This window comes from Trifolium pratense, linkage group LG2 (genome assembly GCF_020283565.1).
Source record: "Trifolium pratense cultivar HEN17-A07 linkage group LG2, ARS_RC_1.1, whole genome shotgun sequence".
Taxonomy (NCBI): domain Eukaryota; kingdom Viridiplantae; phylum Streptophyta; class Magnoliopsida; order Fabales; family Fabaceae; genus Trifolium; species Trifolium pratense.
In genome coordinates, this window is record NC_060060.1 from 14,231,085 (window position 1) to 14,375,263 (window position 144,179).

Below are 144,179 nucleotides of genomic sequence, written 5' to 3' on the forward strand. Positions count from 1 at the left end.
AATACAAACGGACTAAGCACAAAACAAAAAGTCAAAACAAGCAAGAAATTAAAGAAAAAAAATAGAATAGATGAAACCAAAGTAGGATGCCAAACTAACGGATTTGGATCATCTTCAATTTTTTCTCGTTTTTCTCTCATTTTTCTTAATTCAAGGGTTGAATTTATCTCATTTTTATTCTTTGTAATTTATCAACCTTTATATTAAGAAAAATGAGAGAAAACATGAAAGGAACTTGGAGAGGATCCAAATCTCAAACTAACACGGTCGAGAAAAAAAACAAATGATCAAAATGGGATAGCAACACAAGACGGCCACCACCAAAATGATCAACGACCGAACAAAAACCAGCCAGTACAAAGAAAATATTAATGGCTCAAACACAAGAATAATTCAAATAGTTAAGAGATTCAAATATCTATCATTTATGTTACACCATGTTGGTTAAACTGACTTTTACTAGATACCTAGAAATAATAAAATTCTAACAGGTGCCTTGAAGGGAGGACATTGTATAATATTATTGAGGAATGCTATTTAAACATCTAAAAGTTAACTAGATATGAAAGTACATTTACAACTATTGATTTGATTTAAGGAGAGAAAAAACTAATAAAAAAAAAATCGTATATTTACACCGTATAAGTATACATCATTGGACAATTAAATTATTGTTCAAATATCATTTTTCTTGGACAACAATCTAAAATAAATTTGCCTTAATTGCACTTTTAATCTCCTATTTTACAAAAATTAATATTTTACTTCTTTCATTTCTAAAATTCGGTTTTTGGTACCCATCTTATACAATTTTTAAGATTTCTTAATCTCATCCAATTTCGTTGGAGATTTTTTGTGTTGATGTCATATGATATCATAATTAATGAAGATGAAGGAGAGTGATGAAGGAGATGGAAGCTCGCCCTGTACAAGTGCATGTTGCGAGCGATCCACCAGTGTTGTCTTCTATTAGTTCAGAGGTAGCTTTTGTGCCTAATGATGTTGCAGCAGAGCAGAAAGGTACTGACTCTGGCCGAGCTATACCTGAAACAATGCAAAAGATGATGATATTGCAAGATGAAGACTTTGACAAAGTGGTTAGAACATATCTTCAATTGATTAAACAAGCTTGGGCTGATACGAAAAAAGGTGAGAAGCCTTTCACTACTGTTATTGATAAAAGTCAAACGAAGAAGATAAAACAATTAGCTAGGAGCCGAGGGCAGCTATATAATACCCGTTTTAGGACATCTCATGGGTCACGATGAAATGGGACGGGGGTTTGCAAATTGATATTTAGAGCTTGTTATGATCACCCTGTATAAGGATGGTTTTTATTTGGCACTACATTTATTTTGGTCTCTTTGGGGTAAGGTATATCTCTCCCCATGTACATATTTTTTTTCTATTTTTATTTATATTATTATGAGCTATAGGTATACGATGAGAGTGTTTAATTATCCCGACTTAGTTGGATGTCTACTCACTCCTTGATGTCTAAATACTCTTAACTTATAAAAAAAATAAATAAACAAAGACTAAGATCAGGGAGACGATTGAATACACTGCAAAAGATAAAGGAGACATTTGAAGTAAAAGTTATGGATAGAGATGGAGAATGAAAATTGAAGAAGAACATGAAAGATTGAGATCTCAAACATAATTTTGTAAAAATTAATAACCCCAAAATTGGGTGGAGTGGAAAATTATAAACTAATAAATTCTTATGGAAAATTATACATCCAATGCATTGGATATTAAAACATTTAACTTTCTCTATAAATTTTTTTATTTGGAACTCACCAAAAAAAAAAAAAATTTATTTGGAATTCCGAAACAATACCCTCAGACTTAGAGCACTTGTTAGGAAAATTTTAAAAACTTATTTCAAAATATATTTCATTTTCGATTTTCAATGAAATGTTATGGAGTATTTTTGTTCTTTCAATTATACTTCCACCTAATTTTTTCTCCCTCAATTATACTACTACCTATTTTTTATGATAAAAGTTTTTTTTTAACATCAGAAAAATTAATTTATATAGAAGAGATGACAAAAACACAAAAAACACTCAATCCACGACTGTGGAATAGTACAATAAGTACCAAACTCAAAACAACCGTATTCCGCAAATGAACTATAGGATTTATCTCATCAAATTAGTCGGTCCTTAGGTCGGATACTAAATTTTGAAAAAAAAAATCAATTAATTATCTAATTATACAATCAAAAGGCAAACTCCCCACTCATAAAATAAGCTTGGAGAGTGTTGTTTCTTAGCTAACAACCATAGCCAATATTCAAGTTTAACGATTTTCACATTTTCTTCTATCCCCATGGCCAACCTAAGGGGAAATATTTTTTTTCTACCCCAACATTTATTCCTATACCCCAACATTTTTTGAAAATATTCCAATTATACCCTTTATCATACTTTTGGAAATCATTTTGTAAGTTATCCGGTTTGCAGTATTTTACCGGAAATCATTTGTTAAGTTCTCCGGTTCTTTATCATACCTCAAAAACCCCTTCCTTGCTTTCGGTTATTGTAATCAAAAGTATTAAGCGCAAGTGTACCAGATCTATATATCAATGAGTACTTCATCTCTAGCCTCTACCTTAATTCACCTAAAATATCTCTCAACTTTTATGCCATGTGTTGTTTGTTTACCCTTCGCATGCCCTTTTTTTTTTTTTTTTTTTTCTCTTTTATCTTCTTTGATTATGTTTGAATCGTACAGCAGTGTAAAATGAACAACATCAAAAACATGATTGGTGTGTTTCTTCATGTTTTAATTTTTTAATTTGATTTGCAGAGTTGTTTTTACTTGAATCATGTCTTTAATCATATTGGAGAAGATGAAAGCATTGATTTGGAATTTACAGGACATGAAAAGAATGTTCCAGCTTTTACCAGAGATGAAGAATGGGATCTTGAACTAGAAACACATGTGGTTGAAAACAAAAAAATTGTTATAATTTAGAAAGAAAAAAAAAAAGTAGATCTATAAACACGTTAATAGGTCCAGCGATAAACCAAATTGTTGTAATTTAGATCGGAAAAATTGGAATGAAGAAGCAAACAAAAGAGTAGATCTATAAAATGTTTCCTCAAAATTCTTGTTACCGGAAATCTTTTTCAACCTTTTCCGGTTTGTAAATTATCTTGTATCAATTAATTATCTTGTTACCGGAAAACTTGTATACACCTGAAAGCTTTTTGTAAGGGTGAACTCAAATGATAGAAAGGATAAAATTGGGAAAAAATTTATTTTGTAGGGGTAAAGCTATAAATGTTGGGGTATAAAAAAAAAATTTCACCTAAGGGTAAGGCAACCCTATCAAGGATTTTAGGCCTCTAAAAAAAATTACCAAAGAAAAAAAAGCCTCTCATGAGTCATAAACTCATTAGTCCATAAAAAATAAAAAATAAAAAAGCCCCAAAGAAAACATAAGGGCCCGTTTGGTGCACAGGATAAGAGACAGGATAGGATAACTGTATCATATCCTGCCACCAATCCAGTGTTTGGTGATACAGCAGGATATGATAAGTTAATCCTGAAGCTTATCCTATCCTGTCTCTCTAGTTATAATTCTTATCCTGAATTTGAGCTGGGTTACCAGCAGGATAGGATAAGAAAAAAAAAACTGATTTATTTTATAAAATATATTTTAAAATACATAAAATAAAATTAATAAAATATAAATAATAAAATAATTAATTTTTAAATATATATGTGATTTTCTCACAGAGGTAATTTTGTAATTTATATATTCTAAAAAATCAAAATTTTACTAAAATTACAATATTTTAAAGTAAGATGATTATTAAAAAAATTGACAAATAGGAATATTAATTTAAATTTTATAAAAAATTAAATATAATTCTTTTGCAATAGTAGTTTGATTATTTACGTATGAGATATATCATATATTTATTTGGCTTATCTAACATGTATATAATATTGAGTTATTTATTTGATCATGATTCATATAAAAAATTAAACTTGATTATTTTCTCATAATTTTTATTTGAAATTATATAAAGTTATTTGATTACCTATTCATATTTTTTATTTATAAAATTAAAAGTATTACAAAATAATTTTAAAAAAATAACAATTGTTTTACAATAGTAATTTTGTCATTATCATTTAAATATGTTATATATCTTATCATATTATTATGAGCTATTAAAAATAAAATATAATAGTTATCATGTTTGTTATCCTGTGTGAACAGGATATGATAATTGAGTATAACTGTTATCCTGCTGTTATCATATCCTATCCTTATCCTATTTTATATCATATCCTGTCACTATGCTATCCTGCGCACCAAACGGGCCCTAAAGGTCTATGAGAAAAAAAAAATATAAAAATCAGACAAAATTTTGCAACTTCTCAATTGTAACAACTCGAACTCCCATCTTAGACAATCCCAACACTACCACCTCATAATTTTCTCTACCCCTTCTCTAGTAGAATTTTTGTCATTCATGAAAATTGAACCATTTATCCTGGGTTCAAATACATGTTCAATCAATTCCTATTTTCTACTACCATTTGAATTTTTATTTAACGACTACCTAAAAAAAAAATAATCAAGTCTAAATTTCCTCCCTTTCATTTTATGCGATAAAATTCTAACTTATTTAAAAGAAAAAGAAGATCATAGCTCGATTTCTAAAACGTAATTCAACCACGTCCTAAAAACCTTACTATGATAAATAAGGAGAGTTAAAGATTTTAATTTGTTGACATGTAAAAGCACTATTGGTTTAAAGTTGGAAAATAATTTGATGTCATCATTTCACTATATAGTGGTGTGGTTGTTGTGTTGTTTTTCTTTCCATTTAAGAACCAGACCCACTTTTCCACAATAATCCACTTCACAAATAGACAGAAAAAGTAACCAAACACACCAAATTCCAGAAATTCACACCATCATAAGATGTTTCTGTTTCTTTCTTTTTATAAACAATTTCACATGATATATTATGTACACTTAAAAGTGACAATTATCTTCATCTTATGGAAGAAAATTTCACATATTTTTCAGTGGCTAAACAATTTTCAATTGTCACTATTGTCCTTATAAATAATAATTGAAAAAATAAAGTTAGCAAAAATATCCACCACTTGTGAATGGCAAAAAAATATCATTATCATTATTAACTATTAACCTTAGCTTTTCAAATATATTTGTAACTTCCATTTTGTCTCTCCCTTAAATTAATTTTTCACCACTTTTTTTAGTGCCTTGTACATGTTCTACAAAATGCTTAAGCTCTTTCTTTGTTCTTACTTTTGGTTCCTTCTTCATCTACAATTCTTAGCCACTGGTTAATTAAAGTTCATCTTTTTATTCTCAAATTGAACAAAGCTTCACTTTTTTATGCACCCTTTTGCTGCTTTATACATACATAAGCCACATCATATATCATTTCTGAATCTATAAGGTAACTTCATGAGGTTACTTATACTGTGCTTTTTGCTCTATTGAGGTTTTGATGTTGCAAAATGTTACTTTTTTGCTTTATTAGAAGATACTTTGGTTCTTTTCTATTTCTTAAATTTTGCTTGTGTTTATGTTTTCCTTTATGTCTGCTGTTATGTTTTTAATAATAAAATATTATAGACACTTTTGTTCTTTTCTATTTCTATTTCCAAGATCTTTGTTCATGCAAAATCTTGTTTTTGTTTTTCTTGGTGCTTTATGTCTTTTTGGTTTTTCAACTTGTATGCCGTAAACCTACTATTTGAAATATCTTTGTTTTTCGGGTTGTTATGTTATTGTTACTATCTTTATGGCTATTGTTTTATAGGCAATTCATCCAATCATGGTTAAAGTTTGGTTATTGGTTCTAATGATTCTCTACAATGGCTTCTCTTCAACTGTGGATGGCATTCATAATTCAACAAGGCCTGATGTTGTAAATATTGGAGCTCTCTTCTCTTTCAATACTAGTGTTGGTAGGATTATAAAAATCGCTTTAGATGCCGCGGTCGAAGATGTAAATTCTGATCCAAATATTCTCGGCGAGACCAAGCTAAGGCTCTCTCTTCAAGAAGATTCTAAATATAGAGGTTTTCTTAGCATTGCTGAGGGTATGTATGTCTTTCATAATATCACCTTTTACATGGCTTGAAAAACAATGAAGTTAATTCATATACGCCGACATTAAATTCACATATGAATGGTTGTGGTTTGCTGACAATGTAAAATTTTACACCGTCTGTGTATCAAAATTAAACTCTAAAATAATTCTATGTAATTACAGTTTTGCAGCTCATGGCTAGAGATACTGTGGCAATAATTGGCCCTCACAGTTCTGTAACAGCTCATGTCATAACTCATATTGCAAATGAGCTTCAAGTTCCCCTTATCTCATTTTCAGCTTTGGACCCTACTCTTTCTTCACTTCAATTCCCATTTTTTATCAGAACTTGCCACAGTGATCTTTTTCAAATGGCTGCAATAGCAGACCTTGTTGACCACTATGGATGGAAAGAAGTCATTGCTGTATACACTGATGATGATAATGGGAGGAATGGAATCAGTGCCTTAGGTGATAAGCTTGCCGAGAAGCGTTGCAGGATCTCGTATAAAGCGCCTGTGAGCCCCGAAGCAACTCCGGAGGAGATAACAAATGCGTTAGTTCAGGTGGCTCTTGCTGAATCAAGAGTTATAGTTGTTCATGCCAACACTCTTTGGGGCCAGAAAGTGTTTAGTGTCGCAAAGAATCTTGGAATGATGGGAACTGGTTACGTGTGGATAGCCACTGCTTTTCTTTCTGCTATTCTTGACATAAGTAGTCCTCTATCTTCTGATAGAATGGATGAAATCCAAGGAGTGTTGACACCGCGCGTGTACACGCCGGATTCAGAGCTTAAAAGAAAGTTTGTTTCTAAATGGAAAAACTTGACTCATGGAAATACTGCCAATGGCCGTCTTGGACTCAGTTTTTTGTCTCTTTATGCATATGATACTATTTTTGCTCTTGCTCATGCACTTGATGCATTTTTCAAGCAAGGGAACAAAATCACATTCTCAAATGACTCAAAGTTATCTTCACTAAAAGGAGACAACTTGCATCTTGATGCATTGAACGTTTTCGATGAAGGATACTCGTTACGTAGAAACATTTACGAGGTTAACATGACAGGTGTGACAGGTTTGTTCAAGTATGGACCTGATAAAAACCTTGTTAATCCTGCATATGAAATCATGAATGTGGTTGGAACCGGGACTCGAAGGATTGGTTATTGGTCTAATCACTCTGGATTATCAGTCATTCCTCCAGAAACACTGCTTTCCAAACCAGGTAATGATTTCAGGGAAAGTACAAAGTTATTACCTGTGATTTGGCCGGGAGACACGGCTCAGAAGCCTCGCGGTTGGGTTTTTCCTAACAACGGAAGGCTATTAAGAATTGGAGTACCAATAGGAGTAAGTTACCAACAATTTGTGTCACAAGTACCAGGCACCGATACATTTCAAGGCTTCTGCATTGATGTGTTTCTTTCTGCAGTTAACCTTTTGCCTTATGCTGTTCCCTATAAGTTTATTCCATATGGGGATCATAAGAACAATCCTAGTAACAGCGAGCTTGTCCGTCGGATAACAACCGGTGTGAGTATCGTGTCAATAATCTTTTGTGGAGTTTGGATGTTTTATTATGGTAATCTTCTAAGACCGGTTTTCAAATTTTCGTACAGGAATTTGATGGTGCAGTAGGTGACATTGCAATTACTACAGAAAGAACAAAAATGGTGGATTTTACTCAGCCATTTGTTGAGTCTGGTTTAGTGGTAGTAGCACCTGTTAAGGAGGCAGATACAAGTGCTTTGGCCTTTTTGGCTCCATTTACACCAAGGATGTGGTTTGTCACAGCTGTCTTTTTCATAATAGTTGGAACTGTTGTTTGGATTTTGGAGCATAGGGTGAATGATGAATTTAGAGGACCACCCAGAAAACAAGTGATTACTATTTTTTGGTAAGTAAATTTGCAATTGAAAGTTTTTCTAAAGCCAAACCAATTTATGTGGAGGCTGCAATTTTGCTACTATGGTTACTTAGTGCATACTTGGATTCAATTTTGTGAGAGGAAAAACTGATTTCAGAAACATAAAATTGATTTTAACATGTGCAGGTGTGTGTTCTTAAGTAGTATTGTGTAGATTCTTAGTTGAAGCTGAGATTTGGAACTTTTGCTTCCAAACGGATTTTTAGCCTCAAATAGCCAAATTTATTACTTAACTCACTTTTACATTAATGTATCCAAATACAAATATAAATCACCGTACGTTCAACTCACTTTTAACCAAAACAAGTTTAGTCAAAACCAATTTTTGGAGAACCAATTTTCGGCTATGGATATGTTTGTGACATTTGTTTGTGTTGTATTTGGCAGGTTTAGCTTTTCAACAATGTTCTTCTCACATAGTAAGTGCCAATTCTGTCTTCTGTGACATATATAGTCAAAGTTTTAACTTCCCTTTGATTAATCAAGTTGCATTTTTCTATACTATGTAGGGGAAAATACAGTGAGCACACCAGGTCGTTGTGTGCTACTTATTTGGTTATTTGTAGTTCTTATAATCACTTCAAGTTACACAGCAAGTCTCACATCAATCCTCACAGTACAACAACTTTCTTCACCCATTAAAGGCATTGAGAGTTTAGTAATCGGCAAAGAACCAATTGGTATCGCTCAGGGTTCATTTTCTAAAGATTATTTAATCCATGAAATTGGTATTGATGAGTCTAGGCTTGTTCCTTTAGTAACACAAGAAGAAGTTGCTAGAGCACTGGAAAAGGGTCCTCAAGATGGTGGCATTGCTGCTTATATCGATCAACGTGCCTATATCGATATCTTCCTCTCAAGCCGCTGTAAATATACTATTGTAGGTCAAGAGTTCACCAGAAATGGTTGGGGATTTGTAAGTAACTTTGATGTTTTCTTTACAATTTCTCGCGACAAAATAGGTCAATATGAAAGAACTAATGTACTAGAAGATTTTCAGTTTCAATAATGACTCTCGAATTTCGTTAATTTCATGGACCAAGTTGTCCGAGTCCTACGATTTTAGAGTCTAAAATTGTGATTCACTCATTCTTTATTTATTCTGTTGTTCAGGCCTTTCCAAGAGACTCACCATTAGCAGTTGACCTGTCAACTGCCATTTTGCAAATGGTTGACAATGGAGACTTACAAAGGATTCATGACAAATGGCTTTTGAGTAGAGCTTGTTTATCACAAGGTGCAAAGCTTGAAGTCGAAAGACTCAAACTAAAAAGTTTTTGGGGCCTCTATGTGATATGTGGATCAGCTTGTTTGCTTGCTCTACTCATATATGTAATACAGATAATTAGACAGTATCTCAAGCACCAAGCAGAAGAACCTGATTCTCCTGACCAAAACCCAAGCCCGGGATCTTCACGTTTGAGGAGTTTTCTCTCCTTTGCAGATGAAAAAGAAGAGACTGTTAAGAACCGTTCGAAGAGAAAGAAAATGGAGAGAATCTCTTATAGAAGTAGTGAGGGAGGATCATCTTCCATCATCTCCAATAAAGATTATGTTGCTCAGCCATCTTCATGCATAGCTGATTCTGTTTCTAATGGTGGAAGTGAAAAAGTATTCATCAAAGTGGTGTAAGTATGGCTTCTATATATATAATATTAAAAAAAATTTAAAATGTACAAGTTTTAATTAGGAAATTCTACTTGCATGCAAAGAAAAAATTAGAATGCACATGCAAATATTACATATAATATACAAATTGTATCTTTTTTAAAATGCGGCAAAAACAAATTGCCGGCATGAGGCATCCATCTCCAGTTGTAACATAGCAATTGATATTGCATAACCTTGGTAATTAGGTCTCTGATATATGAGAAATTCAAACTTCAGAACATTGAAATTTACATTTCCTTTATCACTAAGGGTTACAGTCCCTAACCATGTATAATGTACTAGCACTAATAATACAGGTAGTTAATCCTCTAAACAATGAAACTCCTTAGAAAGGAGGGGGATTAGACCAAAACCTCCTTAGAAATTGGTAAACCTAAAGCTAAGTCTACCAAGCCAATTACATATAAAGCTATCTCTAATAAAAGAAGGCATATCAAACTATAACATTATATCAACAATGGATAATCCAAAATTGGCTAATCTATCAGCACTTCCCTAAAAATATGAGAGACTATAAAGTTCATGCCTCTTAGCAATAAAGTGTAATTTGCCCATCTGTTCCTAGCCTTCCATATAGCAGTGATGATGTTTATAATGGAAGACTTGGTAACTACCTTCGATTGAGGAGAACAAGGTCTATCACATAAACTCCAAATGTCTTCCATTGATTGGAAATGAAGAGTGGTATTTAACATTGTCTGTAGTAAGCCAGCACCATAATTTAAAGACAAAATGGCATTGAAAGAACAAGTGGAAATAAGATTCAGAATAAGATAAGCAAAGAGAACACATAGAAGGTAAGCTACCACCTCTTATCCTAAGCATATCATCAGTTGGTATTTTCTCCAAAATCAGTCTCCAGACAAGTAAGGACCTTAAAGGTGGAACATCTTTGCACCAAATTATCTTAGCCCAAGACTTAGTTTGAAATTTGTGTCTTTTAAAATCATAAGCCATTTTTAAAGTTAAATCACCACTATCAGAGACTTTCCAAACAAGCATGTCTTCTATCTTTCAAATGAAGAGTTATTTTGCTAATCATAGCTCTCAAGTTAGGAAATAAATCTTTAAGAAACTGATGCAAGTACCAGGTATGATTAACAATAATATCACTGACCTTAGAGTGAAGCCATCTCAACATATTCTCTAAAATAAGAAACTGTATGCTCTTTCCATTACCAATTTGCCAGAAAGAATTTTCCATTATGACTATGAACTCTGATTTCATGCTATTCCATAAAGAAGAAGAGATATGATGAGTTATAGCCTTTCCATTTCTCAAAACTCTATCGCATAAAATTTTAGCCCAGCTAGCTTCACTGTGAAGTACCTCCCAGCATAATTTCAAAATTGAGGCCTCATTGAGACTAATTAAAGATCTCAATCCTAAACCACCTTCAGCATAAGGAGAGCATACTTTTTTCCAAGAAACAGTCACCAACTTCTTTTTGTTAACATCACCGCTCCAAATGAAATTTCTTAGACTGTCATTCCATCCTAACTTTGGGTTAGATTAATTGGTGGCAAGCTATGAAGCACGGGTATTCCATTTGACAGAGAGTATTAGTATCAGGTACGTACCGGGTACTCGTAAGCATATGGTACGCACCAAAACTGTACCGTTTTAAAAAAATAAATCATACTGGGTCCGCATAGGGTACACGACGGGTAAATACAATTTTTAAATCATGACTGTTCGATCTTGATCGAACAACTATAAATAGGGCTATTGCACTAAAAAACCGACTTCATGAAACTCGGGTCCGTATCGAACCCGCATTTTCACGGTTAACAAAAAAAAACCTTTTTGCCACTCGCCATATTGTTTGTTTGATACAGTATTTCTCATAAAATATATATATATATATATATATATATATATATATATATATATATATATATATATATATATATATATATATATATATATATATATATATATATATATATATATATATATATATATATACTAGTCCCACACCCGTGCGATGCACAAGTGTTATGTAATATTTTATATTTTAATGTTGAAAAATTATTCGTATAAATTGTAACAATAAGTATTATAAAATGAAAATTATAATAATAATAATAATATAAAAGTGATGTACTTATCACTTCCTCCAACCAATATATATACCTATATGTATAGAGAATGAGTACAGACCAACAAAATTGAATGAAATATGATAATGCTAATGGTTATTATATATTTCAATCTCATAACCTAACTTTTTGCATAACCTTCACTCTTCTCTAAAATTATAATGTAATTAAGTCAATAATGTATACACTCTTCGTATTTTTTTTTTTGTGACTAAATTATAAACTCTTTGTTGTTTCTATGAAAACGGTTGACATTTAAATGGGATAAATGTTGAAAGAGAATCCAACTATGTTCATCTTCATTGTCACTAAGAAATGTTATAATAATGTAGAAGAGTGTAACATCTTGTGACATCAATTTTTGGATAATTGGAGAGGTAGAATTCAATAATAATGTAGAAAATTGTAACATCTTGTGACATCAATTTTTGGATAATTGGAGAATCATAATTCTTTATTATTTATTATGAGATTGATATAATATAAAAAAAATAGAGATGAGAATGATATAATATAAGGAAGTGATGTGAAAAAAAAAAGAGATGAAAATGATATAATATAAGAAAGTGATGTGGCATTATTGTGTGATTTAATTGGATGTAAATGGGTGATGTGGATTAGGGTTAAGATGGATAGTAGGAGAACTATTTAGGAATTATATATATATATATATATATATATATATATATATATATATATATATATATATATATATATATATATATTGCAAAATAGTTTTGTTTTTCTCATTTTCTTCAACTATGTTTTTCCTATCTCAAGACTATTACTATAATCACTAAGTTCTTATCTTTTATATTATAAGCCTGTATACACAAGCAAACCCTAAACCCTAATTTGTTTTTCCTGTTTTCCCTCCATTTTATCTTGCAATTTTTATTAAAAAATAATATAATTTTGTCTTGACTAGGATTCAAACCTGCAACCCTTCAATGCAAGGCAATATTTCCAACCACTATGGCAAATATACCAATTGTGATCAAAATTATGTGCAATTATTAATAAGCACCATCAATTTTAAAAGTATATCATATCAAAATTATCGTTGACTATATTATTCATCACGAAATATTTTTATGTCTTTCCTGATCAATGATTTTTTTCTACCGGATCATAAATTTAGAGAATAATTATCATGTGAAATTTGGAAAGTTATTATCACGTGTGATTTGAAAAGTTATATATATATATTCTCATACTATAACACCTTCAACAATATTGAAATATATTAAAAAATAAAAAACATCTTTCACATTTCAATGTCTCATGTAACCTTGCTTATATCACTTTTTAAATTATTTATTATGCAGTTTATTAAATTGTAGTTTTTTAAAATTGGAAAAAGAATTTTGTCAAAAAAAAAATGGAAAAAAAATTGATATTTTTTATAAGAATTTAATTTATATGCACCGTCAGTCTAAAGTTATTTTGCACATGCGTCCAATAATATATCGACACATCATGTATGGTAATTAAAAACACATGATGTGTCACATTCATTAAATGATGTGGCAACGCATCATTGGATGTATGTGCAAAAAAAATTTACACCGACGGTGCATAATAATTAAACTCTTTTTATAAATACCTTTTATTTTTACGTTAATGTATCCAAACATAAATCAATTCTGTTTAACTCACTTTTAACCAAAATCGAATCTATCAAACTCAATTCTGCTAAATTAATTTTTTTTGCAATACAACCAAACACAACCATAGTCATGTCACTAATCACATTCATTATTTTGATTTTAACATTGCAGATTTAATATTAACCGATAATCAATTGATACAATATGAACTAGCAGATATTGAGATGATGTTACGTAGTTGTGGGAATAGTTTAAAAGATTATCCTCCAATGCCTAGAGCAGACACATCATTAGTTCCTGATATACAAAATAGTTTAATACACGACGAATTGAATTATAACAGACAATCATTAGCTGGGGAACATGTTAGATTAATGTCAACTATGACTTCAGAGCAACGTAAAGTATATTACACAATCATGACAAGAGTTAACGAAAACCAACATGGTGTGTTTTTTCTTTATGGTTATGGCGGTACAGTGAAGACATTTATCTGGAGGGTCATGTCAGCCGCATTATGCTCAAAAGGTGAGATAGTTTTAACAGTTGCCTCAAGTGGGATCACCACACTGCTTATACCTGGCGGTAGAACAGCACATTCAAGGTTTTGTATTCCTCTAAATGTTGACGAGTTTTCAACATGTACCATAGTTCCTAAAAGCCCTTTGACGCTATTAATACAAAAAGCAAAGTTCATTATATGGGATGGAACACCAATGATGCACAAACACTGTTTCGAAGCTGTTGATCGAACTTTAAAAAATATTCTCAAGTCTGTTGATGAAAAAAATAAACACATTCCCTTCGGTGGAAAAATTATTGTTTTTGGCGGAGATTTTAGACAAATTCTACCAGTAATACCCAAAGGTACAAGGCCAGAAGTTGTTCATGCTACTATTAATTCTTCGGTTCTTTGGAATGTTTGTGAAGTTTTAACATTGAGTAAAAACATGAGGTTTCTCGGTGTTGTTTCGAGTGCAGATGTTGAACAAAGAAGATTGTTTTCTAAATGGTTTTGGGTGTTGGCGATGGAGAAATTGGAGATGACAACGATGATGATTTAGAACTTGACATTCCATCAGATTTATTGATTCCAAATTCAAGTGATCCTCTTGCTTCTATCGTTGAAAGCACTTATCCCCAACTTTTACCAAACATGAACGATATAACGTATTTCCAAAATAGAGCTATACTAGCTCCTAAAAATTCAATAGTCGACACAATAAATGATTATATGTTGGATTTAATTTCTGATGAAGAAAAAACATATTTGAGTTATGATACTCCACTCACACAAAATGTAGACGGTCAAACAGTGGATGATGTTCATACTCCCGAGTTTTTTAACACGATTTCTACGTCGGGACTTCCAAATCACAAGTTGAGACTTAAAGTTGGAGTTCCAGTTATGCTATTAAAGAATCTCAATAAAAAAAATTAGGATTATGCAATAGAACAAGACTTATTATTACGAGATTGGGAAAACGTGCTCTTGAAGGAAAAATTATTTCAGGAAGTAATATTGGTGATCAGGTTTTCATACCTAGATTTTCTCTGACACCATCTGACGTGAGAATTCCTTTTAAATTTCAACGGAGACAATTTCCTATAATGATTTCTTTTGCAATGACTATTAATAAGAGTCAAGGACAATATTTAAAGCATGTTTGGATATATCTTCCGTCGCTAGTGTTTTCACATGGTCAGTTGTATGTTGCAATTTCAAGAATTACTTCTAGAAAATGATTAAAAATATTGATCATCGATGACGACGGTGAAGATACGACTAAGACTTCGAATGTGGTCTATAAGGAAGTCTTCTGTAATACAACATAATTTTCTTTGTATGAATATTTATCCAAAATTATTGTTGAACTATCGTTTAATGTTACTCAACTTTTTTCATATACCTTATATTATTGGAATTATCATATCTTATTTAATCATTATATATCTTACAGCTAATCAGACCCGTGCACCGCACGGGTCGATGTTCTAGTTAATAGTATGATATTTCTTTTCAAATTCCAACTTCTAGCGATAAAAATTTATAATTTCAAAAGAATTATGGAAGATATAAAAAAAATTATGCGCTTATTTTAAAAATTATTTAGTTTTTTTTTTCTGGTCAAGAAATTTATGAGTCACACATGTTCTTGGAGGATTATACTAAGAGAAATTGTTGGGGATACACAAATATTAAAAATTATTACCTATCTAACTCATAATGTAGTTCTTCCGTCCCCTTTTATAAGAAAGTAATTGTTAAATCCTTACGGAACAGGTCTATAAGTTCCTCATAAGCCAGCAAAAAAGAAATCATAAGCAAAACATGTCTATAATATGTTCTTGGAGGGTTATAACATATGCCAACTTCTCATATGAAAAGCTATCACCAGCAAGTAAAATCAATCCTGAACTTATTTCCAAGAAACACATGAATTTCAATATTTATACAGAGAAAAAGAAAAAGAAAAAGAAAACTACAAAAATATTAGTCTAAGAAACCCGGGTTTATAGATTTCTTTAGATATCGTTTATAGAAGTGAATTGAGTAAAATGAAATATGAGTTGCCACGTTTACACCGATAACAATTAACTACATGTGCTAGTGTTGGTGTCCCCGCGTCTGAACATCAACACGTGTTGAACATCAGACACGTCTTTGATGCGAAGTCAGTGCTATATAAGTCGTGTTAGCATCGAAACAAAATAGTATGGATATTTATAATGAAAATACCAGAATAGCTAACATTATCACGAATTCTTAAAAGACTATCCACTAATTAAGCTTAGTAGCTAAACCAATTTTACCATACGATTTGTTTGAGCCATTTTACTCTTGGGGTCAAACTGCTGGCCAACCTAAACAAAGATATTTGCGAGACTATCCATCACAACCATCTAGGAAAAAGTTGTTACCTGTCAACTAAACTAGTAGATGATATAAGTATTGCTCATCTTAATGTATTACTGCAAGACCATGTAAATTCACCCTCAACCACCGACCCAAATACCAAACAATAACGGCGACACAAAAACACAGGTAATAATTTTAGAAAATATAAATAATTAAACAAAATGTTCATATGTGTCGGTGTCAGATACCTTTGTTTGGCCTATTGTGATTCAGCCGTGAAGATTTCTAATGAAGATGTTTCATTTTTATTTTTATTTTGCAAATTTTGGAAATTTGACGTAGTTTCTGAGACATATGAGAGTGGAACATATGTCATTTATCTTATTCTTAAGTGGATTCTGCACAAATTAACTTAAAAGATAATCTTTAACTTGAAGTTTTATATATATCCATTATTCAGTGATTCACAAAATCCTCCAAAAAATAATTGATAATATAACTAGTCGACTATTGCATTCATTAAATATATGATTCATGTTACATGAATGATGGATTGATACATTCAAATGGTAAAACAATAGGAAAATGTAGCAAACAATTTTACACTTTTGTGATTTGACTCTAGTTGTACTTGCAGTGCATCATATTGCATACACTTCTGTTTCTCACATTACTGCAGAAACTTATTTCAGCTTTGATTACTCATGAGGATGAAGACCTGAAATTCAAAACAAAACGCATTACATATGTTTGTAGATTAGGAATCTTGAAATGCATAGCAACATGGATGAAAATTAAATATTATTTTGTAAGCATTTAATTAGTCAAGAGCCAAATAAGCACCTAGAAATCTCGATTATCTTATCAGTGAGAAAAGTCTTTCTGATTATGATTAGCTCTCTAGTGGCATCTACTATATTCATTCTTGCTTTCGGTGACTCCATCGAACATGCAAGACCAATATTAAAAAGTGAAACCAAGCACTTCTCTATTCTTGAAATATGATTCAAATTGCTTCAATATTCAATTGCAGCATCTTCATCTCTTGGTACAATATGTGGGTCCAAAATCTGCATAACATTATTAGGAATTGAAATTTCAACATACATATGCAGATTTTGACCATCTATAAACATTTCATCAGCGGGTCTTCTTCCCGTAAGCATTTCCAATATAAGAATCTCGAAGCTATACATGTCACCATGAGTGGAAACTTCAGAATCCTGGAGAACTCAAATAGAAAACAACTAAAAATACATAATCATGTATGTGTCCACAAACGTCAGCCAATCTCGTCAGTGTCAATCCATACAAATATATATCTGAACTATTGGAAGATTGCATTTTTGTCTTAATTTGAAAATTAGGCTTGTAAGGATGAAGAGTTGTTATGTAGTATCCAGTTTGAGCAGAAACAGAGAATAAGGACATCTCATACACCTCTCCTTCTTCAATCTTTGAGTCAAACATATATGCCAATTGCTTTCTGATGGAAGCATGGATTTTACCTCCCAAACAAATGAAACAAACCATATAAATTATGAATAACAGAACATAAATCCTCCAGCATGATAGAACAAAACCACAAACCGCATTCATAACCATACTATGCTATATAAAAATGCTGTAAACTCTATCCAAGACACACAAGAACAGAATCTAACTCTCTTTTCCAAAGTTAATTCCAAACTCTTTCCATCCATCAGTTATTTGTCTATAACTCATTTTACAAGCAAGTGCACAAATCAAAGCATTTAATGAAAAGGCCATAGCAAACAGTTCCAAAACAAAGAGTAGCAGACAGTCCTAGCAATGACAGTATGCAATGAGTAATAGCATTAGCATAAAATGCAAACCAGTATGTAGACAAAGCAAAATAACAAATGGTTCAAAAAAAAAAAAAAAAAAAAGCAAAATAACAAATTAGTTATAACAAAACCACTCAGTGCAAAGAGAGTTGCAACAAAATTCACAAAAAAGGAGTAACTAAAAATTAACATAAGAAAAACTATGAAGAATCCACTCCATAAATGTGTATCTACAGATGTGGTGATACAAGAGTCTTGAAGTAAATATGTTGTGTAGAACCAACACAACTTGGAATAAAATACAAGCTTGAAAGATAATCGAAGCTACCATTATTTAAGTTATACATGACAAATCCGTGACGCATTCCAAACATAACATTACCATTTCCAAATATGAACAAGGGTCTAATATTACGAGGGGAATGCATAGGAGTAGGTAACTTGTCACGAGGGATCATGAATAATCTAGTCCAAGACTCAACAACTCCATATTTTTTCATCAACCAAATATCCCAATGAGTTTTGTTGGAGTAAAAAAACACAGAGAGACAGTTGCGATAAACACCAAGCACAGGATTGCAGACATTGACACCATCATGTTCAGGCAGCAACACTTCGTTGTAAGTTTCCGTGACAAGATCAAATGAAAGAATGACACTTGTTTCAGCTATTACCCAATTTAGAGTTCAACTCACAAATTTTCCTGCATTAGTAGTAGCACGACAAGGGAAATTCTGAATTGTTGTCCAAGAATTTGCACCAAAAGTATAAATTCTGGTCACAATGACAGGTTTATAAAAACATACTAGCACCTTGTACGTATCATTAATAAGATCATAGCCAAAGGCATAGTATTTGACAGACAAATATCGTGATTGGGCTGGAGATTTTCAGGATTGCAATCTGAGAGAAGGGTTCCATAACCATACTTGAAAATTTAAATTAATCAAACAGAGCAAACCATTGCATATACCAAGAACATGGAAGTATTCCATTGTGAACTTAACATGTTTAGTATGTGTTGATGGACTTTCGAGCAATGGCTTAACAGGAAAAGATACAGGCATGTCTCGATCGTTAGTGAATAATCGTTGATGGATTGGGGTTGGATTAACGGTTATGCTCCGAAGGTGAGCCTTTGCAAATTGGGGGTCGGAGATTAGGGTTTTCCATGATTTGCAAATACACTTGAATTGCCGGAGGGATCTGACAGGAAGCAACAAGAGGATCTCAAAGATGAGTTCGTCCGGCAAGAATGGTTGCTCAAAGATGACGAGTTCGTCCGCCGGCAATGGTTGCTGCCGGTGAAGTAAACCGTCGGCTATCACCCAGAGAAACTTCGTTACAGTGGAAATCAGAGTAAGCATCTTGGCTGTGTCGTTTTGGTGCCTCCTCTTGTGATCGATCGATCTTGTTTCAACTGGTGCCTCCTCGATCTTGTCAGATCCGCGATTTTGAAAAATACCTGCACAAGAGGAGTTACCTGGGTTTCCTGTTGAAGCTCCGTCACTATTACATTTCATCCAGTTGAGGATTGGTGGTTGCCAAAGAACTTCTTTAATAACTGGAGCCTTAGAAAACTGCATTTGAACGTGCAAAGCCTTGAGGATAACAAACTCTGACATAGAAGAATTGGCATGAAGTTTAGAGATGCTACCGGTTAAAGAGACGCTGGCAATAACTTCATTAATTGTAGTATTTAACATGAATACTCTTGTCATCAAATCTTTTTAAGTTCCTACAGAACCAAATAGTATTTGAAGGAGATGATAATCATTGCAATAATGCTTAGTCTACAAAGAGGAGACTAGTTTCTAGCGCAAAGGGTGAAAACATCCAAAAGCTCCATAAAATTATAGTGAATATTAATAATTGAACCAATCCAATTCCAAATACCCAGGGCAAAGCTGCATTATAAAAACAAGTGTTTTGTAGTTTCCAAAGCCTTACCACATAAACTGCACATAGATGGGAGGTTACAACCTCTAAGGATCAAGTTATCATCAGTAGGAAGCTTACCATGAAAGCATCTCCAAACTAGCAAAGATTTTGAAAGTGGGATAGCCGGATGCCAAATGGATTTAGCCCAAAAGATATTTTGAGGAGCTGGACAATGGAATGAGTAAGCCTCTTTGAGAGATAGATTCCCATCATGAGAATGATTCCAAAATAAACTATCCTCTTTGCCACTAAAAGGGATGGCCACTTTAGCTGTAAGCTCATGAAGTTGAGGATAAGCATAAGCTGGAATAGCCCATTTGAAATTCACAATGAAGTTATTAATTGTTGATCGAAGCAAAGGATGCATATGAACTGGGATAGAAAGAATGGAAATCAAATGTTCACCATACCAAGAGTCTAACAAAAATCTAATGTTTTCACCATTACCAAGCTGCCAAGAGGATTGATCAGATATATCATTAAATTTGTGCTTGATGCTGCTCCAAATAGAAGAAAAAACATGATAGGAGATGAGTTTATCACCATTCAACACTCTACTTCTTAAAAAATTTGCCCATTGAAGATTTGATTGAACTAGCTCCCAACAAAGCTTCAAATTATTAGCCTCATTAAGCTTAGAAAGAGATCTAATGCCTAATCCACCTTCATTAAAAGATTTAAAGACTTTCTTCCAAGCTACAGTAACCAACTTCATTTGATTTACATCTCCACTCCAAATGAAGTTCCTCATCCATCTTTCCAGATCCTTAAGTAAACTTGAAGGCCAAGAATAGACAGATAAACTGTGAATCAATATACCATGAATTACATACTCTACCTGCTATGGTTAAAAGAGAGGTTTCCACCCAGCCAACTTAGTTTTGACTTTATCAGCGATGTATTGAAGATGAGCTCTTTTAGGTTTACCTTTAAAATTGGGCACTCCCAAATAAGTGAAAAGTAGAGAACCTATGTTGAAGCTAAACTAAACAAGTCTATAGCTAGTGTTTGATATCCCTGAACAAGCTGCTCTGGCGCTAGCCAACCTGAACTGCCGCAGCCTGCAATTTAGTCAGAAAACCATACTGTAAGAGTGGGCGTAATGAACTAGAAAATTGGAACACATGCTCTTGATCATATATATTGAATTTGATTTATTAAGATCAAGCCCAATAACTACTAATAGGGAAACACGACTAAACCAACCTAGTTTAGATGACCAAGCTTCTCCAATGCATGTATGCTCTCCCTTGAAATAGCTCCTTCAGGCCATCTTAGTTATGAACCCCGTTTGAAATATTTTCTGATCCCCTGCTATGCTACATATTGTCAACAAAGTATATTTAATAGATATTACTGCATAAATTTAGTGTACTCTATTGAAATGAATCAACTATCAAATGCAGTACTACCAAAATCTATCAGCTCGATAGCACTAGACATGTGAAAGTGAAAGCACGAGAATTGATTTTCATCAGCTCAATCAGTTAATTTTTACTTAAATATATTACAGTGAATCCACAAAAGTCGTTATTTTTGCGTCTGAAAATGCAAAGTACCCTGCATTCTGGCTTCAGGTCAGGTGTTGAGTAGGTGTAGTTTGTGCATATCTAAAGATGATAAAGGACAAGAAACATGTTAAAGTAAGCAGACACGGCAAAGATACATGACTTCCAGAACAAAGTTATATGATTATTGTATCACAATAAAAACCATATCACATGAAAATGAACCATGATGCAGAATCAACCAAAAAAAAACTACCGCATGAAAACTTTGCAAGATCTGAGTTTGCAGGATTTGATTTCAATATTGATATGCTACAACCAACAATTTGATAAAATGAGTAGAAGAAATATTTCAAGCATTTGAAACTCACCTTTTCAAGCAAAATGCGATTTGTGGAAGAAATTTTCAGGGACAGATGGAGCAGCGCAGTCCGAGCAGAGGTTGAACAAATGCTCCAGGTTGGTTTTGATTTTCATTTCAAAACACCAATTTGTTGAAGCTACTCCAGAAGACAATACGTTATAATTTGAGACAACAAATGAATCTTGAGATAATTATAAGGTTAACAGCTTCATTTCAACTGTACTGTGACCAATATTCTTTGCAATCCTGTTATGCTTCATCAGTTTTCTAGTCCTATTGACCTCTTCCCATTTTCCAGCATTGGCATATATATTAGATAGAAGAACATAAATTCCACTTTGAATAGGTTCCAGCTCTGTTAATCGTACTTTCACTTGACTAGCAACAGAGATGTTTTCATGAATCTGGCAACCATTTAAAAGAGCCCCCCATATAGCAATATTTGGTTGTATTGGCATCGTCTCCATTAGTTTTTCTGCCTCTCTGAAATGACCTGCCCGACTCAAAAGATCTACCATACAACTATAGTGCTCTCTTTCTGGCACTATATCATATCTCTTTGTCATAAGGTTAAATTGTCTTTGAGCCTCTTCAACCAATCCAACATGACTGCATGCAAATAAAACTCCAATGTAAGTTATATGATCAGGGACTAGAGAACTATCCTCTTGCATCATTTGAAACATACTCAATGCTTCATTTCCATGGCCGTGTATGGCTAAGCCATTAATCATACTAGTCCACATCACTACATCTTTCTTTTCCAAACTATTACTAAAAATCTTTTGTGCACTTCCTAATTCACCATTCTTGGCATACATATCCAAAAGAGCAGTTGCCAGGGCAATATCTGTTGCGATGTTGCTTTTCAATAGATAAGCATGAACAGTTTCTCCCAATGCCAAAGCACACTGATGGGCACAAACACTCAACACACTCAGAAAAGTAGCCTTATCAGGACAAAATCCATCAGCCAACATATCAAAAAAGAGACCAAGCGCCTCGTTATACCTCTCATATTGATTATAACCATTAATCATACAGTTCCAAGCAACAACGTTTCTCTTCGGCATTTTGTTAAACAACTCTCTTGCAATATTCAAGCTACCACATTTTGCATACATTTCAAGAATAGCAGTAGCAAGAATGACATTACCATCAGACTCACACACAAAAGGATCATAACCAGCCTTACAAACACACTCATGAACCCATCTCCCAGTATCAATATCTCTACTACGAGCACACGCAATCAAAGCATTCACCATCGTAACCTCATTAGCCTCTACACCCCAATTGCCCATATCTTTAAAAACCTTCAAAGCTTCACGCGGTTGATTATTATTCACATACCCAGCAATCAAACAAGTCCAAGCAACAACATTCCACTTAGGAATATTATCAAACACCTTCAACCCATACTCCATATCTTCACACGAAACATACATATGAAGTAACCCAGTAGAACAATAAACATTTGCTTCAAACCCAGATTTCACCATACAACTATGAATACATTTTCCAATAAATTGATCATAAATAACAGAACTTGCTTTAAGTACAAAAGGGAAAGTAAAATGATTTGGGGAATACCCATTTTGTAGCATTTGTTTATACAAAATCAAAGACATTGTTGGATTGTTACAATTGGCATAACCCTTTATCATGGAATTCCAGATATAAACAGTAGGTGAATGAATTTGGTGAAATAATAAATTTGCATAATTGATGTATTCATCAAATTGTGAATCTACACAGAAATCAATAAGCTTGCTTAAAGGGATTATTTTGGTATTAATAGTTGTTGGGGTTGTGAGTATTTGAGCATGCAGTGTTTTGAATTGAATCATAGTTTTGCATTTTGGTAACAAAGAGAGAATGGTGTTTTGGTTTATCATGATTAATTCCTTAATCTGTAATGATTTGGTTAATCGGTTTATATTTTGAAACAAAAATCTAACCTTTCACTCTTTCTAACGACTGTGCATGTGAAGTGAAGCAACTCTCAAACTACCCTTCTAATAAAACTTTAAACTGCTTCAATCACCCCTTCAAACCACTACTCTTTTATGTTTCAAAAAAAAAAACCACTACTCTTTTACACCATAAAATAAAACTGCTCCATTGTTTTACACCATAAAAAAAACTGCTCCATTGAAAATACGGTTAAGACAATTAAATTTTATCTTCTCATTATTAAAACGTTTATCAAGTTCAACGAGAGACAATATTGAAAAAGGAACAACAACATTGTGCATAGACAACATTCTTTAGGAAACATCAAGAGCCGGCCGCCGCTCCCCCTCTCTTCTAACCCTATTTTGCTTTTCTTCTTCATCATCCACCAAGGAGGGGTGGTTTTTGGGTCAATTTTTGACCCAAAATCACCCCTCTAAGTTGTTTTTTTATTTTCTTTCCATTTAAATAAGTGATTTCACATAAATTAAGTTTTTTAGTTTTGTTTTTCTTGTTTTGTGATTTCGTCGTCTGAGTGCGGCGCTTTGTTGGTGGTCGTCATTGTTACGGCGTTTGTTTGTCCGTCTTGTTGCGGTGTTCGTTTGGTTCATTTTGAAAGGTAGATTTCAATCAATTGCAGATTCGATCAATGATTTGGGCATCATCGTTGCAGATCCGGAAGCATGGACATTCTGGTGACTTTTATCATATTATATTATTTGTAGGCATATTGCAATTGCCGTTGTATGCTATTAACATGGATGCTGTGAGATTGTTTGCAGTTTCATCCTTTTTGTTTTTAGCTATGTTGAATTTGTATTTGCATGTGATGTACTGTATCAATTATTGGAATGAATGAATATCCTTATTTTGAGTAAAAAAAAAAAAAAAAAAAACATTGTGCATAGACCGTATATATTTGTGAGTCATTCTTGCATACTATCTTCTATTCTTCACTCACTTACATGCCACCACTCTTATTTTTTATACCCTTTTAATTTATTATTTTTCCATTGTTATTTAGAACGTTAACCTGTGCCCTTAAGGTACATGTTAAGGAAGCAAAAATAAAAATTATTAAATATTAATTTGTGCATTTTGACTTTTGAAGCATTAAATTTCTTGTATTATTAAATATTAAATTTCTATTTTGGTATATCTTAACATGTGCCCAAGACCCTTATTTGTATTTGCTATATTTGCTATTACAAGATTTTAGAGATTTGGTAAATAGGAAACTATACCTATATATATATATATATATATATATATATATATATATATATATATATATATATATATATATATATATATATATAAAAGTTTAGGTGTTGATTTTTCATAATACCTATAATATCCTTCATTTTTTTTATTAGCAACTAGCGGGCCAGACAGGCGCGTTCCACGCCTGCCTGTGTCTTACTTATGTCCAAAAAAGTGTTTTATGTTATGATGAATTTATTAATAAAATATTTTTATTGCGAAAAAAATAAGGATATTGTTGGTATCATGAAAAATCGACACAAAAAATATTTATATTCTCTTTTTATGTAGTATAGATGTAGTATTAAGTTGGTAATCATTCATGGATAGGCAACCCATTTGCCACTTATTCACATTTTTATGATTTGAATTTATTTTTTATTTTTTTAAATTGATTAGTTAATGGAAGTTGTGAAACTAAGTCAAGGGTAAAATATGTATATTGAAAAGTTCATCCCAAACTCACCTATCCTTTTTATATATTGTTATAGATAAAAAAAAATTATTAACAAACTCACCTACATAAAACATTGTTTTTTGAACATAAGTTAGATACAGGCAGGTTGCTAGCTAGTGGGAATAACTGCTATATTTGCTATTACAAGATTTTAGAAATTTGGTAAATCAATTGAGGAATGGGAATAATTGCTTGCTTTGAACTGAAAACATATGAAAATCTGTCACTCTCAAACCAAAAACTGCGCTAAGAACATTTGGTGTAAGGATGTTCCCCCTTCTAAGTCTTTATTGGTTTGGAGATTGATGTTGGACAAGGTTCCTACATATGATATGCTTATGGTTAGAGGTTGCAGTATGACTTCAATGTGTTCCATCTGTCACTCTTAAACTTACCGTTAAATTAATTTTTTTAATTTTAGCAATTTTTATCAAATAGTCATTGTTTTAAATTAAGTCGTTGACATGTCATTTAAATTGTGTAATATTATTGTTCACGTGACAAACAAGTCATTTAAATTGTGTAATATTATTGTTCACATAATAGTTAACACTTCACATCAACGCATTTATCCCCTAAAGCAACAAAAAGAACTTTTTGCCCTCAACACAAGTTGCCTAAAATACCAAAATAAACTTTTATCTACCATATGACAAAATTTGTTTAAATTTTGTAATGTAATATTCTGTATGTACTTAAATTTTGCAGTCAAACGAACCCACACAATATTAAATTAGAGATTAAACATGGCAACTGATACTACATAACCTTGGTAATTAGGTCTCTGATATATGAGAAATTTTAATACAGTATACTTTACAGTTCCTTTATCACCAAGAGTTATAGTATGTATAATGTACTAATCATATATACAAGTAATTGAATCCTAAACTATGGATTAAACAGATGGCCTTCCATCATAACTTTGGGTTATATATGTAACATTTCATGTCATGGAAAAAACTGCTGGTTGAGGATACGAATGTTAACATGATTTGCTCCATGACATATCCAGACAACCGATCTTTGCCATTTGATAGCTCTCAAACTAGGCCATCTATCCGATCAAGGATAATGCATTAATCGGTGTCTCTAAAATATCTTTGAAAACATTCATCATCTTTGCAATAGTTGCAAATAATTTTGTAAACTTCAATCAAGAGCCTTGGAAATCGACTTGCAAAGTAGTCATTGAATCCTTCCGGAACAAGTCCTATCAGTTCCTAATAAGCCAGCAAGAAAGAATTTATGAGCCACGCATGTCTATGATATGTTCTTAGAGGATTATAATATATGTTAATAAAGATGCATTTTGATTTCGTATATGAAAATATATCACCAGCAAATCAAATAAGGATCATCCACAGGAAATTCATATGATTGTTAAATGTTCAAATGTTGCAAGGTAAAATCATTACTGAACGATTAGTCCTAGAAAAAAATTGGATTTAACTTATTAGACAAGCCTAACCCTTGACCAGATAAAAAAAGAAAAGAAAGATGCAAAAATGATGGTCCAAGAAGAAACCTGAATTTCTAGAGGCAATTCCCTATAATGATTTAGCTTGTTTCTCATGACCCTCAACAAGTCTCGGACACTGTCAAATTTATATCGCCTGTAACGACCAATGTTGGCAAGGAAAGCTGGTTCCATCTTTTCATCCCATTTTCCACCTAAAGCCACTGGAGCAGTGCTCTCTAATACATTCAAAAGAACAGAATTGATCTCTCTATCTTCAAGTTCCACCCTGTCACTAACGTCACGAAGAAATGAAAGTTTCATCTCGGAACTCCAAAATAGAGGATGGTGCAATACTTCAATCGCCTTTGGCCTGACAGTTAAATGAAATAATTTCTTAAGTGAAAGTGTTGCTTCTAAACTAGACAAAACAATGACACTTCACACTTGAATCCATCATTTATACTACATATCATGATATCAATCAAGTCATGTCAAAATGCCAACTATTAACGAAGGTATGAGAGAATATAATTCAAATCTTCTGCGAATCACATTGAATGAGAATGGCATACCTTAAATCAGGGTCAGGGTTTAATAAAGAAGAAATAAGATCCTCAGCTTCAGGGAAGAACTCCACTAAGAAAAGATCTTTTTTATTTTTAACAATGTTGAAATCACGCTCAAGACGTTCTCCAAATGGATGTCTTCCTGCTGTCATACAGAAAAAGAGGACACAACCTAAACTAAACAAATCTACAGCCCGTGTTTGACGTCCCTGTGGAACAAGCTGCTCCGGCGCTTGCCAACCTGAACTTCCACAGCCTGCAATTAAGTCATAAAACAATTAAGTCATAAAACATTATTGTAAGAGTTAGAATAATGAAATAATTAGTTAAGCTACATAGACTGACATGTGAGATTAGACAAAGACAATAAGTGCACGTTATAATTAGCATATTTAGTGTTCACAGAAGAATGCACAATTTATGGCTGAAGAACTTCTAACCATATGCACGGAAAATATATAATATATTTCTTATATAAATTATTTATAATTATATATCTAAATCTATACTAATTCATGTCATTCAACTAGAGATCCATTAGTTTGACGAGTGACCCACAAACCTAGTACCTCTACTATCAAGTCAACAACGGGTCCAATTTTAGCTAATTAGTGATAGTGAATGCTAAAAGCACACATGTTTTGTACATACCGGTAGAAGTATGACCTAAAGAAGACATATCTTCAGGAAGTTGTTTACTAATCCCCATATCAGAAAGCTTGGCACATAATGATTTTTCCTTGATTATCAAAACATTTTGGGGTTTCAAATCCCGATGTATTATTCCTAGTTCATGCAAATGAGCAAGCCCAGAAACCACTTCCCTGGGTTGAAATATAAAAGCAAACGTCAACGTAATGCCAATAAATAAATATGTGTGCATGTATGAATTAAACACGGAGAAGGTGGACATTCATGTTCTATCACTATATGAAGAGAACTATCAACCTTCGATACTTGGCTTATATGTAGGAGTTTTAAAATGGAAACAACACAGGACCCTACCCTAGTGCACTCCTCCTAACATTCACTTTTGTTCACTTACTAACCTCATAAGCTTTAGTAAAAGAGGAGATGGATAACCATTTGTTTTCCAAAGACACTGCATATCATCCCTATATGTTTCTATCTGGGCCTTTTTGAAAAATTCATAAGCTGGATTCTTGCTTAACACTGAATTCTCTGGCATATCTGAATAAGCAGTTATCAAATCATCCAAGTTGAACGCACAACGCTCCAGAGCAAGGTAAACAAAATCGTGATCAGATTCCACACCATACCATCGAACAATATTTGGATGCCGGTCGGAAGCAATGAGATTTTGGATTTCTTTATGAGCTTTATCATGATGAGCCGTAACAAGACGTTTGACAGCAACTGCCCGACCTTCATATATACCCTCAAAGACAATGGTACCATTACTTCCCTTTGCAATTTGTTCATTTGATACAATCAGCTTCCCAATCATGCGCCCATTAACTTTATTATAGTGTAACCGTGCTTCATTTTCTGCTTCCTTATGTATTCGTATATTCTCCTCAATTGAAGATAAATTATTACCCTGTTTGTCAACGATGACATTGTTTTTTCCTGACTTACGTGCTCTCTTTTTCTTAGGAAGCGAGCTTTTCAAATCCAAGTCACTGATTCGGACCTTTGATGTAACTCTATTTGTAAAACGATTAAGGTACAACCTCCTCCAAAGAAATACCACAAATATTACGACCAATGATGATATTGACAATCCAATTCCCCAGCTCAAATCAACTTCCCTTGGTGCAGTGATCTCCCTAGGAGGCTGAGGGAGCACAACTGCATTATGATTACTATCATAGAAGCTGATTTTTGGCAGCAAAGAATTTGGCCCAGACCCAGGAAGCATCATATTACCATCATGACCGGGGAGGAATCCCGGGAGGAATCTATCACTATTAGGTTGTGGTGGAAGCATCAGTTTTGAAGCCGGCATCGGGAGCATACCGTTCTCTTGATAAGCACCAACATCAGATAATCTTTCAATTTTAGCAGGTTCAAAAAGAAAATTCTTTCGCTGGCGATAGACTTCCCTGAGTTTTCTGTCTTGACACGCATAAGGCATAGCAAAATCCAAGCCACTGTCAACATCAGAAGCATACTCACCTTCCGCATCAAGTGAAGCCCCCAAAATAGGACTTCCATTATGTTGGCAAAATAATACAGCCTCAAATTCAGCTACTGACATAGTCCACAACACTATTCCAGAACCAGGACCCACAGATTGTAAAAAATAATCAGTTCTAACTATCTGGAGCAAGAACTGTGGTATATTGAGGTTTGCTGGATCAGCAAGCTCCTTATTATTTGCACCGAAGCCATTAGTAACATTCTTACTATCTTTGTCACCACTCCACACTGCAGTAGTAGAAGCATTATGAAAATCAGAAGCACTATAGCTTCTAAGGAGCTTTCCAGTTTTAGCATCAACTTCAAATACAGTGCTCCTTTTGGATCCAAGTATAACAGCTCCATCTTTTGACACAATAGGTGTAACAGCAACATAATCAGCAACAGATTCCTTGAGTCTCTGCAGGTTTCAACACAACTTTACTTATTGATCATGCATCTAAGAAAAGTCAACATAACAGACATCACAAGTATTTGCAGCACATTTGCTCAACTCAGAAATTGCAATTGATAATATACGAACACAAAGAAGGCCCTTTTTAGATATATAGCTTAATTAAGTGCTTATAGCTTAAGTGTATATCATATAAGTGCCTATTTCTACGATAGTATAAGAGATAAAATTATGTCAAACTATTTTCATGTAAGCCATAAGTTGTTTGTTTTCATAAGCTAAAAGCAGCTTGTGGACATGTCATAAGCTATTTCCATAAATTAACTCAAACAGTCTCTCACAGGCCACATGTGCTTAATCCAATAGATAAGCTCAAGTAAATCAATCATAACAGGTACTAAGTCAAATAACATGCAGAACATAACGCCGTGATTATGAATTTGATCTGCATGTTTGGATTCACAAATGTAGTATCAAAATCTATGACACCAACACTGGATATGACACCGATAATAATTTGAGAAAGTGACATAAGTCAATGGAATCATATGTGTCAGTGTCATGTCATCTGACACCAATGCATGTATGTACCTAATCCGAGGAGTGTCTGGGCTTCCTAGGTCAAAATTGATCTTAGAGCTTAAAAATATAACTTAACCAATCAAATAATTAGCTTACAACTAAAAAAAACAAAAAAAAAAACATACACTTTAAAATGACAATACCGTTTTGCCAAAGTGGGTATCATGAAAGATTAATTCCCAGTCATCACCACATTCAATGAGTCCAGAAGAAGGAGTATTGGCAGAAGAATGATAAATTGGGGATCCACTTGAAAAAGACCAAATTACCCTCCCAGAAGAACTTTCAACCAAATAAACAGTACCATCTAGAGCAGCAACAAGTGCCGTAGCAGGTTTTATGTCCAATGAATTGGAACCTGACGGTGACGGTGACGGCGGAAGAACGAGAGAGGAAGGAGAGAAACCGATTTGGTTGTGAAGAAGAGAGAGTTGTTGGGATTGGGAAGTGGATATGTATGCGAAGAAGATGATGAATACAGCGAAGAAGAAGAAGAAGATTGAAACGTAAAGTTTCATTGTTTCGAAATTAATTTCATGGGTTTTTGTTTTGGTTTTTAAGGTTCTTGATTTTGTTCTGATTCTGCAACGTTATTGTTTTTTGTTGATTAATGTTTAAGGAATCGCCAAACTGTTCTGTTGCTCCAAAAAAAAAAAAAAAATCGCCAACTGTGTTCTTCTGGTCAAAACGCATGTTCCAGGAAATAACTTTTTACTAAAAATAAAATTAAAATTGACTCATAATCAATGCAATATATATTTTTAATGATATTTTGTTTGAAGCAAATATATTTTTATTACATAAATGAAACTTATCCTGAAAATTAAACTAAACAAATTGTTCTCATAAATGAAAGACAACTTGGTTGTCTTAATGTAAAAAAAAATTGTTTTATGTTACGGTGAGTTTGTTAATAAAAGATTTTTGCCGTTAAAAAAATGTCTGATGAGTTTATTAGTAAAAGATTGTTGCTGCTAAAATGTTTTATTGTTTCGATTTGTAAAATAATAATCGAATGGAATGCGATGAAATAAATTTCATCTCATACCACTCTTGTCATCAATTTTGTTCCTATACTTTTTAAAATATCCAAACAATGGAATAGATGATTTATTTCATTCCGCTCTATCTCATTCCATTCTATTCTATTTTGCTTCATTCCATTATATTTTATCAATCCAAACGAAGCCTTAATGACCAAGGTTCTGAATCACTTTCTTGCGTTTTTTTTTTCTTTTACAATTGATAGGAATCAAATCCTTATAAAAGACAACCCAAGAATATAAGCTAATAAGCATTGATGGAGCACAAACAACTTTTCTAAGTTATTAGCTCACATCTTCGTTAAAACATCCACACAACCATTTCCTTTATGAAGAATGTGATAAAAGAGACATGATCTAGATCGTTATGTATGAATTCTCTAATAAGTTATAGCTTATCGGTGTAATGATGAAATTGAGACATTCTCATTGTGACTAGTTGAACCACATGTAAGGAAATACAAAATGCAAGTGACTTTCTTAACCCTGCTGACCAACGTAGTTTGATGTGAATCAAGAGTGTTTGAATATCCGAATGAAGAATATTATACAAATCAAAGCTTCCATAGAATCTGAATTGAAATTTACAATCAAAATTACGCACCAAGCAAACCACTAGGTTTGGTCTAGTGGTGAGAGGTTTAGGTAGTACGTTATAGGTCTTGGGTTCGATCATCAGCTTATTGTAAACAAAAAAAAAATTACCCACCAAGCCACCAAAGTCCACTTTTCTGAATTGGTTAGAGCAGTGCAAATTTTAGCATCATCTTGATGTGTTTAGATAAGGGAATGGATTCTCTCCCATGACTTTTTTTCTAGTGAAATTTCAACCCTTTCTTTTTTTCACCAATTACAATTTTAATTATTAAAAAATAGGATTAAAGGTGGATTGATCACACTTGAGGAGATCCAGTGTTCACTGGAGACAACCCTCACCCGTTTAGATAATTACTCTTCCCCCTTCGGCATATCTTTTATCCCGCAAACCAAGGACAAAAATAATCGAGGAATAGAACCTAAAATGGGTTTTTAGTGCATTTTTTGCATCACAAAAAGAAACGCGGGGCAAAAATAAAAAGATTGAACAAAATAAATATAATAAAAGACTTAGATAAAAAGTAGTATTCAAAAGGATCACACCAAGATAAAAATTACTAGTACAAAAAATCAAAACAATAAAATAAAAAATAAATATGTGTACAATATTTTCCAGTACAGACCTACGACATAAAAAACACAAATATACATTTTTCAATTTTCAATAAATAATACTATCTTTTTCCTATAGAAGGGGCAAAAATATAGGACTAAGGAAATTGGATATGTCTTAGCTAGATACTTATTCTGAATGGCAGCATTTTATGGAGGGACATGAAAGTAATCATCTCAAACTCCAAACTTCTTTGTTTTCTGGCATTAGTTGATATATATGAGAGCCAACATTGCCAAGATTTTCACTCAAAAATCTTAACCATCATCACATTCCTCTTCTTATCTTGATTGAAACAAAAGAGGTGAGGACAATCTGTCTACTGCATAAGTTGTCAATAGCCACACAGCCATTATCCGCGGCACCGGCCGTCTAGAAAATTTATAAACGAAAACATTGTATTTTTTTGGTAATTTTTTTATAAACAAATGTTAGTATATTAGTTTTTTTTGTAGTATTTTCTCTTTTATCAGAATTTGAACTCAGATCCTTTAAACCTTAGTCCACACCAGTTTAACATAGAACATGTAATAGAAACGAACACCAAACAAGCCTCAAATCTCTTGAAGAGTGATCTTTTGTATAATGTACTGAATCTTTTTGACTCTGCGGTCATCAGTATTACTGATGGCCGAATAGTAAAAAGAGTCGGTAACGAAGTGCACCTTAATAAGATAATAACCACAATAGGAATGTTGACCAAGCAGTGAGTGCTATAGCTGCAGCACTATATGTCCACAACAGAATAACAGAACACTCTTCATTTCCTACATCAAACAGCTGAGCCATAGTACCTGCATAACATATCATTAAATTTTAAAGTTAGGAACAACATTATAATATATCTATGGCTAATAAAATGAATTATAGTAATACTAATGTACTTCAATTAAATCTAATCACTTACTAATATTCATTGCTGGTGGCATTGCATACTGCATCACTAGAGTGTACTGAAACAAAGGATCCACAGGGAGAAAGCCGAAATTCGCTGCGGCTTTGACAATAAACAATCCAATAAGAGGTAGTACGAAAAGGCGAGTTACGATGATTGAGATGAGTGTCAATGGTTTGACACTTGATGATTTCAAGCCTGCAATTTCAATACAAAGAAATTGTTAATAACAAAACGTTTTTTGGACACTGAAATGGTACAAATTTTGCTATCAACTAGTAGTATTTTTTTTCCCTAATACCTTGAGTAAGGTTACCACCAAGCAAAAGTGTGATGCAAGGAATTGTTCCATTCCTGAAATTAAGTTTAAGCAAATAATGAATTAATTGTATGGTTAGAACTTATATAGAAAGTAGAAGGACTATTTGGTTTTTATGTGCACATACCCAAGTAATTCAAGAGTGTCTTGGATTACACTGAATGGAGCATTGTCTCCAATTATTAAGTTCCTTAACCATGCGACAGCGCCAAAGAGGAAACCGAAAAACTGATCATTGAATATGGAAGATGTTAATGTGAAATTTGAAACAAATATAACAAAGCAGAAGAAAAAGGAAGTAAAAAAAGAACTCACTGTAGCAATTGCTGGTGGTGACATTAGTTCCTCTACAAGATCACCTAGAACTTCTATCATTTTATGAAAAAATGATTGTTTCTCCTTCTTCAATACAATAGGCTGATCTTGTTCATCAATCTGAAAAACCGAATTAACATTCATTTCATGATAATCTAATATTAGTTTAGGACATTTCAAAATCATCATGGTACGAATTAAGGGTTAAAGAAGTTGAAGACCTGAGTTTAAACCCTGGTGAAAAAGAAAATACTAACGTAACACTAAAAAACGTATAGTAGGAATTTAGTTCTCAAGGTCTTACAATTTGGCTTTCGGAGTCATCAATGTAACTCAACGGTGCCACTTCTATCGCGGTGTTTTCATCATCTTTTCCATGTAGAAGAGGAGTATCTACATTTCCATCAAGATCTTTGTTGGGTGCCTTTATGATTTCAGCAGCCTCAAGTGCCTTAAATTTCAATGAACGGCTTCTTATAGTTTGATAAGTATAGGTCCATATGAAGATACCACCAAGCTACAATCGAAGCAAAATGTTTCAACCAATTATAACCGTCGGATCGTTAAAAATGTTTGACTATGATCATAAATTGACTGTGATTTATTGACAGTGTAAAACTTTTTACATCGAAAGTATATCAAAATTAAACTGGAATTGTGAATAAGATGATGATAACTTACTGCCATAGAGAAAGATGCATATGAGAGAGCATTACTATGACAAACATCACGTGGACCAAATGGACCTCCATTCTCATCACATATTGCAGGGATAATTACAATAGGTAGGTTACCCATATTTCCTGATTAATTAAAGAATAATAACTCATTAAATCAGATAATTTTTAGATGTTTTTTTTCATAATATAGTAATTAACATTTTTTTTAGTTTTTAATCCTCTAGTTCTCAGGGGAAGGAGGCTACTGTTTAGCCACGAGGTAAGTAAACTCTGGCCAAAAATTGTTTTCATCAGGAATCAAACTCAAATTCTCCTGAACGATTCGTCCTATAGGAACTCATTAACTCCTTAAGTCTGATGTCTTGATTATATAATAATTAACTTTGATTGTATGATTATGATACCTGATGAAACAGAAGCAATAATAAGGCCTTCAACTTTCAAATTAGGCTTTAGTAATTTTACTAGTATCCATCCTAAAATTCCTCCAATTAAGAAGGTTAATCCAACATTAACAGGCATAAACCACCTGCATAAATTGTTAATAACCAAATTAAACAAATGAAATACCCTTTGTGTTCAGAAATTGATATTCTCAGTAGTAAGAATTTGGACTTGTAATCTAAAGCGATATAGTTCAAATCCTCTCAGACACGGTTATAAAATGATCATCAGTGTAACTTAAAATTTCTTATAAGTGTTTGGTAATCTTTTTTGGTGTATTGGATTAATAGAATTTTGATGAACAAAATCAGTTCCAAAAAATGAAAAAGGACACATATCTGGAAAAGTTAGTTGATGATGAATAGTGGAAAATTAAAAGTACCATGATATCATATCTTGAAGTGAAACACTTTTGGCAAAACTTGAAAACACAAGTGAAGGAGTGAATACAATGAACACAACCTGCAAAAACAAAACATAAAGTCACTACTTTTTTTCAATTAGAATATCGGATTTGGATTCCGCGTAGTAAATGTGACACATATATTGATCTTGACCGATTAATCTCAAATCAATGACCGAAATCAAGTAACACGTGTAATCGCGTGATTTTCTAATTGGAACGAATGAATATGTTACATTAGAAAATCATGCTGCAGAGTTTATTGTCCTGTTAAATATTTGTTCTTCAACATTGAACATGTGTTATGTTATGTGAGTATGTACATAAATAAATAAATGTTATGTACCTTATATTTTAATTCAAATAATATATTATTTTTCATTAAGCTTTGAATTTGTTACCTTGTTCAAGGATTTCCTAAACTCTGGTGAAAGAAGATTATTGAAATATTGAGTAGCCATGAAAGCTCCCAATGCACTAATGAGTAGAACTTGAATAACTGGCATAGAAGCCGCTTCCAAAAGTTCTAAAAAACCCATTTTTGCTTTTGTTTTTTTTCTTCCCCTTCTTGTGGTGCAGCTGAAGAATATAACACACTTTGTGTTTTGTGCAGAATATGAACTCAAAAATTTCAATTTATTTCTGTAGGAGAAGAAAAAAATGAATTATTAGCAACCAGTGATTATTTACTGTGATGAATAAGTAGGGACAAATGAGTAAATGACCAGTGAGTGAGTAGGATAATATTCTAATATACCACTTTCCATAAATTTAGAGACAGTTACAATCATACTACTATGTGACATGTCTGGCACTGTTTTATAGATCAAAGTCCAAACCAAATGCATTTAACTCATTAATTATGAAATTAAAGTGTATATTATTGTCGTTATACTTTGCTGTATAGAGGGTGGTGCTGGTGCATGACAGCATGGAAAATAAATTGGTTCAGTGATACTGATAGTAGATTCATGATACATGATACTCCCTCCGGTCCTTATTATAAGGAACACTTTGGGAAAAAAATTTGGTCCTTTTTATAAGAAACTTTGACTAATTTTCAAATGTTCTAAATGTTCAATTTCACTTATGCCCTTATTTATTATGAAAGAGAATTTAAAAATAAATAAGTTAGTTGAATAAAAAGTAATTAAATAAGGGTAAACATGTAATAAATTTAAATTTATAAGAATATTAAATGAAAATAACTATATTAAATGTGTTTCCTTGATCTCTGTGATTTTTTCAAGGTGAATTCTTCGGTACACATATTATGTGGATATGTACCGGTACACCGCTGATGTGGTTAACAAGTAATATAGTAATTAATGCAGATTTGTCAACAAAAAAAAATTAATGCAGATTTTATTTCTTTATTAAGTTTTTTATATTAAACACTACTTTTTAATATTGGCAAATGTATCATTCTACAATAAATCAAATCATGCATCATATCTTTCAACTTATATATGATTTTCAACAAATTCAAATATTTTTCCTTCAAAAAAAATTCAAATATTTTAATATTATTCTAATATCTTATAAATAATATTACTTTAGTATTTTTTATTTTCTTAAAAATTAAAATATGATTTTAATAACTTTTTTAATTATTCAAACAAAAAAAACTTAAAATTATTAATATAATTGATCCAACTACGATTTTAATATTTCAATATTATTACCTTTCAATTTTTTTTAATATTATTAGTTTATAAAAATTAATATTCATTTACCACCTAATCATTAGTGCATATAATTATTAAAAAATATTTATTTTTTAGTAAAAAAAAACTTAAATTTTTTAATATGTTTATATATTTATTGTAATATTGTTAATTTTTAGTGATTCGTTATATTTTACAGGGTTAAATAAGTTTGTTATCGATATAAAATTATTAAATTTAATTTTTCATCTTCATAAGAAAATGTCATGTTTTGATCCTCACAAAATGTTTATGCATGCAATTTTGGTCATGTTGTAAAGTTGATGTATATTTCTGATGATTTTGCAAATATGTATAGCGCATTATAAAAAGTTTGTCCAAAAGTAAGGAGCACAAAATTTGATTTCTAGGTCAAAATATTCGTTACTTTTATCTTGATATTTTGATTTACAAAATTCATATTTAATTCGTCTCATATTAAAAAATGTTAAAGTTTTGTAAATGAACTTTTGATATTGTTCTAGACATGCTTAATTGTCGAAATTTAAATTCATAAGTTATTGTTAGTTCAATTAAGTGATATTGAACGACTTGATTGAGAAAAATTTAATTCCTTAATAAAGTAAGTATAATTAGTTAAGTTTGCATATGAACTATGTTTCAAGTTGAAGGGTTTGATCTAAATTTTTTGATTTATATTTACACAATTGGCATTATTAGTCGAGACCTAATAGTCATTTCATTTGAACTATGTTTTTTTAAGTCATAGTTAATCTAACTAGTTGAGGTTAAATTGTTTGATTTTAGAATTTGAATTCTTAAGTGTTTCTCATTCTTACTTGGTCAAGTTGAATAGTGAGATTGAGAATGTTTGATCTCCTTAGTTCCTTTCAGTCTAATTGGTTGTGACTTAACAATCCTTTCATAATAACTAGGTTTCTTGTGTAATAATTCGTCCAACAATATGAGATTGAACTGTTAGCTAGAATGTTGAAATTCAATTTTTTAAGTGTTTATCATTTCAATTAGGTCAAGTTAAATAGATTAACTGAGATGAATTGATTCCCTATGTCACAATTGAGAAAATTAGTCGAGACTTAACACTCATTTTATATGAATTACGTTTTTTGAGTCATAGTTAATCTAACTAGTTGATGTTGAACTGTTACATTATCGACATTTAAATTCTTAAGTGTTTTACATTTTAATTTGGTCAATTTATTTCTTTGGTTCTTATCGGTAGAATTGGTAGCAACTTAATAATTCTTTTCTGATAACTAGGTTTTTGATTCACAGGTAATCCAATTAGTTGACATCGAAATATTATATTGCTAAAAATTTAAATGTCATGGGTCTCGTTCCAATTAGGTGGTATTGAATTGTTTGAGAAAAAAATTAAAATCAAACACGTACAATACAATTAAAGTTGTCCTGCCAAGTCCCTTAAGTTTTAACATATCAAACGCACCCTTAATCATAGTTGGTAGAATTACTTCTTTTTTTTTTTTAAGAATCACACACTATATGAAAACTTCAATTTTCTAATAAAACTTATTGAGGGCTTAAGTAAGTAAAGCCCTCAAACTTATTAGGGAGCTTCTATGGTATATATGAAAAAATTCAATCTACCGGTACATTAGATCAATTAATTAATAAATTAATAATTATTTATTAAATCAAAAAATTATCTGTCGATTATTGTATTTTAGAGATAATAATTTCATAAGAAAAGACACAATTTCAATGTTTTATAAGCAATACACAAACATTTTTACGTTTTTTCATAAAAAAAAATCAATATTGACTATTATGAGTAATAAATTTTTTATTTTTTTTATAATTTTGATAAATAGTATTTAGTTATTATAATATTTTAAATGATAAAAAATAATTTATTTCTGAAAAATATCCATTTACCTAATAATTTAATGATCTAATATATCGTAAAAATATTCATTTACCTAATAGAGGTCTGGATATGGTTCAATTTGAAAGTGACTCGCAGGTTTTAACTGAAGCTATTCGAACGAGGCACAGTGATAATTCAGAATTTAGTTTAATTGTTGCTGATATTATCCAAATTATGTTATCATGTATAAACTTTGAAGTGAAGTTTGTTAGGAGACAAGCGAATATGGTTGCTCATTCACTTGCTCGGGCGGCCAATTCTTGGGCTAGTTTCCGTAGATTTGAGATTATTCTCTTATGTATTGAACATTTACTAGTTAATGAAAAGCGTTAAGTTTGTTTGATTAAAAAAATAAATTTTTTTTGAAGGAATATTTTTAGTAAAGGGTAACTTTGGTAGAAACTCTCAAATATCTCAAATATTGTACAAAAAAAATATTTGAGAGTTTCTACAAATATATATATATAGTAAAGGGTAATTTTGGTAGAAACTCTTAAATATCTCAAATAATATTGTACAAAAAAAATATTTGAGAGTTTCTACAAATATATATATATTTGAGAGATTTTTCCAAAAAAAAAAAAAGTACCGTATATATAATATAATATTTGAGAGAGTTTTTTAAAAAATATATAACATTTGAGATATTTGAGAGTTTCTATCAAAATTACCCTTTATTACAAATATTTCCTCACCTCCCCTTAACTCTCTACTTCGAAACAAACATACCCTAAAGGAAAATGTTACTCCATCCGATCCTATATATAAGAAAAAATTTATTTTTTGGATTCATTGTAAAATTGATGTATCTAGATAACATTATAGTCTAGATACATCAACTTTACATTGAATTTAAAAATAAACGTTTTCTTATATATAGGATCGGAGGGGGTATTTAGTAAGAATTGTTTGATGCAAGAAAGAGAAGAATGATACCCACAACCTAAAACAAACAAAAAATCCAACCGCCGGAAATTGATGAAAAGCAAAAAAACACACATATTAAAACCCTTTTGTCAATTTCACAAAAAAAAAAACCCTTTTGTAAAAAAAAAAACCATTTTGAAATTTTTGTAAATTAAAAATCTCATCTCATCTAAAACATCTCATCTCTTTTTTTTTTTTTTTTTTTTTTTTTACAAAACATCTCTATTTATTTTGACAAAATGCAATTTAGGAAATTTCTTTAATTTCCATTTTAAAATTTTTGTAAATTAAAAGAGTAATTTAGGAAATTTTTATTTAAAGAAGTCTTGAAATGACATGTTAAATTATTATTACATGTGGACCAATTAAAATTAAACACCTTAACAGTGTACCGGTACATGTCCACATAAGATGTGTACCGAAGTGCTCACCTTTTTTCAAAGTGTTCATTATAAAAAGAACCGGAGGGAGTACTTAATTTTTAATTAATGGTAAAGATACTTCAAAAGAGCGTGCTGTTTTTACAGGAGGTAATCTATCCACTTAATTAAATTGATATGAACATTATGTTTTATGTATAAGAGTCTGAATTCAGGCATCGAACATTTCATTTATTTATTTTAAAGATAAAATTTTTATCATTAAATAACTTTAAAAATATATAAAATTACAAATCCTACTAAAAATGTCCAAAACTAGGCATCTAAAATCAATTTTCAACCTAAGCATCACCTCTCAATATTAGAAGGAAGCCATGACAATTTTGTAAGCAATTCGTGAAGTTTCAACTAGAGGATGGTCTAACATTATCTTTGAATTTGAAAGTGATTCCAAAATCCGTAGATATGCTATAATGTTGTCTCTAATGATTCATGGTTCATATTGAAATTTCCTTCAAACTAGAGTCATAGAAGAGTATCAGAATTAAGTTCTATTATTTTGTCTATCAAGTTGTTGTTACAGTGTAATATGAACTTTGGAATCAAGTTCATAAAACATCAAACGAATATGACGGCCTATACCTTAGCTAGGACGGCCATTTCTTGACTTTGTCGCACTTTCTTTTATTATGTCCCTCGTTATATTTGACATATTAGTGAATTAAGTTGATTGGATTTGCTTAAAAATAATAATAAATCAATTTTGAACCTCCAAAGTAACAGGAAAAACATACGTTAAGTTTAAGACTACCCACAATGGTAGTGTTGAATGTATATTCAACAGCAATATACAAGTTGAAACCATTGGAGCTCTATGTTGAATCCTAGGTGGATGAAAGAGGTGTTGAAAATTTTCAACTCAGTTGAAACTGACGCGGGGGGGCCAGCTGGCGCGATCCAATTTGCCAAGACAGGCGCGTGTGGCACACGCGCCGACAAAGGGCGTGAAGGAGCAGTGGGTGCAGAGAGAGAAAGAATCTTTGGATAAAGCAGGCCACATGGCTGCTTCTGATTGGTCCGGTGGATTTTTATGATTTTTATCCTTTGAACTCAATTATTTCGTTGAAAATTAATTTTTTAATTTTTAATTTTTATACCAAAATTCGTGATTTTTTTTTCTCTACAAATAGAGACTTGGTTCATTTCATTTGGACACAGAAAAAAAAACCAAATTTTTCACTATCTTTATCTATTATTAACTTTCTAATTAGTCTTTCTTTTGAAGTTTTAATCTTTTTTTAGTGAAATGGATCCCAACAATTCTCAAAATCCCAACAATTCTCAAAACTCCAACAATTATCAAAGTGGATCTAGTGCACCGCGACCATATTCAACCGAGGTATTACCCGCTTTTGCAAATCATGTGCGTGCTAGATCTGAGTTCCGTGATCAAAAAGCTCATCACGAATTGCAAGCAGATCTAGTGAAGCACATATGGACCAAATTTGGAATGTTTCAGGATTAAAGATGATTTGTTTCGTATTTGTGTGTTGTTTCGTATTTTAAGTTAGTTTGCATCGTATTAATTACGTAACTTGTGTGTTGTATTGCATTTTAAGTTAATTTGTATCGTACTAATTACGTTATTTGTGTGATGTATTGCATTTTAAATTAAGAAAATAAAAAAAAATATTTAAATAAATTTTGTTAAGTGTATTATTTTAATTTAATTTTAATCAATAATTATAATGTTATTTAATCATAAAAACAAAAATTAAAATTTAAATAAGAATATGAAATAGAAAGTGGTGGGGTAGAGAAAGTGGTGGGGTATGGTGTTGAATATAAAAACCATTGGAGAGGGTAAAAGTTGAATGTGTGTTGAATGATTAGGTGGAAGAAAGAGAAAATGATGTGGAGTGAAAAAGTGGGTGTTGAATATAAAATGGTGTTGAAACCATCGTGGGTAGTCTAACATGTTGCTACACTACAGCCTACATTTTCCACATGAATCAGTCCTTGTTGTCAGTTGTCTGTCACATTTCAGACCAGATCTAACCTCCCCCAAATTGAAACTTTGAAAGGTTTTATTTCATCGGTTAACTACGTCATTTTGTGACACTTGTCAACAAGAGTAATAATTATCATTGGACATTCATTCATTGTTATACGACAAACTATAGGGAGCCAATAAATTTATATGGATATATAAGTCAAAAAATAAATTTATACTCCTATGGATTATTAATAATTTTGTACTAATTTGTTAAAAATTTACGTGTAGTACTATAGGGTCTAGGAGTAATTGTCTACATTAATTTTAGAAATTATAACATCCTCGTCAAATAGTGAAAAGTGGGGGAGTTGTTTAATGTGTATGGTCCAACATGTATAAATTCTTGAAATTTTTTTAAACTCAAACGAGATGAGAAGAATTATGAGTTTTTGCTTCTAAAAAATGTGTTTGTTGTTAATTTTTTTTTTATGATTTTTAAATTTTAACTTATGAATTTATCAATTACAGTTACAGTACTTAATTGTGTTGGAAATTCACCTGAAATAATCATGAAAAAGTGAAAAGCGGAAAAATATTGTCTGGTTGATTGAGACTAGCCAACATGAAAAAGGAAAAGAGAGTTTTTATTATTTTTTTTTGGTCAATTGGAAAAAAGAGTTTTTATTATGATTTATTAGTAAAAAAACTTTTATGTATTTTAACAATATAATAAAATATTGAGTGGTCCATTAAAAGCAAAATGATTATTCATGATATTATATATATATATATATATATATATATATATATATATATATATATATATATATATATAAAGTGAAATAATTTTTATTCTATACCCCTTCACTCATTATTATAACTAAAAATTAATTCTCCTCGGGAGTTTAACTCAATTTATATAGAAATATCATATTTTATATGTAGAAATCGGGGTTCGAACTTCGGACATTCAATTTCTCCATTTTATAGATGAAATTTATAGTCCCTAAATTATTTGACAAAAAAATAACCAAAAATTAATTTTTTATTAGCTTCTAGTATAAGATTTTCTCCGGTGCTAACAAAATGAAATACTTTTAGTTATATTTGACTTTTTTCTTTAACAAATAAGTTGTTAAATTATCCTCACACTTTGTTAACTCTGCTTAATCTCACAAGGTTGGTGGGGAGTATTTGGAAGTCCGACTTTGAAAGTTAAAAATGAACCTTTAATCAAAAACACAAAAAAAAAAATAATAATAATTCTCATTTAAATTATAAAAAATAGTCATAGTTATATCTAACATACAAAATATTCTTATTGTTACATAAAAATTATTCTTATTCTAATTAAATAACAACAAAATACCTTCTAACAACTTAAAAAAACCACCATTCAATTAACTTTTGAAGCAAATTTGTCGATCAGCAAATTTGTCGATCAGGTCTTCATATTATATATTTTTCAAATGATTATTGTCGATTCCTATCAATACTAAGTCATTAACTTTTTCTTATAGAGCACGAGTTGTGTGATACACCCTGCACTTGTGCCGAGCTGGCCTTGGCTACTAATCTCACCATGTTATATTTAACATTTTAATTGGCTAGTTTTAATTAAGTGAAATAATATTTAACGTAATTTAAGCAATTCAAATTGTGAATTTTAAAAATAATTTATGAGAAAAACTACAAGAGCCAAAGTAACACCTAATTCAAAATAAATTGACCAAAATTATAATTCAGCCATATATTTTAGCAAAATGGTCACGTCTCTGTAGAGAATTGTCATCATATATAAGTCATAGTTGTAATGTTGTGCTACAATTGTATTATTAATATTATTATATATTGTCCAATATTGCGTAAATATTTTGTTGTATGCAGCTATTTAAATTCAATATCGAGCTTATACGTCGGGTGACAAGGTTGTTTGAATATTTGATGAGGTTAATATGTTTATGAGTATTAAAATCAGCTAATTAAATTAGTTCAAATAATTAGTAAGTTTCCTCTAAAACAGATTATTTAGGAGAACCTCCAACTTTTATTATGAGACCAATTTTTTAGTATTAGACTTTAGTTATCTAGCCACCGAACTTAATGTGACTTTTATCCTAGGAACCAATACCAGAAAAGATATATAAGAGTACCGATATATATATATACTTATCATTAAAAAAATATATGAACATGCAAGACAAAAAATACGATTGAACAAAAGCTGAATGTACCACTGAATAAATAATACATAAATGAAAGAAATAATATGATTATGAAGGTTAAAGTATGGAATTAAGAACCTGAGAAGTCGATTGAGGCACTAATTAAGCTACAGAAATATTAATTCTTCAAAGGGAATTAATTAGCTGAGCCAGCTATATATGCTTTGCCTAAATGTGCCAGCTTTGTCTTCTGTATATATGTATATACATATAGTTGTTTGTACATGAGAAACGTAATGGTATATATCTCCAATCATGTTTGAGTGAAAAATTTGGTTCTTTATTCCAACTTTGACCAAACCCAACGTAGTCAATGACGCAAATAAATGCCATGGGATTAACATCAAACTAGTAATACTACTTAAAAATCAACTTCTCAGGTTCTTAATTCCATACTTTAATTAGTGCATTAACTAGTTTGATCGCCGTTTGCCCTAGCTTTTTTTGAGCTTATGCAAATAGTTTATGTAATATAAATTAAGTTTTATGTTATTTTATAGGTTTACACTAGTGAAAATTGTAATTTTATAAGCTATTTTATCATAAACTACCTTGACAAACTTATAATAATATATAAAAAATGCATAAGTTGTTTGCATAAGCTCTAAATAAGAGGAAAAAAAGTCAGGCCAAACGATAAGAATATTATTTAACACATATTAAGAAATGTAATGATGTTGTTAAAAGAAATGATATTTTTACTAAATAATATCCGAGAAGTATATTATAGATCTAAAAAAATGAATTTAAAGAATTTATCTCCTCAGATAAAATACGAGTTCCATTCAGAACAATGGCACCGTATGTGGGAGTCTTAGTTTTCCCGTCTTTTTTCAAGCTTTAGACCAAAACTTATTTAAAACTACCAAAAACGACGATCGCCGGCGAAAACAATAGTTTGCTCCTAATAGCGAACCGGAAATCCCCTTAGGCATGCCTCAATATGAAGGCGATAGTCGCAACGGAGTGACAACTACCACATCGGAGGACGATCCTGCATATGAAACATATATTCTGGAGCATTTTTCCAATGATCCACCGGTGTGAGTTCTCTACCTCTTTTTTATCTCTTAGGCAAAATATGAGTTCTATTCGGAACAAATTCATCTAACAACTATACTATCATCCTCTACACATTTTTTATTGTTCAGTCATCATCTCCACATTTATTTTGTGTAGATAGACGAAATAATAAGTTATTGAAAACTCACACACAAAGTAGAGAATTATGATTCAATATTTCGGTCAATTGAGTTGAGATTTGTCAATTTCTCTGCATGTTTACTTATATACCAAAATAACTTTTCTCAATTATAAAATCATGAAACATGTGATGTATCAAAAAGAAATTATGAAACAATGTCCATCCACGCCATCAAAATTTACTAGTATTATTATTATATAGGAAATAAAGTCAAATTCAAAATCTTCTCCATAATACAATATGATTATGTCATTTGTCGTTAGAATTTGATTGAGATATATGGAGGCAGATGCAACGTCCCTGCAATAAAAAAATATATGGAAGATTTTTGTGGCTCATTGGCTGTTTGTTGCATTGCAGCCAGCAATATGATCTACTAATTGCATCTAAAATATTGGTGGTAAATAGAGGTCTTCAAATTCAAATTGATCAAAATTAAAATTGGAAATCAATTTTAAAAAATTGAAAACGGTTAAAACTCAAATATATTTGAATGTATTTAGATGACCTTTTGTGAAAATTGTCGGACTGAATTGAATTTTGGATTGATTTTTCAAAACCGATTCAAACCGAACCAAACATACATATATATTGTAATACTTATTTATCTTCTTTTTTTTTGACAATATACTTATTTATCTTTTTATTAGTATGATATATTGCATTAACATATTATGTTGATTTTTTTATTTTTTAATATTACTTATTAGTTCAATTTAATCTATTCATTTACTATTCTATAGGTTTAAAATATAATCGATAATTGTTATTCTAAAATATTACATTATTTGTTATATTTTACACTGAACATATTATTTTATCGTATTTATAATATTAATATTTAATAAAAAAATTATAATTTGTAATTTAAATATCTAAAAATTGATTCAAATTAACTCACATTAAATTGATCGGATTGTATTTTTTTATTTAACCTTCTAAAATCAAACCGAACTACAAATAATTTTATCTTTAAATTGGACTAGTTTTTACTTCAGAACCGATCTAAACGTGAAGACTCCTGGTGGCAAAGTTTTGTTTTCTTTGATTTCTTTTCTCCCCAAATGCTAACTAAAACTCCTGCACTAGTTGTTAAAGTTTCAAAAATAAATAAATAAGTATCTATAAAAATTTAAAGTATTTTAAATGATTGATTAATATTACTTTTCTTACATGCAAGATTAATCAATATACTTATAATTCTCAATAAATTAATTTTTATTTAACATATTAGAATTTAATTTAGTACTACAAAAATGTTAGATATTTTACTTAGCTTTCTCCCAAAGTGAGATTGGAGAATTTCAATTACTCGGGCCTATAAATGTACATTGTGCTATTTTCTTAGCTAATTTAGATAACTTCCCTAGTACTTTGATTGAGTTTTGATTGATTCTGTTTTTACCATGTTTATGCCTTTTAATAATTTTTCAAATACCTGTGTAAAAAAAATAAAAAATTCAAATACCAAATTCAGTCTTATTTTGGCTTATCACTTTTTTTAAAGAAACTAAAATGAAATATATTAACACAAATAGCCTCCCCAGCACAAGACGTACCGAGATAAACTACAAAAATCTACAAAAAATCAGATAGAGACAAAATCATAATCAATAATTTTACATCATGTAGAATCGAGTTTTATTTTAACTCATCACTAAATTGTTAAGTACAGACCCACTCATGTGCACATACTTATAATGTTAGGTGATGATGTAGGACATTAGTGTACCTCATTGTTTTGTAATTTAGTCATTATAATAAAAGAACATGTTGATTTTTTGTACTCAATTATCAAGTTTAAATTCACACACAACTTATGTCTACAAGCTAGCTGATCTAAATAGTGAAAAAAAAGAGAATTTTATTTTTACATATAAAATTTTCTTTCACAATATTTTTACACATAAGAACTCCGGTGAAAATTGTTTCACCGAAATAATTTTTATTCAGATTTTTACTTACCTTTCAATCAATAATGGCATTAAGCATATTTGAAGTGTGCTATCGCACATTACTCTATATTAATAGAGGCACTAAGTTGTTTGTTCTACTTGTTGAAGCTTAAATGTGTGTGTTTATGGAGAGCAGATCCTCTTAATTCCTAAATTAACTGGAGAGAGAGCAGTTAGCATCTCCACAATTCACACTTTGTCTTTTTATATTTTTATTTTATTTTACTTTTTAATAAAGGGTCAAGATTAAACATGAGAAAATATGTACTGGAGAGGATCTATTCACGTGTTTATGTGTGCGCGTCTGTAACTTGACTCGTAGAACGATTAAGAGTGGCAAGTACATACTTTGTTTAGGATACTCAATCTCAAGGATAACTCTGCTTCTTGCCAAGTTAAGATGAAAATAGACTCAGGTTTAGTAAAAAGATTTTATAATTGTTTACGGTATTTTTTGGTTAACTTAAAGTATGACAAACGGACCATACATAAATGTTTGACTTTTTCTTTTTGCGTCCACTGGAAGTCCTCGTCCGCCCTCGAAATTTCAAAAATACCCCTCTCGCTACTTAAGTAACGAACCCAAGGGGCGTAAAATCTGAAGAAGAAAAAAACAGTTGGCATCCTAAGATGCAAACCTCATAAAATCTAATATTTTGGTATCTCTCACCATTCCTTCGCCTCTATTGTATAAGGTTCGCATCCTAGGATGTGAACTGTTTTTTGTCCAGATTTTGCACCCCCCAAGTTCCCATCCTATGATGCGAACTATTTTTTCCCAGTTTTTGTTATTTACACACTCGCATCTTACGTTATGAGGGGGAAAGGATTGGAAGGACGGAGGGCGCTTGTGCAAAGAGAATGAATCTAAACGGTTAATCAGTACCACCACGGGAGTTTAAATGAGTTAGTCAGTAACTTGAACTACAAGTGTGACAGAGTTAAGAACATCCAATCCAACTATGTTCAATAGACACCACTCCCTTTCAACAGGGAGGAACATCCAATCCAATCCAAGCATCTTGGATCACCTTAATTATGCGTTAGGTTGAGTTGAGTAACATCACATGACCCTATCCTTGTGCTAATTGCTACCGTGTTTGCTCTTGTTCCACACAAAAAACTGATGTTACTTAAAACCAACAATTTTCCAAACGTAGCTTTCTCAAATAATGATCACTTTTGGCACATCATTGAATTATTTTAAGAAACAAACAACAATGAATGCTACAAACAAACTGCCACCACCTGTGTCAGAAATTATAGAATGATTGCTCTTCCATCCCCGCTAATCTCAAAGCAGGCAAAATACACCGATCGAATTCATGGTTAGTAGTTCTTCGGTGTCCCTCAACTTACCGATCGAATTCACCTTGTAACATGCAAAATCTAAACATGCAAAATGAGTTAGTTTGGCTTATACATACAACCTGTGGCATTTATCACCTATATGAATAGATTCAATGATTCAAAATCATTTTGTGAACATCAACTTCAAATGGAATCCTTCAAGCATTATTGGTGCTGTCATTTTCTCAAGCAAACCAAGACCAAAAACACTTGAGTAATTTTGACAATTATAAAAATAAATTGTTAATTAAAATAAGAAAAATTAACTTGTAAATTTAAATGCAATAACCAAAGATATATTTCTTGACCAACAAGAAAAAAAAAAAAAGGTTAAAATTTGTACTCAAGTATCCTTCAAATGATTTAATATTAGTATGTGGAAGCTCCAATTTCCTCTGATACTACTGCCGATTCATTTGAGTCTTCATCTGGATGCAACTGTGCTGAAATACCATCTATGGTCGCATTCAGTTGCGCTATTTTGTCCGTTAGTATCTTGCGAGTCCTCTGTATTAATCACAACAGAAAAACAAGAAATTTCAATATAGTAGTTTACGTGACAAAATGACATGAAAAGTTTATATAAACTGAAAAATACACATAAATAAAGTAAAAAAAAACTATCAAAGACACATTCCACAACAGGTTTGTAGGGGCAGATCAACATTGTAGGTCATAGGGGCACATGTCTCATGTTCCAACAGTCCCACACCATATTTAAAAATGTTTATATAGTTTAATTTATATTCTAATATATTACACAATTTATAGATTTTCCACCATATAATTATCAGAGGTTGAATTCTCTTAATGCTACAAATACATGATGATGTAAAGACTTAATTGCAATTTTAGTTTCATAGGCATCACAATTGTCAAATTTTGGTCCTCAAGTTCCAATGGTGTGAATTAGGTCCCCACCTAAATATTCCAATTGTTACAAGCAGGACCCTCTGTGAGTGTTTTTTTCTTCCAGCCGATAGATTGAAATGGATAGGTGTGTCCTAAACTCTCTTTGATTCACAGTGTGATGCCTTGTGATGTTCACATGTGCTCTCTTAATGTTAACATGCCAATGCCAGATCAGGTGCACCAATTCAGTCCCATGTAGGACCCGTAGTAGCTCCTAAAGTTAACATTTGGAAAGTTAACTCATGGTTGGATCTCACCGTAACAATTGTGACTGTTGTGTGTGCCTTAAAATCTCAAGTTTTTTCTGTCAGTTTGGAGGTTCAGATTCTGCCTCACGCGCAGGCCGTATGGCACCACGCGCTGGGCTCATAGAATGCTGAAAAGGGAGGAATTTTGCGATTCTGACTACAGCCTCATGCGCGGGGCGCATAGAATGCTGAAAAGGGAGGAATTTCGCGATTCTGGCTACTGCCTCATGCGCGGGGCGCATAGACCAGCAACAGTATAAAAACCGCATTTTTCTAACAGATTTTAGAGCAAAAAAAGAGCGAAAAAGAGTGCTTTCGAAGCCCCTTAGTTGCTCGGGTTTTGGGAAACACTTAAATAGGCATAGAGAAGGAATCATTGGGTGATCAAGATCCAATGATAGAGTTCTCTTTGGGGGTAGATCTAAGATTGGGAAACACCTTGAGAGTGATATTCATTGTTCATCTTTGTTCTTGAGTGAAAAGAGAAAAGTAAAGAAAATGGGTATTGCATTGGAGAGCAATTGTGAGCATTTTCTTGGTACCTTTTGTTGAATCTCTTATTCAAAGGGAAGAGATTGGGAAATGGGTAGAGATTAAGATTGTTCTTTGTGAACTTGTTGAGCCAATTTTCTGTAACACATTTGATCTCATGTATACGTTGTTGGAATAGTGAATCGGAGAGCTACTCTCTCCCCCCGACTTAGGTCATTGTTGAACCGAACTAGGTAACAAATCTCTCTCGTGTGTTTTGTTCCTCTTTAGTCTTTACCATTTCATGTTATTTGCTTGATTGGATTATGATTACACTTATGTTGTTAGAATTATTATTGCTTGGATTGCTTAGTGTTGGTTTCCATTGAACTTTTGCTCCACTCTTGTTATTGTTGGATTGAACAAGTGGTTCGGAATTCACAACAGCGATACTTGGGAGACCCGATTCGCGCAATTGGAATCTAAGGAACCAAAATTGCACAATTGTGATACTCGAGATTCTAAAAGTGCAATTAAGCCTCGTAAAATAATTTAAATTTACAGTTAAGTAAAATCAAAGATATTATGTACATGTGAATATTAGACAAATATACACTTAGTGTAGGGCCGACCGCCAAAACGTTATAGTGGTATAAAGGTAGCAGTCCGATACCAGACACATAAAATCTCCAAAATAGTATATGACCAAAAGTAAAGACATATTCATAATTAATAACCAGAGTTCATTGTTACCAATATTCATTCCCTATATAAAGCAAATAAGATTTTAGGATAAAATGACAAAAAAGTGAAGAAAAAACCCCAGAAGAAATGGCTATAAGCTCAGGGCGACAGGGCAGATACAGGTTTTCAGATGAGCTTCATTTTAGCGGCCATTACAAGTAATTTCTATTTGGCCGCTACTAAAAACTGCAATGCAATAGGGTTTCACAAGTTGTGCCTAGGAGTTGCTACGGCCGCTATTGACTACATTACAGAGAACGACGTATTGTCCTCAGCGTTAGGTGCAGTTTTTATAGAGTATTGAATTGAACACGAACACGCTAGTAACTAAAACTTAAAAAACTAACTAGTGAGTAGCGAGAAATTAACATAACCACAACAATCTATAACAATTTTTGTTCCTACAACATTGCCTGAATTTTCAGTGTCCACCAAATGCCAATATGACAACAGCCCAAATTCTTGCATCTTAGCTATTGATGTTAATTGCTCCATAAACTTCAAAGATTTATGCTTAACACCAAGATTAATTTTTTTGGGGGAGGATGGGATTAAATTTAATTGTGTACTAAATATACACTGAAATTACCAAATGTTAGTTGGTTCAGTGGTGATTGGCGCTGAACTTGGTAGGGAGGACCGCGGTTCGATCCCCCGCAACTGCATTTGGGAGGGGACTGAAACCACTTGATGCCAGAACTCGCCCCGAACTCTGGACTACTAGGGCCCCCTTCCATTAGGAACCAGAGGGTGAAAACCAAAAAAAAAATATACACTGAAATTGTTCATCTATCTCACACATCCAGACACACTCAATGAACACGACTTTAAAAAACAGGTAACTGCATGTCTAATTTCTGACCTCGAGAGCTTTTTCTTCATCAAAGATAAACTTTGGAAGTTTCCTCATTAGTTCTTTACTGTCGGCTCCAGCTAGTGCCTCACTTATCTACATAGTTCATAACATAGAAGTCAAGGATAATATACTTTCTACCCTATGAACTTATTAAACAAACTATCAAGTTAGAGAAACAAATACAAATGGTTCGATTCCAGTTCCATAACAAACGAGAAAAGAGACTTACTGTCCTGCCGCATAAAAGGAAAAATGTTAAAAAACAGACAATGCCGATTCTTCAAACATACCTTTGGTGCATAAATACATCCCAATGCTCCAACAATCAGGCTCCCCAATACAAAGCCACCAACAAAAGCACTTCCATTACTTGTACTTCCATCATCCCTGCTGTACTAGCAAGAGAGATTAAAAACACTACGAAGTTAACATGGTGTTATGCTTCTCGTACCAAAATTTTAGGCAAGTAAATAACCCAAACATAAGATACAATTGGTTGAATTGAACAAGAAAAAATGAAAGAAATAAAAAAGATGAACATTTGTGGAGTATTTTGTTTTTGTCCCACCAAATTTTATGTTTGTGTACAAAATACTAGTGAGTATGCACCAGAAAGATATGTCATATTCCTACCTTGCTCGAACTATAACCGACAAGTTACGTGATGCTTTAGCTCTAACAGAGGAACATGGAAATTGTTCAGTGGAGCTGATTTTCAAGAAGCATTTATCAACTGGCTTCAACGAGGAACCTGACATTAAATAATTTGAATATCAGATTTCCTTGAAAATCAACATAAAGCGAGGCAATGAATATGTTAAACAATTATAAACTAACATTCACAAATGAATAGTAAAGATCAACCCAAATATTTTATTTCCATTAATTTACCCGAAAAATGTTTTGAAAAGTCCACTCAAAGAGAGCGTTTACTTCCCATCTTTCATCTTTTCATTTTCACTTCAACTAATAAACATAAGATAATGTAGATCCCATATTTCCCTCACCATTTTCTTTCAGAAATTTTGAAAATGTCAAAAAAATGTTTTCATTCGTTCTAAAATGCATTCTTCCTAAACAGTGTCTTCCATCTCCTCTTTATCATAAATGTTCACTAAACTAGTCATTTTTCTTCTATTTTTGGGTTACTATATTATAGGTATGAAATTTCCACCGCGGTTTAGCAGTGTCTAATCTCCTTCCCGGAACCTGTGGAGCGCACTAGATGAGCTCTATCCTCCCAACCGAATTTTCTCCGTACACAAGAGTCAGGGATCAAACCCTTAACCACTTACTTAAGGGGCTCAAAACCCTTATCAGTTAGACCAATTCATTGTTGGTCACTAAACTAGTCTTCTATCTCCTCCTTGTAAAAAATTTAAAATAAACACAAAGTTTAGAAAATGAAAACTGAATATGTTTTTAGAAAGTAAACCGGCACAATATCAGGATTATTATGTAACTCTACCATCACATTAATAACATGTCATCATTAGCAATGTCACTCACTCACACTATAACACAGTTACACAGATCCACACACACACACACAAAAACAGAAAAAATGATCATAGTGTCTAACAAAAACAACTAATCAATTCTCAAATTGATAATAAAATGCATTTACAATCTAATAAATAAACAGAAAAGTAGAGTGCCACTAAGAGAGGCGAAACAAACAAGAAAGGAAGAGTTTTTGAGTTAGGGTGATGGAAGTAATGACCTGACAGAAAATGGGTCTGTGGATTCATCGCCATAGCGATTGAGCTTGATAGAGTTGCCATTTTTTCAGAGTCAAACTGTGCAAATTTTGGTTTCCTCGGAGAAAACAAGGAAAAAGTTGGTGTGATTCTGTTTAACGTTCGAAGTGTCAAAAATTGATCTCTCTGTCTGTTTTGTTGTTGCCTTATGATATTTTCTCTTCCCCTCCCATGAATGTTTTATACCCCAATATTCCAATTTTGCCCTTGCAGAAACATTCGGTTCTCAGAAACCGAAATTTTTCTAGTGTAAATTTAGAGTAAATTTCGGTTTTTAGAAACCGAAATTTGTTTTCAAGGCAAAAAAAAACTTCGGTTTCTACGAACCGAAGTTTTTTCAAGGGCAAAATTGGAAATTCAAGGGGATAAAAGATTCATGGGGTGGGGAGAGAAAATATCTTGCGTTATTAACAAACAATAACGACCGTTAAAATGCATCCACTTCAATTTGGGCTCCGTGTTTGGGCCTAGCTATATTACATTGCATTGGGCTTTGGGTATACTACTACCTATATCGCCCCTTTCTACTAACTACACCCTATGATAAATGATGTCTACAAAAAATGAGAGAGAGAGCAATGCAGTTTATTTATTTGACTCTGATTGAAAGATTAATTTTGATCCGGTGCAAATAGAATCAAATATTTTGGCATCATCAACATTACAAATCCGAAAGCATGAGTATTTCAGAAACTTGAATATAGACTTATGTATTTTATCATTTTATGTTATTAACATAAATGTTGTGATTTGATTCACAAATTCGTCCTTTTAATTTTTTAAAAACTTTATTAAATTTATATTACATCAATCAATATATAGTTTATCAATTTAATTGAATGAAACTCATATTTTTATTAAAAAATAAATAATTGAAATATAGTAATAAACTACTAAATCATTAATTCACCAGAATAAAAATATCTCAAATAGTCAATGCACGTACGTGTTGGAGTTTCTATTTATACGCTAACAAATGTTTCTATATTATCTTTTGTGATGAACACTCCAAGTTAAAGTTAGAGTAACGAAGAGATTATTAGATGACCAATGGCAATGAACTGATTAATTATGTCAGAATAAATAACTATTGCATGATTAAGTTTTACTAACATTATTGAGAGACAAAAATAGTCAACAATAAATTGATCCAAGCTAAGTAAGAATCTTGATCTCCTTAAACAAGTGGTTAGATGTTCAAGTTTAGGCTGGTGTGTACCGAGTAAATTCGGTTGGAAGAGTTGTTATTAGAAGTATCATTTATGATAACGTGCAGTTTGCTAACAAAATAAATTCATATAACGATTATACGATGCCAAACTTTATCCTTTCTTTTTCATGACAACGACCAGAAACAAAAAGTGTAAATTTTCCATTATAATTGAAACAAAATCATTTTTGTTCCTTCCTTTATTTCCAAAAAAATAATGAGAAACATTCTGAGCTGGATAAGAAACATGAGACTGTTGTTTCATATGCAAACAAATGAACACACTTAACACGTTTAGAGAACCCAGATTTGAAAGCTTGCAATCAAATTTAGAGAACCCAGATTTTCTTTTTCTTTTTTGATTTGTAGTTGGTTTAAAGTTTTGTTCTTTATCATCATCTATGTTAAAAAGGGTGTTTTTTTCTTGTGTTTGGCTCTTTTATGGAGGTTTGTTGTCCATGGCTGCAAGTGATAGTAACGACAGTTCAAGACAACTTGATCAAACACCAACATGGGCTGTTGCTGCTGTTTGCACTGTTTTCATCTTGATATCCATAGCTCTTGAGAAGAGTCTTCACAAATTAGGAATGGTATGCATTTAATTAACTACTATTCAAAATAACCTCAAACTTTTGTTCTTTTTCACTTGTTTTTCTTCTAGTTACTACCACAAACTATGTTTTTGCGTTTCTCAATCAAGTTAAACGTTCCTAGGCTTCCACATTTTTTACTAGTAACAATTCATTGCATTTAATATCAATTTGATGTTTTTTGTTGCCATTTATTAAACTAATTTTACTTTTACTTATTAAATAAATTAGAGGTAGAAAGATTCTCCGAATGTCCCGGCAAGTTCAGCTCAATTGGGATACTTCATACTTATCTTGTCTACATTTATTATTTCTTAACAAATGTGTACAAATCTTAAAAGACCAAAGATTAGAGATTCATCAACCGGTATTCGTAATTTTAACTACTAGGCTAACTGACAAAAAAAAAAAAATAGATTGATCGACCAATACTTTAATTGAAATAATTATTGGAGTATTTATTAATATTAATATTATTATTATTATTATTATTATTATTATTAAAATTTAGATAAAATATTTGAAGTCTTAGAAAATACCCCTCACAAGTTGAATTTGATTTTAGTGGTTAGGAAAAAGGCAAAAGAAGGCATTACTTGAAGCTCTAGAGAAGGTCAAAGCTGGTAAGCATTTTACTATTTTTGGAATACAAGGAAACTTTAATTTTCTAATGATAAATCATTGTTTACATTATTATGTGTATATTTTGCAGAGTTGATGATATTAGGATTCATTTCACTGCTATTGACTATAGGGCAGAATTACATTGTGAGAATATGTATTTCTGAAAAAATTGCAGACAAAATGTTGCCATGTCCACTTAATAATATAAGTGATAACAAGAAATCAAGTAGTGTTGAAGTGAGAAATCTTAGGAAACTTGTGTCTTATGAACGTAGATATTTAGCTTCTGATACTACCTCCTACAAATGTAGCCGGAAGGTAACCACGTTTACTTTTTTTTTTTTGTTTCTTCCTTCATTTTGGAATGGCGATGAAATTGACAGAATTACTGTGATTTGATAAACGCTACATTTTAGAGCTTCACAAAATCACAGTGTCACGGTGATTTTATCAAATTGATCATCATTCCAAGCATAAACTTATTTGAGGAGCACAATTTCATTATCTTCCATCAATTATAGTAGCTTCTTATGCAAGTTAATTGGTTATAGGGACATGAACCACTTTTATCTGTCAATGGACTGCACCAGTTACACATCCTCATATTCTTCTTAGCAGTATTTCATGTGTTTTACAGTGCTGTCACAATGCTTCTTGGAAGATTAAAGGTCTGTTTCAAGTGTTTATGTCAGTAGATAAATTCAAAAAGTCAATCTAAATAGACAAAGGTGAGTGTATAATGTATTAAGAGTTTTATTTCCGCAGATACGTGGATGGAAGCAATGGGAGGAAGAGGCTTCAACCAATGGTTATGACAATGGTATATATGAGTTTCAACAATGCATGTGCTTATTTTTAATTTTCTAGTCTAAAATTCTTATCACTTCATTTTAACTCATAAGTTTTACATTTGAATTTGAAATAATTGCATGAAACCTTATATGCTTATTATGTGTGCAGGTGCTGCAAGATTTAGGCTCACTCATGAAACATCATTTGTAAGAGCTCATACCAGTTTTTGGACAAGGCTTTCTATCTCTTTCTATATTGTGAGTCCCATCTTCTTAATCTGTTTTTTCTTCCTCTTTTAATTTTTCGCTTATTTGAGACTGATATTTGATTTTATCAAACCATCATAAACATGTTACATATAATGTCTGTTAAAATAACAGAATAATGGTACTTTAGTGACATTATTTGAGTTATAGCTCATACAGATTTTTCATATCAATGAATAATCATATTGTTGTATTCCAATTTCAGGTCTGCTTCTTTCGACAGTTTTATAGGTCAGTGCGTAAGGTTGATTATCAGACTTTGCGCAATGGATTTATCAATGTAAGTTTCTGTTGTGGTTGTGATTGCATTTTGATCTTTGATATTGAAGACAAACGTGGTTGCAACTGCGGATGTAGACGCAACTCGCAATTGCAATTGTGGATCATTATTCAAAAACCATATTAATCTCCTTTTCTAAAAGACTTAAATTATGTATAGGTTCACCTAGCTCCTGGAAGTAAATTTAATTTCCAAAAGTATATCAAAAGATCATTAGAAGATGACTTCAAAGTTGTTGTGGGAGTAAGGTAACAATTTTCTGTCATATAATATATGGTTTTTTAAGTATATTTCATGAAAGTTCTCAATTTGGACCTCTATGTTTTTAACAGTCCTGTCCTGTGGGCATCAGCAGTAGTTTTCCTACTCCTAAACATTGATGGTAAGAAACTATATTCTTAATTGTGTTATGTGGAATATATTACTTTTTTCGTTTAAAAATGAATATAATTAAAAGTTAAATATATTTTTATTCCTCGTGAATTTACAAATTTTCAAGTTTAGTCCATACATTAATTTTGTTCAGTTTTAGTTCCTAGTGTTTTTTACAAGGACTAAATGCAGGACTAAAAACGCTCGTGTTTTGTAAAAATTAATAAAAAGAGGGACTAAAATTGAATAAAATTTATGTAGAGATTAAAAATGATAACTCTTAAACCATTGTAATTCTATATAATTTTCAGGATGGCGTACTCCATTATGGGCATTCTTAATTCCAATTATCGTAAGTATTAATTTTTCTATACGAAATTTTCAAACTCGTTAATAGACAAATGTTAGTAAGTAGTTATTAGTATGATGTAACCAAAACATAGTTACTATGTTAATATATTCTCTTTTATCCGAGTTTCAGCGCTTCCATTTCCTTCAACCCTTAGTTCGAATAAGTTGAGCTATTCAACCCCCCTTTAACGCCATTTAATTTAATTTGTTGCAGATAATTTTGGCTGTCGGAACAAAACTTCAAGTGATATTAGCAAGAATGGCTCTTGAAATCGCAGAGAGACATGCAGTTGTGCAAGGAATGCCTCTTGTTCAAGGGTCAGACAGATACTTTTGGTTTGGTCAACCTCAGTTTGTTCTTCATCTTATCCATTTTGCTTTGTTCCAGGTATTCAATAATTCTTTAAAAAGCTTATTTGAAAATTTTATTTTATTAAACTTGTTAAGTTATAAATTAATTGATTTTCTTATACTTTGCAGAATGCATTCCAAATAACATATATATTGTGGACATGGGTATTCATCCTTAATTACACCTTAATCTCTCAATATTGTGACTAAATTTTTATTTTTTTTCCAAATGCAAAGTTTTGATTGATATAAAAAAAGAATTATTTCTTTATTTGCAGTATTCTTTTGGGCTGGAAAATTGTTTCCGTTTGGACCTTAAACTTGCCATTATAAAAGTAGCTTTCGGGTAATAAACTTTTACATTTCTAATATTTAACATTAGAATGATTAAAAGCTTTGATAATATATATAGTAATTTGATTAATTCTAATGGGTTTGCAGGATTGTGATGCTATGCCTCTGCAGCTACATTACCCTTCCATTATATGCTCTTGTAACACAGGTATATCCATGTTTCTAATTCCCTAATTACTGCTTATAATGTTTTGAAACATTCTTCTGTGAGGTTTTTATTTGAGTTGAGATCTTCGCCATATCTAAGTATAATACAGTCAATGATAGAGACAAAATATAGACGGGATAAACATTTTTTCTGTATGTGTTTGATGGTCACATAATAACAAACATGATATCATTATTTTATCATATTCAGCGTTTGATACACGCCTGATAAGGACGTCATAGGATATCATTATTTTGACTAATATATAATTTATTAAATATGATTCAAGTTTAAGTAAAATTTCATTTTGTCTATCCAATCTAATGTACCATGTAGATGGGTTCAAGGATGAAAAAATCAGTATTTGATGAACAAACATCAAAGGCATTAAAGCAATGGCACATGACAGTGAAAAAGAAGCAAAGAACAGTGAAGCTAGGAAAGTCCACTATAGGAACCGTAGATGGTAGCAGCATTGGATCAACAATGCAGTCCCCTGGTCCAGCACTTCATCGTTTCAAAACTACCGGTCACTCAACAAGATCTTCAACATTTGAGGAACATGATGAATATGAATTATCTGATAATGAGTTGGCAAAAACTAATTTGATTGTAAGAGTTGATCATGATGGTGAGCAACAAGTTGAAGATAGGCATCATAGTGAGGGAGAAGCCAATAATGATGAGTTCACTTTTTTCAAGCATAATATTAAAAGCTTAGTTTAATGAATTTTTTCTTACACATTATTTTACACAACTTATTTATAATTTGACAAATTTGTGAATTATAAATGAATGTTTGTGTAAAATTATTTACATTGTTGTGTTTAAATTATTGAATAGTGATGCTAGTGCATTTATCATTTGTTCATTATTAGCACAGATACTATGACTTTATGTCCAGTTAAAATGAGAATTTCAGTATATATTAGTATAATAAAAAATAAATAAAAATAGGAAGGAAGCAAAAGGAAACAGTTACAAATTTGGAGGTTATATTATACTGGCAAAAAAACCAAGTATATCAAAATCAATGTTATACCGGTACATGAGCTCAATGAAGATACAAACACTGAATAAGAGGGTAGAGCTGTACAAATGAAAAAGGACTAACTGATTTACCAAAACCAGAGCAATATTTTAGGCTCATCTGCTATTTCTTTCATATCTGACCTGACTTTCTTCCACAGATTCTTCTTTCGGCAATTAGTGCATGCATGCATAGTTGCATTCAGGGGTTGATAGTTGATAAAATCTGGAATCCAATGAGAACAAAAGGAAAGCTTAGGGCAGTTGAGTTTATCCAAATGTTATACAACCCTATAAAGTTCAACATGCAGTGGGAGAGAATCCATGTGGGATTCAGGAGAAAACGTTACCTTGTCTGTGAACATCTGAAATGCCTCCTCTGCCATAGCTTTATCCAGTTCCTAACCAGAGTAATACAAAATTATAAAGGATTTACTAAAACTTTTTTTTTTTTACAATATTTACTAAAACTTTTATGGAGTATTAAAACTAGTAATTAAATATTATTTATTTAATAGCAACAGCAGAGTATCCAACACATGAAAAAGATGAAAGATCCATCTGTCTTACATTCTCTGCATTTGGGGAACAAGCAATACCGCAAATTAGTTCTTGAAGGGCCTTATCGTTCAAAGCATCACGAATCTCACTGGAAGAGGCTGCAGCAGGAATGCAATTATAAAAACAAACATTAATCACTATGGTTTTAATAGTGAAATTTCATTACTGCAATCCAGCATCTAAGGACATTCTCATATTCTTTATACAGACATAAAGTACCTAGAGCTTCTAGTTGGGATTGTTCCAACACTTCTTTCTTATCAACAGCTAATGGATTTGCTACAAGTGCTTCCAACATCGCATTATCAATAACTGATGGCTTTTCTACAACTGATTCCAAAACAGCTGTTCAACAGTAAAGAAACATAATATCAGACCACTGAAGTGCCAAAAGTTAATTAACTATTACATTACATGGAAGCTGAATTCCATAAACCAAAAGTTTAGCCCGTCCTTAAAACATTGTTGATTGCTTCATTTTGACAGCAAAATGTATTTCTTCGAGTTTCAGAGTATATCGCAATTTTTTTAAATCATAATTTGTCAGTAAAACTACAAGAAATAATACATACAAGGTACACACAACTTAACCATGCAGAAAAAATAAAGAAAAAAAAAAACAAGGTTACGATGGCGGCAGGCTCTTGTAAATACAATATAAGGCTAATGAATATAGACTTCTATATACTAGATTCAATCCTTTTCTAACCCTCATGGAATGCACGAGCTTCGCAACACAAGAATGGCCTTAACTTCCCGTCATGAAATTTGATAATGCAGGTGGTTAAAATAAAGTTTTTTGTTAAATGATATCATGAAATGATAAGTGTGCATCAATAATAAGAACTACAAATTACAATGGAGGTGAATAAAATTCTTACTTGTTTTGACCTCTGAAGATGTCGGATTGACACATGGAAGTTCTGCAACAATAAAATAAGACTGATCAATTCAAGTACCAAGTAGGGAATTCTAACAAAGGTCATGGTTATTGGTTGAAGGCTTATGCCATCATAATTCTGCAGTGCAAATTTCAGTTGCCCCGTGACCATGAGCAAGCTAATATGAAATATCTCCCGATTTTTATATGCAAGGCCAAATAAAAGTCAACAATAAGCAAACCATGCAAACATTTTGTGCTCAAGCAGCAAAAAGAGATTAAGGGCTTGTTTGGATCAACTTATTTGAGCATATCTACTGAATAAGCACATGCGAGACTGTTTGCTAGAGCTTATGGAAACAGCTTATGACATGTTAATAAATTGTTTTCAATTTCAACTTTTCCATAAACGCTCAAGAGGTAACCTATGAAAACAGTTTGAATTTATTTTATCTTTGTTATTATACATAAGCACTAATGTTATAACACGTTTACCTAAGTAATTTAACATTTTTACCCGCATAACATCAAACACATAATAAGCAAACAAATAACGTGAGAACATGTGTTAAATTAAAGGGCATAAACACTCACTCATCTCATACCTTTGTGTTTCTTGAAACAGGGCAGAGAGCAACTACAGCAGAAAAATACAACATCAAATGATAGCATAAAAGATATCAAGTAATAATAACAACAATAAAAAATAAAAAAACTTAAGATAAGTGTTTGGGTATTATTACTCACTAAAGTATGTAACATTTAGGGCATTTGTACTTAGACTGAGCTTCGAGGCAGATTTGACATTGCTTAGGACCCATTAAACTTGAGCTGAACCGAAAAAGTAAAAATGATCCCTGAATATAACAGAATCACACAGAATAAATCCAGTATTTGAAAAAGATAAAAATAAACTTGAATTTTTGGGATGTTATCAAGCATTACTATCAGCAGAGAAGAGAATCAATGGAGAGCAGAGAAGAGCATTACTATCCCTGAATTCTAAGTTCTAACCAACATGTATGATTCATTTAAATTATCATAAAGTAACAATAACAACTAAATCTTCTTAATTGTTACAAAGACTCCATACATAGCAAAACAAAAGCAAAAGTAACAACAATATATGAAGTTAAAAACCTGGGTATATTACATGCAATTTTATCAAACAGGTGATATGCACAAAAAGATTAACAAACAAACAAACGAAATGTTGATGTTGATAAATTACCTCGGGTCGAGTGATGATGGTAACGGTAGTGGTAGATTACTCTCTTTTACTTCTTCTTTCTTTTTCTTACACGGACAGAATCAGCGAGAACAAATTCTACGTTCTTGCGGCGGCCTTTGATGATGCTTGGGCTACAATGGTTTCGTTGAGTTGAGTGAGTACATATTCCAATTATTTTAATAGAGGCTTTTTGAATATTAATAATATTTTATTGTAAATTAACTTTATCAATAAAATATTTTATTGTAAAAAAAATATTACGAATTTAATTTATATATAGTGAGAGTGAAAGTTATTTAGAATAGCCTCTATCTATGACTTGGGATTGGGACATTGTTTCTCTTTAAATACCATTCATCAAAAATTGGCCTCCTTAAACTTAAGGATAAACCATTGCAACAAGCATGTTGGGAGGTTTTAGCTCCTTTTGTCTGTCATACTTGAGTTGTTTTATGCATATAAGTTTGCATAATTTAATTTGTGGCTATTCGACAAAAAGTGTCAAGCTGTTTACGTTCGAATTTGGTAAACAACCGCTAGTTTAAGTATTTAAACTCGCGAGATCAACTAGTAAATCTCAGGACAATTTTGTGTTTATTCGCTTCAAGAAAACTGTTTGAATGTTCGTTTGAATAAGGAAACAAACACTTAGGAATTAAAATATTTTAAAGCATACAAGAGAAACTAATTCGAATCGCCTCGAAGTAGCAGTTTCTCAAGCAAGTATCTGGATTCAGACTTGGAAAAAATTACTAGAAAACAAATTGCATTGAATGAAAACAATTACAAATAAAGATGGTTCACAAAACATACATTTCTCCTTCGAATTCCGTTCGTTCGATCGCTGAGTACTTAGAATTTTTAGAGAGAATGTTTGTATAAATTTTGTGACCCCTGTTCTGAATGAAAAACTACTATAAATACTACTACTAAGTGGTAACTGTTTCTCGATCATCTGGACGCTCCTCCATTTGCCACGTCGACCACGTTCTCCACTTTCATCTTTCATTCCTTCAGCGCGCGCCAAGACCTTTTGGGCCGTTCGTTGTTCCTTCTTTGGGCTTGGCCCAGCTCTCCATCGGTTCGATTTCGCGCTTTCGATAGCTTCCTGGCAGAACCAAAATTGGACGTATTATCCATATCTTTCGAAGCGCTTTTTGGCTTCGACCTTAGCTGGCTTTCGACGCCACCTTTGAAAGTTTTATTTTAACAATATCACCTCCAAATAAATATTGGACCCACCAATTATATTTAATTGATAAATACCAAATTTATATCCAACAAATTGCCCCCCAAAAATGCCATTTTCGACTATGTTTATCGCAAGAGGAAGTGGCGTTTTTGAAAGTATTAATGGATATCTTTCTTTTCCATTTATCTCTCCTATCGTTTAGACTGCCTTTCAAACTTTGGATTGGCTCCAAAACTTGTTTTTCTTTCCACCTGTCAAGGGGTTTGGACATTTGTCAACAAGGAAGTTGAAAAACTTGTTATTTTCCACAGACCGCGTGCCTCTATAAATAGCCATATCCTCCCTTTATTGCGTTTTTTCCAATTTTTCTCTGTCAACTGTTCATCTTCTTCTTCATCTTCCGCGATTCTTTCTTGAATTCTTGTTTCCAAAAGACTTCTTGTCTTCACTTTTCTACTTATCACCCAGTCATCAACTTTCTTTTCACTCGGATTTTCCTCAACCGTTGCAAACAACCTGTGATTCCCAAATTTAACCCTAATCACCATTCTTTCACGCCATCTTTATACCTTCATCAATGGCGTCAGATTCAGGTGTCAGAAAATTCCTTCCTTACGCCGGTAAGTGGACCGCCGCCACTCTTTCCTCTTACGACACGGATGTGGTTCCAGAACCATCATTGCGTTTAGACTTACAAAAGTTTTGGGAAAATCAATTAATCTTTCCTTATTCTGTTGATAACCTCGTGCATGCATTTGGGGGACCCAAGCCAAGTGATAAAAGTCGGAATTCCAAGGTTTTGTCTATTTTTCCTGTTTATAAGCCTTGTGTTCCTAGGGTTTTCATTAGTGAACCCTATAATTTTAGCTATATCAAGGCGCCTAACAGAGTGTTTCGATCAGCTCCTTCTTTGAATGATCAATACCTTGGCTGGTTAGACAGGGTACAACGTGACAAAGCTGACATTTGGCAAGCTTGTGGCATTTATGACCTTATTCAACTTTCTCGGACCGGCCTTAAATACCAACAGGAAATGATTGTTGCTGCTTTGCACTTCTTTGAGTCTTCCACCAACACTTTCCACTTCGAATGTGGCATGATGACTCCTACACTGCTGGATGTTGCTGCCATTACTGGCTTATCGCCTCTTGGCGACACTTATGATCCTTGCAAAGCTTCCGACACCATCAAATTCGACTTTCGAAACAAGTCTTACTCTAAATACATCGTGGAGAATCGAAAGACTAGTGATGAAGTAAGTGACGAAGAACACATCGCTTTCTTAACCTTATGGCTATCGCAGTATGTCTTCTGCACTCAATCTCTCCAAGTAGCCAAGAAATTCATCCCTATGGCTATTCAATTACATGAGTGCCAGCAATTCAACTTCGCTCGGCTTATTCTTGGATGTCTTTATGAATCCATGAGGGATGCTTGTGAACATCTTAAAAGAACAGGTGATGGATCCACCTTTTTAGGTGCTGGCCCCTTCTGGTTACTGCAATTATGGCTAACTGCCACTTTTCATGCTGAGCTTGACCTTTTCTTGCCTGAGCCATACTATGAGGAATCAAGAACACGTCGAGTCGAAGGCACGAGGTTGGCGAGAATGGTGCCTAGGGAAAGAGGCCTTGGTTATGATGTGGCTTTCCAACAGTATTTTAATACTTTCCTCAGCCTGAAGAAGTTCAAGCCTAGCTTTGCTCCCTTTGTGGATAGACCACTTGGTCCTCCTTGGTTTACTCACAGATTTCCTTCTCCACCGGAATTCGAGACGGTAACCAACAACATTTGGACTGCTTACTTGATGCCTACAGTCTTGTCCTGTCGAATTGGCTTGACCTCTGGAGATTTTGGGTTAGTTGGTTACTTCCCAAACCTGGTGTCTCGCCAATTTGGCTTAACTCAAATACTCCCAAAGAGCATATATTTGGAAGAGAGGGAGGTTTGTTTGGGCAAACATGGCATGACAGAACCACAGTTCCATTCATTCTTGAACCACTTCAATCAGCCTTCTTATGAGCTTACCCCATTCGACTTCGCTCCCTCACATGCCTGCACTAGGGAATTTTTTACCTGGTGGTCTCGACACTATGAAGGACGCCTGGTCGACAAGACCGCCTTGCTTACCGCTATCTCTAATGGGTTCAACTCATCTATTTTGAACAAGATTAAGTCGAAGTTGAACGCCAGAGGTATTCTTTTAGCTTTACTTTTACTTGCATCGTTTTTACCTTGCGTGCTTTTCTCTTATGCACACCTCTTCGATGTAGGGAGCAAGTCGAAGGCAGGTTCCAGCGATTCTAGCAAGCCTCTTCCCCCACCATCTAAGGTTGAACTACAGGTAGGCTTTTACCTTCTTGTGGCTTTTCACACTTCTGTAAGATTTCTATGTTAACTTTGATATGCCCTTCCTAGATTGCTTCACGCAAGAGGCCTCATTCAACTGACACTCCTTCTGTTTCGAAGAAGCAAAAACCTGTTCCGGCCCCTTGTTCGAGTGCTCCAGATGAGGTATCCATTTATCCAACGATTTCTATTTCCCTTGGCTTAAATGCGAACTTACTGAACTGTGGCCTGCAGGATACTCCTGTTCTCTCGACCATCCCTGAGCACACTACCGCTGCTACTACTCAAGATCTTTTTCCTAGTGCTGAACCCATTACTGATGAGAAAAAGAAAAAGAAGAAGAAGAAGAAAGAACACCAACCCACCCAAGAAAGTACTCCTGAGCGCAAGTCCTCTGAGATTGAGGCACAACCTGATACTCTGGCATCACCTGAAGACCCTCCTTTGGAACAATCGGAGAGGAAGAAAAAGAAGAAAAAGAAGCAGAAAAAATCTCCTGCTGCAGCTGCTGTTGTCGAGGCTTCTGCTACTGCAAAAGAAACCACTTCACAACCTGAAGCTTCTGCTACCCCTCAAACCCAAGTAAGCCATTCTTACTTCTTGTTATTTCTTCAGCCTTTGACTGTGTTACTCATTCTTTCATGGTTTTGTTTGTTTCAGCCACCAAACTCTGCTCAAGTTATTCCTCAGGATGAGCCTGCTCTTAGCAAAGCGGCTGAGGGGGTGGTCGAAGGACCAAGCAATGCGCCTCCTGAAGATGTTGCAGAAAAAATCTCATCTCCTCAGCCTCTCGAAACGGCCATTCTTACTGAAACTTTATCACCGCCCAAGGCTCCTAGCCCGCCTCACCGCGCTTTCGCAGATGATATCCTTAAGCCTGACCATGAAGAAAACCAACTCGATCAAAGCCTACCACAACAGAATCCTTTAACAGACTCTGCCCAAGTATTGGCTGATAATGATCCTCCAACCAACTTTCCAGCTGACCCCATTGCTAATACTGAACAAAGGTCAACAGTTGATGGTGAGCACTCCACTACCAATCAGCCACAACCAAGTGGGTCAAACCATGAATCTAGTTCACCCAGTGCTGGCGCTTTCGACTCTGAAGATGGGAACTCCTATATTGGTGACTCACTCGGTGAAGAGGGAACTTCCGTGTCAAAGCCATTTCCCACTGTTGTCCTGCCAGCTGAACTTGCTAAAGAGTTAAAAGATTTAACTCCAGTCGACGCACTTAGCAAGCTTTTATCAAGCCATGGCACCTCTAGCTCCGCTTTTGAGGACGCAGGGGGTGAGGGAGATGTACTTAAGCAAGAACAGTTTGAGCATGAAATCAGGTTTAGGCGAGAAATTCTTACTGGGGATATGTTGGGTCTGCTTGAGCGTGACTCTTCTATATATTACAACATCAAAGCTCTTTTCCGCAAGCTGCAGAACCCAAAGACTGACGAAGCAATGTTCCTTCTAGTGACTCAGGCTGAAACCTTTCTAGAACAATTCGTTAGTCAATCTCAACTCCTAACCAGGACTAGCGACCTTTTGACATCTTTGCTTGCCACCCAGCAACAACATTTCGAGCAAGCTAATAGTTGCAATGCAGAGGTCACAACTATCAAGACTGCTTCTGACAAAGCCCTCGAGCAACTTGTGGCTTGTGAGAACAATATTGCTCAATGGCAGTCTGAAATCGAAGCGCTAAAGGAAAAGATTCGACAAGAGGAGGCTAAGATGGAAAAACTAGCTGCAGTGGCTATCGAAGCACAAAAGGTTAAGCTTGATGAGCTAGCACGTGAAGGTATCCAACACTTCAGTGAGGGTTTAGCTGTCCAGAAACGAGTCGAGCGCCTTGCTAGTGATAAAGAAATGCTACAACGTAAACTGGCGTCCATTCGAACTCAGTATTACCAATTTCAAGCGGCCAATCGACAGCCTCCTTCGACATCCCAGCAACAATCTTGACCTTATAAATTTTCCTTTTAGTCTTAAATTTTTGTTATTCTCTTTTGGATGTCATAACTGTAGATCTTTTAACACTAGCAACTATCGAACAATTTTGTACATGCTTTTTTAAATGTATGCCCTTTTTGGCCTTTTTATGCTGCATGTTCATGTATTGGCTGAGTATTTTATTCCTTTATTGTTGCTTGCTTTCCTTCTTTTGGGTCATCATCCCAAGCTTCATTAATAGCATTTTGCAAGGAATGGAATGAACATGTTTCCAAAGCAGTCAACATGATTAACTACACGGTTTTGGGCATTAATGCTTTGGCATTTCCCTATGCAAACTGACCACGGTTAGTTGTAACTACCTAGCCATTAATGCGCCTTAATCCTTTTATAAAGACCCACGCTTTGCAAGTTTTTGTTCATCATTTTGCACAAATAACGCATCAATACCTCTCCACAAAGAATGGATAACAAGACAAATCCTCCTTCTTCTACCTCAAGCTCAAACATGCTGCGTCCTCTTAGAAAGGGACGAATCAAGATTCCAGCTTCCAAACCTCCACGCGCTAGAATCCTTCGCCCTCGACCGGCACCAGCTAATGTAGTAGAAACCATCATTCTCTCTTCTGACTCCTCAAGCTCTAGTTCAGATGACGAAGATGAAGACTACCTCAAGTTCCTCAGTACCCTAGAGCCTGATGAAGAATACCCAGGAACTCCAACTCCTTCTTCTGAGGATGAAGACTCTCAGATCTCAGAACTTTCCAATTCTGATTCAAATGATGAGGGAACTCGGGTTCAGGGTAAACCTTAAGTGTTTATCTTTCAACATTCAACCATTTCTTGTATTTTCTTGAACATTCTTGAATGACTGGTTGTATTGTTGATTTTATATGAAATAAAACTTGATTATTGGCATTTCCTTTTACCATTTCGCAAATTTTATTCTTGCGTTATTCATTTTTTATGATTATTTCTTGCAACATTGGCTTATATTTCTTTAAATATTTGCCATTCATGTTGACTGAACGTTTCTCAGGAGTTAACTCTTCAATCTCATAAGCTCCATTTGACAAAACTTGAGAAATCTTAAATGGTCCTTCCCAATTGGGTGACCATTTTCCAAAGGCTCGATCTCGTCTGTCCATGGGGAGGATGACTTTCCAAACTAAGTCTCCTACGTCAAAGAGTTTGGATTTAACCCTTTTGTTATATGCTCTAGCAATTCGTTCTTTTTGTCGAATCAAAGCATCTAACGCCTGCAACCTTTCCTCATCCACGTCTGTTAATTCATCTAACATCATGTTCTCATAGTGATCAGGAGGTAGTTCCCATTGCCTTTGTACTCGAATCGACTGCATCATTATTTCAACAGGTAACACGGCATCGTGACCATATGTTAGTCGAAAAGGTGTCGAACCTGTTGACTCTTTAGGAGAATTCCTACATGCCCATAGGACTTGGTCCAGGGTCTTATGCCAATTCTTTGGCTTTTGGGCAACGTGCTTTTTAATTAAACTAATTATAACCTTGTTGGCTGCTTCAACTTGGCCATTTGCTTGAGCATAGTAGGGCGTCGAAGTCATTAGCTTAAAACCCAATTGTTCAGCAAAATCTTGCATCTTTCGACCAACAAACACCGTTCCTTGGTCTGTAGTGATCGTCTCAGGAAGCCCAAACCTATAAATAATATGGTCTTGGATAAAATTGATCACTGTTTCCTGATCCACGTTTGTTAGGGCAACAGCCTCTATCCATTTGGTAAAATAATCAATCCCAACTAGTATATAACGTTGGTTCTTGGATGACGCGGGCCTTATCTCACCAATTAAATCTAGAGCCCAGCCTCTAAAAGGCCAAGGTTTGATAATCGAATGCAACTCACTGGCAGGAACGTGTTGTATCCCTGCGTGTTTTTGACACTCTTGACAGCCTTTCGCATATTCTATGCAGTCCTTAAGCATGGAAGGCCAATATAAACCCTGTCGAAACAAAAGCCACTTCATCTTGTGGCCTGCTTGATGGGCACCGCAGGCTCCACTATGGGCGTTTGAAATTGCTACATACGCTTCGTTTTCATTTAGGCATTTCAACAAAACCCCTTCAGGAGTCTTCTTAAATAGTTCATTTCCCATGATTGTGTAATTCAAGGCTCTATACTTAACCTTCCTATCGGCTGTACCTGTTGGATTTTCTATGTATTTAACAATGGGTTGTCTCCAATCCGTGTCAGCCAAATTGTCAATCACGAAGACTTCAGTCATTGCTTCATCAAAGTGTGCATCAACCCTTTCGGACTCCCTTTCGACATTTAGTTCATTTGCCCCCAGCTGATGGGGTATTACCTCACATGAGATTAGTTTTTCTTTAACTTCAACTATCTCATCTAATTTTTTCCCCGTTACCTTATAACCAGAAGCAATTTGGGCTAAGTCATTTGCTTCTTGGTTTTCGATCCGAGGCACGTGTTGAATGTCACATGAATCAAATCGTTTTAGTAGCGAGAAGGCAATGACAAAGTATTTCATCAAATGTTCTTGAATGCATTTATATTCCTTTGTCAATTGTTTTATCACTAGCTCAGAATCTCCTCTGATTTTAACATGTTTTGCCCCCAAGTCCAAAATAATTTTTAGACCTACAATTAAAGCCTCGTACTCGGCTTCATTATTGGAGCATGTTCCATTAATCTTGTACTTAAACTTTGTTGGAATCTTTGAAGGAGAAATGATTAAGATTCCAATTCCTGTACCATGTTTGTGCTTCGAGCCATCAAAGTACAACATCCAAGGATTGGTTTTAATAACATATGCTTAATGATGTCAAAATGAGAATAAACATAAACATGAACTGGTTTGATATATTGCTTAAGTTTGGTACAAGAGAAATACAAACATAGACAAAGCTTTTCAATTGGACTATATCTAGTCTCAGCATCATTCAAGATTCTACTTAGATAGTAAATAGCCTTTTCTACGCCATTTTCATCCTCTTGTGCGAGCATGCTTCCAATAGTCGAATCTGACGCTGCGATGTACAACTTCATTGCTTTGTTTCGAATAGGAGGCATTAAAGTTGGAGGCTTTGACAAGTATGCCTTGATATCATCAAATGCCTTTTGTTGTTCCGTTCCCCATTCAAATACATCACCTTTCTTGAGCCTCAGCAGTGGAGAAAAGGGGTGAGCTCTGCCACTTAGGTTTGATATAAACCTTCTCAAGAAATTGACCTTTCCCAGCAAAGATTGAAGCTGTTTCTTTGTTCCTGGAGGTTCTGTCTCCATGATGGCTTTTGTCTTATTTTGATTAATTTCTATGCCCTTCTTATGCACAACAAAGCCAAGGAAATCTCCTGCATGTACACAAAAAGCACATTTCAGTGGATTCATTTTTAATCCACATTTTCTCATTCTTTCGAACGATTTTTTAAGATGTTCGATATGTTCATCCTGGGAAGAGGATTTCACAACAATATCATCAATGTAAACCTGCATAAATATTTCGATAAAATCATGAAAAATTAAGTTCATGGCTCTTTGGTATGTTGCTCCAGCATTTTTTAATCCAAAAGGCATCACTACCCACTCATAGGTGCCTAAAGCACCAGGGCAACGAAATGCGGTTTTTGGCACATCATCTTCGTCAATAAAGATTTGATTATAACCTGAATAGCCATCTAACATACTCAAATATTCATGCCCTGCTGCTGAGTCGACTAACATTTCGGCTATAGGCATGGAATATTCATCCTTAAGTGTAGCATTATTCAAATCTCTAAAGTCTATGCAAACCCTCAGTGATCCATTTTTCTTAATAACAGGAACAATGTTAGCTAACCATTCCACATACCTGGTTGTTCGAATGAACTTGCATTTGAGCAACCTTTCAATTTCTGCTTTGATCTTTGTCATGATTTCTGGTGCAAACCTCCTTGGAAGCTGCTTTACAGGTTTCTTATCTGGTCGAAGGGGTAGCCTATGCTCCACAAGATTTCTGCTTAACCCAGGCATTTCGTTATAGTCCCATGCAAAGCAGTCTCTGTATTTCTTAAGCAACTCGACCATTTTTTCTCTTAAGGTTGGGTCTATATTGGCACTAATGTAAGTTGGCCTTTTAACAGAGCCATCTCCAATATCAACCTCCTGCAAAGGATCTTGGGCTTGCATTCTCTGAATCGAACTATGTGGATCTTTCTCAAAACCCAAAGGCTCATCGTCATAGATGCAATCTAACCTTTGCTTTTTTCCATCATTTACTTCACTAACCTCCGAGGCCAGTTTGTCCCTTAAGTTCTCATTGGCTTCGACAGCCATATCTTCTTGAACATTAATGGCCTCAAGAGCCATTTTGATTCTATTCTCGGCTGCATAAGCCGTAATTCGATCCCATGCTGGGGACTCAATCATCAAACTCATCATGGTTGACCCATCCAGACACTGGTGGGTATGCATCCTCACACAAGGGTTTCTCGATGTCTTCCCTCTCCCAACAAAAACCATGGGTTGGATGTAACTTAACTGAGTGGTATACATTTTTTGATACCACTTCATTTGGATCGAAGGCAGCATCTTGCTCACCACAAGGAGCAATCGAAGCCAGATTTTTGTCGAAGTTCTGTAAAGTCACAGTGCCTGTCTCTGAAACATATGCACTTTGATCTGCTTCTACATTCTCGACTAAACCATCTTCTCTCCAGATGATTAACCTTTGGTGCATGGTTGAGGGAACAGCTCCAACACCATGTATCCATTCTCTACCTAACAACAGATTGTAATTAGGTTTGGCAGCTATGACCATAAACAAGGTCTTTCGAACTGTACTACCAACACAAACTTCCAATTGCACTGCCCCCAGGGAATGGCCAGTTTTTCCTTCATAATTGGCCAACAATACATTGTGGGAATGAAGGTCTGTGTCATAGAGACCTAATTTCTTCAACATGAAATGAGGCATGATATTCACCACAGCTCCTCCATCCACTAAGACTTTATTGATTCCCACATTATTCACTTTTGCCCTGATGAACAAAGCCTTCAAGTGGTTCTGCATTCCCAGATCTGGCTTTTCGAAGACAGCTTTTTGCTCTTCGACACAACCATTTTGCATAACATAATAACACATTGGCTTATGATCAGCCAAATTAAGGGCTTCGAAGTCCTCTTCCAGTTCATTGACTTCAGTAGGTATATCATATTCCAGTGGCAGAATCGACACCACATTGACCATGACATCAAAATCAGACCCCTCATCCAGGAGATTATCATCCTCCATGTCATCCTTATCTTCTGCCCCTCCTTGGGCATTTTCAGCTATTGGCTCTTCCAATATTATGGAAAGCCTCTCCTTTACTGGCCTCTTGGCCATTTCAACCTTTTCAGCCTTCTGGGTTGCTACAGCCTTGCCCCCAGCCTCAGCCTCTTTTGCTGTCAACTTTTGTTTCCTCTGGAACCTTCGCCACTGAGTGCGGGTCATAGGATTTTTTCCCTTATAGTTATTCCTATAAGAGTATTTGTTGACTTCAGTGGCAGCATTCACTGTTTCCTTCCCAGCTACCACTTTTGAACCCTTGGGTTCAGATACAATGTTCACATTAACATTGCTAGAGCTTCCATTTTCCATCATCCTTCGATTAAAAGTGACGTACTGTCCACTCACCCATTGGTTAACAGGTGCTCTCCCAGATGGTTTGAAAGTGTTTTGGGGGCCTAGCCTCTGCCGGATCGAAAGGCCTTTGGTAATAGGTTTTCCCCAATTGGCCCCTTTGTAAGGCCAAGCTTTTTGATTTGGCCTAGATTTTGGCCATTTTCTCTTGCTTTCAGCATAAGGTACAACACTTTGAAGGCCTGCAGTAGCCTCTTTGTCACACACAGCACTGCATCTAGGGCAAAGCATCACTTCAGCATTCTTCAGCTTGCACCTATTTAGGAAGTCCACCAATTCTTCCTCAGCATTGGGGTATACCTCTCGTACCCTCTTTTCATACTCCTCTTCAGGCACAGCCTTGATTGGAGCAGCAGCGTCCATCACTTCAACCATGTTGCAGTCATAGACTTCGACATAGGTAGCGTCTGCAGGAGGCAAGGGATCTGAATCTACCTTCATTGGAGGCTTTGCCTTATCAGCATACTTCAGCCTTCCTTCATTCAGCGCTTTTTGCACCAAATCCCTGAAAACAACACATTGATAAGTTTTATGTCCCAAATAATTATGAAACTTACAATATCCTCTTTTCTTTCTTTGTTCTATTGGTGGTATTTTCATATCCTTTGGCACAATAATTTGGCCGTCATTCACCAATAAATCAAAAATCTCATCATATTTAGTAATGTCGAAAGTATAAGTCTTTGCAACAAACTTATCATTTTTTGGTTCGATAGGATTTTTTCCATTCGACGGCCTCAACAGTTTGCAAGTGTAAGGAGGCCCAGGCTTTAATTCAGCCACATTAATATCACTATCATCGAAATCTAAGTATTCATCACTCATTTCATAATCAATTTCATTGTCATAGGAATCAACAAAACCTATTTCTTTCTTTTTCTGAAACTTAGAATTTCTAACTTTTTCAGCTTTTAACCTTTCGATTTGTCTCACTCTGTCAGCCAACTGTGACATGTCTCGAAGGTATTGGGTATCCAATTTCTTTCGAATTGAATAATCTAACCCACCAGCAGCCATCTCCACTAGTTCGTGTTCAGGCACTTGAGTAAAGCACCTGGACTTCAGCAAACGAAACCTATTTAGATAGTCATCAATTGACTCTTGGTTTTTTCTTTTTACACTGGCTAACTCTTTCAGACTTATTTTGGTTTGGCCCATATAAAATTGCTCATGGAAAGTCCTTTCCAATTGGGCCCAACTATGAATCGAATTGGGAGGCAAAGTTGTAAACCAAGTAAATGCATTCTTGGTAAGCGAATTGGGAAAGTATTTCATTCGCAAATTTTCATTATTCGCCAAATTCCCAGACTCAGCTAAATACCTAGCAATATGTTCTACGGTTGATTCATTAGTGTCCCCAGCAAACTTAGTGTATTTTGGGACTTTCCAACCTCTTGGTAACTCGGTTTGCAGCACATAGTCAGTGAAGGCAGAGACAAAATTTGGCCTTCGACAACCCGTGTTTAGGCCGTTTTGGGCCAAAATCGTTTCGACCATGTTAGCCAAATTGTGTTGGCCAAGCAGATTATTGTTTTGCACCTCTCGCACTACCTCGTCAGGATCCTGGTTCCTCCTAACCATTACCACTGGAGGGTTCTGACGTACCACTTGTGGATTTGGGTTAATAACAGGAGGGTTTTGATTTACTACTTGAGGCATTTGATTAACCTCGTGAGGATAATAAGTTTCCTCTTGTACGACCGGCGTAGGTGTTGGGTTAGGAACTGTTTCAGTAGCCACATAAGTTGGCCTTTGCTGCACTGGAGTCGAAGACATTGCAGGTAGTATTACTTGTGGAGTAATGGGATTTACTCTAGGAGGTGGTGGGGGTGTCCCAAAAAAATCTGCAATTCGACTCATTTGAAATGCCAACATTTGATAACTCTCGTTGGTATTCTGAATTAATGGATTAAACACAGTACCAATTTGTTGTGTTAAGAGATTGACCATTTCATGGTTACTCTCATCCATTTGTTGTCTCAAAGACAACACAGATGCAGTCGTTAAGGGTGTGGGAGTTACCCTTGACGAAGTATACCTATCAGGTTCGAAACTTGGCATTCCTAAGCCAAGTGTGGGGGGAGGCCCATACATAAAGCCCTGACCTGATGGTGGTTTCGAACGTCCAAAACCAGCAGTCACGGACGGAATTGCCATAGTTGGTACTGGCAAAGTTGGAATAACATCATGCACAGTCGAAATGGTTGGACTGGAGAATATTGGAACATTCACCAACTCAGATGTTACCAAACTTTGTGGGGGCGGATCGACTCCACCACTCGAACTTGCTTCACTACTCATGGCACTAGAACTTGGAGTTTTACTAGGATTAGATCTCTGAGTAGTTTTAACCATAACCTAACTTATCATGAGTTATATGCAAGTAACAAGTTTTTTATTCCACAATATAAAAATAAACACAACTTTAACAAACACAAAACCAGTCCCACTGGGCGTGCCAATTTGTTTACGTTCGAATTTGGTAAACAACCGCTAGTTTAAGTATTTAAACTCGCGAGATCAACTAGTAAATCTCAGGACAATTTTGTGTTTATTCGCTTCAAGAAAACTGTTTGAATGTTCGTTTGAATAAGGAAACAAACACTTAGGAATTAAAATATTTTAAAGCATACAAGAGAAACTAATTCGAATCGCCTCGAAGTAGCAGTTTCTCAAGCAAGTATCTGGATTCAGACTTGGAAAAAATTACTAGAAAACAAATTGCATTGAATGAAAACAATTACAAATAAAGATGGTTCACAAAACATACATTTCTCCTTCGAATTCCGTTCGTTCGATCGCTGAGTACTTAGAATTTTTAGAGAGAATGTTTGTATAAATTTTGTGACCCCTGTTCTGAATGAAAAACTACTATAAATACTACTACTAAGTGGTAACTGTTTCTCGATCATCTGGACGCTCCTCCATTTGCCACGTCGACCACGTTCTCCACTTTCATCTTTCATTCCTTCAGCGCGCGCCAAGACCTTTTGGGCCGTTCGTTGTTCCTTCTTTGGGCTTGGCCCAGCTCTCCATCGGTTCGATTTCGCGCTTTCGATAGCTTCCTGGCAGAACCAAAATTGGACGTATTATCCATATCTTTCGAAGCGCTTTTTGGCTTCGACCTTAGCTGGCTTTCGACGCCACCTTTGAAAGTTTTATTTTAACAATATCACCTCCAAATAAATATTGGACCCACCAATTATATTTAATTGATAAATACCAAATTTATATCCAACACAAGCCTTTTTCTATGAATTAGTTATAGCAACATGTTCAATAATGCAAACAAAAGGACTCCATGTACATAAATAGACACTATATAGTCACTACTCCAGCTGGTTTTGGGGATATATTTTATAATATATTTTTTAATTATTGTATCAATGATTTTTGTTTGTATATATTAGGTGGGTCCAACACACTATTTTTTAAAAAAAAAATAGAAAATGAGGAAATTTTTATTAATTAAAAATAATACTAACAAAATATTTTATAACCGTATTTCTTTAAGAGAAATTAAACTATGTTCCATAATATTATTATAAGGTTAAGCTTTTACCATTAAACTACCACGGGTGAGACCAACACATATTGTCATATTGAGGTCTAAGATAAATGCTAAAATGTTGCCTTTTATATAGTCATAGCATAATTTTAGTAAAATTATAAAATAAAAATTGAAATTTTATATCCTAGGCGTTTTAAAATACAAAATTATTTATTAAACAATATTTTTATATTTTCCATGTTGAGGTAAAAAAAAATTCTTCTTTAAAAATAGTAAATTCTCTCTCAATTATGTCAGTCTTATATTTGTTTAATAGCGTTAAAAATATATATACTCTTTAGCATACTCTTTTTTAACATAGTATTTTAACAATTGAAAATCAACAAAAAAAATAACAAAAAATTATATGTTGGGAATTTCCGACCGCCAAGAAAAACAAGTTGATAACAAAAAATTATGTGTTGGGAATTTCTGGCAAGAAAAACAAGTTGATGAAATAATATTAAGACACGTCATCTTCATCTAAAATTTAAATTTTATGTCTTGAAGTTCAGAGAAAAAGGGAGGGATGACTTTAAGAATAAAGGAATGATTAAATAAAAAATAAAAAGATGACTGCCTAGTTCTCACACGATGCATGAAATTTTTTTTTTCTTTTCATTAGACTACATTCATCGTGGTTCGTGAAGGTGTTTTGAGGGACTTTGAATAAATCTTAAAATCCATTATACACCTCTTTATAATACTTACAAAATAAAAAGAAAATACTTATAAAGTATATTTATCACGAGAAACTCTCCGTACAAAAGAAGTTAGAGATTTTTCTATATATATTTTCCTTTTTTTTATTTATTTATTAAAATACAAAATCCCTCAATTTACAGCAACCGTGACGAGCGCAACAATAGTTACCGGGTATACAGATCACTTGGAAGCCTCGATATTACAGCGTCTTAAGTACAACCCAGACTTCGTAATGCTCTGGTTATTTCACTTGCTCTTTGGAAAACATCTTTGGTTTTTGGGTTGAAAGTTAACACGGACGGGTCTGTGTTGAGTAATCCTCCTTCTGCTGCTTGTGGAGAAATTTTTCATGACAATTTGGCTTCTTTTAAGGATTGTTTTGCGCAGATCTTTGTCATCATTCTGGTCATGAAGTTGACGCATAGTAAAGGTTGGTATAATGTTTGGATTGAGTATGATTCACAAACGGCTCTTTGCGCTTTTACCAATCATGATGTCGTCCCTTGGAATGCCTCAACTTCCCAAGGGGTGTTCTTGATAAATTAGGACTCCCTTGTTATCGTTTTGATTGATTTTTTTATTTCGTCAGGGGTCCCCCTCTCTCTTGTAAATTTTTTTTTATTTATATATATTATTATGAGCTATATGTTCGGGATAAAAATATTTATGGGTGTCAACATAGTTGAAATGTCTACTCATTTTTTGATGCTAGATATTCTTATAAGTTATAACTTGTAAAATAAAATACAAAATCTTCCTAAAATTGGGAACTCAAAAGTTGTTTCGGAAGAGAAATTTAAAGAGTTTGGATACATTTTAAAGTTCAATATACTGTTATAAAATACTCGCAACATAAGGAAGATATATATATTAATCATTTTTCTCTATTCTCCTTCCTCCAAATACACAAATAGATCCAAAGTAGGTTTGGACTTAAATTTTAGAGGAGAGACTTTTAAGTGTTAAATCTCTTACATCAAACATCAAGTGGTTTCAGTCTCCTTCCGATCGCAGTTGTGGGAGATCGAACTGTGGTCATTCCTACCAAATTCAGCGCAATCACTACTGAACCAACTAACATTAATAGTGATCACATAACATTTTAATCACACATAAAAAATAAACCTTATACCGCTTTCTTAATTATCTTTTCTTAGAACCCAAAAGAATATTCACTCCTCTTTCCCCTTTTCTTTCTTTTTGTGAAAAAGGAAAAATGATATATATATATATATATATATATATATATATATATATATATATATATATATATATATATATATATATATCAACTAAAGAGTCCTTCATCACAAGGTGTGTCAAAAAAGACTACCAGAGTTTACAGATATAGAAAGTGAAAAAACATCGTAAAAAAGTTACATCATGCCCAAACAAGTAAACGAGCTTGACTACCAGTTATGATAGTTGGAGACTAAATTGGAATTTGTTGTCTTCAACCACATGTACGAATAAACTTTAACCTTGTCCAACAACTGAGGTACGGATTGAGCTGAGCTTCTGAATAATCGTCGATTTCTTTCATTCCAGATCAGCCAGACACATAAGAGTCAAATAAGCTGAAGAAATGAACGGCGCGCTGTGAGACCACCAGCTGAGAAAGTAAACTGAAGAAAATGATCTGCCAGACTTTGTGAATCCACCGATGACACGTCAGGCCATGACATAACTGATGACCAAAGGGAATCAAAGATGTTGCAGGAAAGGAACAAGTGCTGAGCTATCTCCATGTTTCCGCATTCGACCACACAAAATTGATCCTCTGGGAGGATGATGCCACGGATAGCCAAATTTATTTTAGTTGGCAACTATCTTTCATGGTTCCCCTTTTCTTTCTTAATTATTTTTTGTCACTTCCTTCCCTTCAACATTTAATTCATTCACACAATTGAACCCAAAAGAATATGTTTATTAGTTTTATTTTTGTTTGAGGGATTGTTTTCTGTTAATTCGTTTGCTGTACCATACCATGTACACATGGTGGGCGCACACATTGGCAAATGCTTTTAGTGTAGTGTCACCTATCCACTGCCTAATAGAGAAAAAGTAAATGCCACGTTGGATTTAGCCTCTATAGAATATATCTATCATTGATTTGGAAATTAAATGAAACAGTATTAAAACATTTGTTATTATAAACTAAATAAAAAAAATGAATTTAAACCTTACTATATGTAGTGCTAGACAATAGCACATGTTGAAATGAGGCTAAGTGGATAGTGCTCTATTATCTATCTCATTCATCAAAGTGGGAAAAAGCCTTCAAAAGATAGACGCACTCTCTACTACTTTGGGTGCATTAATAATACTCTCCTCTTTCCCCTTTTCTTTCTTATCATAGCACATAGATTTAGTTATTGTTATTTTGTGGGACATTATATGATATATATGATCTTATATTATATGATATGATATGATTTGTAACACATCATGTGAAACCCTTTATTGGGGGACATTTTTTATGGTTCAATCAATTCAAGCCATCGTTAAAGTTCTTTTCCACCGTGTTTCTCTAATAAAGGGAGATTAATAATAATGACTTTATTGAAGAACCGAATTTGGCCCAAGAGATGGGATTAATTAGTATTTAGATTTAGATTAGACTTTTCTCTAATCTAAGCACTATAGTTTGAGGTGAGATTTATATCATCTTTTTGTAAAGACAAATACATTGAGACTACTTAATGATGGAAAGTATAAGAAACATCCAAGCAATAACATATTAAACATCATGACACATGTGTTTACACTGATTTTTGGTAAACAAGCGCTAGTTTAAATTAATTACTTGAGAGATCAACTAGTAAATCTCGGAACATATTTGTGTGTTATTTTCTAGAAAAATATGAATGTTCATCATCTTTTACTTGAACATTTATTGTCTGATTTGCATTAAATGCATTAAAAACAGACTGATTCGACAAAGTCGAATGATCAAATTAAAATACAAAAAGGATTAAAGTAAATTTGCATAAACTTGTTAAATGATTTGCAAATAAAAGTTAAAGAACCTGAAGATAAATTGCAATGAAATGATAAAGTGCAGAAACTTTAAAGGACTTGAAAGATTAAATTGCATTTGAATGTAAATAGTGGTTGGAATCCATCTATGTTCGTCCCTTGAACCCGTTTGCCACCGCGGCGTGGGTGTTGCAAGACTTTCATAAAATAGGATTCAACAACCTTGTTCTTATTACAAACAGATATATATAGACCTTGCAGAAAAAACTACCACTAGATCCTACGGTTTAAGTTAAAACAAAGAAATAACTTCTAATAGTAGCCTTACACTTGGCATAATTACAAGACAAATAAAAATAACTTCCACTTGCATGCGCTTGCCTTGCTTCACTTTGTCAATCCAATACTGTTTATAATTCGTCCAACATGTTGATAATTATATATAATTCGACCAAATTAAAACCAATCACAATAATTCGACCAACAAGTTGCATCTTTGACTAAAAGAATGTCTTGAATTTAATGAAAGCTAATCACTTCGACAGAAATACTTTCAAATTCATATATGGCCATTCCAAATAACATGGTGGAATCTACTCTCTAATTAATATTCATATGACCATTCCATTTTTTCCTTCTTTTCAAATTCTAACACCAAAAGTTTCTCAATACCATAAACTTTGTAATTTTGGTGTCAACAACATGATATAGGGTAAGAGTAACCTTTGTACTTGTTAGCTTTATTCATTCTAATTAAAACCCTAGTTATCATTTCTCTTTGTTATCTCTATTGTAACGGTTTAAAAGTTAAAATGAGCTTGAGGACATAAGACTAAAGATCATATCTATCCCCCAAGAAAACACATTTATGCTTAAGGCATTCTTTTGTCAAGTAGTTTGATGGCTAAAAATTTCACTCTTAAAGTAGATAAGTTGAATAATCGAGGTTCAAACTCCAGCTCCCTGCATAAATAATGCGATGTTCTGTCAACTGAACTAAACTCACAAAACTTTATGCACATAACTTTAACATTAAGTAAATAAATATCTTATATATTCGTTTAAGCCATTCATGCGAGACTACTTACTCATATTTGACTTTATATATTATTTCATTTTATCATAAAATTTTAGTTAAGTTATGTGGTGACAAGTGTGAGATCAGTTAAGTTCTACATTATTTAGAAAAATGGAGGTTGAACATTTTATAAGTAAGAAGACTTGTAAACTTAACGGTTTAAGATTTTGTGTTAAGGTGTGGTATCCAACTCACTAGTATTATTGCTCTGAGTCCGATGTGAATGATCTCTCGTCTGTCCCCTTGTGACCCAATAGGTTAAACATTGCATACTTACTCATATTTGACTTTAAATGTTATATTTCATTTTATTTTATTATAAAAATTTAGTTAGGTTAAGCATTGCATTTTTTTACTCAAGCATTGCATTATTTTATTTTTTTTGACTAATCAAGCATTGCAGTTTATTATTCGGTTCATTAAAAAAATAAAAAATATTAGCATTTAGAATCGCAATGTTAACTACAGTCACAGCACAGTTTAAACTAGATATGCAATATGGTTTTTCTATTTAACTTTACACTTTTCATCATAGTAGAAAATTAAAATAGAAAGTGGAAGAAATATATATAAGGTAGAAAGTGGAATATATTAGATTAGATCATGCACTTTTAAAAATTAAAGTTATGATTATTAATTAAAAAGTACGGAGTAATATATATCATCATAATCATAAATTATTAAAAAAACACAGACGTGGTTAATCGAAATGGAATCATGTAACTATTGAAGATCACTTTACATAATTATCCTTGTCAATCCAAAACTTAATCAATACTTGTATAATTACATTAGTTTATTACTTTTTGATAGTCACATTTCAACTTATCTTGTAAAATACACTAACTATTAAAACAATCCAAAGATTAAATACAACTCTCAATACTTTATGTTTTCTTCCAAGAAACACGAAAAGGGCCAAAGGCCACTTGCTACTCTTTGTTATTATAATTAAATTATAATTAATCAGCATTATTTTCCAAAACTATCAACAAAACAAGTTGTTGATAACATAAATCAAAGCTGTTAGCTGGTAAGATACCGGACAAATTTAGTGATACGAAAAATGGCTTCAAATTGATCATAGATAATTGGTAGTACTCATTTCCATTTAGAATTTAAAATGCCCAAGTAGAGATTCACATTTTTTTGCTGGATTTGCTTAAAATTCAATCCTTAGTTTTCTTTAAAGTAATTTCAATGGTTAGTCACACTTTTTTTTTTATAACAATGAAGTTCGAAGTCCAAAAAACAAGTGTGGAACTAAAAACTAAATCTCTAATCTTGTTAGGGTTGGGAATAGGCCAGGCGGCCTACAGGGGCCTTCAGCCTGGCCTGTATAAGCCTGGTCTGGCCTGATTATTAAAAATGCTAGGCTTAGGCTTTGAAAACAGCCAGTTTACATAAATAGGCCAGGTTTAGGCTTCTAAAAAGGCCTACGAAGCCTGATAGACCGGCCTGTTTATAATAATTATTATTTATATCTTATAAAAAAATATTATTTATAATAATTATTATTTTTCGTAATCGTATTTGTTATTTTATTAGTTTTTAATTATTGTGTTAATCACAGTGGCGGAGCTAGCCTAAAAAATGGGGGCGGGCCGCTATAAATATAAATTGAATATATATATATATATATATATATATATATACGGGGAGGAATCAAATTACACCGGTGTAACATTTGAGTAATGTTACACCGCTCAATAACGCTTCAACGAATACAAAATTTACAAAATTCACCGTTGGATTGAAAGTTTATATCATATAGATCATTCATGTTCAATTCTAAAAGCATATCATATTTAAGGGTGTATCTAATTTGAATATCTAAAAATAGTTAAAAGATGAACCATTACAATTTTTAATAAATAAATTTTAAAAATATATTATGAAATATATTTTATGTCAATTCATGTGTAAAATTGATTCTTTTTAATTAATTCTTGTATTTATGTTTATAGTATTATATGAATCTCTTTAAAAAAAATTAACAAAAGATTGATCAAACATGAATTTTTATACACTAAAACTCTATTTTAAATAAAAATTTAAAAACTTTATTACAAAATAAATTACACATTTTTTAAAGCATATATAAATTATCTAACAATTCCAAATCGAGGGGGTTTATAACCCCCGCAAAATGGAAAGCAGTTGAATAATTTTGGGTTGTCCAAAAATGGAGATAGAAACCCCCGTAAAACTGAGGAAAAACAAACTACACGTACTATTTAGCGGAGGTTTAAAACCGCCGCTAGATGACTTGTATATGAAAAAAAAAAATTAAAAACGTTGGGGCGGGCCATGGCCCTGTCCAGCCCATGAGGGGCTCCGCCCCTGGTTAATCATATTATTAGCTTTTTCTTAATGTTGTAGAAATTATAAAAATTTAAATGTGAACTTTTTAAGGCCTGTTTAGCCTATTTAAAAAAACTATATAGAGAAGCTTTGATGTAACACATGCTTTTAAACAGGCTACAAGGTCAGGCCAGACTTTTAAAAGGCTCAGGCCAGGCCAAAAAAAATAACATTTGATAGGTCGCAGACCAGGCTCAGGCCTAAAAAAAAATCATAGGCCAGACTTAGGCCTGTCAAGACCTGGCCTGACCTGATCTGTTCCCGACCCTAAATCTTGCGTTGTCAACTGAGTTGTACATATATAGCTCAATCACCGATTTCTAATATACTTTTAATATTACAGTACTTTTTATTTCATTATTATTGAATCTAGGGTTAAAAGTATACCAATATCTTTTGACACTGGTCACAATTCTTAGTATAATATAATCTTATGAAATGAAAAGCTTCCATGCATACAACAAAGTATAATACTAATAATAAGACAAAACTTAATCCAGTTTCTCATCTATTTTTTTATTACATTTTTAAACTAATGAAATGTAGTAGGTGATTTTTGGAATACAGATATATACTTGCAATTTTTTATTCTCCACGTAACCTTTTTCTGAAGAAACTCATCAAAATATTCTCCCAAAAAAAGACCCCTCGCCTACTATATTATTAGTACTCTCTAGAACCGCGACTGAAATTTCTTTGACTTGTAGTTCATATTTAAGTTGAAAAGGACTTGCATGTTATCTATGTATTTACTACTACTATTTATTATTTAAAATCAAAACCAATTTATCATGATGTTTATATATACTAGTATAGTTTACCAAAAATAAGAAAGAAGAGCCGACAAAGGTTGGTATGTATATGTATCATGATTGAGCAAAGTTATAATGTCATAAAGTAAGGTATTTGTGGTTTTTCGATCAAAATTAAACTATCCTAATTAATTAGTATTTTAAAATAAAATAAAATGTATATTTTTTAAATTGTTCGATCTTAATCAAATGGTTAAATAAATGATGACTGCATGATTGCACAAAAAATAAGAGTATCTAATTCGTTTTTTTTTACCTATATATATATATATAACTCGGTTGTAGTTGCCAAAGAAATTATTTATAAAATTTGAGAATTTTCTATTTTTTCTTATATTTAAAATGTGTGAATTTAGTAAAAAAATAAAATTTGAATGGTGTGAATTTAGTAAAATTAATTAAAAAAAAAAATAGTTTTCACCATCTGGTTCTTAGGGGAAGGGGGTCCTAGTAGTCCAGAGTTCGGGGCGAGTTCTAGCATCAAGTGGTTCCAATCCCCTCTCAAACGCAGTTACAGGGATCAAACGGTGGTCCTCCCTATCAAATTCAGCGTTAATCACTACTGAACCAACTAACATAACATTTGATAGGAAAATTAATAATTTACTAAAAAAATTAAAAATAAGAAAAGCCAACAATCGTTGGTACATCAAATAAACAAAATAAAAAATATCTAAAAATCAGCAAGTACTATTGGTCTTATAATTTAGGCCTAAATAGATATTTTTTGAATTAGAGGCCTAAGTAGATAAGGTTAAAAGAAAAGAATAAGGTAAGAGATTTTAAAGCAAAACAATTAAGGGCAAAGCTTAATTAGCTTATGTCCACTTTTGTCCCTAACCTTCCTACCCACTTGCCTTCATAAGGGGCCACTTGATTGTACCCTACTTACCCTACCTTACCATACACCTTCCTCTCTCTCTCTCTCTCTCTCTCTCTCTCTCTCTCTCTCTCTCTAACTTCTAGTCATGGTGATCTTGACTCATGTCCTCTCTCAACCCTTAATCCCTTATCCCCAATCCAAACAAACCCACTAAAACTCTTTTTCTTCTCTCTCTCAAATCATCATAAAAAAACTAAACCACTTTCAACCAACCTATTAATACCTTACCCTATTATTTAAGCCCACAATTCCACCCTCAAACAAACCAAAACTCTCTTCACTTCTCTCTCTGTTTCACTCTGTTTTTTCTCTCTCAGACATTTCATCAAACACTTTCGCTTCTTTCTCTCACAAACATTTCATCAAACACTTTCTCTTCTTTCAATTACTTTCACTTACAAAGATGACACGAGCGTTAAGAATTCTCAATTCCACGGCAAATATCACCACCGTCGCAGTTGTAGCGCCACCACCAGAAGCAGTAGCTTTAGAATCAGATTTCGTGGTGATTCTAGCAGCTTTACTCTGCGCTTTGATATGCGTCGTTGGACTAATCGCCGTCGCTCGTTGTGCCTGGCTCCGACGAGACTCCGGCGCCGGAAATTCACCTCAACAAGCTCTAGCTAACAAAGGACTGAAAAAGAAAGTTCTTCAATCACTTCCGAAATTCGCTTACGTCGACAGCAACCCTGGAAAATGGCTAGCAACAACAGAATGCGCGATTTGCTTATCGGATTTCGCCGCCGGCGACGAGATCCGTGTTTTACCGCAGTGTGGACATGGATTCCACGTAGCGTGCATCGACACATGGCTTGGATCACACTCTTCTTGCCCTTCCTGTAGACAGATTCTGGCTGTAACAAGGTGTCAGAAGTGCGGCAGGTTTCCGGCGAACGGAGCTGAAACTACCGCTACCGGCGTTGCGGTGAGTGAACCGGAGTTGAAATCTTTAGAAGAAGGCAATGTCGGTGCAAATAGTAATAATCATTGTAATGGGGGTGTTAGTAGTAGTAGTAATAACAGTGGGTTCTTGCCTTAAAGAACAAAACACTAGTACACTACCACTAGTTTTTTTTTTTTTTTGTATTTATTTGTAGGTTTTAATATTTTAATTTTTGTACTTTTTCTTATCCCTTCAAGTTGATCAAAAGAGATCTGAATTTGTACAAATTTTTTACTTTGTGGTAATTATGCACTCTTTGTTGTCATGTACTATAGTTTATGTTTGTGGGTTGAATTTTTTAATTAACCGTAATACAAAAGTTTTTTATTTTTTTTAGAAAAACCAAAAGTTAAAGATGTAAAAAGGATAACCTTATTAGTCAAAAAAAAAGGGATAACCTTAATTAAACTTTTTTAATATAATAAAAGTTAACCTTATAGTGAGTAACTGAGTATATATAGTTCTATTTCAAAATGAATGTTGCTTTAGTAAAAAAGAAATATTTTAAAATGAGTGCTCTTTCTATTTTTAATGTAGTATTAACATTTAATTTTCAATTCTACATTTTATGTAGATTGCTTTGAAAATATTATTTCTACTTTACATTTGTGATAATGAAAAAGACATCAACAATTAATAAAAATAATTTAGTAAAATTGATATTTTTTTTATTAAAAAAGGGATATAGCATGCAATTTTTATATGTCCTAAAAAAGGCTCCTCACCAATCACCATGGTAATTCCTACTATGGTATGCAATTTTTATCATAAAACCGTTTTACGTTCTCGTACTGGCTTAATCATCAAAGTGTTTGTAAATACTCATACTAACTTCAACCTTAACAATTTCCTATTAGTTAAGCGCCGGCCATTGATTTTAGTCGCTCCAAATCAAATACCAATGTTCAAAAATGCATAAAAAATATGATATTATTCACAACAACAAAAAAGTGTGCCAATTAGAGAAACATCAATTTAAAGTCATAATGGAAGAGTTAACATTCAATTGAAAAATATCAAGAATATTCAAATTGCAATAGAGTTGAGAAAAGACTCTGCTCACTTAGTAAGGCATGACATGAATTTCATTTTGACCTTGCACAATATTTTCTAATATTTCTTAATAATTTTAAAGTCTGTCAATTCCCCATTAATTTGAGAGAGAGACACATTGAATAAATAATATCATTTATTTCTATAATTTTATTGTTTAAAATTATAAAATATATATTAATTTGTAAATTTGTTGAATCCTCTTGGGTATGAGTCCAATAAGCTTTGTTGTGGCTTCAATTGGCGACTGCTAGTAGCAGTGGCGGAACTAGAAAAAATATCGTGGGTGGGCCGAAAAATAGTCAATCTATTTTCAAATTGAATTTTTTGCTCTTCTATTTTCACATGTTACTATTTTGGTACCAACAAACTATATTTTTACTCTAAAAATTGTGATTTTTGGCTATAAAGGTGGTTTATTGTCTCCAACATTGAATCTAAAGATGAAATATCAAATTTGAGACCAAAATTCACAATTTTTTCCCATTAAAATTCGCTAATTTTACAGAAAAAAAGTAATAAAAAAAATATTGAGATAGGACTAAAATTGCAACAAATGTGAAAATATGGGACTTGAAAAATTTAATATTAATTAAACATATTTTTTATGTCATTTCATATTTATATACGCTAGTTCAACTGCTAATTTTATCTATTATTATAAATTCAATTAATTATGAACTAACATTTACACTAATACTTGAACTAATATGTGTACCAAATTACTTATAATCATCAATAATATACTCTAAATTAATATTTATATTAATATTTGTACATATATATACCGGGTGACTTAAAATCATTAATAATACATTTAAATTAATACCCTACATATAAAAAAAATTATTTTTTGGGGGTGGGGGTGGGCCGCGGCCCACCTCAGCCCACCCCTAGGTCCGCTGCTGGCTAGTAGACATTGGGATTAATTTTTAGATTAGTCGTTTCTTTAACCGAATATCGAATTTATAAATAAATAATTTTTTATTGATTTTATTATGTATCATAATCTTAAAAGTTTTATTGAATAAATAATTTGTGACCTATTTTTATTTATATTCACTATTTAAAAAAAAATTAAGAAATACTATTATTTTGGGAAATATCACTAGTACACAACTAATGTATATTCTTCTATTTTTTCTTCTTCTCTCTTAATCAAATCGTCACCGTTCGTTATACGCTCTAAATTATCGACATCCTCAAGGACCACACTAAGAAAAAATACATCCATTTTGAATGATTAGATAGCTCCAACAAATAAATGTCATATTATAGGGACATACCCTTGATCCCTTTGTACCTCTCCCAATAGCAATGAAGAATCTAAATTTCAATGAATAGATCATCCGACACGACTATGACCACACCAAGCCAAGCCAACTACACGTACAATTTATCATACTCAGATCAGAGGAAAAATTGGCATCCTTAAAAATACTACACAATGTATATCACTTACAATAATCTTCCTCTTAGATAGATTCCACCGAGTGAGTATTCTACTCGGCAACGTTTGTTAAGATAAGGGGGCATTGATTTCTAAGAGGCCAAGGTTTTTGCAATAGTCATCTAGAGGTAGTTGATGTTGTTTGACTACTCTCTCCGGCCCGGTCACTATTATAAACAAAAGTTTATATTTTATTTTTATTTTTTGGTCAAGTAGTTCAGTGGTTAGAAATTCCACCTTTAAGGTGGATAAGTGGATGACCAAAGTTCGAACCCCCGACTCTCTGCATATATAATGCAATAACCTACCAACTGAGCTAAGCTCACGGGACAAAAAATTATTGAAAATTTATATATTTAATGCGTTTGATTTGCTAAAAAATAATGGACATGACAACTTCTGTTGTACTATTGTGTTTGATTTTAAAATTGTTCCTGATACTGGACAAACTGGGGGTCAAGGGATAGGACAAAAATTGAAATTCTTGTCCCCACAAAACCACAGGACAATTTTTTGGTTTCAGTACAAGTTGTCTAAAATAACAGTCTTGTACTGTTATGAACTGTTTATTCAATATTTATATTTTGCAGATCAAACGTGATGGAGGAAATATTGTTTAGTATTTTTATTCAATTATTATTGATTTGTAATGTTAGAGATATTAAAGACAATCACGTCTTTATTACTGGTAATTAATGACATGCTTAGTCATCAGAGTAGTACCAGTAATGAAAAGGATAGCATGCCTTGCGTATCAGCCAACCAGTCTTAACCAAACAAAACAACCAGCGCAGCGCAGTTGTTTTAACTTCCTGTGTGTCTCTCTCTCTCTCTCTTTCTTTGTGTCTGTCAGGTCCTCTCATTGTTTTGTTGCTAACACTCATGTTGGCATGTTGCCTTCTTTTGTGGGATTCTCATTCAATCGCCTTATCTAGTTCATCCACGGATCGATTATACTACTCCCTATCTCTCAATTTGATTGACACAGTTGACTGTTTCACGCATGCGATGCATAACTTTGACGATTAATATTTTTAATTATATAATAATAAAAATTATAAAAAATTGATATTTTAAAAATACTCATCGAGACGAATCAAACAATATCTTATATGCTAATATTTATTTTTGTTTATTAGTAGAAAAATAAGGGCAAAACAACATGTATGAATAATGCTTAATAGTCAATGTCAATCAAATTGGGACGGAGGGAGTAGTATTTTTTTACACCACCTTTTAATAATGGGTCTTGTTAACCAATGCCCCCGGGGGGCACTAGTTAAGGAACCAAAAGAAGAAATAAAATAAAAGTTGTGCATGAAAAACATCAAAATATAAACTTTTGTTGTATTGACTACACTATTTCCAAGTAAAATTTTCTAAATTTGAATTCTTAACAAATGCCTCTGGGGCACTATTTAGCATTTGCCTTTAATAATTTAGAGTATTTATTCAACGATCAATGAAAACAAGTTATAGGCATGTAAAATAAAAGTTGGTTAAAAGTTAGTTGCGGTACCACATGCAAATTTATTTATGTGGTTTTTTCTCATTGTTGAAATTTCAAACAATTTTTGAAAAAATTGTCAATTATTTTTTATAATTAAACAAAAACTTTTATTAATAAAGACCAACTCAACATCACAATGAAAATCTCTGTCCACATTATAACAAAATAGTCCAAATAGAATTGGTCATTTTTTCTGCAACGGCGTATTAAACACAATGTATTGTTTTGCCACAAAATGGAACGCAACTGAAACTACAATGTGGACATTCTTCTTAACAATAATTATTGCACAATAGATTAATGGTTAGGAGGATATGATTTGAAAAGAATATATATGGCATTAAGATTTTAAAGGCTTAGCTTAGGACTTCACTGCATTCTCGTCGTATTTGGTTTACAAGTAAGACCTATTATTCCTCATACAATTTGGGATTCCTGTTTTTGTCAACTGCTCGTAGAAGTTTTTATTGAGGGACTGTTATTAGCCCAGTGAATATCGCCTATTCCAATGTTTATCAGCGGTGCAGGGTATATGATCAATTTACGTACTAATGAGAATATTTATAATGGGACTCTTTTTCTATTACATTTTTTTGGGATATTCTCACTAGCAGGTTGGTTACACCGTTACACGTACATACAGCCGAAGTCGAGCATGTCATGGTAAGACGTAAGTTGTCGGTTCAATAAGGGGATTTCTTCTTTTTTTCCTTCATAAAATGACAATTTCCTATTTGAAGTAAGGATAAAGACATTTTTGAAATTTTGAAGTAAGAATAAATATACTCTACCGACATTAAATTAATCTAAATAGTAAAAATATTTGAGCACTTTAAGGAACTGGACATTAGTTTGATCACTGGTTTTTATATGTGAAAAATATTCTATTAAAAGAGAAGAAGTCATTTTATGTATCAAACAAATTCTTCAGCAAAGATTATCAACCGCTAAATGATTATAGAAACTTTCATCCCTATAATATGCCCACTTAAAAAAAAATAGAGATATTTTTCATATTTTTGAATGCAATTGTATTTAATAATAAATGTTTTTAGTATAAAGAATCGCAACTCAACTGTGGTGGCAGCTATGGAGACCGTTTTTTTTTTTTTTTAACTTTAATAATGTCAATTGTTGATTATACATAGATGGTAACACTAGCACACAATCCTCTACCTTGTACACCAAGCTTGCTTTTTCCACTATCCGTGAATCTTTTACAAACTCATATTCAATTTTAAACAAGTATCTTTAGCAAAAAGGAAATATTTTGATGGTCCAAAAAATCAAAATAAAATCATATTTAAAGAGAAGATAAGACAAAAAGTAGAAATAAAGGTAGTGCATGTGTTTTATTTTATTCATGGGGGCTAAAAGACAATAAAAGTGATGCCCTTTGGGTCATATGGTCCTATTCCACAATTATCCCAAATTCCATCTAATTAGAAATCTCTCTAATTATATACATGAGAGACTAATATATGACATTTCTATTCGGCCAATTAATTAATCTATATCTTTTTCAATAGTTTTTTTTTTTTTTTTAAGTTTTTCTATGTCTCATCTCATCTCCGCTACGTTTATTTTATTATAGACCAACACTTCGTCTCATACAACACTGTCAATCTTAGGGTTGTACGAAGAAAACTCCCTTCAACTTGAACGGTACTTTTGTATCACATAAGTATTTCATTTCAATAAAAGGAAATCTACAAATAGACACATGTAAAACAACATACTTAACAAATAATAACTATCGAGTGTGCTTATTTTCTATTTTGTCATATGTTTGCTAAATAATCATTTTATTTGTGCTTTTATTTTCACTTTAAATAACTGCAGCACGTGGCATGTCATGGTCTCACAAATTTATGCTCCAAAAAGCACTCACCAATCACGATAACCTACTCTATGGTTGCCTAAGTTGTGATACAAATTGATTTGGAATTAATTAATTAATTTTATATCTATATGTGAATTGAATGTAAAATAAGTTATGTTTATATACGTTTATATAAAAATGAAGGCAAATGCTAACATGTACCCCAAAGGCATATTTTAAGGTGCATTTAATTAACTAATATCTCATTTAATTTACTTCAAAAATAGTAATAATTAACTTTATTAATTAAAAGATATAGTCCACTATATTTATTATCTATTTAAGAGAATTAGAAAGACAAAATATGATATGCTGTCAAATTTGATTTATGATCACGTGATTGGTAATACAACCATAATTATATGCATCCAATTTTTTTTGGTTTGTTGACAATCAGACTTATAGTACTCCTGGTAATACTTGATTTATGTCAACTTGTGATTTTTGATTTTTTTTCGGTGATCAAGACTGAGTATTATAGTATTATGTTGTAATTGTAACGATTGTTAGTACTATTTTAGATTTTGAATTGCTAATATGTTTTAGAATTTTATAATACTTACTATAATTTAATTTTTTTTTCATCTTAAAAAAAGTTTGAAAAAAAAGCTTTGTAGCAAAAACAATTTGACCAATCGCGTGATCATAGATCAAGTATTTGGCAAGTATCATATTTTGCCTATGCAATTTTTTTAAATTGGTAATAAATATAATGAACCATATCTTTTAATTAATAAAGTTGATTATTGCTATTTTTAAAGTAAATTAAATGAGATATTGATTAATTAAATGCATCTTAAAATGTGCCCTTAGGGCACATGTTAGCGGAACCCAAAAATGAATTGAAGGTGGAGTCGATTGGCAGTTTAGATATTGAAGGATATGAATTAGGAAGAAGGGGAGTGCTCTTGGTAGACCGTTGTTGGGAGAATTCGTCAGTTGATGGAATTGGAGTGGGAAGTGGTGGTGCAGCATACTTATGGCCAAACTAATAAGTGTGCCGATGTGTTAATTAATATATTTTTTGTTTTGAAAATTTGGTATCCAGTTTTAGGACCGACTAATTCAAATGCATCAATTCCACCGTCCACTTGCGGGGATCTCATTTAAAGTGAACTTAGCCCACCAAAATTGACATCAGAGAGAATCGAACTTGAGACCTTAAGATGATCATACTCCAATGACCCAAAACAACACCACTAGAGCAACCTCAAGTAGGTTGATATGTTAGTCATATAGTTTTATTTAGCTGATGTATTGGGAATAGTGACCCCACATTTATTCCAGTGTAGGTTCTCTTTTTTGGGTTTAAACCCTCGTTATTATAAAAAAAAATGAATTTGACATTAAATTTAAGACTAAAATCCTATCAAAAAAATATTTAAGACTAAAATCAATTATATAAGGCAACAACTACAAATTAGTGTATTTAAGAAACAATTATATAAATTTAAGGCAAAAACTACTTCCTCTGATCTTTTTAAGACATTAAATTTTTAAGACTAAAATTGATATAAAAAAAATTTAAGACTAAAATCAATTATCAACTATTTCTTTAACTTCATTAAAAAATTGGTGTATCTGATCATATTTATAGACTAGATATATCAGTTTTTTTTTTTTAAGCACAGATATATCAGTTATTTAAGTGGTATGAGGTAAATAATATAATTAGTATCTTGAAGAATTAGTATTTAACCAGATAGTTTGGAGTGACCCAAAGAAAAGCATGTTTACCTTTAAGTGCCATGAACGTGCTCACAACATAAGATATATGATCTATTATATAGTTATGAATCATGATATTAACAAGATGAGAATTAATTGATCTTGAATCATGTTTAGATTTTATGGAGCCACCACCAAGAATAGGACAGGACAGAAGCAAGCACACATGAATTAAGTAGAAAGTTTTGCTGATCCATTTCTATCTATATAAAAGTGAAATCTTACAAAAAAAATGACATCCATCACTACTACTTGTCTTTACATTTCAAATTTTATCTTGTAAAGCTTAGCTAACACCTTATATCGTATCTATTTCCTACGTACCTCCTCCATATGTGGAAGCCATTTTCATTGCTAACTTTACGGCCATTATTTAGCTTTTCAATTTCAAGTATATTCCCAACCTCACATATCAATTACTTCAGTTGATCAACTTGACAAAAAGTAATAGACAATGGATCATAACTTAACTTAAAATGGAAAAACTAATCAATAGTAAAAGGACAGAATTGATAGGCTTATAAGTCATAACTCTAAATGTTTGGAGAGAGGTAAATGTAAATACATTTGTAAGCGCTTTTTAAGTCCTAAGGTCTTCTCTGCCTTGGACTGGGGCACCATCCCCTCACCCTAAATTTTTATGTTACCAAAAAAATATATAAATTGATCGGCTTATAAAAGATAGTTATAATTCATTTCCTCTAGATTTAAATATAACCAAAAAATTAGACAAAAAAATACATATATTTGATTCAATAACATATTATAAATTATAAGGTGAAAAATTAAAATGTTAACTCAGTAGTAAGAATTTTTCGTAAAAAAAAAAAAAAAAAAAAAAACTCGGTAGTAAGAATTTGACTTTACAATTTTAGGATATATGGTTCAGATTCCATCAGGTAAACAGGTTGAAAAAATTGTCACTAAGTCACTTTAATTAATATATTTATCACGTCTTCTGTGAAATTCACTCTATAACTATAAGATAGTGGTTTTGTCCATGTAGATCCCAAGTCAAGATACTTTTGTTCTACAAAATCACTAATCTAACGGTTAAGCACTTATAGTTAAGCTGTTATATTATTAGACCTACGTTTTATTTGAATTTGTTAGACCCAATTCTTAATTTTGGATGACTTGAACTTTTTGCCTATTTTCAGAGTATGTGCCAGAAACATTGTTTGACCCCAAAAACATGCAATAGATCATTACTAGTAACACCAATGTCTTATATCATTTGTGATTAATGGTCATTGCAACGAAATTTTGAATGAACTAATACATAAAGTTTGCCCTACAAAATTGTCACTTCATAAATATACAGTGTTAGGAAAAGTGATTGGACCCTGAAACTTGAAATGGCACAGTGGAGACCCAAGTTGCACCAATCAAACTGATCAACCCGCGTACTCGTAACCCCAATTTGTGCACTCGTGACCTGCTCCACCCAATCTAGCATTTAGACGAAAATTAGTCATGTAATGTTCTTCGCAATTGTGTCATGTTGGTTGTTTCGTGCCCAAATCCAATCGACATTCACCCTTGACACGGGAGCAACTTTTCCCTCTCAAAATCACTTTTGAAGTACACAATATGAAAGAATGAAAAGAAGAAAGACAAAAAAACGCATTGTTTATGTCGTTTGAAAATATACTTTCATATGTATGTTTGTTTAGAAGCGTGCGAGGTGGATGAAGTAACGCAGGCAGATGCCTCTCCACCACCATTTTCTGCAACATTTGCTTGGCTATTTGACTAATTTGCTTGTCCCCATGAGCTTACCTTAGTTGGTAGGGACATCGCACTATATGTGCAAGAGTCTGGGTTCGAACCCGAGACACTCCACTTATTCACCTTTAATGTGGATTTTCTAGTCATTAGATTACTTGACCCAAATAAAAAGCTCTTCATCGAGGTCAACCTCTCTTTGATGAAGATCACATTTGAGTAAACAATCTAATCAAACATTTATAAGTTAACTCTATAATCAAAGAAAACAATATTAAATTGTACTTATAAATTGTTTTAACAAGTCATTTGAAATCAGGTGTAAATAAGTTATTCCGAAATAGTAATCAAGAGTTAAACAAAAGACAGGAATAAATATAAGTGAAGTCTATTTGTTACCGAAATTAGTACTAATCGAAAACCAGATGCCAAGGAATGAATAGAAATAACATTATATGTGTACAACAACACTATATATAGCTTCAACTTCAATCTTCCACCAAATTCCTCTCAAACTCAAAAAATAGCTACTTGTATGTGTTCAAACACTATATATAGCTTCAATCTTCCACCAAAATCCTCTCAAACTCGCTTTCAGCAGAATCAAAACGAACTAGTCCGACACCCGTGCGATGCACAGGTGTTATGTGATATTTTATATTATAATGTTGAAAAATTATTCGTATAAATTGTAACAATAAGTATTATAAAATGAAAATTATAATAATAATAATAATAATAATAATAATATAAAAGTGATGTACTTATCACTTCCTCCAACCAATATATATACCTATATGTATAGAGAATGAGTACAGACCATCAAAATTGAATGAAATATTTTTTTTTTTGTGGGGTGCGCCAGCCAATGCAATAGTGCAACGCATAGGCGACACACTAAAATTGAATGAAATATGATAATGATAATGATTATTATATATTTCAATTCCATAACCTAACTTTTTGCATAACCTTCACTCTTCTCTAAAATTATAATGTAATTAAGTCAATAATATATACACTCTTCGTATTTTTTTGTGTGACTAAATTATAAACTCTTTGTTGTTTCTATGAAAACGGTTGACATTTAAATGAGATAAATGTTGAAAGAGAATCTAACTATGTTCATCTTCATTGTCACTAAGAAATATTATAATAATGTAGAAAAGTGTAACATCTTGTGACATCAATTTTTGGATAATTGGAGAGGTATAATTCAATAATAATGTAGAAAATTGTAACATCTTGTGACATCGATTTTTGGATAATTGGAGAATCATAATTCTTTATTATTTATTATGAGATTGATATAATATAAAAACAAAAAAAAATAGAGATGAAAATGATATAATATAAGGAAGTGATGTGGAAAAAAAAAATAGAGATGAAAATAATATAATATAAGGAAGTGATGTGACATTATTGTGTGATTTAATTGGATGTAAATGAGTGATGTGGATTAGGGTTAAGATGGATAGTAGGAGAACTATCTAGGAATTATATATATAGATTACAAGTCTATATAATTTTTTTTGATAAGCAATTCGTTCTATAGTATAGTCCTTCGAGAAGTTTCTATTATTTTATCAGTATATTTGTTAAATATCGCATAAAAAATTAGACAAACAAAAAAATAATGAGTAAAAAAAAGAGTACAACATTTATTAATAATAGTAAAAAAAAACATTTATAAGCATGATTTACACCAATAAAAAATATTATGAACAAAAAGTGTTTTTTAATAAGTAAACATGATTAAAAAAAATGACAATAAAATATAAAAAAAATATAAATAAATACTTAAAACTCTAACATCAGTTGATAATACCTAATCCTAATTTGAATAACGAACAATATGTTCTTCCGTATGGACCTGCTAATAAAAAATTATAGCTCAAAATTAGTATAATTATGATTAATCATAAACATCATTTAAATACAAAGCTTATATATATATAAAAAAAATGCATATAACATCTTCGAAAATAAGAAAATAGAACAACGAAAAAGTTGAAGATTATCTCCTTGTAAGCACAAAAAAGACGGGCACCTGCTGTAAAATAAGAAAAGAAGATTATCTCCTTGTAGGCACAAAAAATGATAGCATCAAAATACAAAAATATACTATATAATATTAAACTTGAAAAAAAAAACATTGAAAGAAGAAAATAGAACAACGAAAAAGTTGAAGGAAATGAGAGTGAAATCACCCAAAAAAAGAATAGAGATAAAAGATTGCAAAGAGTATAATTTTGAATTGCAATAGTGTGTTAAATCGGTTGCAAATCACAGCTATTTATATTAATAGAATGAAGATCGAAATTATAAATGTCATTTAATAGCAATTATCTAATTGACAAATTATGGGACAAAATGACTTTGTTTCTAAAATATAATATAATAATAATGTAATAATAATAATAATGAATAAAATATCAAATAATCAAATTAGAAGTAAAAAAAAAAAAATTCCTTATATGAGTACATAATTTCTATTGAAGTTCTCAAAGGTTGCCACATAGGAAAACATGCTCTCACAAGTTGCCACATAAATTATGATAAATGAGAGGATGCCACATATGAAAGTGATCAAGAGAGAGAAACTCCTAAACATATAAATAATAGATGAGGTAAATAATATAATTAGTATCTTGAAGAATTAGTCTTTAACTAGATAGTTTGGAGTGACCCAAAGAAAAGTATGTTTACCTTTAAGTGCCATGAACGTGCTCACAACATAAGATATATGAATCATGATATTGACAAGATGAGAATTAATTGATCTTGAATCATGTTTAGATTTTATGGAGCCACCACCAAGAATAGGACAGAACAGAAGCAAGCACACATGAATTAAGTAGAAAGTTTTGCTGATCCATTTCTATCTATATATAAAAGTGAAATCTTACAAAAAAAAATGACATCCATGATCCATCACTACTACTTGTCTTTACATTTCAAATTTTATCTTGTAAAGCTTAGCTAACACCTTATATCGTATCTATTTCCTACGTACCTCCTCCATATGTGGAAGCCATTTTCATTGCTAACTTTACGGCCATTATTTAGCTTTTCAATTTCAAGTATATTCCCAACCTCACATATCAATTACTTCAGTTGATCAACTTGACAAAAAGTAATAGACAATGGATCATAACTTAACTTAAAATGGAAAAACTAATCAATAGTAAAAGGACAGAATTGATAGGCTTATAAGTCATAACTCTAAATGTTTGATCTAGTGGTAAGAACACATGTCTTAAATCCGAGAGGTCTCGGATTCGAGTTCCGTAGATGTTTTTGGAGAGAGGTAAATGTAAATACATTTGTAAGCGCTCTTTAAGTCCTAAGGTCTTCTCTACCTTGGACTGGGGCATCATCCCCTCACCCTAAATTTTTATGTTACCAAAAAAATATATAAATTGATCGGCTTATAAAAGATAGTTATAATTCATTTCCTCTAGATTTAAATATAACCAAAAAATTAGACAAAAAAATACATATATTTGATTCAATAACATATTATAAATTATAAGGTGAAAAATTAAAATGTTAACCCAGTAGTAAGAATTTTTCGTAAAAAAAAAAAAAAAAAAAACTCTGTAGTAAGAATTTGACTTTACAATTTTAGGATATATGGTTCAGATTCCATCAGGTAAACAGGTTGAAAAAATTGTCACTAAGTCACTTTAATTAATATATTTATCACGTCTTCTGTGAAATTCACTCTATAACTAGGGGTGTGCATGGTTTGGAAACCACACCACACCACACCTAATTGATGGTTTTAGTTATAAACCAAAACATTTCAATAACAAACCGGTTATTTTTTAAAACTAATTTGGATTTGGTTATTAACCGGATCGAACCAATTTATAACCGGTTTGTAATAAAATTTAAGTTATTCACATGATCCAATTTTAAATAGGTTTTTTACTTAAACTAATTTTTTTTATTAGTTGATTAAAAAATATAGATTTATTAATTATTTTAAAAACATAATTTTTAATTAATTTTATGATTGAATTGGTTTATAATCAACCCACAAAATATTTTTTTTAAACCCAAATTATTTTTTACTTAGCCGAAAACTTGTTTTTTATATTTTTTTAAAAATATTTTTTATTATTTAAAAAAAGAGTAATTTTTAAAATTAAAAAATCTGATTTTTAAATACAAAAAAAACTAATAAATAGGAAAAAAATTAAAATACTAAATTTTTGAAAAACTAAAAACATTAAAAACTGATTTTTTTAATTATTTTAAAAAAAAACTGAATTTTTTAATTATTTTTAAAAACTAAAAACATTAAAAACTGATTTTTTAATTATTTTTAAAATAATTATTAAAAATCTGATTTTTAAAATAAAATAATAATAAAATAGTATGGGTGGTTGGTGGTGGCCGGCCGCCGGAGCACCACCACCGGCCGCCGTGAAAGTCATCGGAGGTCCGCCGTCCACCGACGTGCCGGTCGGAGCGCCGGCCGCCGGTGGTCCGGCGTTGACCACCAGTTGACCACGGGTCCTCCACCCCCTCTTTTAATTAATTATTTTATTATATAATAAAGAATTTTAAAAAATTGAAGATTGGGCCTGAATTAGCTATTGAGCCTAAATTTTCAAACCAAATTACAAAATGTGGTTATGGTTTATAATTGGTGTTTTTTTATTGGAGTGGTGTGGTTTTTTTTTAAATTGATTTTGCAAACTAAAATTGGATATGAATTGGTTAGTAATTTGGTTAAGGATAACCAAATTTTTTGCACACCCCTATATATAACTATAAGATAGTGGTTTTGTCCATGTAGATCCCAAGTCAAGATACTTTTGTTCTACAAAATCACTAATCTAACGGTTAAGCACTTATAGTTAAGCTGTTATATTATTAGACCTACGTTTTATTTGAATTTGTTAGACCCAATTCTTAATTTTGGATGACTTGAACTTTTTGCCTATTTTCAGAGTATGTGCCAGAAACATTGTTTGACCCCAAAAACATGCAATAGATCATTACTAGTAACACCAATGTCTTATATCATTTGTGATTAATGGTCATTGCAACGAAATTTTGAATGAACTAATACATAAAGTTTGCCCTACAAAATTGTCACTTCATAAATATACAGTGTTAGGAAAAGTGATTGGACCCTGAAACTTGAAATGGCACAGTGGAGACCCAAGTTGCGCCCAAGTTGCACCAACCAAACTGATCAACCCGCGTACTCGTAACCCCAATTTGTGCACTCGTGACCTGCTCCACCCAATCTAGCATTTAGACGAAAATTAGTCATGTAATGTTCTTCGCAATTGTGTCATGTTGGTTGTTTCGTGCCCAAATCCAATCGACATTCACCCTTGACACGAGAGCAACTTTTCCCTCTGAAAATCACTTTCGAAGTACACAATATGAAAGAATGAAAAGAAGAAAAAAAAAAAACTCATTGTTTATGTTGTTTGAAAATATACTTTCATATCTATGTTTGTTTAGAAACGTGCGAGGTGGATGAAGTAACGCAAGCATATGTCTCTCCACCATCATTTTCTGCAACATTTGCTTGGCTATTTGACTAATTTGCTTGTGCCCATGAGCTTAGCTCATTTGGTAGGGACATCGCACTATATGTGCAGGAGTCCAGGTTCGAACTCGGGACACTCCACTTATTCACCTTTATGGTGGATTTTCTAGCCATTAGGATACTTGACCAAAAAAAAAAAACTCTTCATCGAGGTCAACCTCTCTTTGATGAAGATCACGTTTGAGTAAACAACTTAATCAAACATTTATAAGTTAACTCTATAATCAAAGAAAACAATATTAAATTGTACTTACAAATTGTTTTAACAAGTCATTTGAAATCAGGTGTAAATAAGTTATTCCGAAATAGTAATCAAGAGTTAAACAGAAGACAGGAATAAATATAAGTGAAGTCTATTTGTTACCGAAATTAGTACTAATCGAAAACCAGATGCCAAGGAATGAATAGAAATAACATTATATGTGTACAACAACACTATATATAGCTTCAACTTCAATCTTCCACCAAATTCCTCTCAAACCCAAAAAATAGCTACTTGTATGTGTTCAAACACTATATATAGCTTCAATCTTCCACCAAAATCCTCTCAAACTCGCTTTCAGCAGAATCAAAACGAATTACAAGTCTAAATTTATCAATGATTAATGCTTCTTCTGATGATGATGATGATCATCATCATCATCATATTCATATCATTAAGAAATTAGTCTTTGATACCAATTTCTGAAGGATCAGTACCCGGCTTTGCACCAATAGCAAAAAACTCAATAATAACTTCCAAAGGCATGCCCTTTGTTTCGGGAACTTTCAAGTAGACAAATATCCATGAAATGATGCAACCACCAACAAATAAAGAGAAGACGCCACTAAGACCGAGAAGTTGGAGCAAATACGGGAATGTCAAAGTGACGGCCAATGTACAAACCCAATATGTAAGGGAAGTAAGCGAAATGCAGATTCCACGGACACTAGTTGGGAAGATTTCTGCACATATGATGTTTGGAATAACACCGAGACCCATACAGAAAACGCTTTCGTAGACAATGACACTGATAGCTGAAATTGCCGCATCTAGGATAGCGCTGAGTTGGAAAAACTGTTTCAGTACTAGTAATAGGAGACACACTATCAAAATGGGTATTGTGTACAGCATGATTGACCTGTCATAAGAAAATAAACAATGTCATTTGTCATGAATGTTGCGTTTTATGCCGATTTTTTGTTTTATGAGATAGATTAGCATGTTCCAGATAGAGGTGCACACGTGAGATTTTTACAAGGAAAAAGCAAAGCTTGCACTAATAGGTAAGACTGTAAATAAAACTGGATCAAACAGTTAAATTGAACCGGGATGCACCAAAAAGAACGAATTGTGACGGACAGTTCACGAACTGAAATGAACCAGTTCAGTTCATGAACTATCCGTCACAATTCGGTTCTTTTTAGTACAGTAGGGTTCATTTTTTTGTTTTGTTTTTCTAACAGTCCTAGTGTTTGAATTTTGGTTTTAATTTAACAGTCCTAATATCAGTTAATAATAACAATTTGATATATTCACCTTAAAGGTGGAATTCTAGCCACTAGGCTCCTTGACAAAAAAAAAATTGATATAGTTCAGTTCACAAAGAATCAGTTGAGATCGAAAAGGTGCAGTTCTGTATGCTGTAAAAGTAGTTCCAATTTGGTTCAGAAACACAACCAATGCACCGAACCTTTCGACTGATTCAGTTCTGGACGAACCATTAACAATTTGGTTCAATTTTACCGAACTGTTGCAATGGTTCAGTTCAGTTTGTTTATAAAATATATTGCATCAAATGCCAAAAGATATTATGACAATGAAAAGAAAAATAAAAATAATGAAACCAATGTGAACATACAAATTGAACAATCTAGGGTAGCTTCATCCATCCATGAAATAGAAACAAGATAAACGAACATATCAAGGTGAGTCATAGTTGAAACATACCTTCTGCCAGCAACATCCATGAGCCTTATGGCAATAGCTATACAAGGAAGCATACAGAAAGTTGTAATGATAGTAACAAGAAAAGAAGCAGATAATGAACTGAGGCCTAAATTTGATAAAAGGTCCCCTACTCCAGCCTGCTCCAGAATCTGAGGAGCATAATATAGGAATCCATTTATGCCAGCAGCCTGCAATGTGTATTATTATATATTTTCAGAATCAGATAGAAAATAAGTTGGTGTATAATCTCTTTTTTTTGGATGGAATATCAATTATAGTATGATACAATCTACTTGAGTGATGTAATGTAATTAATGAATAATAACACAATGCAGACTAATTGTACCTGTTGAAGAATTTGAAGTCCTATTCCGACAATTAAAGCACGCTTGACTCCGGGTTCTAGAAGAGCTTTCCATTTTGGACCTTTCACAGCGGCTTCTGGAATAGTCAATGCATCACTAGTTCCAAGAACTGACCGGCTGACAATACCAGCGGCCTGAAAAGCTTCACCGCCGTCTAAGTCATAGCCAGAAGTTGAAACAAACGAAACGTGCGGAGACTGAGACACTGCAGCAGCAGAAGGATCTGCATGCAAATATACCCTTTGGACTTCTCTTTTCCCACCCATGGCATCATCAGTTGACTTGTATACCAATTGCCAACCTCCACCGATGTCTCTATTTCTCGGTGTTTCGACATCATTTCCATGAACCAAACTGCTATTGCTTGTCATACCTAACATGTCCTTAGATCCAAAACCCCTATCAGCACCACCTTGAAATGACATCAGCGGAGCACGCAGGTTGTCGCTTGTACCGAAGGGACTAGCCTCTGGATCTCCCATGCTAAAGATACTATTAGATTTGTTAATAAGCATGCTGCGTGAACCACCGTTGTCGATGAGAGTACTCTCGTGCAAACTTCCAAATAAGTTGACAATAGGATCCTTGAGACTAGCAGCTGCCTGAGATGCAAAGCTTCCCTGCTGAGACAACATACTGCGTGATGGATAGCTTCCATGCTGAGACAACATACTGCGCGATAGCATGCTACCTTGTCCATTCACAGGTTGAGCAATCATTGTAACTCCCTCATTCGGTCCATATAATTTTATATAATCTTTTCCTGCTTCTTGGTTTATAAGGATCTCACTAGCTGGGGCAACTACATATTCTTCTATGGCTATGTCTTCACCCCCAGGACTGAGACCCTCCGCGAGTAAAGCCAACTCCCCTATAAATCAAACACAGTTGACTCCTAATCAGTCGAAATACATAACAACAATCAAGCCTTATCCTAGTAAGTGAAGTCGGATACATGGATCAAACTGACATAATATTCTATCATAAGGGTTTGCTTATATTAGCTTATTTAAGTTTATCAAGTGCCATAAACACTTGTGAGACTATCTGGAAGATCTTATGAAAATAGGTTATGAAAACAACTTATAGCTTATATGAAAATAGTTTGACTTTATTTTATCTTTAGTTATAGAAATAGCTTATAAAAAAGCAATTATATGATAAAGCGCTTATGCTCTGAGTGCTTAAATAAGTTGTATATCCAAACATGGCCTAAATCATGTCAGTAGTCAGATCACGAGCTAATCAGTCGAAAAATAATGATGCAAAAATATAAAGCTAACAATAATAACAAGCAAAGGCAACAAATTAAGTGTAACCTGAGACATCTTCGACGCGGCGAAGTCTTTGCAAAACTTTCTCAGCCTCATGAATTCGACCTTTGCTAACAAGCCACCGAGGAGATTCAGGGAGATAAAACACGGCCAGCAAAAAATAAGCAACAGAAGGAATAGATATAATACTAAGCATAATTCTCCAACTAGGCGACGGCAACAAGGACATCGAGAAAACAAGAATGTAAGCTAAAAACATTCCACCAGAACAAGCAAACTGAGTAAGAGTGTTCAATTGTCCTCTTATATCAGGTGGTGCTATCTCAGATATGTAAAGAGGATTAAAAGTAACAGCAAGAGCAATGGCAACGCCACTGATTATCCTCGACAAAAGAATAATAATAACATTAGGAGCCCACAACATTACCAAACCACTAATGATAAACATCACAGACGATGTTATCAACATAGGTCGTCTTCCAACCATATCAGATATTGTTCCGGAAAATATAGTCACAACAGTTCCAGTTATAAAAGACATCGACACAATTAACCCTTCAAGTGTTGGATCCTTTTCCAAATCAAATTCTTGTTTGATGTAGGTCACACCCCCTGCATGACAAAAATTGCTTGTTCAATTCTAGTTACCAGCTCAAAAGAATAAAGAAACAACAAACGCAAACAACGAACACACAATGTTTGGTAACGAAATTCAACCAATTTTGCATACATCTCCGACGGTAGAGCAGTTGCAATTCCTTTGAATTATACTAAAGATTGACTAGGGTTTACAATACACAATTTAAATATTACTGTCCAGATTACAACATTATCATGCTTGATTAACCGATTCAACCTTGCCCACTTATCAGTAACTATGAGTCATACTCATTACAAGATCAACACTTGTTTTTTTGCAAAATTGCCCATTATCCTACTCTCTTTTTTTATTAATTTTTATTTTTGATTAAACAATTTCAAAATTAGGGTAATCATATACTACTAGTACTAAATAATTGGCCAGAATCTAGAAGCATACATAAGCTTGAGATTTTCAAATAAGTACAAAAAAACACAAACTTTAAGCTGAAAATAATACAAAGTAGATGACAAATTAAGGATTAATAATTGATCAAATTAAAGAAATATAAACCTGCAATGGTTGAACTATCCCAACCAATAAGTAGATTCCCAAGTGTAGCAGCAATAGCAATAAGCACAACCTCCATCATATTTTTTTTCTCAGCTAAACTCAAAATGAAAACTTTGGACCAATATATTGAATTTCAATAAAAAGTTGAAAATTAAAAATTGATGGGCCAATAATGTATCAATGTTATCATATGTTACAAATATAAATAGAAGAATTGAAACATGACAACAACAGTGTTGGTTGTTATCAGGGGTTTATGGTTTTATCGATTGATCCGTATCATAAGCTGACTTGTTTCATGTTTGTTGGCTTCTCGTCCAAAAAAATTTTAAAAATATCTATGCATCTCATGAGGCTTAGCTGTCCTATATTGTCAGTGAACTGTTTTTTTTAATTATTATTATTATTATTATTTATTTATTTATCGTAAATACACTTCTTATTTGAATACTACGATAAGTGATGTGGATAAGTTTGATAGATCTATGAATAGGGTTTAACATAAAATTTTTATTTTTTTTGGTCAAGAACATAGGAAATTTTTAACAAACATTATTTATGACTACCAAAATTATTTACCATACCAAATGTACCGATACATATGTACTCAAGAATTCATCTTAGAATAATAATTATTAATTAATTGTTTTTTTGTAAGTACGGAGTACTAAAAATAAAATTATTAATTAATTGTGAAGTCAAAAGAATTTATGCCAGCTTACATTTATGAGTTTAATTGATATGCACCGACGGTGTAAAATAGTTTTGCACAATCGTCCAATAAAAAACTATTATTTTGCCATGTCATATCAAGAAAGTGGGATGGAGTGGGGTGATGTGGCGGAAAACATGGTTGTTATTGATTGACAGTGTAAAATTATTTTACACCGTCGGTGCATATCAATTAAATCCTACATTTATTATGTTTTTTTTTTTTCAAATTTATAGTTAACACGTGAAAATGACGTGTCTCTGCGTTTACCGTGACTTTAAAGCACCACCTCCATCCACCACAATCATATCCCCACGGAAGTGATTACTCATTGCTAGAATTTTAAATAAAAATAAAAATAAATAAATTCAGTCAAAAAAATAAAATAAATTACAGTAGCATTTTTAATTGATAGATTTTACTAGTACTCCTATATGGAGTAGGATAAAACTCTTGTTTTTTTATTATAAAAATAAATAAAAATATCATCAATAGTTGAAATTATAGTATAAATAATTGGTTTTTTCTTAACTACCCCTTCTTAATTTTTTTAGTATTTATCCATCAACCAATTAAAACAAATCATATCCAATGTTAAATAAAAGTTTGTTACAAGTTAGTTGTATGTATCGAATGTAAATATATTTATATGGTTTGTTCTCTTTTTTTTTTTTTTTAATCAATCAAACAGTCACAATATTAAAATAAAAGATACTCCTCATTAGCACAAGGTGTGCACAATGAAGAGGTTATACAAAAGTTTAATTGCAACGAGAGCACTCAAACAAGAAAAGAGTCGCTGCCTTAAAAAAGCACATCATGGTGCCCCTAAACAAATTAAGGGGTTCGTATCCCACATGGAAAAAGAACAATAAAAAAACTTGAAACGTGTTTTAAACCACCACCACACCTGTAATTTAATATTATGAACCACAAAATCAGCATAAAAAATCTTATGATTAAAAACTCGATCATTTCTAGCTTTCCAAAGCATCTAAATTGTCGTTAACCAAATGGCTTTAAAACTATCTTTGATCTTCAAAAAACGCAACTGAAGACCACTAAAAATACGAGCATGAGAAAGAGAATTATTGGGAAGAGCATCTTGAATACCCAACCAGTTCCGCACACCACACCACACCCTATGAGAGCCCTCACAAACAAAAAATATATGTGATAAAGAGTCAACACATCCACAATCAAGACTGCAAAATTGAGAGCCAACATTCATAATTTCTCCCCTTATTAAATTGTCATTCGTTGGTAGTCGATCCGCACAAAAACGCTAAGCAAAGACTGAAACTTTCAAAGGGACATTTTTGATCCAAATAAAATCAGCATGTTCCTCCTCGATAGCGCCCTCTTCCACTCTGCTCGTCAAAAACAAATAAGCTTCCTTGACCGAAAAAGACTCAATGTTTGCAGTTCTCCATAACCACCTGTCAAGAGCATTATTCTGCAAAAAAAAATTATGAAACAAAGCACAACACTCTTCTAACAATTCCTCCTCCCAAGCAAACAATTGTCGTCTCCAGCTCCAACCTGCCCCTCCAACACCCCACCCCCTACGATGCAAAGCTCCCACTTAAATCCCAGGCTCTGAAGAAAGCCCAGCAAGGCAGGGATAACGATCTCTGAGAACAAAACCTTCACCCAATCAAGGGTCATCCCAAAACAAGGAATCTTCTCTATTACCCAATTTTCTAAACAAAGCGCTTCTCAAACCAATTATCCATCCCGTTAAAAGACCCTTTTGAGATGCTACCAATATCTTTCCACCATGTCGAAGCCTTCCTCCCTCCTAAATTAATCTCTCCTCTAACCTCCCCATATTTATGAGCTAGCACCTAACACCATAAACCACCCCTCTTAGTTTTTAACCGCCAACACCACTTATCCAACAACGCTACATTGAACTCCTTGACCTTTCTAACCCCAAGACCCCCACACCTCCTATCCAGAGACACCTTATCCCAATGAATCCAATGAACTTTCCTAGACTCCCCATCCCCACCCCACAAAAAAGATTTAAAGAGAGATTCGATAAGAGAAATAATACATGTGGGAGCCTTGAAGAAGGAAAGAAAATAAACTAGTCGATATTTAGGAAAAGAGGATTCTCATTATCCTACGTTCGATTGCGAATAGAGGTGAGAATAGGCCAGACCGACCTACAGGGGCCTATAACCTAGCCTACATAGGCTCAGACCAACCAATTTCTTTAAATAGAGCAGACTAAAACTTTTTTATAAGCCTATTTAGTTAAAAAAAGTCAAGCTGCAGGCCATTAAAAAAGTCTTTGAGATCGGCCTATTTAAGTTAATATGAATAATATTTTTACTACGATTATTATTTATATATTAAAATTTGTACTTTGATTAAATTATAAATCTATTAACTTTTTAAGTAGTTTAAGTTTATTAATCTATATTAGTTTTTAACATATATAAATGTATTATTATAAATTATAATTGAAATATGATGACATATATAGTTAAATTAACTAAAATATCATGTTAAATATCAAAAGGAACACTAGTTTACATAAATAAATAAAAACACGGGTTTATTAGTTCATAATTAAGTATATTTAAAAATAAATGTAAATATTTATTTAAGGGTAAATAGGGTTTTACCCCCTACAAAATAGGTCAGTTTTGCGTTACCCCCCTGCAATTTTTTTTTTTGTGATTACCCCCTGTAAAATGAAGATTCCATCATTTACTCCCCTCAGTCGATAACATGGATGCTGATTGGACAAAATTGATGACATGGCACGTACAAGTGGAATTAATTTATTTTATATTTATTTTTTTATTGTCAATTCATTAATGAATGTATAATTATTATTTTTTTAATTTAAAAAAAAAAGAAGAAAAAAAAGAAGAAAAAAACGATAATAATTGGGGTTGAAGGTTGATCTTCTTCAATATTGCTATAATTTTATCCTTCTCTCCAAAAAAATCAAAAACAACAAAAGTTATTCCCTCTCTAGGAAAAGAAAATCAATCAACACACCAATATACTCAACACCTAAATCTTCATCACTTACTTATTCATCATCTTCAAACCCAAATCTTCATCACTCAAACCCAAATCATCTAAACCTGTCATCTTGAACGAAACCAACATAAGCCTTCATCGTCACCTTCGCCGAAACCCACAGAAACCTTCATCGTCACCTTTGATTTTTGTTTTCAGATCTGGAAAATATTCATTAAACTTAAATTAATAACTCAAACCTTTATCCAAGAATTGAAGAGTTTTGGAAAGTTTAAATTTTTTGTTACTTTGACTTAGTTTTGTATCGTATAGTTGTGGTTATAGAAGAGAAATAATTTAGGGTTGTTAATAAGATGTGAAATTTGAGAGAAATTTGGATTAGAAAATTTTGTTGATTGTGTGAGATTTGATTTGTGATTACACCGAGAAGAAGAAGAAGAAGAATGTTTATAAATAAATTCTATTAACAATTTTTTTTAATTTCTTTTTCTTTTTCAAAAATTAAGTTATTAACAATTATATTAAGTTATTTATCTACGTGGCACACAAACTTTAATAAAAAATGAATGAAAAGCCACACATGCATCCCACGTCAATTTTGTCCAGTCAACATCCATGTTGTCGACTGAGGGGGGTAAATGATGGAATCTTCACTTTACAGGGGGTAATCACAAAAAAAAAATTTACAGGGGGGTAACGCAAAACTGGCCTATTTTGCAGGGGGTAAAACCCTATTTACCCTTTATTTAAATATGTTCATATGAAATAGACATTTAAATAGGCTAACAGGTCAAAGAAAGATAGTGGAGTTCAAAGATAGTGGAGACATTTAAGAAAATGGTGACTTAAATGTTTGAATGACTCCATTTTTCTTTTCACGTATCAAATAGACTTCTGTTTGAATTGATGGAATATAATGGGATCGAGCGAAGTGGAATATAGTGGAGTGGAATAAAATGGAGCGGAATGAAATAAATATTTCATTACATTGTTTGGATATTTTATAAAGGAGAGGAACAAAATCGAAGGTAAGTTGTGGTATGAGATGAAATTCATTTCATCTTATTCCATTTCATTCAATTATAATTTTCAAATCCCAACAATGGAACATTATTCTATTCCATCTTTTTTCCATTTTATTTAATCTCATTCCATCAATCCAAACATAGCCTTAATAATTAAAATTTCATCTTATAAAATAAATAAATGTATAAAGATTAGAACTCTATTTCCTACGTATTACATGTAATCACTCACTATTTTTTATTTTTAGTTTTTATCAACAGTGTCTGGTTCACTGGACCACCTAATCTGGTTTCAGGGATCCGTTCTGCCATCAAGTTCTAATAGATCGAATTGTGTTCATTTCTATCAAATCCAGCGTCAATCACCACTGAATCAACTAAAGACAATATACCTCACTTTAACCTATCACATTAAATTTTTTTGGGAAAGTAATATGAACTTTGTTTAATTTAATTTAAGATAAATAATATCCGGCCACGTGTTTCACAATCTCAGCCACTTCATTACAAAGATTTGGGAAAGTGATAGGAATTTTTCTTAATTGAGTACTGATGTTCACTTAGTTTTATTTTTCTTATTCAATCATGATTTGTTTTTTCTTAATCAAATAACAAAATTGGCTTTTACATGATTTGCACGTTTGGCATTATGTTTTTATTTTATTTTATTGGCTTTCTTGTTCAACTAGGCACCGGCCGGTATTAAGTAAAGGACAAAGCTTATTCACAAAAAAATGATAAAGCTTACCCACAATTTCTTCCCCAATTTTCTAGACTCTCCCTTTGTCCCTTTCGCTCAATTTCCATACTATGATGCGAGTTGAGTTGACGCGGCTTAGATGAGATTACGCAACTCTCATCTAGTTTAATTAAAATTTTAGGTTTGATTTTTGGCTTTGGTGTGTATGTTTGGACATACATTTGTGTTAAAACTCTTTAAAAGCATTTGTCACCCATTTAGATCGGCTCAAATGATTTAAGGTAAAAAAAAAAAACAACAGTTGAACAGTAGGGTGTGAAAAAGGAAAACCCTAACCAAACCATCATATCCTATTTTACAAGTTCAGCCTAATTGATAAAATAACCAAATCAGTCCATTTAAATTTAAGAAATAGTAAATTGATGCTCTATGTTTATGAATTGGTTTAGAACTGGATTTGATACTCGTAACTGCAACTCGCAAATTAGTGACAACCTATTCAAACACAAATCAGTTACAAATGCCTAATTATTGAAAAGAAAATAATCAATGTTAAGGGTACCATGGTCCCTTAACTTGTTTTGTGGTTTTATTTTGGTTAGATAACTATTTTATGTTTCGTGTTGATCCATCAGCCAAATTAGCCATTTTAGTTGGTTTATAGAAAAAAAAAAACGTTAACTCATAAATAAACATATGATATGCCATTTAGCGAAAGCAACAGTCACCCAAAGAATTTTCTAACAGAAACTCGAATATGTCAACAATGTGCATATCATGAGAGCTATATAATCTAATTTTTATAAAAATTTTGAAACACGTTTTTCGAAGTTTTTCATTAAAATTTGGAAAATACATTCCAAAGTTTTTTTCCCGATGCAACAAAATTTGGGAAATGCGTTCCGAAATATGCAAAAATGGAAAACTGGGGGTATAAAAGAAAATGTCGGGTGGAAAGCGAAATATCCAACAAAAAATTTCCGAAATCAGGCTATATATACAAAACTAGGCCCACTTGTTGTCCTAACAAAAAAAATTCAGAAGAAAAACAATCTACAGGCCCAAAACTACAAGAACATGAAAAACACACACCCATCTATACATGAACAGCATGCCTCTTATTTATTTATTTATTTATTTATTTATTTATTTATAAATGCATGGAACAAGCCTTTCATGAACGATGGATGTTGTCACAGCTCATGCATCAATGTAGGTTAATTAACAGAGTAGTCTGATCCATTTTCATTTCTAATTTTTTGCTTATTCATTTTTTTTATGGCGCTTTGATATCTATTTTTTTTTATTAAAAGAGCGCCAAAGTCCAAAAAAAAAAACTGAGACAAAATTAAATAAGGTGTAGCAGCTCCAATAAAATCGAAGTTTCTCACAATTATCAATTTATTGAGATATGAATGAATGCAACTATAAATAATTTTTACAATAACATAAGTATATTTTTGTAAAAAATTGAATCAAATTAATAATTTATACACTTATTATTATTATTATTATTATTTTTTAAGTTTTAGCTAATTATATCTCCCTTATTATAAGTTTACTTATTTAAATATATTTTTATTAATAATTTTTTAATTAAATGATAATTTTATGTTTTTATTAATACGGAGTATTATTTTTAAAAAAATCACATATAATAATGTTAATAGTGGATCAACCCAAAACCTAATGGGCTAGCTCTTCAAAATACCTCTTCCAATGCATTTTTGAGAATTATTTTTGTAACCCTACCAATTACTCGCGTGTCCTATGTCTTTCTCATTTTATTTTTCCACTACTTAAGTAGCGGACGTTATATAAATGAAACTTTTTTTAAAAAAATAATGTTCGGGTGTCCGTTACTTAAATAACAGACAAAAATATTTTGATAATTTCGTAGGACGGACGCGAGAATCATTAGATGACAAAACTAAACCTCTACATTTTTTTTTGGATTCTCCAAATTAATGTAGTAATACTTTATTTATTTATTTTCGTATATTTTGGGGCAAAATACTAAACTCGACTAACTTTTCGAACGGCCGAAGAAGTTCCAACATTATGGGGGCATTCTTTGACTTTTGATGTTAACAACATTTGGTAGAAAGAAAGAATCAGATTCAATTCAAAACAAAGTTGTGTTGTATTTTCATGTGTTTTGTGTCACTCTTACAACCTCTTATTTTGTTCCTTTCTTTCTCTTTCTAGAAAAAAAAGAAAAAAAAAGAAAAAGCACAAAGCATCAAAATTCATCCTTTTCTTTTCACAATCTAATAACACGTGAAAGTTCAGTGAATGAAGAATCAATGGAGTTAACTGGAACGTGACTGAAGAAAGAAACAAAAAACAGGATCATGGCTGCCATGGAAGGAAGAACCTCTGAGGAATTAACGCCTAGGTATTATGCCCTTTGTACCATTGGAGGAATGCTTAGTGCTGGTACCACTCATCTTGCTACAACTCCTCTTGACGTTTTGAAAGTTAACATGCAGGTTGCATTTCAATTTCATGGTTGATAAACTGTTTTTTAGTTTGTTTGATTAGGTCTTAGAAAAGGGTTAGTGGAAAAATTGAATTTTTTAGATACCCTTTTGTGTTTTAGTATGATTTTGTACTCTAATGTTTAGTAACAATTGTGTTGGACAAATTTTTTGGGCTGCCCTAAATGTTTGAGAGTGATTTTTCACACTAATGGACAAAAAAAAAAAGGGGGAAACATTGAATATTTTTGGCTGCCGTTTTATTTATGAGAATGATTTTGCACCACCCTATTGTTTAGTTACAATATATGTGGAAAAACAGATTTTCATGAGATACCCTTAAATGGTTTTTCACACTAATTGACAAAAAAGGGGGAAAATTGAATATTTTTGGCTACCCTTTTATGTATGAGAATGATTTTGCACCCTAATGTTTAGTACCAAAATATATGTGGGATGGAAAAACAGAATTTTGGGGGCTACCCTTTATTTTTGAGTTTGAGAATGGTTTTTCACACTAATGAAAAAAAGAAAAAAAAAAACTGTGGAAAGATTGGGAGTTCCCGAGTTTGAACCTTGGCTGGAACAATCATTGGTCAGACTTTACTTACCCCTCTTCCGAACTTCGGATTATCAGGGGTCTTTTCCCCTAGGAATTTTGGAGGGTTTAAGACCCAACAAAATATGGAAAAATGAGTATTTTTGGCTACCCTTTATAAGAATGATTTTTCACCCAAATGTTTAGAATTGATCATGTTTTGGTTTGGTCATATTTAATGGGGGAAGTGATGTTGTTACATGTAGGTGCATCCTATTAAATATTACAGTATTTCGTCTTGCTTTACTACCTTATTGAGGGAACAAGGGCCTTCTGTCCTATGGAAAGGATGGACAGGCAAGTTCTTTGGCTATGGTGCTCAAGGAGGGTGCAGATTCGGTCTCTACGAATATTTTAAGGGAGTTTACTCTAATGTATTGGTAGACCAGCACAGGAGTCTTGTGTTCTTTCTTAGTAGTGCATCTGCTGAAGTTTTTGCCAATTTAGCTCTATGTCCATTTGAAGCCGTTAAAGTCAGGGTTCAAGCACAACCTAGTTTTGCTAAGGGTATGTTTGATGGATTTCCGAAGGTATATGCAGCAGAAGGCGCACGAGGGTAAATAAAATTCAATACATTAGTTTACTACTTGATGTGCATCTGTTTTTAGGAGATGGTTATGATTATTTATCTTCTATTTTATTTACTGCTTGCAGATTCTACCGTGGACTTGTTCCACTTTTGGGTCGAAACATTCCATGTAATTTCATAATCTCTTGAAACACTATTTAATCTTGCACTAGTTAGGGCTGTAAACATACATTGAAACTATGTTCCTATAAGAATTAAGTTTATTCCTTTGGATTAGTGCGGTGATTGAGCGAGTATTTTCGGTGATAGTGAGATATAACTCATACAGCTGTTCATCATTGTACTGAATATTAAGTTTCCTGCTTTTTTTGTTGGACAGTTTCCATGGTTATGTTCTCAACGTTCGAGCACTCTGTTGATTTTTTATATCGTAATGTTGTCAAAAGAAAAAAGGAGGAATGTTCAAAAGCTCAACAACTTGGCGTGACATGTTTAGCTGGATATACCGCTGGATCTGTTGGTAGCTTTGTTTCTAATCCTGCTGACAATATAGTAGCGTCTCTTTATAACAAAAAAGCTGATAGTCTTCTGCTGGTATCTGCTTCTTTTCGTTTCAGTTTATGATATTTCCTTCCGAGATTGAAGCTGTTGTACTAAATGTTTTCACTTATTTTATGGCAGGCTATCAGAAAAATTGGACTAGCCAATTTATTTACTAGGAGTCTTCCTATTAGAATGTTGCTGGTTGGTCCTTCCATAACTTTGCAATGGTTTTTCTACGATACTATCAAAGTTTTAGGTGGATTGTAAGTGCATTACGTCCTAAACTTTTAAGTGAAACTTGTTCTTTTATTGTTTGCTCCGTAGTAGTCTTCTGTTTTATTTACGTGTTATGATTTAAGGCTTAAAATTTAAATATGATTTTAGTCCCTGCAATTGTAGTGTTTTTTGGTTTTAGTCCCTGTAAGTTTTTTTGTTTAGATTCAGTCTCTACAAATTAAAAAGTTGTTACTTTTACGAGTCCCTGTAAGGTCATATGTAACTCTAGTCAGAAAATAAAAACCTAAAGCTAAAGTAGTAACACATTACACATATAACTTAACAACTCCAAATAGGAAAATTCACTAAACGCCAAGTTTTTATGAAATATGCGGAGATATGCGGGGAGAGTAGGCTTAGAATTGATAGTGAGAGGCGGGAAATTACACGGAGATGGCCGTGTTATGGTTTCCATTTTCATCCACAAAATTGGTTATCTAGCAACCAGATTGCAGAACTCGAGCCAAAAAAGATGATCATTGATCGAGTACCACGTGCGTAATCATGCCAAAAGTCATCTGATGTCATGATCCTTGGTATAAGCACTACACAACCTATCAAATCCCGTGTCATCAGATCCAAAGATCGTAAAATCGCATGATCTTACGAGTAAGATAATAATTTTTGTCTCTATGGTATTTTGACACCATTTTGTCTTAGTTGTGGTTTGTGTTGTGATCGGTGATCCATTGGTGGAGGAGACATTTAGTTTTTAGGATCCTTTTCAAATTGACTCTTGTTTAACTATGAGAATAATAGTGAAACGAAGAACTAAGCAATAAGGGTTGTGCCTCTGTGGAAGTAAATGATGTAAGCAAGGTTGTCAGTCTCGTGAGGGTCCGTAGACTCGTGAAGGCTCCGTACGAGTCTACGGAAAATAAATATAACTTTAAAAGACCCGTAAATGACACTTATCCATAATAAAACACCAATTAACATAAGTATTCCAATTTCAAACTCCATAATAAAGTTGTTACCAAAAAACTCCATAATAAAGTAAGCAAAGTAACTATGTTTTTGTTTCATTTTGTTGCTTTTTCTTTTATGCATTGTTTATTTTGCCTTATGTAGTAGGAAGAAACATTAAGGTTCTTCACCACTATGAATTTGAATCAATAAAGATTCTAGAATGAGTATTAGAAAGTGCTCCTTAGGATCAAACCTTTACCCTTGAGTGTGCATAACTTCTACATGAGGAAACAAAGATCAAACTTCTGTCCTTTTTATCAATGACACACAAATATATTAAGTCCTGTTTACTTTGTGAAAATATTTCTATTTTCACAAAGTAAACGCACAAAGTAAATGAAGCCTTAAAAGAAAGAACAGCGAAAATGGTACAACAATAAGAAACAAATAACAAAAGTTAAAAGATAGATACAGATAGAAATGAAAGAAGACGCCACACACGTTTTGATTGATAAGTTTGGTAAGGATTCATCATAAGAGTAAGAATACTCTTGATAAGAATCAACAATGGTTCATCCAACCACCTAGGATAACTATGCTCTCACAATCTCACAAAGGAATGCCTAATGCAAATTGAAAATTCGTTATGAAGTCCCAAAACAAGGAGATTGCAGGGCTATTTATAGAGATATTCTGCAGTGGTGGCTAGCCATGCTAAAGTAGCACCTACCAACCACTATTGAGGGTTGCTCTAAGACAAAACCCAAGTCCAACACAAGTAGTTTAAGAAGAAAGAATACAAAAGAAAACCCAAAATACAAGAAATCTCGTTAATTTTGTATTCAACTTCAAGCTCAGTTTTCAGCATAATAGAAGTGGAATTAGGTCTCAGGCTCAAAATGATGGCTTGTAGATAATTCTCTTAGCTTTCCTACTCATCAAATAACACTATAATAAGTTATCCAGAACTCAAGATATAGCCAAAAAAAGGTCATCACAAAAAAAAGATATTTCAACGAAATCTAATTTGATTATTCTTATTCCATAAATGACTTGCTTCTTTTCAAAATTAGCTTGAAGTGAGATTACTTTTTGATCCAAAGCTTTTCCTTAGCCTCCTCAGTCTTAGGTCTTGTCATGGGTCCTCTAAGCCCTTTAGTGCTTCTGCATTCTTGAAAAATTCTCTTTAAGCCCCTCAATATGCTCTAAGGGCCCCCAAATTTCAAAAACATGTTGAGGGCCCTTAGAGCATATTGAGGGGTCTAAAGAGATTTTTTCTACATTCTTTGTTCCATTTTGGCCTATTTGGCCTCCTTGGTCTCCATCAGTTTGGCCTCGATTTTGTTGTCCTACCTAGTTGCATCTGTGTTAGCTGCAATTGGTCTCAACATTTGTTCCATATTTGATTAGGCCCTACTAATTTTCAAAATCAAATTATACTATTTGGTTATTTTTCACATACAAAGATCACATTTGTAACAAGCTTAAAACCAAGTAAACTTAAGGGGTATTGTTGAAATATATGAAAATGTCTTAAAATATCTTGATATTATCCTAGAATATCACAATTTGTTTCCTTACTTAATTAGGATTTGGGGTCTAGGATTAGTATTGTTAACTGTCAACGTGGAAAATGTTACTGTATCAGGAACCATGTAAAAATTAATGTATGATTTGCATGCATGGTTTACTGTATTTGTATCACTTATATTAATTGTGTTCTATCTCTTTGGTTCATGACTTCATCACAAAGACATGCTATTTTCTAAAGAATGATGGAGTGATTTGCACTAGGCTTGGTTTCAGAAAGAAGTGAACTTTGTCTTTTGAATCCAGTAACTAAATGTCTAAAACTTAATGCAAAACATAATAAAAAATAACGTCAATAAGAGATAGCGTTATTTGGTTTGGGGGACTGAGTGAACTGTAATGAAATTAGCACGGCAGGTCATGAAGCACCCTCTTAAATGGTGAAGAATACAAAATATGATACTAGCCTCCACCTTGGATTTACTTTTCTAACAATGAGAAATACCGAGTTTTATAACTACAGGCTATGATCCTTAACTTTAATAGGACCTTTGACCTGCCTTTATTACAATGTAAGGAGTGAATGAGAGTGTTGACTTGACCTGATCTGTATAGCAACTAGCAAGCCAAAAAACTTTAATTTTAGCTTTTCAGATTGATATTTTAGAGTTGCTTAGTGATGAATATTACATTATATCCCTTTAAATTATGTTAACAAACAAAAATGCTGAAAATGGAGTAACATGGCTTGCACATGTGTCTTGTGCTATGCATTATGTGGAGCGGAGGGAGTATATCTTAGTTTTATGAGGCCGGATCCTCTCCAGTATAGTGTTCACCGGAGAGTGTCCGGTGTACATCCTGGCCATTCAACTGTCTTTCAATTAGGTTGACCAGACAAAGTAATACAAAATCAATGGTTGTGATTAAACTGCACATAAATTGCAATGGAGAGGATCTGCTCTCTAGTTTTATGCTGTCTTGAAATAGTTTTATATTTGATTTGGTAACCTCAGAATCAACTGTAAAATTAATGAAATCTAAGCATTTTGTTGCCATAGAAAATGATGTGCTAAATTTAAACTAAACCTAAACTTATAGGCTATTTTCTTATTTGATTTATTTTGAAACCTTGCAGGCCAACTAGTGGTGAAGTTACACCTGACTTGAAAGAAGATAGGAAAGGCTAGATTCAGAGAAATTGAATTCTGCAGTCACTATTTTTTGCGGACTGCGTATGATTGCAGGTCATTATATTGTATGTATACATGGGAATGGTTTGCATAAAGTTTTGTTTTGTTATTAAATTAGCCATTATAGCTTTTTATAAGTTTTTTAGAATATGGTACCATCTGGATGAGATGGTACAAGTCTCTTCGAACATAATTAGTGGTCTGATTCTAGGGAATGCAACAACGACAAAGTCAAACTTTAGAGAGTTTTGCTACTCATGTCATCCTATCTAATTCGATAGATTAATCTTCACAGTTGCAAATGAGACCATTCATATTCGTACATCTACTAGAAGTAGCCTACTATGTTACAGAAAGAACAAAATAATTAAAGATTTATTAGCAATGCTTGTGCTGTCAAGTTACCATTTTTTGTTTTGCCCATGCTTCTTGGTGTGCTCCACTAAATTTTATCTTATCTTGAATTCTTGTAATCCTCATATTTCAATTATCTACTCATTAACATTTAACAGTAACTTATGTCTGTTTTTTGTTATTTCGATTAAAAACAAATTGTTTAGGAGAACTTGAATTCAAATTTTAGCTGAACTTAGATAATAAATAATGTTTTGATATTATTTAGGAACATCACACCATTCAATAGGTAGTGTAGACATAAGCATCATCTTAGCAACATTTTTTCTTCATTTTAATGTGGAATTGATTTGAGGACCAGTTACATTTGTTTTGTCAATATCAACATTAAGCAAATGAAACATAGAAAACACCATTATTGAACGTATAGTATAGGTAACAGCAAGCTCATAACTCACGAGCTTATAAATGAGAAGGTAGATTTGAATAGAACCAGGATTGTCTACTGGCCAATATTCACGTTTTACGCAGTAATAAATTTGGATTGTTCATTTGAGATCAAACGGTCGAGATCACCCACACAGTCAAATATTCTAGGCTGTTTATCAGATTTGACGGTTCAGAGCTGTAACTGTGAGCAGAAAATTGTTTTCCTTTGAATAGGGGGGACACATTGTGTTGTCACCATTCATCAAATGTCTTTAAAAGCTCAGCGTGATATGGTTTGTTATTGAAGGTGCAAGTTTCACTATTGGTTATGTGACATGTATTGTGTCATTATCAATTGCTATTTTTTTGGAACACTAGGAGTTGGTCCCTCTAATCTACTGTCATTTTTAACTCCTAATTCATGATCATGTCATGACAAATGTTGCCATAAGGTAGGGTCATGGTCCCAACTAATCTCCCTCTTAACCCTCATGATAATGACATATACCTGAATGGTGAGAGGTAAGTAGCACAAAAATTATATGGCTATCAAATCCTTGGTCTAAAAACTTGGGTTTGAATTTTAATAAATCTTTACAAAATCGGCTTATAATAGATGACGATTTCTTTAATTTTATACAAGTGTAAAAAATATTGGTGTTTGAAACTTATATATAAAATTAAATGACTTAAAGTCTAACTCAATTTTATATAAATCGTTTGTAAGATAAGGATTGTTCCGTTTATAAACATTGTTTAAGCCCTAAAAATCACTACTTAAGGTAATATCTTTAAACTTAAATCTAAGTTATGTTATGTGGGACTTTTCTGACACAATACAAGCTTGGCATTTATTTTATTTTATCGTACTAGCCTACAAGATTGCATGCTTTTTCGGTTTTCCAATCAAAGACTACATGAATTTAGGTCTTAGGTCTCATGACATTGATGACAAAAGAAAGGATAATTCAAATAACAACAAATTTTTTTTGTAGAGCTCTAAAAGTTAACAAGAGTTTCTGACAAAAATTTGTATAGTTGTATTTTAAGTGATTTAACGACTTAACGTGTGCTTTTAATAACATTGATTTTTTTCCCACTTTGTTACTAAGTTAAATTCTTGAATTTTACCGATCATGATCTAGTGGTGATTAGCGCTGAACTTAGTAAGAAGAATCATAGTTCGATCCTCCACAACTACGATCCAATGAACCGGATACTGGTGGTGAAAAAAAAAACTTGAATTTTTACCCAAATGATAAAAACTAAAACAAGCAAACTCTATGTCCTTGAATGCTACAAAATATTCAAATGACTATTTCAATTCGAGCCGCTAATATTTGTTTTCCTTATTTTCTATCAAATGATTCAAATCGACGTTTGTCAACACTGATCAGGTCATATGTCAGTCGTAAACACAAGTAATATTATCGGCGACTTCAACTTATAGTACACCACTTCAATATTATTAGAGTTTCAAACAATTTTCAACGTCGCCCCGCGTAAAATCATTTTGGACACTTGTGCACCTTAAAAGCCACCTAGAATATAATCCAATGACAGAACAAAGTGTTGATAACAGTTGTGCACACATATGCTCTCCTGGCAACCAACTAGGATGCCATATCTTAAAGGGGCACACGAGAATCCAACTGTAACTTAACTAATTATTTAATAATCAACACAAGCCAAATTTTTCAACTAACTCTAACCTTATCCAACTATTCTCAAACTTTTAGATCTTAATGTTTCCTAGTTATAAGGATATGGATTAGGTGCAGTCAATGACTGTGATTGTATGCAGTCGGTAGATCACAGCCATCTGATTTGTAATCGGACGGTTCAAAGTTAAAGTTAAAATATTTATATTTTATAAAACTAAAACTGCATTAAGATCTGAGCCATTCGATTTTCATCAAACAGTTCAGGGCAGCAGCCTGACTGCATCATGACTGAGTGCTTTGAATCCACCTTTCATAAAGTATCTTCTTTTGAAGATATGCCACATTAGCTTGAACCTTTCCAACAACTATCCTTAATATAAAAAAGTTTACTTAGTTATTTATTGGTTCCACCACACCAGCACAGCACATTGTGTAATGTGTGACTCAGTTGGGTGGGGATTGGATTGTCACGTAATGAACAATTGATTCATTAAACTCATTGAAATGACCAATGATTAAAGAATTGTTAGAAGAAGAAGAAGGACTTTGTGCCTGCAGCCTCAGGCTCTGCATGCACCATGCCCTACTTTGATTGATTAATTAAATCTTAGTACTCTCTTTGTTATTTTTTTAATACTAGTTTCTTAAAAATTATTTCTCTTGTCAATTATACTATAATTTTATGTTAATCCTAAATAAGTAGTATGTTGCATTTCACGGCGATTAAATTACATACGAAATTTATAAGTTAAAAGTTATTTAACATACATGTATGATCCTTGATTTACATGCTCCTTCAATTCACTCACTATCCTACACGATTAAACATGTTTGAATGCACAACCTAGGTGTCTAAAATTATGATATGCCATCACATGGTAATGTTTTCAAAATCTAAAAAAATAGGACAATTAAGTGAATAAGAACCACGAGCTAGCTTAATTAATCTACTATTGGTTTTGTTTTGGCATATACCACATGTATGTATGTTTTTGACATTTATTTATTATATTTTGTTTGAAGGAAGGAATTAGTGGCCTGGCCGCCATCCCCCACACCATCAAGCTGCCAGCGTTTAGGAAAAAGCTGTTTTCAGAATTTTTAGTATATACACAATACTTTCTTCTTTATCTCTTCTATTGGATGATTTTGTGGACCCTTTTCACAAACTCAAAAATTGATTGTTGTTTTGCTTTCATCATTGAATTTAAATGATTAAGTTTTTTTTTTATTAAATGAATTAGGCGGAAAATTTTGAGTTTAAGTTTTTTGAAAGAAATAATTTTTGTGAAATTTTATTTGCCTTATGACTGAATTTTAAATTATCAAAGTTTTTTTCTTAAAAATTGGAGGATTTGAGACAAAAAAAAATATTACAAGCAGTGAGTACTAGTTAAACTTTGCAAAAACTATTTTTTTAAAACTTGGTATCTGGCCTCAGGATTGACTAATTCAAGTGAACCAATCTCACCGCCCATTTGCGTGGGCCCCATTTAAAGTCAGCGTTTTTTTACTCTGTATAGCCCACCGAAATTGACACCAGAGGGAATCGAACCTGAGACCTTGAGAGGAGCATACTCCAAGTACCCAAACCAACACCACTGGACCAACCTCAAGTGGGTTACTTTGCAAAAACTATTATAGGTGTTAATTTGCAATTTTTTAAAAAAAATTATAGGTACCAATTTACAATTAAAAATTTATTTAGGGATCAATTTGTAAAATTTGAAAAATATAAGGTTCAATGTGTAAAATATGATTGAACTGTAATCATCAATTTATTGGTAATTATTGTGTTATTTTAACATATCTAAGATACAATATTACAGTTCGATTTCCCGCAACAACGATTATGAGGGGCTGCAAAATGCTATTTCTGACCACGAAATCATATTAAACTAATGGTGAAATAAATAAAAAAATACATATCAATCACTCTGGTACGAATCCAGCATGAATGTTAATTAAAACTGTCTTTATGTTAATATGTGACCGTCTCTTTTTCTTTTTGTACATATGACTGTCTCTATCTCTATAATTGATTTTGCAATGTATACACATTTTCAGAATATGTTAAAAAATCGTATGCCGTATTAAAATTTTAACGTCCAAGAATTATTTTCCAATTGCTGTCAAAAAGAATTATTTTCCAATTATTATTATTTATTAATGACGTGTGATGTTAGACCAACCAACTTTCAAACGTTGGTCAAATTTGAGAAAATTGAAAATAATTTGCCTAACTAGTTCATTCTAAAAGTTTGGGGTTGCAGTCAATTTTGGCAAATAGACTAATCCTTGACTCATTGTGATGTGAAACATGTGATTACTCTATTTTTCAAATAAATTGACATTTTTCCTAATTATTTTCATAAGTTTACTAATTTTAAAAGTGTGAAAAATGTTTAAGAAATTGTTACTAAGGTCATCTCCAATTAATTGAGAGCTTAAAGAGGTGCCAAGTTTATCAGTACACTCCATTTGAGACCATTGAATATGATAACTAATAATAGGAATGAGGGATACAATTATCACTAATACCAAAATCAAATTGATTAAAGAAAATTTGATCCAATATTAAAGAAAACTTAACTAATAACATCCACTCACTTTTATTAAGTAGTATAGTATTATTTGTTAAAATCATTGTGGTTCATCGTGATTTTGAAAGACTATTTTGTTAGAATGTAGATTGTCTAGAGTGACTTCGACTCATCTTCACCGCAGTATTGATTCTCTATTTTAACTAACTCATAAAATTAGTCTCCATGTTTAAGAATATCTCAATTTCGATTACTTTTATAGATCTTTGGACTCAAAGTTAGTTATGAAACATATAGATGACGTGTCATATGACCTGGTGGTGAATAATGATCAATATACTTGAATTATTTATTTTTGTAATTTAATTAGTGAGATATAAATGATTAATTGACTTGGATGATGATATACTATTAAGTCGTGATAATTTAAAATATGTCACATCAATATTTTTAAGTCCGAAAATTCGAAAGGGAAACAAAATTGAGTGATTTTAAAATATGAGAATTGGTTCTTTAGGTGAGTGAAAAAAAAAGTTAAAACTATAATTAAGTCAAATAAAAAATATGTTCTCCTTGTCTCTAAATATAAGCACCATTTATAAAAGATAAAAACAAAATTTGTATATAATTATAAGTTTGTTTTTTTGACACATAATTATAAGTTTGTTTAATATGCACAGATAAGTTAGTCTTGCACCATGGATAAGAGTATTTTTCACCATTAAATCAATAAATTTTATCATGATTCATATTATATTTGATTAAAGGTGAAACTTATCAATTCAAATCATTCAATGATAAAAATAAATTTATGTATATTGCAAAACTTATCACACTTGCCCATGTCATACAATTGACCATAAAGATTATAATAAAAAATAAGGTGACTACTTCTCTACCCTCACATAAATTGAGGGCATATGCCCTATGCTGATGTGGCACCAATAAAATCCATCCACATGTATCTAAGTCAAATATAAATATTATTTTACCACAAAGTAATTTTGACATACTTTTATTTTTAATTAATTATATTTTAGATTACTAATTTTCTTTAATTATATTTTAGGCTATTTGGGTAAACACATCAATTTACCATCAAATTTCATCACAACAAGCTTCAGCCACCAAATTTTACACGATCTGCTTCTTTCCATTCTTATCATCGGCAACCAAATCCTTCCTTTACCATCGTCGCTTCTTCTTCGCCGTCGCCGCTTCTTCTCTTCTGCAATTGTCGTCGCCGTTTCTCCTCTTATGCAATTGCCTCTTCTTCTTGCCCTTCCTTCAACCTTCAAACGCTCATTCACCTCTTCCGGAATCACTTGTCCATCATCGGCTACATTTGTTCCAGAATCGGATTCGTCTAGGTAACATTGATTTTATTTTTTATTCTCTTGTATGTTTTAATCACTCTTTGTCGATTGATTTAATTTAACTGGCTGATTTGTAATTGCTATTTGAATTGTTAAAATTGTGTTAATGTGTTTGATCTAGGGATTTAGAGTGTTTCTTTTTCCTGCCGTTCGGTTTGTGTGATTGAATAATTGTTGAATGATTGAATAATTGAATGATTGAACAATATGAATTGTTAAAAGAATATATGTTTTGTGCTAGCTTGAATGATTGAATAAATGTTACTGCTTTGTGAACGATACAAGTTTTCTTGCGAAGACTATAAGCAAACTTGTGAAGACTATAATTTTTCTTGTAAATCCCTGAATAAATGTTACTGCTTGTGTGAAGACCTCTCCCTGATCTAGCGTGAAGACTGAATAATGAATACAAGTTTTCCAATATATTTTTCATTCACACAAGCAAACAAACTTGTAGCACTTGGTTTTGATCTGGATAGAGTAAAATATAATTTTCATTCATCACATAAGCAAAGTGCACCTAGTTATGCACCGGTGGGTATTATAATTGTTCAACTTATTGTTTGTGTTTAATTTGTTGATTTTTATTCTGATTATTTTCTTCTATTTAAAACAGCACTTTTTTGCACAATTCTCTCCGGGAGGCTTCCACCCGTCACATTCTAACACCGTTCGGCATGCGGGAATACAAAGTGCACCTAGATATACCTTGGTGGATATTATAATTGTTACGTTCAACTTATTATTTGTATTTAATTTGTTGATTTTTCTTTCTAATTACTTTCCTCTATTTAAAACAGTTTACGTCTGTGTTGGAGGAGGTGGAGCGTTCGGCAAAACATTGCAAGTTATAAAAAGTGAAATCATATTGTTACATGCATTTCAAGCTGTTTTTTTACTCTGTCAATGTTATTGTGGCTCCTATTTTGACATTCAAATTTCAAATACCAAATTTATTAAATAATAATTACAATTAATTTACTGATTGAATGCTTGTTATTTAGAATTAATTTGATCATTGAATGCTTGTTTTTAGACGTTATATATTGATTCTAAAATATCAATGTTATTGAATACCAAAAACAAAAAAATATCGATGTTATTGAGTCAAAAAAAAAATCAATGTTATTGAGTAAAAAAAAAAGAAATATTGCTTCAAAAAAAAAAGAAATATCAATATTATAGGCTCGAAAAAATAAATATATATCAATGTTAGTTTATTTTTTTCAAGAAAGTATATCAATGTTAGTTTAAATAAAAATAATAAGAGAACAAAAAAACAAATGGAAAAAAAAAAACTAATATCTAATTTAAATATACAATTCCATTTGTACATCTATTACTAATATATTAAAATCGATTATCACCAAATTTACAAATTTATCCTTATTACTTTTAAGTTTTAACCATGTTGCAAGTTTTATACCATTCGTTGTAATTTTACTAAAAAATTATATATAGGAAGAATATAAGATAAATACAAAAAAAAATGATATTCTTAAAAATAGAAACAAGATTATAGATTGAAATAAAACAGAATAATCTATACTCATAAAAATAGTAACAAAATAGATTAATACGATCAACTCAATAATCCATCAAAAGAAAAAAGAGAATAAAATAGTCAATAAAAAAATTATAGAAAAAATAACATGAATATGTATCAAATTTATTAAATTATCCTAAATATTCCTAATTAAATTTCTATTTTTTTATAATTAAAAAACAGGTTTAAAGACCCGTGTTTTCACACGGGTCTATTGACTTTTATGCGATATTTGAGTTTTTTTTTTTTGTAGGAAACGATTTTTGAGTTTGTCACTAATATTAATGTAGAAAATTTATTTAAAATTAAAAATTAAAAATTTTGTTATATAATATTGTTAACATATAAGTGGAATTATTGTGTTAATTATTTCTTCTAAACTTATTTATTCAGTTTTTTATATTTCAGTAACAAATAATGGTCCCGTGTATATTATTAATAAAAAATTAGAAATTTTATTAGGAATATTTAGGGTAATTTAGTAAGTTTGATACTACTTAACTTTATTATATTATTATTAATGGTTAGGAGTAAACTTTGTAGTGATTTTTTTTTTTGTTTATAAAAAATTGTTTATATTTCTTTTTTTTTTTATGAAAAATATTGTTTACGTTTTTTTTATAGAGTATTTTTTTTATTCTATAATTTTTTTTTATTGACTAAACTTTCTATAATTTTTTTTTCCTATTTTTATGGATAGAATGTTCTATTTTGTTTTTATCTATAATTTGTTTTGTTCATATTTTTAAGCATAGCATCTAAAAAAGAATATAAGATAAATACAACAAAAAAATTATGGATAGATTGTTCCTATTTTGTTTCTAAAAAAAAATTATATAGAAAGAATATAAGATAAATACAAAAAAATATAACATAAATACAAAAAAAAAAGATGATATCCTTGAAAATAGAAACAAAACAGAGCAATCTATACTAAAAAAAATAGAAACAAAACAGATTAATACGATCAATACTATTAAAAGAAAAAAGAGAATAAAATAGTAAATAAAAAAAATTATAGAAAAAATAAGATGAATATGCATCAAATCTATTACTAATATATTAAAATCGATTACCACCAATATTAGGTTAATTAATTAGGTTTAGGTTTGCGACACTGGTCCGACCTTTCTTTTCGTTCAGAAGATGAACTATTCATATTTTTACTTCTGATCAATAGTTAAACCATAAACCCTAAGAAAGTTCAAAAGTTAGTTCGTCTTCCTAAAATAGTCAAACCTTTCATTTTGATCGGATAAATTTCGGGTAGACCACATTTGTGATCGGTCGAGATCCTGTCTGATTGTTTTCCGATAATGGTCCGACCTTTCTTTTAGTTCAAATGAACTATTTATATTATTACTCGTGATCAGCTAAACCCTAAACAAGTTCGAGAGTTAGTTAGTCTTCCTAAAATAGTCGAACCTTTTCATTTTGATCGGATAAATTTCAGATAGACCGCACTTGTGATCGGTCGAGCTCCCGTGTGATTGTTTTCCGACAATGGTCCGACCTTTCTTTTAGTTCAGATGAACTATTTATATTTTTACTTCTGATCAATAGTTAAACCCCAAACCCTAAACAAGTGCAAGAGTTAGTCCGTCTTTCTAAAATAGTTGAACCTTTTCATTTTGATCGGATAAATTTCAGGTAGACTGCACTTGTGATCGGTCGAGCTCCCGTGTGTTTGTTTTCCGACAATGGTCTGACCTTTCTTTTAGTTAAAATGAACTATTTATATTATTACTTGTGATTAGCTAAACCTTAGACAAGTTCAAGAGTTAGTTAGTCTTCCTAAAATAGTCGAACCTTTTCATTTTGATCGGATAAATTTCAGGTAGACCGCACTTGTGATCGGTCGAGCTTCCGTGTATTTGTTTTCCAACAATGGTCTGACCTTTCTTTTAGTTCAAATGAACTATTTATACGTTTTACTTGTGATCACCTAAACCCTAAACAAGTTCAAGAGTTAAATAAATATATTTTTATAGATGGTTAAATAAATTTTTAATCTCTAAAATTTTCAACCAATAAATTTAAAACTAAATAAATTAAATTAAAAAATATTTTAAAACATTGTCAATCAACAATCATATTTAAGATTGAATAATTTTTTTTCTTTTTTTGGGTAAAGACTCAATAATTTGTTGTATATCTCGTTTACATGTAACAAAAAAAAAATTCATATTTAAGAGTAAGTGAGTAACAGTATACTAATTTTTTTTTTATAGAATCTTTTTTTTGTCTTCAAAAGTTTCAAATGGTACTTAGTCTCTATTTCCTTTTCTGGAAAGGGAAAACAAATCATTGTTATTTATTAATAATTATTGAATTCATTTGAATCATCAATAATATGGTAATAATTATTGAATTATATTCCTTATTAGTCAATAACAAGGTTTTTTATGATTTTAATCTTCCTTATTAGTCAATAATTTTTAAGCCACGTCAATAACACACAGTTAGGATTTAGTCATGGAATCCAAACATGAGAGGAAACCAAAGGGTAGTACAATATATGGCATCCAAATAGTGAGATGGTTCAAATCCTTACATGTTGATGCAGAATTCTCCTAAGTTCCTTTGATTCCTGTGAAAAGAAATAAAGATTAGATGGTCATTTTCAAATTCAAAATAACAAATTGTAACTAGATAGCCTCTCACCTAGTTTTAATCTAAACATTATTCAGAAAAGCATATCATATTATCATCATCAATGTTAGGATTGATGGTTGAACTTTTAGGATCATCATCTATATAACTCTTGTCAAAGGGCTATGTGTGTTATCATCTTAAAACAATTCTTCCAAGTTATGTGATGGATATGTCTAATTGGATGCCATAATTTCATATATGATTAACAAATTCCAATATTACATATAAGTATATTATGAAACAATTCCACACAGGGGACCAATAACAAACACAACTCAAATTCATGTTTACACTCTTAAAAAACTGTGAAAACTTAATTTCAAACATTCACTTCATATTCACTTTGATATACGAATTTCAAACATTGAAAGCTTGGTTGAAGCTTGATTAAAGGTTGAACGAAGATTGAAATTTCAAAAACCTAATTACTAAATTTCAAAATCATACTAAAATTTCAAAAACCCTAAATAATTTAACAATAAACAAATGAGAAACTGGACCTGGATTTTGAAGATCGAAGCTGAAGGTTGAACGAAACTGAGGAGAAGGTTGAATGAAGGTGAAATCAGAGAACGAATCTAAAGCTTGAAGGTTCCATACAAAGAACGAATCTAAAGCTTGAAAGTGAAATCAGAGTGGTAAAAAACGAGTATAAACGATTGGAAGAAGAAGAAGCAAACAAATTAGAAAGTTTAAAAACGAGTATAAATGATTGGAAGAAGAAGAAGAAGCAAACGATTGGATGAATTGAAAGTTTTTTATGCGCAGAAGAAAGTTGTGTTAGATACCGTAAAACGATCGGAAGAAGAAGCAAACAAATTAGAAAGCAATTAGGACCAAAATGTAAATTCATAGAATATAATACCTAAAATATAATTAATTTAAAAATAAAAATAGTCAAAATTACTTTGTGGTAAAAAAATTAATTATGTTTGACTTAAATGCATGTGGATGAATTTCATTGGTGCCACATCATGCCACATCAGCATAGGGCATATGCCCTCAATTTATGTGAGGGTAGAGAAGAAAAAACCAAAAAATAAATACAATTGACCATAAATATAAACTAGTTATTATCATTTAAAATATACCTTAATTGGCACTATTTAATATATACATTAATTATTTTTAAAAAATGTACATGGAGAATATTTTGATACTTTCATTCATTATTCGGTTATGAATATTTTTTTATGGGTCATGTTAACATGTGCACAAAAAACATATGTTAAGGTTCTAAATATAGAAAATTACATTTATTGTTAGAAAAGTATTTAATGCTTAAGAAATTAAATACACATATTTCAATATATTATTTCTAGTTTTGCTTCCTTAACATGTGTCGAGGCACATGTTAATATTTTCCTTTTTTTATTATCCATTAATTCATTAATGTCTATAGCAGTTACTGTAATATTAGATGTGTCATGCTGTCTACAGAATACAACAAAAAAGGAAGGCAATAATTACACACACTCCATATCCTAAAAATAAATCTAGTTAGCACCAGCTAGGATACTCATTGTACAACTTGCAAACTTCCAAACCTCTTTCTTTTGCCCCCTCTCTTGCTTCATAAATTCTCCCTCTGGTCCAGGGCTGAAGGAGCTACAAATTTATTCAAAGGGCCCCTGCCTATCTATTATATTTTCATTTTTTCTTACAATCAGTAAAAAGTTACAAAGTACGAACACTTCTCAGTTTAGACATGTTCTAATGTTATTTAGTTTTCACCACCGGTTTAATCTGGTTTGGGGATCATTTCTGGCATCAAGTGGTTCCAGCTCCCTCCGATCGCAGTTGCGGAGATCGAACTGCGGTCCTCCGTCCCTACCAAGTTTAGCGCCAATCACCACTGAACTAACTAACAATTAGTCATTCTAATGTTATACACCAATGGAAATGGATTCCGCGCCAAAGACACAACATATAAAAATGTTCTACAGCTGCCCATGTGATTAAATGAACCAAGATGGCTTGGTCAGCAATTAGCTCTTTTTAAATGTTAATTATTCTTTCAATCAATTTCCAGCAAAGTAAATTTCAACTTCTCATAACGTGACAAACAATTACAGTAACTATGAATCATTTAACAATGGATTGAAGGTGCAATTGTACATAAAGAAACACTGGTACATAATCACATTCAGTTTCTCTCCATCATATCTCTATTTTCCTCTTGAAGACAACACAAAATACAAATGAAATAAAATGGAAAGTTCAAAAAGTAAAACAGAAAATATTGAACAAGAAATCTACAAATTTGTGCCGCCAAGTCAAAGGGAATTGTTACAGCCAACCAATGCTGTCAATTCATTCTCCTACCATCCACATATTGACCTTAGACTGAAAAAAGATGTTTTGTTTTGTTTTGTTTTTGTCTCTATTTTCTCTCAATGCATATCCTTGCCAAACATGAAATTGCAGAAAACATCAGCAGCCATGCATTCCCTTCTCTGCTATGATTGATTCCTTCTGGTGAAATATAGCCATGCCACATGTACTGAACCTAGGATAATAAGACCAAGAAACATTTATATTAAGGTCGCATACACCAATTGTTTTCTTATAAGTCGTAAACTATTTTATAAGCTATCACGACGAGCTTGCTGAAAACAACTTATGAGTATGTTGCATACTATTTTTATGAACTCTTTCAAATACTTGTCATGCCTTAGTACTTGTGTCATAAAATAAATTCAAATAAGTCGTAAATAGCTCTTCTAGTTCAGAAGTGATATACAATGCTAATTTAGTCGTTGGCTGATGCATTGAAAGAGTAAAACAAGTCGAACTTACTAATGGAATCAGTTGATCGGCGTTTCATTACAGGAAATCAAGCTTTCACATAATCAGCTCCATCGCGCTTTCTTTTGTTAGACCTTGAAAAGAAACAGATCTGAGCCCAACTCTTTTTCTGCTTAAGTGGCTGTGGTTTAACCTCTTTCTTATCCCTCTTCTCCACAAATTCAGCCATGTACTGAACAACAGCCTAAGATGCACCAACACAGTAAAATTAAGATTAAAAACCATAAAAGTGTTTATTACATTAAAATATAAAAAAAGAACTCGATTACAAAATATACCTGTGCTCCCTTCTCAGCTATGTCTCTTGGTGGAACCTCAAGAGGATTTTCTTCCACTCGCAAGATGCGTAGTTTTGTGAGCATCCTAAATGAGTCGGGAAGAACACGTATCTGATTATTGCTGATATCCAATTCCTCAAGCATTTCGAGGTTCCCGATTGATCTTGGTAAGTATCTCATGTCAGCAAAATTGTTTCCTACGTTTATCTTGACAAGGGAGGTAGCGAAACATAAGCTCTCGGGAATGGATTCAAGCTCATTGAAACTCACATTAAGTTCCTTCAGGTTTATCAAAGTTGACATTGTTGTAGGTAGTTGTTTGACGTTATTGTACCGCAAAGACAAAATCTCCAAACTCTCAATCTTCCCTACAGCTTCTGGAAGGGCTTTAAGCTTATTATAGTCAGCGCGAAGCTCTCTAAGGGAAGAACAATTACCAATAGAATATGGAAGTTCTTCTATATCATTAGTTTCCACATTTAACACTTTGAGGTTAGCAAGTGACCCTATAGAGTCAGGAAGCACTGAAATTAGATTTGAACTCAAATCAAGCTCTTCGAGACGTATCAATCTGCTCAAAGAAGCAGGTAAGGTTGTTAAACTGTTTCCCCTCAGATCTAGATAGACCAGACTTAGGAGATTTCCAACAGAATCAGGAATCTCTGTGATCCTATTGGAATGCAAGTCCAATTTGGTCAATGATGAAAGTCCTCCAATAGTGGAAGGTATAGCCACAATCCTGTTCTCTGATAAATCAAGAGTGACCAAACTAGATAACTTCCCTAACGAATCAGGTAGCCAATCAACTTGGTCCATCAACTTTCCCTGCAGCTTTAGATCACGAGTTCCTTTCTTCGCAGAAACCTCAATTATGCTAGCAAGTTTAATCAAACTCAATTTATCACCATCTTGACCTACAAAACAACATTCCATCAGCACATATATATGACAAAAACAAAACTAAGCAAATCCATCAAAAATAAATTCTGTAATATATGTCCAAACTTCATCACAATTTTGGAGAATAGCAATATATTGCGTACAAGTTGTAGGCTACAACTTAACAAAAAGAGGCCCGCGACAGAGATCTAGGCCACAATATCGAAGTCTTTGATATCTCTACAATCAAAATGTGACTGCAATTGAGGTAGCACCAGTCACATTAGAGACCGAGATTCACCACAATATCAACAATTGTGGCACAGCCGAACGTTATCAGTTATCACTACTACCATGATTCAAACCTCGAATATGGCTACATAAACAAATAGTAATATGAATAATCAAATTGAAATATTGAAATATTATACCTGCAGCAGCTGTGGATTTAAGTGATGAATCCATTATTTGGGGTTTGGATGTGAAATTTGGCTCAATTCCATAACCATTAGGATAGAATGTGGATTTGGTCTTACTCTTGCTCACATAACTATCATCTCTTGTGAACAATTCAGAAGCTTTAGTAGAAACTTCTTTATCCACATGAACCAAACTTGAAGAAGCAACAATTGAAGGAACCTGCTTATCAAAACCACCACGAGAACCAGAACCAGAACCAGAAGCCGAATTCTTCGAAACAGTTGAAGCAGAACCATTAGAATAAGTAATTTTCCTAAAATCAGAACCAGTAGAACTACCACCACCACCACTAGAAACACAATCAGAAGCTCTCTGAATCAATTCATCAAACAGTGAATGAACATTCTCAAGATCAAGAAGTTTCAAAGCTTCCCTCTTCTGTTCATTACTCTGAAAACAAACAAAATTCTTCTGCATCTCTTGCAAAATCATGAAAAGTTCATCAGGTACATCATTTCCTTTACTTTGTTTACCTATAGATTCAAACTTAATTTGATCCTCTTTTTCAAGATTCAAAATTAACCCTTTTGCTGCTTCAACTTCATCAATCCCTGGTCTAACAGGTAAAGATCTATGAATCTTCATTATCTCTTCAATCACTCCATCAACACTACTCCAAGTCTCCATTTTTAAAACAACCCAGATATCAAAACTTCAAAAATTTCAAAACTTTAACATAATAATCAAAACCCAGTTGAAAAATAAACAAATTCTAATTCAACTTTCCCTTTTCAGACAGTTTTTTTTTTTTTGTTTCTGGTATAAAAAAAACACACACACACAGAGACACAATATCGGTTTCTGAAAAAAAAAAAAAACAAAACAAAAACAATTGACACTACACGACAGAGAAGAAGCTCCTTAAAAGGTTATTCGGTTTAGAAATTCACGATCTGAATCATTTGATTCATTTGTTCACGAGTTTTCTCTTCTTCTTCTTCTTTCTACTTGTGTTGTTTATGTTGTTGTTCTATTCTAGTAGTTGTTGTTGTTGTGTGTTTTGTCTTTTGCGTTATTTAATGAATTTCCTAATATACCCTTGGATGATTAGGTAAATAACACGTATGCCACCTGTTTTTATTTTCTGATACGCCCGCGGTTTTTTAATTAACGGCTTTTAACAAAACCTGATTCATGACATAAGTGCGGAATTTTTTAATTTATTCCGAAATATTCGGACTTTTAATCTAATTAATGCAACGTTTCATGAAATAAAGTAGACAAAACGGGCTCTTTTGTTTATAGATTTGGAGAATGTTAACATGTGTATATATGGCACATGTTAAAGTAGTAAAAATAGAAATTATGTCTTAGAATTTGTGCATTTTTACTTTTCAAGCATTAAATATTTTGTATCATTAAATGTTAAATTTCTATATTAAGATACCTTATCATGTGCCCTATATGCACATGTTAACAAGACCCTATAGATTTTTAGTTATGTTTATCGGGTTAGAATCAAATGACACCAACTGATTTGACACCGAATATTATATTTTTTAATAAAGTTTTAATCGATATAAATTTTATAAAATTTACTATTATATTGAAAGTTTATATCATATAAATCATTTAGGTAAAACTTCAGACAAATCCAAAATCATTTGATATGTTATTGAGATACATCAAAATTAACGATTTGCGTATTTTTTTTATATGCTGTTAATCTTTATGTGTCGTAATAGTATATCAAAATGATTTTGGATTTGTTTGAAATTTTATATAAATAATCTATATGATATAAAATTTCAATCCAACGATGAATTTTATAAAATTTATATCGGTTAAAACATTATTGAGAGGTGTAACATTTGATGTCAAACTAGTTGATGTTATTTGATCCTGACCCATGTTTGTGTGTGTTTTAGATTAATTTTGATTAATTTTTTAAGAAACTTTTTTTGACAATTTTTTTTAAGAAACTTATTTCTTATAGAAGAGAAAGAAAATTACTACATATAAGTTATGTTGCAAGCATATTAATGAAAAATAGAAAGTAAATAACCCATTTTTGGAGAAAAATAAAATAAATGAAAAAACATTTTCCTTTTGAATGGATGAAAATGAACAACTATTTTGACATGTATATACTTTTTCAATATCAACGACTTAATTATTGGTTTTTTTTATATTATAACTTTTTTTACTATTTATTACTTCATTTATTTTATTCCTTTAATTTGTCTTTCTCATATAAATAATACAAGACACTTGGATAACCCAAAAAAAAAAATACAAGAGGTCGCTTAATTTATTTTATTCCATTAATTTTTTCTTCTATACAATATTAATTATATGGGTCTTGTTAACGTGTGCCCTAATGTTAAGATATACCAAAATAAAAATTTAACATTTAATGATATAAGAAATTTAATGTTTCAAAAGTCAAAATGCACAAATTAGCATTTAATAATTTCTATTTTTGTTTCTTTAACATGTGCCTTAAGGGCACAAGTTAACATTCTCCTAATTATATTTCTTAATTTATGTGAAATTACTAAAGTGACATAATTTGAAATGGAATGAGTATGATATTCAATAACATACACAAATATATAAAAAGTAAAATTTGATTTCTACTTTGTGTTGAGGAGCTTATAGAGATCTTTCATCTTAAGAGGTCAGACTCTTGGTCTAGCATTTGGAGATTGAAGATACCTCCAAAGATTAAAAACCTAGTGTGGTGGATTTGTTAGGGATGCTTCTCAACTTGCGTGCAGCTTAGAGATAAAAGAGTTCAATGTCCACCAAATTGTGTTTTGTGCGACAATAATTATGAAGATACCGTTCACATTTTATTCACATGTCCTTTGTTTATCAAAGTTTGGAGTGTGAGTAACTTTTCAAATAAAATTGAAGGAGTCGTCAACACGACTAGTACCACATAAGAATTAATTTTTTTGCTGACTTCACACATTTGCGTAAATTTTTAAGATGCTCATTATTAGCATTTTCCTTTATTTATTATTATTTTTAATCTTTGTGAAACAAACTTTAAACTATTGTTATTTTAAAACAAATGGATTAAGCATCATTTATTTATTTTTGATAATCATGTCATCATACTTGATTCAAGGTTATTATGGCTATTTCTAGAAGTAGAAGTATAGAATAGAAGCATAAAAAGAAAGTGAAAAAAGAAGGGGGAGAGAGATTGAGAAAAGAAACAACAGGTGTAAGTGTTGGGGAGGGGGACACGTCCATAGGTGTATCCAGCTGGCAAAGCGACTATTCACGCCAATGCCATTTCACTTTTCAGCAAACACAACACATTGATTCATTCACTCATTCATTAGTCTCACTTATTTAAATTATTTTTACCCTATGGTTTGGTTGTTATATTATGTTGTGAGGGGTCGTGGTCATGGTCATGGTCATGAGAACAAATCAATCACAACAGTAGTAGTAACTCCATTTTTTTAATCTATATATATATTATCATATGATAATGATCTATAATATCACATTCATCAGTGTCACGTGTTGTTGCTATAGTGTCCCCTCACCATCAGGCGAAGCTCATGTGCATGTTACCCACTTCCTCCAACATCTTCTATACCGCTCATTTAACTCTCTTAATAACAGATAATAAATAATAGTGGTAATATAGTATTTAAGTAAGGTTCTAGTTGTTTAAGGAAGGTTCTGAGTTTAAACTCTTTTAAATGAGCTTGGTTCATCCGTAGTTAGTTGATCAAGTGGTAATTTGTGTTGAATTTGGTAGGGGGAATTACCGTTTAATTCCCCGTAATTGTGATTGAGAGAAGGCTCGAACCACTTGATGTATGTTAGAATTGATCTTCGAATCAGATTAGACAGTTCAGTGGGCCGGATACTAATGTTGAAAGAAGAAAAAAGCTTGGTTCTTAACGCAACCTTTAAGCTCACTATTAAGAATGTCTAAATATATTTATATACTCAACCGTCTAAGAATTTGAACAACATGAAACTTCAAACAAACTATAAATAACTTTAACACTTATCAGTTACCCTCATGTGTCTAATGTGGCCTGATTTCAATTCTTACATTGCAATTCCTAACTCGACTTTGATACCATTGATTGCGTATTTGCAAGTGTACAAATATCGTCAAAGTAATAAAAGAATATCGATTCACAGGGATTGCGCGATTATACGAGGGAATTGTGTCTATGAACATAATTGAAATTAACAAACATGTTTGGGGGTTTAGTTGAGTAGTTTGACGGTAAGAAAATGTGCTAGTTCAAATGGTAGAAAAGTAAGGTAGAATCATCGGAATCACCTAGTCTATAGTTTATCACATGCAATCTAACATATCATATGGAATCACTCAAGTATTCACAACTAGATCAACAATATGGCGAATCGCAGTCTCTTGTCAAAATTCACCCTATCCGTTGTCGATACTCCTCCGATCTCTCGAATGTAAGCTACCGACTACGAAGTATTTGAAAACGCGTTAATCGTTCGCTACACTCTATGTTTCAATCTCTCGACCGGAAACACTCGAGTGCTTAATGCAATCAGTCCAGAAATTAAATCAATATTCTCATACGTGATTCAAATCTAAGTTCATTATAAAGCTGATCAGGAATCATAAAGCATTAATCTCATAATTGCATTAAATGAATACTATTACAAGAGTAATTCCACACGAATACATCAGATTACATAAGAACACTACATTCTAAGCTATCCTAGATCCTACCTCAATGAAGAATTTAGCTCCTCATCGTGCTTCGATCAGCTCCTATCTTCAACTTCATGGTTCTTGATTCCATTGTGTTGAAGATGCTGAAGCTATCCCCTTTGTTCCAGGATCAGGCCTTCATTCTTGCTCAAAATCTCCGAATATAGGATCCAGTGCAGAAAAATTCCAACCAAATGCAGAAAAATCCAGTTTTCTTATATAGGAATTGCAACCACGCCGCGCGTCAGATCCATCACGCCGCGCGTGGTTGCTTATCTTCATCCTACGCCGCGCGTGTAACTTCCCACGCCCCCGGCGTAGTTCACTCTTCATCCACCACGCCGCGCGTGGTCACTAGTCAGAGAACACCCTTTTCTTGATCAAAGCTTCACGCCGCGCGTGATCAAAGTGTGATTTTGGGCTTTCTGTGATCATGATCACGCGGCGCGTGATGGACCACGCCCCCAGCGTAGTTAAATTGTAACTTTTCCTGCATATTTTCCTGCTTTCTTGTACATCAAGTAACCTTGCTTCCGAGTTGATTTTCTCTTGATTTATTGCTTAAAAACTCTAAAATAAGTCTAATGTTCCTCAAATACGCATGGATTATGAGAGTGTGACGATACGTCATCAACCATATTAAATGAGTTTGAATCTAACCCTAAAAACTAGCTTAAAGAGTGATAATACATTAATACTCACATTTTTATAGGCTCAAGAAACCTGAAATATGAAACTTCAAACAAACTACAAACAACTTCATCAAACTCAGCCTTGAACATGCAAAAACAAATTAGTAAATACTTATAAAAAATTTATTGTTATTTGAGTCTCACAATATTCAAGAGATTAATTTATACACTTATAATATCTAACTTATATAAAAATATCTAACTTTTTTTATCTTCTCTATATAATCAAGCAGTTCTTATCCGCAGATATTTCTAAATATATATTATTTTTATGTAAATATATGTTTATTTTTAAATTTTTATATCTTTCAAGACACTAATATTATTATAATAAGAGTGTATTTAAATAATATTAATAAATAAATTCAATAATTTGGAATGAGAGTTATATTGAGACACATTTTTTATTTCAAAGCAAACTTATATTTAGATGACCAAATCACATCACCACCATGCATCCTACCTGATCCATATTTCTTGGCGAGTCACTCATTAATTTCATATATCAGTATCACTCACTCGTGACCCCTTCTACGTATTAACCGCAATGCAACTTTGGATATACTAACAATACATGTGATATGATTGTGAGTAACGTTATCTAACTATAGCCCCTGAATTATTCTTGTGATATTTTTTCTTAAAAAAATTGATGAGAATGAAAGTCTTAAAGATTAAATCTGTTATTTTTTGTTAAGGATTGTGACATGATAAGGCAGGCAATGCCAGCAAAACTCGGCTGCACTGCACCTTTCACCTTCTATCTCATATTCTGCCTTTGTCCCCTAGCTTATCATTTACGTATTATTTCAATTTGAATAAAAATATTTGTTTATGTAAATTCAGTTTCATGGCTAGCTCACCAATATCACAGAAAATAATATATAGTTATGTGTATATATAAACATAAACATTATAGAGATTCTACCATAAATCGAACTCGAATTCTTCTGAACAATTCATCTTAAAGGAAACTCATTAATCACTTGAGTTCAATGTCTTGGTTTACGAACAACGTATTTGATAATGTAAGGAACATGACTTTCTTTTTTGTTACAGAAGGAGACTAAATTCTACAGAAGAAAGTTCCTATGACGTCGTTTCTAAGAAGATCACGAACGTCTTCCAAAGGAGAAACATGAATTGAGAAATCAACATTAGAAGAGGCTCCAAGTTTCGCGAAGAAATCTGCACGTCGGTTCCCTTCTCTAAGAGTCTGACAAAGAGAAATATTATTTTGGGATATCAACTCCTTTATGCCTCGGATGATGTTGATACAAATACAATGTAGGGAGTCAGAGTAACAAACAAGTTCATCAAAACCTAGGTCTTTAACTAACAAGAGACCTTGTAGATAGCATGTAGTAGTTCAGCAAGGAGGATGTCAGAAGACTGTTGAATGATGCCCAAGAAGCCCAAATGGAAGGTGTTTAAAATGATTCCCCCAATCGAATGAGAGTAGCAAGGCAACTTCCATCCACATTAAGGATTGTACAAAAGTAATTTTTATTGTTCCATTTGATAAAACTATCAACTAGCATGTCATTATTATATACGATGATATTTAATTAAATTAATTGTTATAAATGCTTCAATTATTTTTGGCTTCTATTTTGTTTGTTTTGGTTCCCTGTGCGTTGGAATTCTACAATTCGAATGTGCAAATATCTTTTTATTTTTTTGAGTTTGAATTCTAAAATCCAAATAAAATTCAAATGACGGTATTTAAAAACGTGTTATATACAATTTGGATTTAATTTGTGTAAAATTAAGTTCTACATGATTGAAATTTTTACAGGTTAAGGGCAAAGCTATACCAAATAACAAGAAAAATAGCAAGTAAATGACAATTAAATTTATAAATGAAAAATAAAAGGATAAGAAAAGGGATGGCTCACAAGTGAAGACACAAAGGAAGACATAGGTGCAGCCAATGATGTTCACATTAAGGTTTGAAGATAAATGAAAAAGTGAAAGTGGATAGGGAATCCTAGAAGGGAGGAATTCATGCATATATCCATCTTTGCTTGGTATGATGATGGGGCAACAATTTAGTATTTCATACAAAGACAATTTGTATAATTAGAGTCAATGGAGGAATGAGATATGAGCCTAATTAAAGAGGATTACCTAATGGGAAAGAATCAAAGATTATGATTTTGAGGAGAAGAATAAAGCTTATGGGCCATGAAACTGAAAACTGTGAACTGTAACTTTGTGTGGTTTGACACAAAAAACCAGGGAATGTTAATTTCATAATGTATCCAAAATATACAACAGCATCTGATGGAAACAAATCAAATGAAGCAAAATCAGAATAAGGTCAGGGGTACTAGTAGGTGGTGTTAAGGAATCTAGTAACACTATATAGGCCCAATTTACTTCAAACCAGATTCTTGAGCATATATAATAGAGAATCAGCACAAATAGCTGCAATGCACCAAGATAAAATGTCAAGGTAACACAAGCATTTTAGCACCAGCAATATGCAGATTTATG

General features: G+C 32.5%; 12 protein-coding genes, 1 long non-coding RNA gene and 1 pseudogene across 31 annotated transcripts in view; 6 read left to right on the plus strand and 8 right to left on the minus strand.

The window, feature by feature from the left end:
- Positions 1 to 4,858: 4,858 nt before the first annotated feature.
- On the plus strand, positions 4,859 to 9,933 carry LOC123907421 (glutamate receptor 3.6-like). Its single transcript, XM_045957696.1, has 7 exons — positions 4,859 to 5,462; positions 5,829 to 6,111; positions 6,285 to 7,636; positions 7,723 to 8,000; positions 8,418 to 8,449; positions 8,540 to 8,946; positions 9,144 to 9,933. The coding sequence occupies exons 2-7, from the start codon at positions 5,844 to 5,846 to the stop codon at positions 9,660 to 9,662; spliced, it is 2,856 nt and encodes a 951-aa protein (XP_045813652.1). The 5' UTR covers positions 4,859 to 5,462; positions 5,829 to 5,843; the 3' UTR covers positions 9,663 to 9,933.
- A 4,499-nt stretch (positions 9,934 to 14,432) lies between these two features.
- Positions 14,433 to 15,250, plus strand: LOC123904238 (annotated as a pseudogene).
- Positions 15,251 to 18,273: 3,023 nt separating this feature from the next.
- Positions 18,274 to 24,741, minus strand: LOC123907422 (putative pentatricopeptide repeat-containing protein At3g05240). Of its 6 annotated transcripts, XM_045957702.1 has the most exons (5): positions 21,903 to 24,741; positions 21,230 to 21,342; positions 20,434 to 21,084; positions 20,102 to 20,326; positions 18,274 to 19,820 (listed from the first exon to the last, which is right to left on the minus strand). In XM_045957702.1, the coding sequence occupies exon 1, from the start codon at positions 23,791 to 23,793 to the stop codon at positions 22,087 to 22,089; it is 1,707 nt and encodes a 568-aa protein (XP_045813658.1). In that variant the 5' UTR covers positions 23,794 to 24,741; the 3' UTR covers positions 18,274 to 19,820; positions 20,102 to 20,326; positions 20,434 to 21,084; positions 21,230 to 21,342; positions 21,903 to 22,086. The 6 variants fall into 6 exon arrangements, with proteins under 6 accessions (XP_045813658.1, XP_045813654.1, XP_045813655.1 ...); XM_045957698.1 differs by having other exon boundaries at positions 18,274 to 20,326; positions 21,903 to 23,953; XM_045957699.1 differs by having other exon boundaries at positions 20,102 to 21,084; positions 21,903 to 23,953.
- A 1,497-nt stretch (positions 24,742 to 26,238) lies between these two features.
- On the minus strand, positions 26,239 to 31,472 carry LOC123907424 (serine/threonine-protein kinase/endoribonuclease IRE1a-like). Its single transcript, XM_045957703.1, has 6 exons — positions 30,882 to 31,472; positions 28,649 to 30,162; positions 28,251 to 28,423; positions 27,606 to 27,855; positions 27,100 to 27,403; positions 26,239 to 26,794 (listed from the first exon to the last, which is right to left on the minus strand). Exons 1-6 carry the CDS (start codon positions 31,254 to 31,256, stop codon positions 26,651 to 26,653), a joined length of 2,760 nt encoding a protein of 919 aa, XP_045813659.1. The 5' UTR covers positions 31,257 to 31,472; the 3' UTR covers positions 26,239 to 26,650.
- A 1,433-nt stretch (positions 31,473 to 32,905) lies between these two features.
- Positions 32,906 to 45,507, minus strand: LOC123907425 (protein PIN-LIKES 7-like). 2 transcript variants are annotated; one of them, XM_045957705.1, is made up of 11 exons: positions 45,230 to 45,507; positions 36,449 to 36,689; positions 36,027 to 36,106; positions 35,605 to 35,729; positions 35,202 to 35,323; positions 34,825 to 35,037; positions 34,521 to 34,640; positions 34,333 to 34,433; positions 34,188 to 34,240; positions 33,899 to 34,084; positions 32,906 to 33,785 (listed from the first exon to the last, which is right to left on the minus strand). In XM_045957705.1, the coding sequence occupies exons 2-11, from the start codon at positions 36,584 to 36,586 to the stop codon at positions 33,658 to 33,660; spliced, it is 1,266 nt and encodes a 421-aa protein (XP_045813661.1). In that variant the 5' UTR covers positions 36,587 to 36,689; positions 45,230 to 45,507; the 3' UTR covers positions 32,906 to 33,657. The 2 variants fall into 2 exon arrangements, with proteins under 2 accessions (XP_045813661.1, XP_045813660.1); XM_045957704.1 differs by lacking the exon at positions 45,230 to 45,507 and adding an exon at positions 36,773 to 36,831.
- Positions 45,508 to 49,727: 4,220 nt separating this feature from the next.
- LOC123907426 lies at positions 49,728 to 54,790 on the minus strand. Of its 2 annotated transcripts, none has more exons than XM_045957708.1 (5): positions 54,615 to 54,790; positions 53,525 to 53,642; positions 53,182 to 53,278; positions 52,898 to 52,984; positions 49,728 to 50,167 (listed from the first exon to the last, which is right to left on the minus strand). In XM_045957708.1, exons 1-5 carry the CDS (start codon positions 54,673 to 54,675, stop codon positions 50,030 to 50,032), a joined length of 501 nt encoding a protein of 166 aa, XP_045813664.1. In that variant the 5' UTR covers positions 54,676 to 54,790; the 3' UTR covers positions 49,728 to 50,029. The 2 variants fall into 2 exon arrangements, with proteins under 2 accessions (XP_045813664.1, XP_045813663.1); XM_045957707.1 differs by having other exon boundaries at positions 53,182 to 53,281.
- Positions 54,791 to 55,930: 1,140 nt separating this feature from the next.
- On the plus strand, positions 55,931 to 60,860 carry LOC123907427 (MLO-like protein 8). 2 transcript variants are annotated; one of them, XM_045957709.1, is made up of 15 exons: positions 55,931 to 56,451; positions 57,017 to 57,074; positions 57,164 to 57,393; positions 57,627 to 57,743; positions 57,841 to 57,895; positions 58,036 to 58,124; positions 58,339 to 58,413; positions 58,573 to 58,661; positions 58,746 to 58,795; positions 59,097 to 59,137; positions 59,351 to 59,524; positions 59,617 to 59,652; positions 59,766 to 59,833; positions 59,929 to 59,989; positions 60,326 to 60,860. In XM_045957709.1, exons 1-15 carry the CDS (start codon positions 56,263 to 56,265, stop codon positions 60,713 to 60,715), a joined length of 1,722 nt encoding a protein of 573 aa, XP_045813665.1. In that variant the 5' UTR covers positions 55,931 to 56,262; the 3' UTR covers positions 60,716 to 60,860. The 2 variants fall into 2 exon arrangements, with proteins under 2 accessions (XP_045813665.1, XP_045813666.1); XM_045957710.1 differs by having other exon boundaries at positions 55,976 to 56,451; positions 57,251 to 57,393.
- Positions 60,861 to 60,967: 107 nt separating this feature from the next.
- LOC123907428 (zinc finger HIT domain-containing protein 3) lies at positions 60,968 to 63,875 on the minus strand. 2 transcript variants are annotated; one of them, XM_045957711.1, is made up of 8 exons: positions 63,691 to 63,875; positions 63,207 to 63,316; positions 63,065 to 63,096; positions 62,461 to 62,502; positions 61,799 to 61,924; positions 61,589 to 61,677; positions 61,369 to 61,419; positions 60,968 to 61,244 (listed from the first exon to the last, which is right to left on the minus strand). In XM_045957711.1, exons 2-8 carry the CDS (start codon positions 63,278 to 63,280, stop codon positions 61,221 to 61,223), a joined length of 438 nt encoding a protein of 145 aa, XP_045813667.1. In that variant the 5' UTR covers positions 63,281 to 63,316; positions 63,691 to 63,875; the 3' UTR covers positions 60,968 to 61,220. The 2 variants fall into 2 exon arrangements, with proteins under 2 accessions (XP_045813667.1, XP_045813668.1); XM_045957712.1 differs by having other exon boundaries at positions 63,065 to 63,316.
- A 3,997-nt stretch (positions 63,876 to 67,872) lies between these two features.
- Positions 67,873 to 69,193, plus strand: LOC123904239. Its single transcript, XM_045953926.1, has 2 exons — positions 67,873 to 67,880; positions 67,939 to 69,193. Exons 1-2 carry the CDS (start codon positions 67,873 to 67,875, stop codon positions 69,191 to 69,193), a joined length of 1,263 nt encoding a protein of 420 aa, XP_045809882.1.
- Positions 69,194 to 87,123: 17,930 nt separating this feature from the next.
- On the plus strand, positions 87,124 to 88,420 carry LOC123907429 (RING-H2 finger protein ATL8-like). The gene has a single exon (XM_045957713.1). The coding sequence runs from the start codon at positions 87,616 to 87,618 to the stop codon at positions 88,249 to 88,251; it is 636 nt and encodes a 211-aa protein (XP_045813669.1). The 5' UTR covers positions 87,124 to 87,615; the 3' UTR covers positions 88,252 to 88,420.
- Positions 88,421 to 103,460: 15,040 nt separating this feature from the next.
- LOC123907430 (monosaccharide-sensing protein 2-like) lies at positions 103,461 to 108,221 on the minus strand. The gene is made up of 5 exons (XM_045957714.1): positions 107,807 to 108,221; positions 106,699 to 107,265; positions 105,361 to 106,250; positions 105,015 to 105,202; positions 103,461 to 104,205 (listed from the first exon to the last, which is right to left on the minus strand). Exons 1-5 carry the CDS (start codon positions 107,883 to 107,885, stop codon positions 103,749 to 103,751), a joined length of 2,181 nt encoding a protein of 726 aa, XP_045813670.1. The 5' UTR covers positions 107,886 to 108,221; the 3' UTR covers positions 103,461 to 103,748.
- Positions 108,222 to 115,289: 7,068 nt separating this feature from the next.
- On the plus strand, positions 115,290 to 121,727 carry LOC123907432 (mitochondrial phosphate carrier protein 1, mitochondrial-like). The gene is made up of 6 exons (XM_045957715.1): positions 115,290 to 115,738; positions 116,531 to 116,880; positions 116,979 to 117,022; positions 117,233 to 117,447; positions 117,535 to 117,659; positions 121,250 to 121,727. Exons 1-6 carry the CDS (start codon positions 115,601 to 115,603, stop codon positions 121,299 to 121,301), a joined length of 924 nt encoding a protein of 307 aa, XP_045813671.1. The 5' UTR covers positions 115,290 to 115,600; the 3' UTR covers positions 121,302 to 121,727.
- Positions 121,728 to 133,940: 12,213 nt separating this feature from the next.
- Positions 133,941 to 137,431, minus strand: LOC123907433 (plant intracellular Ras-group-related LRR protein 4-like). The gene is made up of 4 exons (XM_045957716.1): positions 136,268 to 137,431; positions 134,958 to 135,871; positions 134,671 to 134,863; positions 133,941 to 134,380 (listed from the first exon to the last, which is right to left on the minus strand). Exons 1-3 carry the CDS (start codon positions 136,941 to 136,943, stop codon positions 134,708 to 134,710), a joined length of 1,746 nt encoding a protein of 581 aa, XP_045813672.1. The 5' UTR covers positions 136,944 to 137,431; the 3' UTR covers positions 133,941 to 134,380; positions 134,671 to 134,707.
- Positions 137,432 to 143,420: 5,989 nt separating this feature from the next.
- LOC123907434 overlaps positions 143,421 to 144,179 on the minus strand; it is a 3,934-nt gene continuing 3,175 nt past the window's right edge. For 8 of the 10 annotated variants that reach the window (XR_006809218.1, XR_006809223.1, XR_006809224.1 and 5 more), the window contains one exon: positions 143,645 to 144,179. This exon is cut by the window's right edge and continues 304 nt beyond it. This is a non-coding gene — a long non-coding RNA (uncharacterized LOC123907434). The other 2 variants (XR_006809226.1, XR_006809217.1) reach the window with 2 other exon arrangements.

Coding starts and splice junctions, on each gene's coding strand:
- LOC123907421 (XM_045957696.1), top strand. CDS start 5,844: ATGGTTAAAGTTTGGTTATTGGTTCTAATGATTCTCTACAATGGCTTC. Junction 8,001..8,417: donor CAAGTGATTACTATTTTTTG/GTAAGTAAATTT, acceptor TGTATTTGGCAG/GTTTAGCTTTTCAACAATGT. Junction 8,947..9,143: donor CCAGAAATGGTTGGGGATTT/GTAAGTAACTTT, acceptor TCTGTTGTTCAG/GCCTTTCCAAGAGACTCACC.
- LOC123907422 (XM_045957702.1), bottom strand. CDS start 23,793: ATGATAAACCAAAACACCATTCTCTCTTTGTTACCAAAATGCAAAACT.
- LOC123907424 (XM_045957703.1), bottom strand. CDS start 31,256: ATGAAACTTTACGTTTCAATCTTCTTCTTCTTCTTCGCTGTATTCATC. Junction 30,163..30,881: donor ATACCCACTTTGGCAAAACG/GTATTGTCATTT, acceptor TGAAACCTGCAG/AGACTCAAGGAATCTGTTGC. Junction 26,795..27,099: donor AATTGCCTCTAGAAATTCAG/GTTTCTTCTTGG, acceptor CTGGCTTATTAG/GAACTGATAGGACTTGTTCC.
- LOC123907425 (XM_045957705.1), bottom strand. CDS start 36,586: ATGGGTTTTTTAGAACTTTTGGAAGCGGCTTCTATGCCAGTTATTCAA. Junction 36,107..36,448: donor TTAGGAAATCCTTGAACAAG/GTAACAAATTCA, acceptor TTGTTTTTGCAG/GTTGTGTTCATTGTATTCAC. Junction 34,241..34,332: donor GACACTCTTGAATTACTTGG/GTATGTGCACAT, acceptor ACTTAATTTCAG/GAATGGAACAATTCCTTGCA.
- LOC123907426 (XM_045957707.1), bottom strand. CDS start 54,675: ATGGCAACTCTATCAAGCTCAATCGCTATGGCGATGAATCCACAGACC. Junction 53,643..54,614: donor ACAGACCCATTTTCTGTCAG/GTCATTACTTCC, acceptor ATTTAATGTCAG/GTTCCTCGTTGAAGCCAGTT. Junction 53,282..53,524: donor TCGGTTATAGTTCGAGCAAG/GTAGGAATATGA, acceptor TTGCTAGTACAG/CAGGGATGATGGAAGTACAA.
- LOC123907427 (XM_045957709.1), top strand. CDS start 56,263: ATGTTAAAAAGGGTGTTTTTTTCTTGTGTTTGGCTCTTTTATGGAGGT. Junction 57,896..58,035: donor AACCAATGGTTATGACAATG/GTATATATGAGT, acceptor TTATGTGTGCAG/GTGCTGCAAGATTTAGGCTC. Junction 58,414..58,572: donor TGCGCAATGGATTTATCAAT/GTAAGTTTCTGT, acceptor AATTATGTATAG/GTTCACCTAGCTCCTGGAAG.
- LOC123907428 (XM_045957712.1), bottom strand. CDS start 63,221: ATGTTACATACTTTAGTGAGTAATAATACCCAAACACTTATCTTAAGT. Junction 62,503..63,064: donor CTGTTTCAAGAAACACAAAG/GTATGAGATGAG, acceptor TTATTGTTGCAG/AACTTCCATGTGTCAATCCG. Junction 61,925..62,460: donor ATCTTCAGAGGTCAAAACAA/GTAAGAATTTTA, acceptor ACTGTTGAACAG/CTGTTTTGGAATCAGTTGTA.
- LOC123907429 (XM_045957713.1), top strand. CDS start 87,616: ATGACACGAGCGTTAAGAATTCTCAATTCCACGGCAAATATCACCACC.
- LOC123907430 (XM_045957714.1), bottom strand. CDS start 107,885: ATGATGGAGGTTGTGCTTATTGCTATTGCTGCTACACTTGGGAATCTA. Junction 106,251..106,698: donor CCGCGTCGAAGATGTCTCAG/GTTACACTTAAT, acceptor TTTGATTTATAG/GGGAGTTGGCTTTACTCGCG. Junction 105,203..105,360: donor GACTTCAAATTCTTCAACAG/GTACAATTAGTC, acceptor TACACATTGCAG/GCTGCTGGCATAAATGGATT.
- LOC123907432 (XM_045957715.1), top strand. CDS start 115,601: ATGGCTGCCATGGAAGGAAGAACCTCTGAGGAATTAACGCCTAGGTAT. Junction 115,739..116,530: donor TTTTGAAAGTTAACATGCAG/GTTGCATTTCAA, acceptor TGTTACATGTAG/GTGCATCCTATTAAATATTA. Junction 117,448..117,534: donor AAGCTGATAGTCTTCTGCTG/GTATCTGCTTCT, acceptor ATTTTATGGCAG/GCTATCAGAAAAATTGGACT.
- LOC123907433 (XM_045957716.1), bottom strand. CDS start 136,943: ATGGAGACTTGGAGTAGTGTTGATGGAGTGATTGAAGAGATAATGAAG. Junction 135,872..136,267: donor TAAATCCACAGCTGCTGCAG/GTATAATATTTC, acceptor GTTGTTTTGTAG/GTCAAGATGGTGATAAATTG. Junction 134,864..134,957: donor TAGCTGAGAAGGGAGCACAG/GTATATTTTGTA, acceptor GGTGCATCTTAG/GCTGTTGTTCAGTACATGGC.